General features: G+C 39.1%; 4 protein-coding genes across 12 annotated transcripts; 1 reads left to right on the top strand and 3 right to left on the bottom strand.

Moving 5' to 3' along the window:
- Positions 1-18,804: 18,804 nt before the first annotated feature.
- ATP6AP1 (ATPase H+ transporting accessory protein 1) lies at positions 18,805-74,836 on the bottom strand. Its single transcript, XM_054807208.1, has 10 exons — positions 74,577-74,836; positions 67,183-67,309; positions 67,009-67,077; positions 60,267-60,460; positions 59,167-59,210; positions 54,413-54,498; positions 32,664-32,905; positions 32,002-32,055; positions 24,225-24,462; positions 18,805-19,524 (listed from the first exon to the last, which is right to left on the bottom strand). The coding sequence occupies exons 1-10, from the start codon at positions 74,741-74,743 to the stop codon at positions 19,315-19,317; spliced, it is 1,431 nt and encodes a 476-aa protein (XP_054663183.1). The 5' UTR covers positions 74,744-74,836; the 3' UTR covers positions 18,805-19,314.
- A 4,663-nt stretch (positions 74,837-79,499) lies between these two features.
- On the bottom strand, positions 79,500-107,228 carry IQUB (IQ motif and ubiquitin domain containing). 4 transcript variants are annotated; one of them, XM_054804551.1, is made up of 13 exons: positions 107,158-107,228; positions 104,122-104,388; positions 102,389-102,858; positions 101,042-101,203; positions 100,761-100,936; positions 100,370-100,525; positions 98,250-98,460; positions 94,070-94,245; positions 90,032-90,202; positions 88,413-88,589; positions 86,576-86,824; positions 82,522-82,707; positions 79,500-80,320 (listed from the first exon to the last, which is right to left on the bottom strand). In XM_054804551.1, exons 3-13 carry the CDS (start codon positions 102,822-102,824, stop codon positions 80,153-80,155), a joined length of 2,268 nt encoding a protein of 755 aa, XP_054660526.1. In that variant the 5' UTR covers positions 102,825-102,858; positions 104,122-104,388; positions 107,158-107,228; the 3' UTR covers positions 79,500-80,152. The 4 variants fall into 4 exon arrangements, with proteins under 4 accessions (XP_054660526.1, XP_054660534.1, XP_054660544.1 ...); XM_054804559.1 differs by lacking the exon at positions 86,576-86,824; XM_054804569.1 differs by lacking the exons at positions 104,122-104,388; positions 107,158-107,228 and adding an exon at positions 101,300-101,377 and having other exon boundaries at positions 102,389-102,512.
- Positions 106,795-112,525, bottom strand: NDUFA5 (NADH:ubiquinone oxidoreductase subunit A5). The gene is made up of 5 exons (XM_054804590.1): positions 112,425-112,525; positions 111,521-111,565; positions 109,251-109,367; positions 108,459-108,524; positions 106,795-107,888 (listed from the first exon to the last, which is right to left on the bottom strand). Exons 1-5 carry the CDS (start codon positions 112,515-112,517, stop codon positions 107,787-107,789), a joined length of 423 nt encoding a protein of 140 aa, XP_054660565.1. The 5' UTR covers positions 112,518-112,525; the 3' UTR covers positions 106,795-107,786.
- A 2,877-nt stretch (positions 112,526-115,402) lies between these two features.
- ASB15 (ankyrin repeat and SOCS box containing 15) lies at positions 115,403-131,693 on the top strand. Of its 6 annotated transcripts, none has more exons than XM_054840220.1 (11): positions 115,403-115,602; positions 116,643-116,737; positions 121,769-121,897; positions 123,124-123,176; positions 123,275-123,406; positions 123,836-123,994; positions 126,407-126,652; positions 127,292-127,463; positions 127,864-128,434; positions 129,005-129,158; positions 130,655-131,693. In XM_054840220.1, the coding sequence occupies exons 3-11, from the start codon at positions 121,782-121,784 to the stop codon at positions 130,825-130,827; spliced, it is 1,776 nt and encodes a 591-aa protein (XP_054696195.1). In that variant the 5' UTR covers positions 115,403-115,602; positions 116,643-116,737; positions 121,769-121,781; the 3' UTR covers positions 130,828-131,693. The 6 variants fall into 6 exon arrangements, with proteins under 6 accessions (XP_054696195.1, XP_054696205.1, XP_054696186.1 ...); XM_054840211.1 differs by lacking the exon at positions 115,403-115,602 and adding an exon at positions 116,132-116,247; XM_054840230.1 differs by lacking the exon at positions 116,643-116,737.
- Positions 131,694-133,746: the final 2,053 nt, after the last annotated feature.

The raw sequence follows: 133,746 nt of genomic DNA, 5'->3' as shown, positions 1-133,746 counted from the left end.
GGCTTCTTCAACAAGTGATTTCAACAAAATTTAGGAGGTGGAGTTACAGCATGTCAACTATTAACTTTGTGCAGCAGATATGATCCAGGAATGAATGACTGTATGCTCTAGATCTTGCCGTATCACAGTGACGCATGGAAACTTGTTCAGGTAGCCAGGCTACATTTCCAGCAGTAGCTGCCGATACCAGTGCCAGCTGGACAATTTAATTTTGGAAACACCTCATGTCATAGAAAGATTTTTTCTTCCTCTCTTAAATTTCTAACCTGCAAGGTTTGGGGGTTTTTTTTCTTTTAATCTAGTTTCAATCTGATTCAAAACAAAGGTAAGTTTTTATATTAACAGCTCCTGTGAACTGGAGACACCCTGCCTTCACTGGCTCTACTGACCCACTCCAACGAGCTGCTTGCCTGAAGGATCTGCTTAGGTCAGGGAAGTCAAATCACCAGTTCCAGTGGGTGTAAATCAGGAAGTGACACAAAATATATTTTACAGGTCAGAAAACAGAAATGTCTTTTATGACTTACAAATCAACAGTATTTCTTTAGATTTACATGAAAGGCTTCATTAGCCCTATATTTCCAATTCCCAAGAAAATATGAAGGAGAAGGAGGAGATATATACAACTCAAAAATATGTAAAATATGGTAGTCTGGAATTCCTTACTGAAATTAGTTATGGAGAGACGTTAATCACTGTACCTTCTAATCGGGCTTCAGGTCACTACCTTTACTCTTAATCTTTGCAAAGATTAACAATCAGCCAATTTACATACATAGCTCTGTAAAAGATTTACAGATTCGGATTGTAGGAATGAGCTCCAGATATCCCTGCAAGCTTCCTGTCTTTCTGGTTCTTCCAAATTAAATCCTGGATTATGTTCTCTTCCCAGTCTCCCCCTTGTCCCTCAAAAAATAAAAATTCATCCAGCCGTAGTGGAATAATAATTTAAAAAACATACAAACATTTTGTATTTTGTTCTGACTTTTTCAGAACAGAGTCATTTTTGCTAAGACACATCCTGAGTGATTATAACTTTACTCATGAAGAAGGCAGAAGCGAATAGTTCAGGGAAAAAGATTGTATTTTAGTGTGCTGCCAGGTAGCAAGACACAGCAGCTTTGAGCTCTCAAGGGCTGGATTCTTACAAAGCAAACTAAACAGCAGTAGCCGGAATGAACTTCTTGGCCAACTGTTGGATACACTTTAAACAAATTGTCAGCATTTCAATGAAATTAACCTTTTCTTTCCTGTTGTATGACGCAGTAACTTTCATGGAAAAAACCACTCCTAGAATCCTTGGTCAACTTCCCTTATGTTATGAAAAATATTGTTTCCTACCTGGCTCAACAGTTTAAAAAATCACTGTAACACACCTACTTGTTCAATACAAAGAAAATACTTCTTGAAAACAAGAATTACATTCCCAGCTCTGGTACTCAAGGCCAGATTGACGCTGCACCAACTTTCAGGTTCTCTATGTTTAACCCCTTGACAGAGGCAATACACCTCCCTTTTTTCTTCTACTGCTACTTCTTTTTTCTTCTACTTCTACTGTATTGAGATTGGCACAGCCCAATGCTGGCTTGTCCTGCATCTCAGCTTGTCCTACGGGACACCTCCACAGGGCTTGCTGCTTTTCCCTGAGAAGGGGCAACTGCTGGTTAACAGCAACCATTGCCCCCGACAGCCAAATTCCTCCTGCCTGCCCACAGCTGCCAGCGGGGAGCAGAGGTCGACTGCAGCCCCGGTCCAGAGGAAGGACGGTAGCCTGACCTATGGTTTCCGAAACCAGATCTGTCTCTTCCAACTGCTGAGGCTGAGTCAGTTTGCAATAGAGATTTCTGCCATGTGTGTTAACAACATCCCCCAAATGTGCTCCCATTTCATTTAGGATCCTTGTGCTCTAGCTATGTACGGACAATAAGCACTGCTAACCCACCATAGCCAAGTATGTTAAGAGTGGTCATGACAGCTATCCCTTACAAGATATATGTGTTGTGTGTTTATGCAGACACACACCCCTTTCCCTAGGTATTCTGAAAAATGACAATAGGGGGTTAGTGAAGTTTCCGTCAGATTCTGCAAACTCTCTCCTGGCTAATCAAGCAGTCTGCAAATTCCTCTGTCACAAGGTTCAATGCCTCCACATTCCTTTGCGGAGTGTCAGGGTGATCTAACAACAGGAAACCTGCTGCTGCTGGTTGCAGAGCAACCAAGGAGAGAAATTCTCTGTATTATAACAATTTGGTCTTCAGCCAGGCTCAAGTTCGTGTTGTTGGGGCTGGGGAATAGCTGACCAGAGCCAGGTGGTGAGACTGAAAGCTGTTCACAGCTTTGAAGTTTCCTCCCTAGACCACTTCCTCACAGGGCTCCTCAAAGGCAACCAAGTGGCATTAAAGCTTTACAAAAAAAACCCCAAAACCTACAACAAAAAACCCCCCAGAAAACCAAACAAGCTTTATTATAATATAAAGTGAGTCAGCTAACATTTTAAATAGGAAAAAACCCAGCTAGTTGAGACACTAATAAAATTAAATATATAAATAATATTTTTTTATACATAGCTCTCCCTCTCCAACATAGTCCTTTATTGTGGGCTTGCTTTAGCTAGCTTTGTGGCTTCCTTACTGTAGCAAATTCTGCACAGCCTCCCCTGATCAGAAGAGGCTTCCCTCCGGCCCTGCCAGGGGCTGGTCGGCTGCTCCCAGCTCCTCGCAGCGGTTCCCATCTCCAAGCTGTGGGTTCCCAGCTCTGTGCCCTGCTCCCTCACTACCTTTCTCAGTGGTTCTTGAACCTGCCCAGTCCCTCAGCATGCTCGGTCGCTCAGGAGCCATTTCCCCCACCTTGCCTTCTTTCCAGTTGGCTGCAGCTGACCTAGTTTCTATTTAAAGACTCAGCATGAAAACATCCATACCAACAAAACAAATGCCAAATCTGCCTGGCTCAAGACTTCTCAACCGTGTCATCCAACTGGCTTTTTGGTGGCCAACACTCAGGATAAGATTAGTTAGACCCTGGCTGCTCAGCCTTGGAGGCAAAGGGAGCTGTGCTGTCAGCAGCCTCATTAAAAGCCATCAACTCTATTAATATCTTCCTCACCTGTCTTCTCTTTTGACAGGCCATGTAGCAAACCCAGCTCTGGAAGATGCTTGCAGAGAGAGCGGGTGGCATCACCAGGGCTTGTGCCGTCACTGACACATTTTGGGACAAAAGGGCTGATATTTTATTCTGAATTTGAACTGCATCACCAAACTTTGAAAAAGGCAGCTGCAGACCTGCAGAAGAGGTCAGAGGTATTGTGGATCAGACCATTGCGATTAAGGCCCATCCCGTAATTAAAAAAAAAAAAAATTAAATCATGATCAGAGTAGGCTATGCTGCAAAACAACATTCTTAAGTCCATGCCCTCTGTTATCAATACTGTAATCAATGGAACTATAAACATAATAATTAAGAATTAACCTCCTTAATGCAAATTACCATTGACTAATCTCTATAGCTGAAGATATTTGGTTTACAGCTAGTCATCAATGTGTCGCAAACAGGAGCTATGTCAAATTCAGGCAGTGTGGTGAGTTGTAGATGAGTATAACTGAATGCACGCACTGTGTTCTTCTTAGCTGAGTTTCAAAAATCTGTACACAGGATTCCCTAATTTTCTACTAATTAATTTTAACTAATTTTGCATTTATATTATTTTTTGCCAAGGCTGCTCTTTGCAGTGGTTCTCCATTGTTTGCTGTAGCATGATATGACAAACCTTTCTTACAGAAAACTGCAGATCAACAGACTGTCCATACATTGCAGTAAAACCATATTTTATGGAAAGCACATGCTGCATTTGTAACATAAGCATGTGTAAAGTTCAAAGTTACAACACAGCAACATGAACAACTATTTTTAATACTCACACTTTCTCATAAGCTCTGCTATTGTAAAGGTCAGTAGAATTTGAATGGTAGCAATCTTTCAAATCTTTATAATGTAAAACATTTACCACTTAAGGCTAGGTTTGGCAAGATTTTTTGGGGGGCTACACAGTGCACCATTAATACATAACAGGAAAGATGTCTTTGTTAAAACTTTTCAGTAATCTTCACTAATGCATATTTCTGTGTGCCTTATCACACCCCAAAGGAAAGAAAGAAGGAATTTTTTTTTTTTTTTTGGGGGGGGGGAAGTACCTTATGTTTGTTTATATTTCTTTTGCTAAAGATTCTGAATTATTAGTACTTCATTGTTAAAGCTCATACATATATCCAAGGATTTCACAGCCTTTCCTGTCAACAGTGCCTTGTTCACAGTATCTGAAGCAGCTTTTTTCAGAGGAAGAATGAGATTTTCGAGTGTTTTCTTTGATTGCCCCTCCTTTTTTCATCTTACTTTTGGTATATCCTATCATTTCTGTCTCTCTGCTCTGTCTTTCCTTTCTATCTGCTCCTCAGTGGACCTGCTGGCAGGCTGTCCTGCAGAAAAATCATAATTAAAAATGGTTCCTTTCTCTGCTTAACAGGACACAGTCCTCCCAGCTCGATTCATTTCACCACAGCAAGATTTGTGTCACAGTCAGGCAACCAGTACTACTTCAGGAGAAAGAGAGGAGTTTTCAAAACTGGCTTTTCAAAGCACTCTGCTTCACTGACTTGTTGAAAGTCTCCAGGCTTCATAAGAAACCAAACTCTCTAGATCATTTGTCTCTAACCTAGGTATAAAAACATCCTATTAATTTTCATTCATTCCTCACATAATGAAATATAAAAATTAGTATCATGCTCCAGAGGTTCTAATGTTTACCGTGTTTGAAGGATTACTTGCTCAAAGGGTGGTTGAAGAAGAACAGACTTCTGCTGCAGGAAGAGTAAGGGATTAAATGTGTCTCACTTCTTCCACTTGGAACTTTTAAAAATCTTTTGGATAAAGGACTGTTTACAGAGCTTCTCCTCATTTTTTTCAGTTCAGACACAATTAAGAAGTCAGAATGTTTCTCTCCTCCCAGCAAACTGTAAGGAACCAATGTGGGTTAGATGTCCGAGGATCCAACTCTGTTACAGGTACTTACTGAACGTAGGGGTTAAACTATAAGGACAACCACAGTGAGAGAACTGAAGAAATTAAAATGTTCTGAACGTTTGACATTACGAAAATTGTTCCTAACACCAAAACCAATCAGATAGTAGAGCAGATATTCAGCGAAGTTCATGGGAGTGCTAAGTGGAAACAGTAGAAACAATTATGCAAGGTCTGAGGACAGACTAAATGATGATGAGTTACCTTATAAGTGACGATGACACAACGAGCTTTTGCTGTGGCTCAGCATGTGGCTGGATGTAGCAATGGCAAAGCAGAGGCGGTGTCTCCAACACCCTCGAAGTGACAGCAAGGTGCGTGGCTTTGCTGAGTCATGGGCTTCTATAGCAGCATAATTGTTCCCAAAATTTCTGTGAAGTAGTCTACATATTTAACTGAATAAATACCGACTGAGGGTCTAGTTTTCAACACCACTTTGTTTTAAGTCCAAACTCCATGATTTTATGTTGTTAGATTTGTATTGGGTTTGCGTGGCAAGGTTTTGGTAGCAGGGGGGCTACAGGGGTGGCTTCTGTGAGAAGCTGCTAGAAGCTCCCCCTGTGTCTGATAGAGCCAATGCCAGCCGGCTCCAAGACGGACCCGCTGCTGGCCAAGGCCAAGCCAATCAGCGCCTCTGTGATAACATATTTAAGAAGGGGAAAAAAACAGTTAGGGAGAGCTTTTGCAGCCGGAGAGAGGAGTGGGAAGATGTAAGAAACTCTGCAGACACCAAGGTCAGTGCAGAAGGAGGGGCAGGAGGAGCTCCAGGCGCCGGAGCAGAGATCCCCCTGCAGCCCATGGTGAAGACCATGGTGAAGCAGGCTGTCCCCTGCAGCCCATGGAGGAAGGATGAGGGGGTGTAGAGATTCCACCTGCAGCCCGTGGAGGACCCCACGCCGGAGCAGGTGGAGGCACCTGAAGGAGGCTGTGGCCCATGGGGAGCCCACGCTGGAGCAAGCTCCTGGCAGGACCTGTGGATCCGTGGAGAGAGGAGCCCACGCCAGAGCAGGTTTGCTGGCAGGACTTGTGACCCTGCGGGGGACCCATGCTGGAGCAGTTTGCTCCTGAAGGTCTGCACCCCATGGGACAGACCCACGCTGGAGCAGTTTGTGAAGGACTGTAGGCCATGGGAGAGACTCACATTGGAGAAGTTCATGAAGGACTGTCTCCCGTGAGAGGGACTCCATGCTGGAGCAGGGGAACGATGAGAGGAGTCCTCCCCCTGAGGATGAAGAAGCGGCAGAAACACCATGTGATGAACTGACCGTAACCCCCATTCCCCATCCCCCTGTGCCGCTGAGGGGGGCGGAGGTTGAAGCCGGGAGTGAAGTTGAGCCTGGGAAGATGGGAGGGGTGGGGGGAGGTGTTTTAAGATTTGGTTTTATTTCTCATTGCTCTACTCTGTTTTCCTTGGTAATAAAATAGATGAATTTTTTCTCTCAGTTCAGTCTGTTCTGCCCGTGATGATAATTAGTGAGTGATCTCTCCCTGTCCTTATCTCGACCCACAAGCTTTTTGTTGTACTTTTTCTCCCCTGTCTGGTGAAGGAGGGGAGTGACAGAGTGGCTCTGGTGGGCACCTGGCCTCCAGCCAGGGTCAACCCACCACAGCTTATAGCTAAAAAGAGCTAGGCTCCTTAATAGGACTACAACAGTATTGTGGGTTTTCTGCTCTAAAATTGCATTCCTTTTTTGTTCTCAAAATTAACTGTGTTAAGAAAACTGCAGCATGAACTGAAAGCACAGACAACAGGAGAATATGAATTTGGTACTTTAAGTTATCATCTTGATGCAATCATAAGGCAAAATATGATTAAATGATTAAGAGGATAAAATGTCAGTATCTGCCAATGATTTGAATGTCAGGGCACTTGTCCTTTCCAGATGCTTTCTAGGAGCAGCTGGACGCAAACATCCACAAACAAAAGCAGACAATTATAATTTTATGAAGGACTAGCAAGGCTTGCGCTGCTTCTCAAGAGCAGGTTACAAAAGCTGGGGGAGAGAATAACAAAAAAAGCCCAACAAAAAAGCCTTCAACAACCAGGATTTGTTGCTTCCAAGTGCTTTCATATTGCTTCATCTTGAAACACAAACAAGGATGCAACTTGCTACAGATTCTTTTGAATTCTGGGAATCCTTTTTTCCAGCTACTTAATTCTCACCAGCAAAGCAAGCTGGAAAACCTCTTCCCTCCAGAGAAATGTTCAACTTAGATACCACTCCAGAACAAGATATAAGTTATTAAATCCATCGAAGTAACTTAGCTAAATAACTTATGATCAAGGTTTATGTTCTTTTGGGGCTTTTTTTTTTTTTTAATCAGCCTCATCTGTGCACTAAATTATTTATATTACAGTCTGGCCTGCAAAACTCAAACTGAAACTGTGGACACAATGCACTGAGGGTTTAATGTCTAGTTTCCTTCTAACTTGAAAACTTGTCTTTATCTTGAAAAGAATAAAAAAAATCCAAACCTGCAATAAAACAACCAAAATAACATTAAAAGTTTCTTTTCATTTACTTCAGTGAAACAAAGCTTGCTTTACCACTACAATAAGTAAGGGGAAAATTAGAATAGCTGTCAAGAGTCTAAGTACCATTTAATTTAAAATAAAAACTTCTCCTTTTCCAGTTTATTTTAAACTAATGCTGTTTCACTGGCACAAAAGAAATAATGCTTCAGATCTTCTACCTGAAAAAGTGGCTGTTCAGCTATCAAAAGAAGCATAAAATACTGTGCAGTTGCACAGCACCATTTACCTGAGCATCTCATGGAACATCTTGGTGATTCACCATTTTACTGAAGCAGAAATCGAGGCACATGGAGAGGAAGGTCTGAATTTTTGAAAGCAGTCTGTACTCGGGAGTGTTTCCATGATAAGGGGGTTATCTTTCAAGAAAGTTAATTTCCCATCTCTGAAAGTTTAGGTTCAAATGGCATAATGTTTGCTGCATTGGACAACATTTGTTTTATTAACCAGCCTCCCCACTCCAAGACTTCCCGATGTACTCACAAACCTCCTCTTTAAAGAATTCTATTTAGGAGCTTAATATTTTAACATCAAATAAAACTAAGGAAGAAGCATTTCATCTCAAGTGTCTGTTTCATACAGAGTAAATTAGAAAAGCAATATGAAATAGCAGTGCAAAGGGATGAACATCAAACCACACTGACATGTGAACATCTGTCTGTGACACCCACCTCCACACTGGACCAGTACAGATTTCTGTAACGGGAATGAAATCACAGCTTCTTATCATGTGTACCCTACTGTATAAATTGAGGCTGTTCAAGGTAGAGTATAAAATAACATACTTATACAGAGAGCTTTTGAGGAGCAGCAAGTTCCTTTATTTACTCCTAAAGCTGCCTTAGAAAAGGGTTGCAATAGGCTGGTGGGGCAAATACCAGGCTATACAAGGGCTGGGTAGAAGCAAGTGCAGAAGGGTAAGTCATAGAGCTGAAGGGTCTGACTGTCAGCCTTCTCAATTGGTTTGCAGTCACTGAATGAGAGAAAAACTGAAAAATTATTTGGCTAACATGGCTGGCGAGCAGTTCATTCATTTCAGAATCCAAAAGGCACACTGCAATCTGACAGTCCCTATTTTGCCTGATAAAATCCAGCCAAATCTCACGAACTTCTTCTTGTTCTGCTCAGGGCGAAGGCTACGCTGTCAGAGATATGACAGAAATACTGTTCAAGAATAATTGGTTCATCTAAGTGGTACATTTCTAGCAATACACTCAATTAAAGTTTTAAAAGTTCAAGCTTCATTTATGGAGCTACTTAACCAGTTATTTGGATTATAGTTGACACATCTGCTGCCATTTGCATGAAGTTAAAAACAAACCCTGTTTCCTTTGGGGGTGTTTTTGGAGGGGTTTTTTTTGCACATCATATTGCAACAGCAATTTCTGCTTTGTTTACCAGAGATATACAAGAGCAGATTTTGTTAATAAAACAGCATGCATTTGTTTCTACATCAGCACTTCATTTAATAACCCTCCCTTTTCCTGCAGTACATGTAAGCCCGACAATAAGCCCTTTGACACAGGGGCACTGTTGCCCCCTCTGGCACGACCTGCCCGTGCCAGCCAAAGGAAATGGAGCACATGATGTTCATAACACAAGGATGTAACTGGTAAAGTAGTCTCTCCCTCTCCCTGCCTGTGGTAAGGAGATTAAAATCCCAGTGACCAAATCTAATTCAGACTGGGAACATAAGGGGTTTGCCTTTAAACACAGGAGGTTCACAATCCCATCACTCAGCCACGTACATTGCGACCTCTTACTCAGTAGACCATGCAATCAGCTATTCCACATTTCTAAGATCAGGCCAAATCTGAAGCCCACAGAAGAAGATGGAAAAATTCCAATGCCTTTGAACCAGGCCATCGTTTCTAACTGATGCTGCCCCTTAAATACAGTTATCACAGGGCATCTGCTGGGTAGTGTGTATTATAGAATCAGAGAATCCTTTAGGTTCGAAAAAACCTTTTAGATCATCAGGTCCAACTGTTAACCTAGCACTGCCAAGTCCATCGCTAAACCTTGTCCCTAAGTGACATATCTACAGTCTTTTAAATACCTCCAGGGATGGTGACTTAACCAAAAGTCATCATAGCCAAAAGTAATCCTTGGGCAGAGGGGGAGAGGGGCACCACACTGTGCTGGCACATCTCCTGTCATTACGGAAACAAGGGATGCCTGACAGCTGAAAGAAATCAATGCCAATTTGCTCATAACTGCTTGGCAGAACAGCAATTACTTCACTGATTAAATCATGAGTTAACTAGCAAAGGTAAAATTCAAAAGTTAAAGGAAACTTCCTAGTGTTGCTGTGTAAAATTTTCTCTGTTCCGTTTTCAAGCTGTTATGTGATCTGGTGAAGTCCTGCTTTGTTCTCTGAGTCTGTTGCCATGGAAGTGACTGCAATATCACAAGTTAAGCACTATAGCCTCTATTTCCTAAACAAATAAGCATTTTTTCCCCCTCTGCAAGGGACCACAAATGGTACTTTTGCCGCTCTCAGATATGCATAGCACTTGCCAAATGCTTTTAAGCACTGAGCTCAGCTCTAAGCAATTGGGTCACCTAACAGGAAGGACCAGCTAGAAGGTGCTGCCTTGTGGGTGGACAGAAGGAGGATGTTCTGGACTTCACAGTATTTCCCAATCAGATCAGGCCACTCCTCACTTCTGCTGTTTACTAGCAAACAGGCCCATTGAAAACATGAGGAAAAGGGGAAATAGGAGATCTTCAACTCAGGCAAAGCCTAAAGTCAGACGTCCAGCTGGACAGCACAGCCCCACGAACAAAAAGGATGAAACAACAGAAGGCTCAATATTCAGCTGCCAAACCGCTTCTGCCTGTTAGGGAGCAGGATAATACCTAGTTTTTTTGGAGAAGGCGGCTAACATCGCTTGATGTGCTTTTCAGAAACACTCTGCATTCAGGAGAGCACAGATACTGCTGCTATGCCTGCTGCTAGCAAGGACAGAGAGAGAGAGAGGAGGACTCCTTGCTTCCCTGCTCCCTAAAACGCAAGACGACGTGAGACACACCAGCCCACAGTCTGCAAGGGGTAGACCTGAGCGGTGTTTGTTTTCCCAGCCTGATGCGTTCAGAGCAAGCGAACAGAACAGAGCAGCCTCACACTGCAGAGTCTCCCTCGGAGTCTGTTTTCAAAGAACAAATGTAGCGGTGCTCACTTTTTCAGCAGAGGCAGATCCTTTCTCAGAATAAAAGCTTAACTCGGAAAAAAATCTGTTTGCATGTTGTTTTTCACAACATATGCATTGCTACTGAACAAAGTTTATGGTGAGAGAAACATTCCTGACATTTTAAAGCAGTTGCTATGTTTTCCCATTTATTTATTTATGTATTATTCCCCACAGAAAGGAAACTGTGAAGAGAGGAATTTCATCTTCTTCCTTATAGGTTTCTTATTAAAACTTCTGCAGCACTTCACAGATTTATACAGAAGTCCTGTACCCTGTGCAGGTCTTCCAATCTCATTCTAGAGCTGCTGCAAATAAGAAGGGATTTTTTTTTTTTTTTCCATTCCTCCATTTTCTAAATTCTAATTGGAATTTATTGAGATGTGAGCAAGTACAGCTCTTTTCATGAGAAGGAGACTTAAGGTTTGCCTCTTGACTGTTGATCCTTCCAGCCTTTTGGCTAAAATTTTTTTGAGTAGATATAAGTTCTGGGTTGCTTGTGCTTTCGGTGAGCTTACAAAAATTGAACTTTAGAAAAATTAGGCCATGACTCATGATCTCCAGCCCTAACCACCTTGGCTAGGACTGGACAAGCAAAGCAAGGTCAGGTGCAGTCAGTCAGATCAGCAGAGCGGGGGGCTGTTGCTGGGAGCTGCACTGGTGAGTGGCACTGGAGCAGCGGTGTTTCTGAAACGTCCTGGGAGCACCACACTGCAGAGGAGGGACACATAAATCTGTATAATCCTCACATTAACCCTTCAGGTTTGAGGGCAAAATGGCTAATTTTAGTGTCTTGGACAAACTATATGACCTATACAAGCAGTGTCATCTCAGATATAAGCTGTGTTCTTCACTTAATAGGCAATTTCACACCATGCCATAGCACACCAGTAAATAGAGGCTGTGTTCTGTCAAAAAGTTACAGTCTTCCATACACATGAAGCAATTTCCATCAGTACATTTTGATTTGGAGACCCTTTCTGTATCAGAGGCTTGTATTAGTATCCGGTATGAAATGACTGCCACCACAGCACCACCAGTAGAGCAAAGTTACTAAGTTCCTCACCAGAAGTATCTAATAGGTAATTGTTTAACATTGGACTTAGTGTTTAAAGGGAAAAGATCATCCTCCTTCCAAATACACTAAAACAATAATATGTCATGACAATAATGAAATTATTTCACTTAGAACATTAATAACAGACATCATCTCCTCTGTTCAAGTGCCCTTTAGACTTCCTTTCCTACTAAGTGTGCAAAGGGCTGGAGCACCGATTATATTGCAATTGAAGCTCTGTGCTAACACTTTGAGACAGGAGACTCAATATATTACAATATCAGAGGAACACGAGCTATTGTTCTGATCACCATGTAATTTCCAGATACGTGAACAGCTTTCAGAATGAGAGTCCCACTGCATAGCAGCTGAATCCAGCCCTGGATTTGCAGCAGACACATACACTGCTGATTAAACAAGGTGCAGGTTTTACTTAATGAGTAACGTGCAATCTTACTGAATCTTTGAAGTGAAACCTTTGGCTATTCCAGATGAAAACAATGACCCTACCGAAGGAGTCCTTCACCTTTCTGATAAGGTAAGGTGGTAAAAGTACTTAGCTCACGTGTTAACCAAGAGTTTCATAACAAACAGAAGATAGTCATTCATTAGGCAAAACTCTATGTCTTTCTTAATTCCTAGACACCAATTGTATCCAGGAAAGAGTTTCAGATATGACATTTAAGAAAACTGACCGTTAATCTTTAGCTCATTTATCTGTTGCCAGAAGCGTGCTCAGCCCAATGATCTATGACCACTAAACCCATTCTGCCCCCTTGAACTTCAGAGAGCTATAAAAGCAATTATAGCAGAAATGGGTTCAAATTATGTCAGGACATGATCAAACTTTAAATTCCTGATATATCCAATAAATAATTTTTGTGCTATTTAAGGCAAACAAAAACCCCCAAAACACCAACCTCCCCCCCCCCCTAATTTCTCTTCATTTAGGTATCTATTAATCACTATTAGACCACACAAATTGCTAGCAGTAAGCCATTACGGTCTAAATTCTGGCCTCAAAACCAACCAGTACACACACAAAAATATCTGTGAAAATCTAAACAATGAAAACTGATGCAACCACTCCACTCTTGCTGTACAAGTACACACGCATGAAAGCTCTACAAGCAGAACCAGACCATCTATTTTGTAATTGTAATACTAGTTAATTAGAAAAAGATAGATGGAGCCTCAGATTTTTCCATTCAGAATTCAACTGCCTGTTTCAAACGCCCTGGGATCCAGTTCTGTCGCTTCATGCACGTGGTAAGATAAATGCGGTATAGCTGCAGGGTTCCCTCCTCCCACTCCCTTGCAGCTACCTCGGAGCTTCTGGAGGGCAGCCAAAGCGGCGGCTCCTGCCTTAGTTCGCAGAGAGCCCCAAAGAGTGGTTCTGGGAGAGAAAGCTGAAGACTTGGGTGACCTTCCAAGACAGCCCAGCATCACAGAGGTGTGCATACCCTCACCAGCAGTGACAGGGCCCTGTGTTGCCACCCTTGCTTTTCCAGGCAAGGACTCTGGCAACCACTCGGAAGTGCAAGGACTCTCACTGTCTATTGAGGAAAAGAGGATGGTCCGTATTGCCCCTCCTCTTCCACATTTCTTTTTCCTCTTTTTCCTTTAACGAGAAGGGTTGGGACCACTGGGGGCCTGGGACATCCCTGTCAATTGCAGTCTGAAGATACAGAGTGAGAGAAGGTGGCCACAGCTGGATCTTGGTGCTCTCTAGGTATCTTCTGCTGTGGACAGCCTTTAGGGGTGTTTGTAGCAGGATATGAAACAGAGCACTCCTGAGCGTGCCCTCACACAGGTTATTAGCTGAGCTGTGTTCAGGCATGCAGAGACAGAAAACATGCTGCCTAAACTGGAGCCAGTCCTGCCTCTCAGGCTATCAGCAAAGTGGTCTTTGACTCTGACAGGGCACATGGCTGCTTGCATGCTTTGGTTTCCCCTTTTGACAGCTATAATAAAAAACCTTCCCCAATATCACTATAATGTGTTAAGACATCAGTGTTTGCAGCTATCTGCTTTGCTCCTCTGCCAGGATTTTATTACTCAGCAGCAGGAATGACAGACCCAGACGAGAACCTGCATCTCAGCTACTCTAGTGCAAAATCTGATCTATTACATCCTTGGTGGAAAAAGAGAGCACAGCAGTGTGAACTTAATGAACAGCTGAGGCACAGGTATATGTGAATAAAAGGCAGGGTAGAGAGGGACAGTAACATCTCAAATCATGCCAGTATGCTTCAGTGAAAGATATCTGTTAAACAGCTAAATTGATCACTCTACTACCCTTACGTATCTGTATTTATCCAGAATAAATAGGATACACAGAATTATAATTCAAACATTCCGTCAGAAGGTCTTTAACTTATCCACCTTCCAAAAGTATTTTTATGAAAGAATTTCTTGGGTTTGTTTATGTTGCAAAGATTATTTTTGCACAGTTTTCATTAACTAAAGAAAATTGCATATTCATTTTATGTTACTTCTACAGAACTAGTTAAAAGAGTATTAAGACAGACTCAAAATGGGTTTCCCAGTCTTCCACTGGACACCCACATTGCCATTTGGAAAGAAGAAAATGTATGATCATTCAGTAAACTGTCTTCTATTATGGCTATAATGAAAGCTATATAAAACAGTCTAAAACTAAGTGCAACTATAGTAATTCAAGAACATACCAGGTCCGGGGGTTACACAGAAATCCAGCCAATCTGGAGCAGGGAACCCGTGTTCAAACAAGAGGCATATAAAAAGTTGTTGTGAAGATAAGGAAGCCACTTCATTTGTGGGACATCAACAGCAGATGATTTGCTCTTGGGCTCAGTCACTGTCGTAAGTCTCCTTTCCACCCACACAGGTAGGAAGGCTAAGAAAGACACTGTCCCACATTGTGGAAGTGAGAGACTACTTACTCAGGGAACCACCCCTTGGCAAGATCTCATTCCTTTCTTGCTTTTTTTTTTTTCCCCCCTTCACTTCTTCAATAATTTTTAAGCCTTTAGAAATCTGAGTTCTGAAGAAACAGCTCTTTTCTCCTTGATTTTGCATTAAGTTTTGATAGGGAATGGACTAATCTGAGAGCAGAACCTTTATTAGCAAAATGAAGATCAGGTTCCTTTACTAGAAGATATTAGACATCACGAGATTTTTTGGCATTTGAGCAGATTGAAGGCATTATTTTAATTTTTTTTTTTCTCACTAGCCAACCTATTTTAACTGGCAATAAATTAATCTTCCATAAGTCTGTTTTGCCTACAATGGTAAGCAGTGTCCCTGCCTTTATTTTGACCTGAAATCTTCTCTATCTTATTTTCTCCCCATGTCTTGTTAAGGAGAAGAAGGAGGAGGAGCGAGAGAGTGGGTGTCTGGCAGCTGGTTAAGGTCAACCCACCACAGAATGCAACAGAAAAATCCGCCAACAGGAAAAGGAATTCCTGCCCCCCCTTGCATGGGTTTGCTCATCCTCTTGTTCAATGTAAGGATTAGATTATTGCTACGCTTGCCCCCACAATCATCACCACCCGCTGAGGCTTACTGCTATTGTTTTGCCAGCAGTGACCAGTACCCAACATTCAGGCTGCTTCTTGCATCTCTGATTATCTTGAGTTAGCTTCTCATGGTCATTCCTTGTTTTTAGCATCTCTAGTTTCCCCTGCTTGAGCCCAGTTTACACTGAAATAATTACGGAGCCCTCCAATGCCTGGACACTGCCTAATAATTCAGCTGATTTAGATTTGCATATTAATTATTTATGAGTCACCCAGAAAGAAGGGAGGAGCCAATTACTTCATTGAGTCTTCCCTTGACAGATGGAGTGACTTATCTTCCTTTGCTGCCAACATAAAAATACTACTTTTGGACTACTCCTGTTGGAATTTTGTTTCATTACAAGACATTGCTGGGTTTCTACATGATTTGCAAAATAAGTAATTTTACAAGCAGAGAAACCAACAGACCAGGACACAAAGCAAACCTGTATCCTGTCAGGAGGCTCAGATTCTAGCTCCATCTCAGTTCTCCCCTCCAAGAAATAATCATAGCTGAATTTTGTGAAGAAATATCTTAATTTATGTCTTCAGGACTTTTTTGTTTAGGTTTGAGGTTTCTCTGGTTGCAATCTTGATTTTTCACAGTTAAATTGATTTTTTTCAAGTTGTGCCATAGTATTTTGATAGTTTCTGATATTCTTTTCTTGATAGTTTAATTTATTTATATATTTGAAAGAAAAAAAACCCCAACCTTCTACTTTTCTACTTGATGCTCTTTCCCATCATCCCTTCCATATTTATTAAAATTTTTTGTACTTTGTAGAGAAATGAGCTAGCACTCATGGAAATCAGTACTTCTGATAACTTCAGTGATCTCTGGGGGAAGTCCTAAAGGCTCGCACCTTCCAGACAGAGCTCATATTCTGGCTGGAACAGCTCCCCAAGCAGGCATGCTTTAACAGGTACACCTGTGATTAAGCTGAATTGTGAAATCAGAAGTACAAAGAACTGGAAGGCCCTTGACAGATTTCTAACTTTTTTCAGAAAGGTGAACAAACACAGGTAGGTGCAAAATCCTGCTAGAATCTCTTGAGGCCCAGCCCTATTTAAAACGAAGGGAATCCAGCCCTGCCAAAATCAGTGATAACCTGTCTTTGTCCCCAGCCACAGGGCAGCGTGATGTGCAGCTGCAGGGGTTCCAGGTGGCATGGGGACTCCAGCAGCACACATGGTCCCCTGAGGTGGTGTACTGGATGTCCGTGTCCAGGTGTTGGCAGCAGGGGTGGCCTCTGTGAGTGTCTGCCAGCCAGCCAAGGTCAACCCACCACATGTGAACAGAGAGCAGTTGATCCTCTTCTAAGAGGGACTGGCCATTGTCCCCAAAGTCCAGTCCACCTGGTCCCCAGGATAGCTAGGGCTGTAGACAGCTCCTTTCCTTTTCTACTGTCTTTCCCAGCACAGATCTCACAAGGATAACCCTACCACATCAAGGGCTACAACATGTGGCTTGAATTTTCCATCACAGGGATATCCCAACTCGCCATAGAAACAGACTATATGCCCTCACAGGCCCTACTTGCCAAAGCATTCATGATATCACTGTTGTGAGAAAAAGTAGAAAGAAAAAACTTTTCTCCCTAAAAAAGACCTTCCCCTTCACCCTGGAATGTGTGGTGTCAAACACAGCAGACAGTTTGGTCTGGCCCTTTTCAGAGGACTTAAGTTCTACTGAATCAGTGAAAAGCTAATCCAACAAACATTTCTTCCAACATCTCTTCCAATTTGAGCTCTTCTGAAACATGCTTATCTCTTCCCCATGGTACAGCCTATATGAGACTGTTTCCTCTTCCCCTTCTCCAGAGTCCAGCCCAGCCAAGGAAGAGAGGGTACAAGTATCCCCCAGTGGGACACTGTGAGCTCTAGGAGAGTCCACAGGCTCAAGAGGAGGCTAGACAAATCCATGGACTACAGCTATACCCAGAGTTACTAAATACTAAGACACCACTTCTGGCTGAGGAAGTCCCTGAGCTTAAATGGTGGAGAATGGGAGAACATCTGCGGGAAGTACTCTGTGTGCTCACTATACTCATACCACTGCTGGAGATAGGATCCTGAGCTGGGTGGCCTTATAAAGCTCTTATTACATATCATCACTGTTGAACAAAATCTGTTCCAAATTTTTTTTGGAATCTAGATAAAATTAATAAGAAAGCTGTCTTCTAAAAAAAACTAAGTAACTTCTAAAAAAACTAAGTAATAGCCTTCCTCTCTTCTAGCTATCAGTTCATGACTATTATGTCAATTTTCAATTGTCATGTTCAGTAACTTGCTTTGAAAGGAGAATTAATAAAACAAGTCCAGTTGTCTCTCCTAGCAACTAATTTTTGCAAAGAAAATGTGCCTTTCTAACATAGTATTTTTGTGTAGATCAAATGCCAGCATTCTTTGATGTTTTGAAAAACATTTGGGGAAAAATATTACAGCAAAGGAGTCACCTCTGCTAGTTACATGTCAGCTTTCTTTTTGTTTTCCAGGTCAGGATTGAATGATTCAGGAGGAATAGCTTCAGACAGCATTTAATTTACCTCTCTGACTGCATAATAAAAATGTGACATCCAGGAATGATGGGTAGAAACTACTGTTGGTCTAGTTAAATAGTTGATTCTGTCTTTCCTCTCTATCATTGTCCTATGACATGGATCAAGATCAGAAGAGTTAGAATTTTTCCCATGCGACAAATGTAATTTTGTCAAAATGATATCTTTGTGTTCTTTAACTACTAATAGAACATGCACAGTCATAACAAAACATTACAGAAGAAAGAATGAAAATGTTATTTTTACCATTTTTTACCCTTTTTCCATTGCTCTTTTACTATTTCCTAGTTTTTCATAACATTTAGTAAATTACTTCATAATCAGATTGCCCAATAAGATGTAGTGTCTTTATTAATTGCTGAAGAATTCAGCACACATTGAATGTTTTCAGGCTTCTGGAGTCATTGAGATGACCATAAACATGCTCAGACCGAAAGAGTACATTAGCACAGTGCTTCTAATGACTTCATTTTTTTTTCCCCCCTTTTTTGTACAAACTTCATAACTACTCCAAAGATACCTGGAAAAGGAGGGATGCTAAGAAAATTACCTTATCTCTGTTAAGATGCTGTCTGCACTGGCACATTGAATCATACTAGGTTATGAGCTTGAAAAGTTGCATTCATTGCCATGATGCCACAAAGAATTTTGTGATCAGTTTGGACAGGGACCTAGTAACTTGGTAACTCCATCAGCTGTTCACGGCTAAAACAAACGCATAAGTTAGCATTACTCAACATAAATCTCAGAGACATAAGATAACATTAGAGGGAAGCTAAACCTTAATCCACCCATTCTCACTTGTGATACCACATCTGAACAAAGTGATGTATTTTGAAAAAACTTTTCAAGACCATTTAGTTAATGACTTATACTTTATTAGTTCTGTACATTTCTGGATGGTTTTCTCAAGAGAAAAAATGACAAGACACAGTTCAACCTCCTTAAGATGTAGCATCAACATGATGTGTACTAAAGAGCCTTTAGAGAGACCAGTAGTTACAATATATATTTTCCTATCAAATAAGTTATTTATCCTCCCCTTTTATCTCTGTTGTGATATCCTTTCTTTGCCAATAATAGTTAATCTGAAGGCAGTTTGTAAAGGTCTTTCTAATAGCTAGATAGAGTAATAACCTCTACAGCCTCACCTTAGACCTTAACACAGATAGCTGTTAACAAATGAAAGTAATAACAAGTAGAATTATTATTGTTGCCAAGCATAAGGATCCTTTTTATATGTAATTTAATTATCTCTTTCTACCATTATATCTTTTTAGGTTACACATATTATGAAGTAGAAAGGTTATAAAAATCATAAATATCAGACCAGGAAAAGCCATAGCAGCATTAAGTCAATCCATGACTATTCTGTCTGAGGAACTGACAGAGCCGGACCTTTGGGATCATCAAATCTGCTGTTTGTTGTGAGCTGCATGATCATATGGATTCCATAGGCCAGGATCCACAGTAAAACTATAGATGTTACCAACCCCATCCAGATTCCAGGTGTGAAGAAACCTGTACAATCACTTGCGTAGGAAAACTGGTTGTTTTCAATGTTGAAGCCTTGAATCTGAAAATGAAGATAGGTAGAAATAGGAGTGCAATTAAGTGTGGAGCATAGGCCCTACTTTCAGGATATATGTGGTAATTACAAAAACCACACCTGTTAATTACCACTCACACTCTGCCCATTAAAAAAGATGGAGAACGAAATCCTCTGCATAACAATTTTCCAGGTACCCTTTTCACCCAGGAAATTAAAGATGCAAAATTCATTTGTTTGGCAGGAAGTAGGTTTCCCACTTCGGAAATTTATGTTACTCTTAGAAGTGAAGTCACAAAGGGGACGTGTGATCAGTATTGCTCAATGACCACTTAAAACTCAAAACCCTTGAAAGCATAAGAGTTAAGGCCCATCACCAATCATGAGATTTGTTGAAATACCCTGAGATTGCTAGCTAATAACTCTTTGACAAGCAGAACTCCTGAAACCTACTTTAAAATTCATCTAACGAAGATGACCTTTTTGGCTGAGTTTTAGTGAAAGTTCAAGGAGAAAACAGTTGTGAAACCTTTCTTCCCCCTCCTTAGACATCAGATACTCAAAACAGGAGAGAGGGCTTGATTTATTGAGGTGTGGGATCTGTGATGTCTATTAACATATGAAACCCATATAAGCTTTTCCAGCGGTTAGAAAAACCTGTAATATCTCTCCTTTGACTGGATTCTTGAGGTCTGCCACTGACTGAGCTCCTACCAGATTATTTTCCTCAGAAAAATCAACTAATTTGGGGATCTATTCTCTGCCTAGCCACCAATTTTGCAAAAAGTATCAACAAACTGAATGCCTTTGACACCACTATCCTTCTAAAAATCTTGTTAAAACCAGTCAAAGGATTAGAAAACTATGAAGAAAGAGAAGACAATCCCCCCTCTACACACATACACATAATGACATAAGCACTGATTCCTTCAGAAGGAAGGGAATCTAACTGGTGAAAGAAAATTAAGGAAGGAAAGAATTAATCTGATCTGTGTTTTTGAGTCTTTCTTAAATAATTTTATAAAGAAAAATGAAGACTGGGGTTCATGTATTTACAGAGTCTTTGAAATGGGTATGCAAGGAAAGCATCAAACATCATAAATCCACCAGTAAAAAACAAGACTTAAAACTGACTATTTTCTATAAAATATTCTAGAATAAAATAAAAAAGGAATATTTTATTTAAATCACTTCCCTCACCAGGCAATAACCAAGGAAGCAGAAGATCATGGATTTCTACTTTTCTATGTTCCCACTCCATGATTATTCTGTGCTTTATGATAAACTAAATGGAAAACTTTGTGGTAATAAGAGTTTGAACTTCCTAGGAAAGGTGTTGATACAAACATTGAAGAAATTAGTTTGTGGCTTGCATACCATGCTACACTAGTAAGCACTCTTGAGTTCATTCGTGGCTCAGCCACATAAAGTTAATATGTACATAATATATGTGTTAAGACCAATGTCTATACCTTCGAGAACGCTGATTAATAAAACTATTAGGATACGCAGAATGAAGAGTTATTTAGGTACTATGGAGGTTAAGACAATTTTAGCAATTTCAGCTTTTCTGGGCCTCTTTTAGAAGAATCTTTCCAAGTCAGATCATGGCAGCTAAATTGCAAAAACTGCCTGCTTTCACTATAGGCAGTCAGACTTCTGATTAAAGCAGGATTAGTGAAAATAAGCTTACGGGTTGGATAACTGTTTGCACAGTTTTAGAGAACACAGGTGATTACCAAAGCCTTCGCTTGTTAAGCCACTGCTTTGACAACAGATGAGAATGTGAATAGGAGTTATAAAATGTCGTCTGAAAGACTTATTTACAATAAAAACAGAAAGCAGGTGATGATTTATGTCATTTTTGTTGAAAAAAAAGGATTGAAATTTTGGAAAACAATACACTGTTCTTAGCACATTTACAAGAACTCTCTGAAGCACTTAACAGGTATATTTGGTTTAGAAAGGCTTTACCGCTTCTGATTTAGAGCCAGAAATACTGAATTTTATTATGTCAATCCTACTGTGGCTTTTTTGAAGCAGGATTATGCCTATTGAACCTCCGAGGTGAAAGTTTTAATTGTACATTATTAAAATGCTATGTCTACTTTTAGGTGGGAGATGAAGTATATGCAGGGTTCTTTTATTGCTTTTCTGAAGCTTTATAATTTCTGTGGGCGTGTTGGATACCAGGTGGGAGATAAAATTGTGACTCCTAGCAGCATTTCTACATATAGAAAAGTTAAAAATACTTACATGTGATTCTCTAATTTTTATGAATGTAAAAGTCTTTTGGATACAGGCCTGTGTACTGCGGAAGTTTTAATTTTAGTGTTTGGACCAGTGTCATTTGTCTTGGTTATACTAGTCTGCATTTACTGTTAATTTTAAAAATATTTTTGAATGGAGTTTTCTCATCATTTGACCTTTGACAAGCCCTTCAAGTAAAATCTTTTGTTTTCATGGCTAAGTGTAGACTGAACATCTAATTTTTGAACTTAAAAATATTTTAGCCACAAAGAATCCTAATAATCTTGATTTTAAAGTTTTTGGCAGTTTTTTCTTAAGAACAAAGGTGCTTCTAAACCATTATGACACATACTAAAGAAAAGCAGTGTTTTTGGCAGCAGCTTCCTCTAACTTCAGACAATTCTGAGATCCTCAAAAGGATAAAAGGTATCATGGTAGAGCAACCATTCCTATAACAACAACAACAAAACCAACAAAAAACCCCACCAAAACCAGAGCAGTTTTGGTGCTGTGTACAGCTGTGAGAGTAGGGCACACCTAGACAGCATCCCACAGAGGTTCTTTAGGCAGTAGTGACTGAGCTAGCTCCAGAACCAAAGGAAAAGGCTGTATCAGTTCAGCCTTGCCTGGGAACAAGCTATGCGAGGCTTCACTGTGCAGGTGCCGTGTCCATCTAATACAGCGATACTGTTTTCAGGACCCAAGATTGCAAAGTGCAATTGTACCAGCTAGATTGGCATTGGATCCTTGTTTCTGGTTCATTGCATAACGTTGACATGAAAATCATGTTCCTCAGTTTCAGCAACAAGATTTTGTGCTGGCTGCAACCACTGAGCACATCCCATGTGCTTTTTTTCACCATGCAGCAGAGCTTGGGTTTTTCCAAATCTCATTCTAGAACAAAGACTTATATTGAGATCAATCAGATTTCACTACATATCAGTGGAAGATATCTAGAAAGGTATGATCTAGTTCAGACAGAACTTAGAAACGAGCCCAGAATAGTGACTTTCTGTTTTCTCAAACAACAGAAAAGATCAGAATAGGACTTTTCAGGTTTTGTTCCATGTTTAGGACTTGATCACAGAAAAAGGCCTTTCCCAGGAGGAACTGGAAGTTCTGTTGTCTGAGCAGTGGAAGCCCCTGCTGCTCCAAATTGATAAGGAAACCTACTACTTCTACTCTCAATCAAGACCCCAATGAAACGATGCCTACTAAGGATGGAGCAAGGCCTCTCTCTAAGCTCTGAGAAGGCAGCAGTATCAATGTACATAGAAACTCAAGGAAAAGATATGTTGTAAGTGGATGCTTCATATTTTCATAGCCTATGTACTCTCATAGCCTAGTGATGCCAAAGTCTAACTTCAAAGAGTTGACTAGGCAAAGTACAGTTGTGTGGACTCAGGTATTTTCAGGCCTTTCCATAAAAAATACCATCAGGAGGAACTTTCACAGCATTGGTGTGTATTGCTATGTTCCTTCTCAAAAAAATGTGGGACTCGATCCTGAATTTGTGGAAAATAAGTCTCAGCACCAATGCTCTTCCGTTGAGATTTCCACCATTTAAGCATAAATCTCAAATCTGGGCTCAGATTATTGAGATTTGGTTTATTACTGAAATCATTAATACAATTATATCAGCATTTGTACCCAGTTATAATGGGGTTGCCTCATCTATGACAAACAGAGTCCAGTTTGGAATTATTGCTATCATTTCCATGATCGCTCTAATCAAAGAGATCCCTTAGTGCAATATGGTTTTAAGATATAAATGTTGACGTGTTTCTCATAAGTCAAGATCAATGCTCAAAATAATGAAGATGCAGTCCTCTACACCTCACATATGTAGCCTGTACTACTGCACTAAATACACAGAAAATCTATGCCTCATTCAAAAAAACCCAAACAGCTGCTTTCCTTCTGGGCCATGCGGGACCTAGTATTTCTCCGATTGAAGTCCATGGCAAACCTTCCATTAAATCTAATTGCACCCGGCTTTGTTTCTATCTGTAGGAGCACAGACGGTCTATGTCACTGAAAACAGTAACCACACTAAGCTGTACTTTCCTAGGTAAACAAAGTGCAAAGAAATCAAATAAAAACAAAGTAAGCAGCATGAAGCCACCCACCTAAGAGGCCCATGTTTCCAATAGCAGCCCAATTCATTAAACAGGCATGGGGACTTAGTCATTCTTTGCCTGATTAAGCGCATTTGGGTTTATTGGTTTTTCTTTTCCGTGGACAACTTCATAGTTTTTTTGTTTTTCAAAGCTGTGCTTTCATGTTCTTATTGTTCAGCAACTGCCGTCTTTTTTACCCCTTTATTGAATAGCTCACCTAGGGCGAACAGCTTTTCTTTTACATTTTTCCCTCAGGCTGAAATGAAAGTAAGGGCATTATGAATGTGTGTCGTTCAGCACCTACAATAGCAAGTAATAGTTCTTGGAATTATCTCTGAAATGGCAATGTGTACTCACTTGCAACCTGGAAATGAAAACATCCCAGTTTTTTGCCTCATCGTTGGATGGAATCAGCCTTGCAGGATAGAGATTGCTTGTTCCCACCAGCTGACAATGAAATGAATACTCTGCAGGAGCAGAGATGACAGAAACATTAAATTTAGCCAACTTTCCTTCATCTTGTACAATCTCAACCGAATCTAAAGTGGACCAATTTCTAGCCGAGCTTCCATAGAACTTATTGCTCATTAAAAACCTAGAAAGACAAGAGAGGGGGAAAAAAAAGTCAAAATGACGGAAGGAAAAAGTTAATATTCTTATGATAAAGTACCAGTGGCAGATAAAGATTCACTATTGCTAGCTGCAAACGTCACAGTTGGTATCTTAGCTTGGCCTCCCACGTCATTAGGATTGGTCATAAGTGAAGAGACTCTGTGAATATGTTTTTACTACTTCTTAGAGTTTCATCTCACAAGCACAGCTTTCCGTAGCTGTGGCAGGCAAGGAGCAAATACGATTTCATTCTTCAAGGGCCTCTGTCTGTGCAGTATTTCATCAGTTACCAACAGTTTATAATCAGTAGAGCAGAACCTGAGAGACTGTCAGTCAGCCTGCAGTGGCTCTCAGTAAACATTTCTTGGGATTTTTTTAAAATTGCTTTTATGATAGGTATGGGCATGATAACCATTCTGATTTATCATTGCAATTCTTCCTTGGCTCAGATGCCTAAATGGCAATTTCCTTTGCAAATGTCTGAATTTGGTGTAGAAGAGAGAGTTTTTTCTCCCTGGAGGGTGGGGAGGGTCATCAGCCCTATCTTCCCAATTTGTAGTGGGTTAGGTACAAATAAATACTTTCTCATTTTGAAAAGGTCTGTGTATATGCAGTATTGCAGCAGTTTCCAGTAGTTTATAATCTTTATAAATTTATCTACGTTACTACCACTGCAGGCTGAACACCTCCCAAATGTTCTGAAGCAGAAATTGAGAACATGCAGAAGTACACCCTAATTCTTTACAGATCAGGACTATGTCCTAGTCTTTACCACTTTTTACCCAGTTACTTTTAGGTATTCAAGTTATCTCATAAGGAAATGATAAACTTTTCTCCTTATTGTATGTTGCTTAGTACTTTAACCCTACTTGGCCTATGTATGTATTGCTTTATATAGATTGCTGAAGATTTTTTTTGCTTATTGATAACCACAAAGGCTTTAGAAGAGGAATCTTTGTAGCAGTGAGACTTGCTACAAAATGAAATATTCTAATATTTCAATGGGTAACACTGTATGTGGATTTTAAAATTTGGAGTAATACCTATATGCAATTATAATAGGTTTGAAAAAGTAAGCAGTCATTTATAAATGTGGCACAATATAGAATATTTTATGTTCTATAGGTGTTATATGTATATATAGAGAGAATATTCTCTGTTGTAGAATATTGCTTGTTTGTTCAAATTGATTGCTTTCAGTAGCATGTCATCCACACAACATAGAGTCTAAACTCAATGCAAACAACCCTCCTTAGGAGTAACACACAAAAGTTGACAGGGTAGGTTACTACAGTAATTGAGCCTTTTCCTTTTTTTTTTTTTAATAATCTGTGTCTTTTGATTCATGTGACTTCATAACCCTTAAGAGTTTCAAAATGCTCAGAAAGAATCTCAGAACTCAAAGTATCATTCAAATAAGAAAAGGATGTTTTGTTGTATGGCATTCCTTACATTTTGAGCCTAAACAGCTCTTTCCATACAACATTCAGCTGCAAGCATCAGTGAAAAAGAGAAAAACATTTGAATTTAGTCTAGCACACAGTCACAAATATTTATGGAAAATATTATATTGTTATAGTGATAAAGTTACAAAATTAAAACATGTATTAGCCTAGATATTAATTGCTAGAAGAAATGAATCTTTTCCTGATATACAGCACAATCGGAACAGAATTGCCATGGTGTCTCAGTAGCAATGCTATAGCACTAGCTGAAGGCCAGTTATAAGCACAGAGAAGTTTACTTAAATGTTTGTGCCAACCATAGGTGCTGGGTGTGCTCTGTACTTTTGCTGAGAAGATAAGAAAAGTGATAAACAAGGAAATTCTTTGGAGACTTACCATATGAACAAACAAGTTTTATAAGGCTACGTATGTGAGTACAGTCTAAAGTGACCTCCAAGAGAACACTGTCTCTTCACATTGTACCAAAGACCAACATTTTTTGTTACTTACAGATTTATGAGAATTAAGATTGTGGAGCATGGTTAACTTAATAATACAGGCTTTTATCCTTAGCATTTTTCCAAGCAACTGATAGTGAATAACCTCCAACAAGCACACACTTAACTGATACAACTATAATTCATTAATTTACAAAAAAGACATTCAAACAACAAAAATCAATAGTATTACTTCATTGAGTTTAATATTTTCTCAGATAAGTAGATGGCAAATGGAATGAGCATAATATAGCAAATGAATGACAAGGGGAGGGGAGACAAAGATTTTATCTGCAGAACTGAAAGTACCTTGGGTTTATAGGAAATGCTGCGTTCATATTAAGCATTAGAGCAAATACAGGAAGCAAACTTTCACACAGACATTATGTACTTTATGCATTGTGGCACAAACAATTCCTGGTCATAGGCCAGCCTCCCTTTGTGCCACATAACCATAAGAACTATAAATGCTACCGCCTGTTACTGATCATCTCATGTGGTTATTCATTGCAAGGAGAGACTTCTGAAAAGGAAACTAGCTGGAATTACCACTGTTTCAAAGATTCAAAGAGAAACACAACTGTTAGGTAAAAGACTTTAAAATGTGGTTTTTGGGTCAATTCTATTCTGTACACGCTATGAGCAACAACAACAGTAAAGTACTTATCAGTGTAAGTGGGGAAAATACTAATGCTCTGCACTTCCATCCACTTTGACACCTTTTCCCAGAGGAGATGACAAGACAGGTGCTTGAACAGCCGGATGTCATCGGCTCCTGAGAGAGCTGAGATGATGCTTCTCCCAGCAAAAACTACCGCCCACTGCTCCTACCCCTGCTGCAGCAATAGTTCACTTTTCTAAAACTAGCACAACCAGAAACACTCTGCAACCTGTCCCTAACACCTCACCTCTCGGTGGCAAGTGCAGGAGGGTGAATGGGACTGCTGCTCTTGCTAGAGAGAGGGAGATGGCAGCTGCTTGCATTGGATGAAGCTATTGCAGCTGCTGGTAGGAGGTGGGATATGACTAGCTGCTTACCATGAGGTAGTAGGCTAGTGGTGTAAAGGCAGGCTCTGGATCCAGCTCATGCTGCTGAAGTTAGAGCCTCTTTTATTCATGAATAAATTGAGCTATTTGAATGTGGTCCTCTCTGATGTCACTATCTGTCTTCAAGGGATGCTCTCCCACACTTAAGTAAACGGCCTTACAGGATAAAAAATGCAGTCATGGCTTTAAGCTCTGTTCCTTCCCACCTCTTTGCCCTGCTTGTGTCCTGTTTATTGAGGCAGACTGCAATCTTACTGAGGAATCTTGAACAAGAAATGTAATCAAAATGAACCGAACCAGAAGGGGAAAACAGAGGTTGAAATGTATCTCTGTGGGTTTTAGAAGCTCTTGACAATAGATGTGCTGAGGTAAACAAGGTGAATAAAGTGTTCCTGAATCATGAAAAGATCAATGGATTTTTCTGGTTCTGTTAGGTATATCTTATTATTTGCATTATATGCCATACAATATTGTATTATGGTAGCTAAAACAAGCCTAAAATGACACAATCACCTCTTAAATCAAGAGATAATCCAATAGAAAACAGCACAAATAACCAGGTGTGTCTTTAGCAGAAAGTTTTCTTTATAAAGGCTTCTGAGGTGTTGTGGGTTGATGCCAGCCTGCAGCCAAGCACCCATGTAGCTGCTTGCTCACACCCTATCCTCAACAGGTGTATTGGGTTTGCATGGCAAGGTTTTGGTAGTGGGGGGGCTACAGGGGTTGCTTCTGTGAGAAGCTGCTAGAAGCTTCCCCTGTGTCTGATAGAGCCACAGCCAGCCGGCTCCAAGACGGACTCGCCGCTGGCCAAGGCCAAGCCAATCAGCGCCTCTGTGATAGCATATTTAAGAAGGGAAAATAACAGTTAGGGAGAGCTTTTGCAGCCAGAGAGAGGAGTGGGAAGATGTAAGAAACTCTGCAGACACCAAGGTCAGTGCAGATGGAGGGGGAGGAGGTGCTCCAGGCGCCGGAGCAGAGATCCCCCTGCAGCCTGTGGTGAAGACCATGGTGAAGCAGGCTGTCCCCCTGCAGCCCATGGAGGAAGGATGAGGGGGTGTAGAGATTCCACCTGCAGCCCGTGGAGGACCCCACGCCGGAGCAGGTGGAGGCACCTGAAGGAGGCTGTGGCCCTGTGGGAAGCCTACGCTGGAGCAAGCTCCTGGCAGGACCTGTGGATCCGTGGAGAGAGGAGCCCACGCCAGAGCAGGTTTGCTGGCAGGACTTGTGACCCCGTGGGGGACCCATGCTGGAGCAGTCTGCTCCTGAAGGTCTGCACCCCATGGGAGAGACCCATGCTGGAGCAGTTCATGAAGGACTGTAGGCCATGGGAGAGACTCACATTGGAGAAGTTCATGAAGGACTGTCTCCCGTGAGAGGGACTCCATGCTGGAGCAGGGGAACGATGAGAGGAGTCCTCCCCCTGAGGATGAAGAAGCGGCAGAAACAACGTGTGATGAACTGACCGTAACCCCCATTCCCCGTCCCCCTGTGCCGCTGAGGGGGGCAGAGGTTAAAGCCGGGAGTGAAGTTGAGCCCGGGAAGATGGGAGGGGTGGGGGGAGGTGTTTTAAGAGTTGGTTTTATTTCTCATTGCTCTACTCTGTTTTCCTTGGTAATAAATTAGATGAATTCCCTCTCTAAGTTCGGTCTGTTTTGCTCATGATGATAATTGGTGAGTGATCTCTCCCTGTCCTTGTATCGACCCACAAGCTTTTCGTTATAGTTTTTCTCCCCTGTCCAGTGAAGGAGGGGAGTGACAGAGTGGCTCTGGTGACCCCCAGCCAGGGTCAACCCACCACAGTCTTTTTTGGTGCCCAATGTGGGGGCTCAAGGAAATTGAGTTAAGGATAGTAATTGGAAGAGGCAACGGGCAAAACATGGACTGAACATAGGAAGAGACTGAAATAGTGGTGAAGGGACGAGGGGTGGATTCTGTGTGTAAATTGTCCACTCTTGTTTGGTGTTGTGATGATGTTATTTTGATTTTGGTGTGAGGAATTCTTTTTTCTTTTTTGTAGATGTGATTAGTGTTTGTGAAGTTTTTATGTTGAATGTGTTTTTTAATGATAATTCTTAAATATGTGATTCACAGAGGCGAGGGGTGGAATGTGTTGGGTTTGCATGACAAGGTTTTGGTGGCGGGGGGGGGGGGCTACAGGGGTGGCTTCTGCGAGAAGCTTCTGTGGAGCCTGAGTTTCTCATCCCAGCTTCAAGGCCTGTTTATGCATTTCGGTGTTTAGTTATAACGTATTCAAGTAGAAGCACGGGTCAAGAGAAACTTTGAGTATTTTACTACAACAGGCTCAAAGGATGTAAAAAAAAATTCCAGAATAAGAGAGAAAACATGAACCATTCACCTTTTGTACTAATGTTCTCCTTTAATTTACAGTCAGTCTGTCTGCAGAGTTGCTTCGAATTTCTTCTCTTCAGATGCACCTCACATTCATAACCACATTAAAGTTTTCTCCCAATAAATAATTAAAATTATAAGATTTTAACAAACAGATGACTAAACATAAATCTGAATAATCATTAAATCCATATGCGTGCACTAACATCACATTTGATCTTCTTATGCTGCTGCAGCAATCAAAATCTAAGAGAAATGTTTCAACTGCCAAAGCATTTTGTTTCTATAGTAGCATCCTAAGGTTTGCAATTTACTGTTGTATAGTTGAGCAAAACCTACCTTAAAGAAAACAACCCCTCTAAGATCTATCAGTTAACTCTGTAGCTAGTTTTACAGCACAGTGTCATGTTCCATAGGATTTCCAAGTGCTTTAGGATTCATATTATTTTCTTGGAATTGTAATTTTACTAGAAAGCATGGCATTATGCTGAGGATGCTCACATTCAGGACAAATGTAGAAAGCAACAGATTCATTCATACAGAAAGCGATTACAGGACAGCAACTAAGACCTGCAGTAGTATGAGCAAAGACGCAGAATGAGAATCCAGGGCACTGTTTTGGTGGGTCTGTCTGTATGAGAGTGAGACAGGAGCAGTAGACAGAGAAACACCAGGGCAGCACCAGAGAAAGTGATATTTTGTGACTTGGAGTAAAAGACACAACTTAGGCAAAATCTTGGTTTGAGAACAGTATTTTTGGAATAGGATCCAAGGAAAATGTTTCTTAAATTCCCTGTGGTGTTCAGGGAAATGTATTCCCCTGTGATAAATTACAGTACTGAAACCAAGAAACGCTTGACTCCATCACAAAGGACAAGTCTCAAGGATCCTATACACAGCTAACTACAATACTCAAAAAAGTAAAAAAACCTACACTAACAGCAATCTCATCTGTACATTTTGTTCTTTCACAAAGCTCTAGATGCTTGGGGTGGAGGGGAGATGTTAAATAACAAAGCATGTTTGGTTTCTTGCCACCTACCATGGCCTCTGATGATGACTGCAAGTGTCTCTATACACTCCAAACGCAATTCCAAACACATCACTGACTCTCTTCAACACAAGGCCTTCTGGGGGTTCTTTTACCTAAATGTAGAATGTCCTTCTATCTCAGTGTAAATAACCATATTTATTTATTCGTGCTTATCGTCTTTGCGCCATGTGCCTCTTTTACTCTCCTATCAAAATGATTTTCAAGCTCTGATTGTCTCCTACATTATTACTTTAAAGTTCCTCTCTTTGGTTTCCTTGGATTTCAATGTCCTTTATTCAAGATGTCAAAAGCATTTTAGATGGCAAAACTCGTTTGTCCTTCTGCTGTCCAAGCAAACATCCAGTTCATCCTCTGAGATATTCAAATTTAATTCAGTGCAAGTTCCCTGGCCCAAGTCCTTTCTGAATAAATTTAAGCAACTAACTGAGGTACCTGAATGAATACAGCAGGCCACATTATCTTCACCAGAGCTTAAGAAAATAATTTTAACTGCTGTTCCTGCTGCTGAGGAAAGAACTGACATTTGTGGATTAGCAGCTGTATGACAGCCCTCAAACAGCAGCAGATGCTTTTCCCATCCCTAGAATCCACCAGTGAGAGCAACAGCTGCAAGCTCTCCCTTTGACTTTTCATCTCAAGTCTTCCTATTCCCTAACTTTTCTTCCCTCTTCTCATGGTAGGAGAAATGTGGTCTTGTCACCACCCATGGAGCAGAAAAATTACGAGGTCTTGCACCTCTTATTAGCCACAAGCTGGCTCTGACAGAATATGCTGGTAATCCACATTATGACTAAATACAACCCTGGTCATGCAAGCAGACTTCAGTCCCTAGAATTGTTTACAAATCACAGTTAGATTTCCCTGAGACAGGATGGTGGTCTGATCCTATTAGCAAAGCAGGATGTTGCATATACCAGCACCTTACACCACTTTTTCAGAACTTTAGCCGAGCATATTAATATATTCTCTATAAAGACTGTATTATTTTTCTCCTGCATAGTAACTCCTCAGAACAGAAAGCAACTCGTAATTTCAAAACCAGTTTCACTTAACTCCTCTTTTTTTGCTCCTAATTTACAAACAGGCTTTGTACATCACAAATATCTATTTAAGAATAAATCATAAGTTACCTTATCTCTAGGCTGCTGATTCCATTCACTGGCTTTGTGTATTTTAATGACAGTCTAAGAATAAGAAACAGATTTTTAATGTTAGAGTAGTCAGCTTTAATTAGATCATTGTGACATTTCAATCGGAGGGAATATTCTAAATCAATAGGCAATTACAAAAGTCATATAGCAAAGGTTCAGTACACAGAAAAATATGACAAAATATTTCTGGAGGGTCTTTTTTTACCCAAGAGCAGGTGCTTCAAAGTAAAGGACAACAGAGATCATGTTTCATTAATGTACCTCCAGCTGAATTACTACCTAGTAACTGGCAATACTCCCTTTCAAGGGAATTTTACAATGAAATGATGATCTCATTAATGCCAGTGGAGATTTCTGTGACTGTGAGATCCAGCACAGGGAAACCTGTTTGGACCAAATATAAACAAACAAGGAAGTAAGGCATGTAAGAGGAAAAAAATTGTGAAAATAAGAGGCTGCATCCGAACAATTTTTGTGGTTTTGACTCAATCTTTTTCTTCTGAGAACATCCAATTTAGTATTTTTTATTTTGGATGCTTGAGAAGAAGAAAATTAAATTAGTATTAACTAGACATTGCACCGTTTCTGATTAGTTTTCAGAATGATATGTATTATGATAGGAAATTTCTTGTGCTACTCACGTTGTGTTGATGTCTGAGCAGTCAGAGTATGAAAGATCCACATTCTGCCTTACAAATGTTGTATTTGTCAAATCTATAAAAACCGAACTGTTGGCTTTAAGGCTGAAATTACTAGCGTAAAAAAGGATGCATATATTATTTCCAGTGGTCACATTCAGAGGAGGATATGATAAAGTGTCTTCTTCCTCAGTGGCCATTAATTGTCGTCTTAATTTCCCGACTACATCAGTTCTTCGAGAAATCTGGAATAATAGCACATTAACAATTCATCTCCTATGTACGAGATAATAGCAGTTGAACACAGACCTTCACCATTCTGTACCATGAGCATCCATCCTTCTTAAATTCTCAGTCAACCTCAATATTTAATATTGTCTGTCCATTTAATTGGCAGTATGGAGGATAATGAGGTGGTGTTAACCTAGGTTCCCATGGTCAGGTGTCCACAGGTGAAAAGAAACACCACTGATCTTAGGCAAATGCATGTAGAACCATGTTGTCAATGCTGCCTTAAGATAGTACTAATCATTAGTGCTAACAGGTAAAAGAATTTTATTTTTTTTACAAAAGAATACACTGAAATAAATTAACTTTTTTTTCTGCTATAAAATCACAAGAAAACTTCAAATTGCCAGTTCAGTAACCACCCCCCTTCGTAACAACAGTAGTTTTTGCACTCGTCATTTTAACAGGCTTGAAAGCAGGCTACTTACCTACAGCAGTGTTATATTTAGACTCTTCTGATGGCTTCTGGAAAAAGATTTATGCTCATTTGGCTGATGTGGTGAACTCCTACAAGAGACTTCACTGCATATATACATTTGCTTTTAGGAGTTTTCTAGGCATTCCCTTTAATAGATAATGTTTTTTTTACATATATGCCCAGGGCATCCTTGGTACAACAGCCCCATTGATATCAACGGTAAAAGCTAGCTGACCTTATCAGATGATAACTTAATCCTGTTGTTCACTTCTTACTCTTCACTTCTTACTCTGTTCATATCTGGGCTATTCCATCTATTTTTAAGACCCATGTCAGCTTTACAACTTTGTATTCTGTAAGTGGCCTCTGCCCTTGGATAACTTTGGGATACACGAAATGAGAGGCATCACAGGGGTTACCAGAACTATAATTATGTGGAGCTCCTGCCTGGAACCACTTTTAACGAGTTTAAAGACAGGCAAGGACCATTTTCCAGTCTGGAACAGAGGCTATCATATCTCTTTATAACCTGCCTGTGGAGAGGAGCCCCAGAAGATTTTGTCACCTTAACCGCTGCTCTCTAAACACTATGGGCCATCTGTTATTTACAACGCATCTTTGCAGATACCTCATTCTACGAACAAAGCAGAATGGGCTGAGTTAAAAACCTTTGACTAAACACTCAAATGAAGATTGCAATCTTCCTCTCCCATACATGCATACTTTATGAATTTCTTTTTAATTCAGAGTAGTGCCTTTTCAAATACATCAGAACATGCATTATTTTAAATGAATACCATTTTCTTTAAAAGAAGAGTGTAAAACAAAAGAAAATATCCAACTTTTGATATAAAACACTTAATCTTCCCTTAGGCTCTCCTGAAATGTAATCATTTTATTTCAAACTGAGAGGAAGAGCTGAAGTCTAAATTATATCCTGTCTAACAATTGACTTCACTATGTGGGCCCAGCACATCATCTAAAGAGGGCTTTAAAAACCACCTGCTAATAGCTGAAAACAAGGTTACGTTGGAGACTGTGATTGGGCTAACTTGGGGGATTAGGTTTAAGTATCTTAAAATAAAAAGAAAGCTATTAGAATATAATCATGAGACTACAGCTTTATTTCTATTGCTCTGCTGCCAGTACCTTGTCTTGAGGCTCTCGCATAAAGAGTCCCTTTCGTCTCTGAAAAAGCACATGAACTGAAAGAGCATTTGCCTGTAAAGAAGGGAGGTCAGGGACTAAGAAATCCACTAGTTTCCCATCATTAAACTTGTTTTAACAAATTACCCATGCTGAAGAAGGGAGGCAATACAGCTTGCTAAATAGATTTCTAAAAGTGGGATTTGTCTCGGTCATATTTGTGGCTGAATATACAGGCAGTCACGGACTGTGCAGCCCTGCGAGTCCTTACTTGCACAGCCATAGGCAGGCAGGACAACTACACCAAATGGGACCCTCAAAGCATCAGTTCTCTGGAGAAATGGCCCCCAAACCATTACCAGCCTGTATATTCATCCCTTCAGACTGAAGATGCATTTCTATAAGTTACCTGTGGGTGAGGTAATTTAGCACATCTGAAATCAGAAAGCATTACCTCACAGATATTCAAGAAAATTTAGCCTTGGGGCTGGAAGAAGGATCTCTGAAACATCCCAACCTGGGACCCAGTGGAGACCTGAAGACGGCAGTCGGTCCTTCCTGGAGCTGAGCTGCAGTGGGAAGCTGAGCGCTCCCCCAGTACATCCCTGCCTCTCTGCTTCAGGCACGTTTTCTTATTCTTTTGTTGCTGCACAAATATGAGCTTACTGAATTAAAATAATTTTTCCCATGCCATATATTTCATGCTAAACTATAAATGACAAGATACTTCCTTGAGAAATTGATTATATTTACACTGAATTCTTGTAAATCAAATTAGATTATTTGGGAACAGTCCGTAGTGGCAGTGTTGTCAATCATTAAACCATATTTTATTCTGTTGTTTAGTGCCTTCTTCACCTTTACCTAATCTGAACCATGCGATGTGTGAGTCACTGTCTTGTTCCTCTGGATTTATCAATTCCATTTTTGATCTCAGATATGCAGTGAACTATCACAAGACCTGATTAAATAAGACACAGAAAAGAAAGAGTGCAATTTATATTGTCCTAGACAAGAACTGAACACTGTAATTACTAACTGAACCTTCAATAGAAGTAGCCTGGACAAAATTCTTCCCTTTGATCTGTTTTGCAAGCCTCCTAATTCAGAATCATCTCTCTTGGAAAGGAGAAAGACAGCTGATCTGGCAACATTTTGATGCGCCAACATGCTGATCTTTTTTCAAAGCAAACAGACCTTAGATTCAAATTATTCATTTGTTTTGTTGTTGTTGCTGGGTTTTTGTTGGCTGTTCCAAAATAGAATGGCTAGAGACAAGAAAAAAGATTTGGGGCCATTTTATATATTTGAAATTACAAACAAATATAAATTGAATGGTTGCAAACACATACAAGAAAAATACAAAATACTGGGAAAATAAAATTTTCATTGGCTGAAAATATGAATGGTAATGAACCACAGAAGCAGGCTACATTTCACACATTCCAACGTGGGATTTTTGGATATCAGTTCAACAGATGGTTATGCCTTCTTTTTCAGTCTTGTACTACTTGACTTTTTTATTGCTATGTTTAGGTGTGCACATCAATAAGAATAAGAAAACTGTCCTGGTGGTGCTCATTGCTCCTTTTCATTTCTTATGATATGGATCTACGACCACATCCTCTCTGTAGACTTGTTGATCTTACTGTAGCAGCTAGAGGAAGGTCTCTCTGTACTTTCAAGGAGGGAGACAAGGAGGAGAAAGGGTACATTCCCTTTCTCTTTTTAGGTTGGATCTTAGCCTAGTCCCTGCCTCCATACTGGGCTACAGTGCGTTCTCTGTATATACACTACTTAGATGGCAAATGGTAATTTTTCCAGATTTAGTCATAACACGATTAAACCAGTTGTTGGAATCACAAAACTACCTTAAAATCGTACCTTCTAGTAAAATAAAAAAGTGCAATATAATAACCAGATATTTCTTATTAATATTAAACTTCATAAATGCAGAAAAGAGCCTGAAAATATTTAGGGAATTGATGTCCAAGACAAAAGCTCAAAATACACTGTGAAAGGGGAGGTAAAAAAATCCTTTTGGTCACCTATGAATTTGAAGGGCTGAATGATGAGGTAATTACCATCAATAATTCTTTTGACAGGATACCAAGTTGACTGTACACTTACATTTTCTCAATTCACTTTAACAGGGATCTTTACAATCTTTTTTCACAAAATATAATTTAAAAAATGATGCTAGACGGCTGTTGTGTGCTGAGTGCAGGGTTGCTGCTCCCAGCTGAATGGCGAATCACGCTGCTTGCTGGGGTTTGGCTGTGGGACATCAGAAGCCACTCAGCATTCACATCCCAGCCAAATATCAGCACATTTCAAATCCTTTTTCTGAAATTACCATTTCAGTTTCCTTCCCATGCAAACAGGTCAGTTTTCCTCCATGTTTTCTATCTGACGTAGCGTCATGGCCTCACTATGGACAGCATCACCACAACCCCTGCAAATATATCAGTTTTGCTGAAAGATACTGTACCACAAATCTGTGATGCAGGCAATGGCTGTTTGTATCTCACTGCTAAAGGTTAAAAATTTGAAAGGCATTAGAATTTGGTATAACCACAAAGATGTTCTTTGCAGTGTCAAGTTTATAAAATCACATGTATAGCAAACAGAAAGAATATTCTTGATTACACTTATTTCATTCATCTGTCGGTGCAAGACTGTAGCATAACAGTGCTTTGAGCTGTCAAAATCTAGAACATTAAGCAAAGAGTTACCAATTATCTCTATTTTTGAGAGTATTAACTGTTTACATTTTTATGATTTCTAGTGTTTTGTGGATTTTGGATTTTTCTTCCCCTCTAAGCTATCTTAAAATATAATTTCAATTTTGGTCCTAGATTTGGTGAATCTTGCACTTCATATAAACCTCAAGCAGTCTCTCCTGTTTTATTGAGGAGACTGGATTGGTCCTGGATCCATCCTCTGATACACCAGAAGGTTGTGCTGCCATCCAGAGGGACCTCCACAGGCTGAAGAAATGGGCTGACAGGGACCTCATGAAATTCAACAAGGGGAAGTGCAAAGTCCTCTCCTTGGGGAGGAACAACCCCAGGCACCAGTACACACTGGGGGCCAACTGGCTGGAAAGCAGCTTTGCAGAAAAGGACCTGGGGATCCTGGAGGACACAAAATTGAACATGAGCCAGCAATGTGAAAAAGAAAGCTAATGGTATCCTGGGCTGCATTAGATGAAATATTGCCAGCAGGTCAAGCGCGGGTAATCCTTCCCCTCTACTCAGCACTGGTGAGGCCATACCTGGAATGCTCGGTCCAGTGCCGGCCCCCTCAGTACAAGAGAGACATACTGGAGAGAGTCCAACCAAGGGCCACAAGGGTGAGGAAGGGTCTGGAGCATCTCTCCTATATGGAAAGCTTGAGAGAGCTCAGACTGTTTAGCCTGGAGAAGAGAAGGCTCAGGAGGGGATCTCATGAATGTGTATAGTCACCAGAAGGGAGATTGTAAAGAAGATGGAGCCAGGCTCTTTTCAGTGGTGCTCAGTGACAGGGCCAAAGGCACACAGGAGATTCCATCTGAACATTAGGAAACACTTTTTCTACTGTGAGGGTGACCGAGCGCTGGCACAGGTTGCCCACAGAAGTTGTGGAGTCTCCATCCCTGGAGAAGTTCAAAATACAACTGGACATGGTATTGGGCAACTGGCTCTAGGTGGCCCTGCTTGGGCAGGGAGGTTGGAATGGATGACCTCCACAGGTCACTTCCAACCTCAATTATTCTGTGATTCTGTGTGATTCTGTCCCAAATCATCTACAGATCTAGACCTCAGCATGACCTGAGTAGGATGCAGAATGAGGAAGGCTTCTTCATCACAATGGTCAAAGCCTAGATTCCTAGTTTTCAAAAGATATAGAAGCCAAATCTTGTTAGGATGTATTTTCCTGCCTGCTAAGTGACCTACACATATTTTACCTACTACTTTTTCCAAGTCCTACTGTTTGAATTAACTTATCAGTACAAAATGTGAACCATGAGATACTGTCTGTCCATCATGTACAAAGATACGAAATTAGACATAGTACTGAAAAATCACACTGGTTTGGAGCAGCACAAAATTTCAGTAAGTTCAAATTCAAATGCAAGCTTTGATGCAGCTATTACAGTCTGTAAATTGCAAAGAATCTTACCTACCTGCAACTAATTTTGACTTTAATTCTTTATAACTAAAACTGACAGAGACAAAATTTCTGCTCTGCTGAAACTGAACCCAGAAGATGTCTAAACTTTTTCCACCAGAAATGTTTGTAGGGTGACCTAGTTAGAATCAGAATCCCCCAAACATTCCCCATGGAGATGCTTAGCTTATCAGGAATTACCAGAAACTCATTTGAATACACCTTTCTTGTTCATGTACCTATTTCATTAAGGTGGTAGGTTATCACAACTTCAAGGCAGTTTTTCAAATTTGAAATTTCTGTTCCTACTAAATCACCTGAAATTTTATAACTTGCATATGATACAGTAAAACTTACATATCTAAAGACTGCACAAGTCCCAAGTAATTGCACTTGCAGGTGTTATCAGAACCAGAATTCAATATCTGAAATTGTTCTTTCCTTCCACATTAATTCTCTTCAATGCAAACAGCATGAGGTAAAGCTACAATACAGCATTCAAGGGAAACAAAGCAGGTAAAAATGTGTGTTGAGTAGATTCAGGAAAAATTAGAAACCTCATTTAGGAAAATCAATTTTTGTATGTATGTATAAACCCCAGTAAGGTCTTTGATTGTGAGAGCCAAGCCCTTACGTTTTTTGCTCAGACATATTTCCTGTCAACATTAATGAATTTTTTTTCTAAGTAGAAACTTTAAACTGATCACAATCACCTGTCTATGCAGAAAAAGCAAGCAGGTATGTAATGCATTTCTCTTCAGTGAAACACAAAACAGAAAATTTGTTCTAAGTTATAAGAAATGTCCTTTAAAATAAAGACCATCTAATTCAAAATCCATGCATAACTGAACTGTGACAATACTTGGCATAAGTATGGACTTGGATACCTGTATTGCTCACATACGTATGCGCATTCACACATACACATAGAGAAAGAGTAGAGTGGAAATATACTCAGGTGGAGAATTTCTCAGAAATCTCGTTCTTTTCCCTGCTGACTGCATGGATCTACAGGTAGATCCAGATGGAGAACGCAGATCTGAGGACATTTACAGGAGGACCGAGAGAAGGAGCTTATAGTGGTCATACACACACAGAGAGAAATGTTTTCAAAGCAGGATTAAGTTTGCATTGCTGAAACTGGAATGGACTCCTCACCAAAAAAGGAAATTAAACTTCCAGAAAACGGTCTCCTTCTTAACACTATAATTTCTCCTTTTCATTTCCACTTCAGCAGCCGGTAGGGAATCATTAGGCCACTGCTTGCTATCACACTAAAGTGAATTCTATGCTATTTCACACATTCGTAAAGCAACTGTAAGCCTAACCAAGACCTCAGAATAAATGTCAGCAGCATGACATTTTGCCCAGAGGAATCCTTCGCCTCTTTTTCCCTTCTTTATTAATATTCTGATAAAGCAGGGGGAAAAGGATGCACAGAAATGAGGTAAATTATATCAATAGCAATCATTTATTAACAATGATTACCATCATTTTAGTGCCCTGCAGGATATATGACCAAGCTTACTGGCTCACATTATCATCTGATGGCTCCCCTGTCCAGCCATGCATACTTCTACCAGCAAGCCAAATGGCTCGGGGACTGTGACACTCAGCTCCTACCTGATGTTCTGCATCTCCCAGGGTTTTTCACAAAAATGAGGCTGGGACACGAATGTTAAAGTCAAAATTTAAGTCTCACTGTAAGAGATAATGATCTCGCTGTAAAAGATAACGTTGTCTTTTGTAATTGATAGTTGTCTTTTGTAATTGATTGTTGTCTTTTGTAATTGTGGAGAGTATCCAAGTCATGACCAAGCACTTGGAGATCTTCCATTAGAAGGGACAATAAAACTGCAATATTTATTATCCTGCTCAGTTCAGTGGCCTGCGTAAACAAAATCTGCAGTGTCAGCTCGTGTGTTTATGTATGGCTAGAAGTGTTTCTTCACAGGCCTGTCCTTTCGCAGCATTGGGCCATTTAAGACATGTCAATGTGACTACTCTGTGCAACTGAATATGGTGCAGAGACAAGCGAGTTAGCAGGGACCATGCAAGTGATGAAACTCAGAGCAGAGGAGGGTGATAATCATTCTGCTTGGAAGGCTTTAAAATGAGGCAAGGAATTTTTGCATGTATGGGACATACAAGCACATCCATAAATGCCACAGTAGTCCAAATTTTCTGAAGAAAATTATATTTTCTTGCTCCAAGTTTTAATTGATTTTTGTACCAAACTTTTTCAGCTAACTTAAGGAAGAGCAGGAATTGGCCTATAAACGATCTTGATTTTAGAAGTAAAACAGAATATGTATAAGCCGGAGTAGCAGCAGAAGGAGCTGCTACACTTAATTCTCCACCTTAAATTTCACTTAGGACAAGTAACCCAAATACAATTATTCCAATGAAAACAATGTCTTGGTCATCTACCAGTGTTAAAACTCATTTACATTCTTTTAGCTAATCAGATTTTTCATTCTAATACAAAAAAGAGAAAGAAAAAAAATGCATTAAGAGCTTGCAATGTAAAACAGAATTAATCCTGAAAGGAATCTACCAGATGTATCATTCAAGGAGTATTGGCTGATGCCAATCTCCCCAGCTTTAACATTGGATTTTGGGCCCTGTTTCAGGCAATTCTGCCATAAAGATAAAAGGAGCTACAGATTTTACATCATTTTTAGACTGCTCAGGGGAATACCCACTCCAACTGGTTGTTTTCCCCACTTTCTTATGTCCATATGTGGAATTCAAGTTGCCATGGGAGATGCGAAAAAGGATAAGGAGCCTCTGCTGCAACAAGAGGAAACGTATATGCAGTGAGGGTTGGACTGAGGTTAGATACGGGCCTGGTGAGTTACTGAATTGAAAAATGCGTTACAGTGCTGGGAGAGTTGCCAGCACTGTTTGTCCCAGATGTAGGCTAGTCACAGGGAAATTAAAAATCTGAAGACCCATAAAAGTCTCCCTCCCTCCACTTAATATTTTGATCCTTCAGCACTTTGGAGGACTAATTTGCAAAAATGGGGAGTCTGTCTCCTTTTTTTTCCTAACTTGAAGAAAGACGTGTGGACAGGACAATACATGTTACACTTCAAATTTTTATTGATACTTCAAGGAAATTAATTTTTAACTTTAAAAAGTTACACATCATTCCTACAATTCCTCAGGTCTGTCTGTAATAAATTACAGTCTAAATACCAGTATGTTTTTCAGATGGTCAGATTCTCCCTGTAAAAATACTGTGTTCAATGTGAGAATACCACTCTGCGCTTTCGGCATCTCCATCTGTGTGTGACAACTCTTTTGGAGCAAACAGAAAGCCAAAACTTGCACTGCAGAAACTTGTGAGGAGAGTCTGGCTCTGTCTTCCTAGTTTTTCTGAATCAAAAGGCAAAGGCCAACAATTCTAGCAAGCTGGATCTCTTTGACAGGGAAGTTAAAACAAGTGGGTTTTTTCACAGAAAATCAATAAAAAAGTGCTTACCTTCTACTCTGCTTTCTTGCACTCAGTATCCACTTAATTTTTCTGACAATAGTGTATGTAAGCTAGAACGTATATATATAAATGAAACACACATCAGAAAGTCTAGACAAAGCTAATTTTAGAAATAATATCCATGCTTTTTGAAGGAGATTACCATGCTTTCTTTTCTCTGGATAAACCCTCTTTCCTCTTCCAAGTTTCTCTCAAAATTAGATGTATTTCCACCAAAGCCTAGTTAACCCTTCCAGTTCACACATCTCAGCTCATGTCATCATTTTCATAATTTCCTTCATCTCCTACCAGTCTCTAGCCCATCAACTAAAACAAAACGAGACCAAAGCATGCAACCTTTGCCAGCAGTTAGGTGTAACTGCCTACTCTGTGGCTGGTAGTTACTGACCCTTGTCACGATATTTTGGTATTAAACTTTGGAAAACTGAACTTTATAAGGTGAGGTGTTTTAGCAAACAAAGACCAACTTCCTTCCAGCACTCCTGTGGGATTGCTTTAGCAGCTTGATGCCTATTGCTGTTCCTACGTGTGTTGGGTTTGCGTGGCAGGGTTTTGGCAGCAGGGGGGCTACAGGGGTGGCTTCTGTGAGAAGCTGCTAGAAGCTCCCCCTGTGTCTGACAGAGCCAATGCCAGCCGGCTCTAAGACGGGCCCGCCGCTGGCCAAGGCCAAGCCAATCAGCGCCTCTGTGATAACATATTTAAGAAGTAGAAAAACACAGAGAGAGAGAACTTTTGCAGCCGGAGAGAGGAGTGAGAAGATGTAAGAAACTCTGCAGACACCAAGGTCAGTGCAGATGGAGGGGGAGGAGGAGCTCCAGGCGCCGGAGCAGAGATCCCCCTGCAGCCCGTGGTGAAGGCCATGGTGAAGCAGGCTGTCCCCCTGCAGCCCATGGAGGAAGGATGAGGGGGTGTAGCGATTCCACCTGCAGCCCGTGGAGGACCCCACGCCGGAGCAGGTGGAGGCACCTGAAGGAGGCTGTGGCCCGTGGGAAGCCCACGCTGGAGCAAGTTCCTGGCCGGACCGGTGGACCCGTGAAGAGGGGAGCCCACGCCAGGGCAGGTTTGCTGGCAGGACTTGTGACCCCGTGGGGACCCCACGCTGGAGCAGTTTGCTCCTGAAGGTCTGCACCCCGTGAGAGGGACTCCATGCTGGAGCAGGGGAACGATGAGAGGAGTCCTCCCCCTGAGGATGAAGAAGCGGCAGAAACACCGTGAGATGAACTGACCATAACCCCCATTCCCCGTCCCCCTGTGCCGCTGAGGGGGGGAAGGTTGAAGCCGGGAGTGAAGTTGAGCCCGGGAAGATGGGAGGGGTGGGGGGAGGTGTTTTAAGAGTTGATTTTATTTTCTCATTCCTCTACTCTGTTTTGCCTAGTAATAAATTAGATGAATTCCCTCTCTAAGTTTGGTCTGTTTTGCTCGTGACAACAATTAGTGAGTGATCTCTCCCTGTCCTTATCTCGACCTGCAAGCATTTCGTTATGCCTTTTCTCCCCTGTTTAGTGAATGAGGGGAGTGAGAGAGCGGCTCTGGTGGGCACCTGGCCCCAGTCAGGCTCAACCCACCACACTACGCTACAGCCAAGCTTCAATGCCAGGTAATGGCATGTCAGGCCGGGGGTTTGGTTCAACCACAATCAGTTGCTCCTGTGGGCACTTCAGATCCTGAGAAAAACTGTGGAGCAGTAGCAAGGAATATCATTCAGGTCACAGGGAAATCATGCACTGGGGAGGAGGAAGGAGTTTTCAACAGCAAGGAGGCAAAGTGGGATCCAGCACTCACCTTGCAATAGTTCTGCTCACCGTAAGGCAAGAAAGCCTCCTTACTCTGTTGCAGGATTTTGCAAGTGATTTGGCTGAAAGCCCCAGAGGCAGAGATATATAGCTGTTAGAATACTTGGGGTTTAGCTTCATACTGTAGTGCACTAAAATGTAGAATGATAGTTTTTATGATTCATTAAATATCTGTCTGGGAAGTCACTCAATCATTTGGGCTAAAACAGAAATCCCATCACAGAAGAACGGCTGCAATGTTTCAATAAAATTGTAAACATTGAGGTTTTAGTGAAATGAAAAGGACAGAACAAGAACACAATATGCCATGTAATATCAAATTTGATGTCAGGCACCACTTTCTGTATGGCTTTTACAGCAACGCTTCCATTAACAAATTAAATAAGAGGCCTGTGGCATTTTGGCAGGAAAAGGGTGAGTTTATTGCCCTTTTTTTTGTCTACTAGTGACACTAAAGACATATGTCATACAACAACCCACTAACAGAGATTCCCATGCGAGGTTTCCATGAGCTGGTAAGCCTACGTGGATCAGTACAGTGCCATGATACTAGCTTGGATCCCAGAAGAAACAAAGACTTGTCAACCTCATGCTGGTCAAATATGCCTCTTCTCTTCCAGCACCCCCAGCTAACAGTCCCGGGGTCCACTGGCGAGTCCCAGAGCCTTCCCACCGGTGCCTCTGGGCCTGCTGCAGTTTGGCTGGTGCTAACAGAGGTGACTGCACAGGGATCTGACTGTACAGGGCTATTTCCTCAAAAGATATTAGCACCACAAGTTTCTGTAATCAGTGAATTTTCTAATTAGACAGCTGTCTAAAAAGAAAGATATATTAGGTGACTGAAATCCGATTCAATTTAAAGTTGTCAGCTACAAGGGATGGGTTCTCAGAAGGAAATAAGATCTGTATTTCAGTACACAAACACCGCCGTAACAGTCCATCAACATTTTATTAACAGCCTGGCCTAGTTCTTAGCTTTGTCTGTGTTGTGGCTTAACCCCAGCCGGCAACTAAAACTAAGCCCCACACAGCCACTCGCTCACTTGCTTGAAAATTACACAAAAAATTTATCATCCTCTATCATAATTTTAGAGGCATGTATGCCGTATTTATGAGTCTAATGGCTGCATACGCACAATAGCTAAGTATGAATAATGATGGCCCCTCTTTTGTGTTTCTAATGGCAGAAAATCACTAGCTGACGGCTTTGAACAGAGTCTAATATGTCAGGGGATCTCAGGCAGGCTAAGAGTTAGAAAGTAGAGAAAAACGCAACCACTACATGCATAACTATAACAGATCTAGAACTGTGGAACAAAATGTCTTCTTACCACAAAACACTGAATTTCTAAAATCGAAACATTCTGTGGCACTACATGAAGTGAATTAATTCTTTTCTATAGTGAAAAGAAAGATAGAAAATGATATGCCAGTTGGAACTAAAATGAAATTATACAGGTTTCTTCTAACTAGTTTTAACTCTGTTACAGATTGGATGCAGTAGAACTTAGGGGTTTGTTATTCTGCCAGCAGATCACACACACTTCCCAGGACTGAGGATCTGCATTTTAGTGATTCTCATCAAATTTTTATGTCATGTTGTTGTGGTTTGACCCGGCCGGCAGCTAAAACAACTGCACAGCTGTTCACTCATTCCCGCCCCCCCCAGTGGGATGGGGGAGAGAATTGAAAAGGAAAAAGAAAGTAAAACTTGAAGGTTGAGATAAAGACAGTTTAATAGGACAGAAAAGGAACATGATAATAATAATAATAATAATAATAATAATAATAATAATAATAATAATAATAAAACAAAACAAGTGATGAACAGCAGAATTTCTTGCCACCCAAAGCTTATGCTCAGCAATTTCCTGAGCCGAACCGCCTCCTGGCCAACCCCCTAGCTATATACGAGCATGGTGTTATATGGTATGGAATATCCCTTTGGCCAGTTGGGGTCAGCTGTCCCGGCTGTGTCCCTTCCCAGCTTCTTGTGCACCCCCAGCCTCCTTGTTGGCAGGGCAGTGTGAGAAGCTGAAAAGTCCTTGACTGCTTGGCAACAACTAAAATATCAGTGTGTCATCAACATTATTCTCATCCTAAATCCAAAACACAGCACTATACCAGCTGCTAGAAAGAAAATTAAATCTATCCCAGCTGAAACCAGGACACGTGTTGGTAAAGTGTGTCTTTGTTCCTCTAACAGTTATTCCTTTAGCACAGACAACAGAGGCTGCAATAGAAATCAAATTGTGCACGATATAAATGTTTTTGCCAGTGCACAGGACATCCCTGTGGTTGCACCAGCTCGTTCTTTTACCAGCTTTATTCATTTAATTTCCTACAAAGGGAAGGAAGACAAGAAGTACTGTAGGTAGACGTTTAGGACAAGGCTGCTCCGACCACATGCAGGAGCTACCTAGCCACACAGCACCAAGCTCCTGGCTCTTCAGCCCTAGGAACATGTTGGGAGGAGACACATACACTGTGATCCCCTGGGGGGATGGGATCATCTCCTGTTTCTAATCCTTTGCTTCCCCAAAACAGGAATGCATGTCCACCTCTGAAAAAGATCATGCCTGTGGGCTTTGGTGTCTACAGAAGGTGCCGAAGATACAGGTCTCTGTGCTCACCGGTAGAAATGGGTGGGGAAAGGATTCAGTTCCCAGAGGCAACTTAATCCCAAGGATCTTTAGAATCCAACCCGTTTCACTGCACTGAAAGTAGGGAAAACTGCACCAAGCTTGGGGTGCCACCTACCTGACTTCCAGCCAACACAGTCACTTTTTGTTACAGATTTCCTGGTTGCCAGCAGAACAATGATTTATGAGCAGCAGGCATTTTTTTGATGTGGCAATTATTTTCATTTTCAAAACTGGCAATTCTACAACAACCTAATAGGCGAGCATGAGGAGGAAAGTCTGTGAGCTTCCCTTAGTGGAGCTTTGTTTAGTCTGTTGGCTGCCTCTTCTGGCTCATGGCCTTTAGTTAACTAAGTTACACATTACCTTTCACACTCCTGTCCCAGAGAAATGCTATGTCAATATCCCAACCTTCTACTGCCAAGACACAAGACCAGCTAAACTGTGCGAGACCAAAGGTCTACCTAGCTCACTGCCAGCGCTGGTGATAGTAATCGGCAGCTAAAAATAAGAAAAGGGTAAATACAAACAATACTTGTCCCAGGATACCCTCCTTGATTTCTGTAATCTTTGGGCTAGAAACCTTCTGAGCTGAAGGTTGCATTCAAATGAACGTCTGTAATAGGATCTTCCTTCCTGGTTTTCTTTCATTAGCTCACCAAATCACTGAAATATATGTACTTTTGTCACCCAAAAATAGTTTATTTTGTTTCTTTAAAGGAATTTGGTGCTCCTGAATTCCTGCATTATATTCTGTGAGAGGTGATAATTGTGAATAGTGGCCAGAGACTGAGCAATTGTTTCCTGTTTAGCTCGTCCATGTTATTGGTGATTTTATTTATTATTTCCCTCTTGAATTGCCACTTTTCCTAGCTAAAATATTTTAATCTCATTGCTCTACTGTATCCCTTTGGAGATGGGGTGGCCAGAACCACACACGCTATTCCACTGGCAGACTTGCACTCACCAAGGGCTTAGTGAACTAATTGCGGCTTGCTGCTTTGCCCTCTTCCTTTCCCAATGATTGATAACACTCTGCTCACTATTCATCCCACTGCTGACTGCTGGGATGTTCCAAGAGATCTACCCACATTCTCACCGCAATCCCTCTGCTGAGAAATAGCAGCCACTCACCACAGTGTGATGGGCATATTTAAGGTTTTTCCTTATGTGTGTTACTTTCCTTCAAACTGGATTTCATCTGTCATTTTATCACCCAGTGGCGCAGTGCTGTGAGTGGTTTCTCTAACTTGTCAGTGCATCAGCAAACTTTGGCACCTTCGGATTTCAGCCCCCTTTCCGCACTAACAATGATTCTGTTGAACAGCACGGGCATCAACATCAATCCTCACAGAATCTCCCTAGTAATTACTTCCCACTGTAAACATCAATCCTTTATTTTTATCCTTTCTTTCCTACCTTTGTTGTTTTTTTATTTCTGCCTGAAAATAATTTCAATTTTATATATACATACATGTTATATAAATTATAATTGATAAGTTGTACATCCGAAATCATGACAATTGGTAGTTTGGCTGTTTCTTATTTTAATTAAAACTGGGGTGAAAATTGTCTGACCTTGGTGATATGACACTATTTGTTTCATTGATTTATTCTGAAATCTCTTCTACTACCACCTCAGTAACACCAAAAGTTTTCGAGGCTCGATGATTACTCCACCACAGAGATGATCAACACACAGACTCATTTGGCTTTGTGTTGTCACTCATTTTTCTGAGTTCCTCTTTTTTATTAGATCCAATGCTTGCTGAAAGAATACCTGTCTAATGTGTTTTTATTAATAGTTTTAATGTCTTTTGCACATTATTCCTCTGAATTTATTTAAGTCTGGCATATGATTTTGCACTAAAATTGCCAGAATTTATATTCCTTTTAATTTTCTATATGCATACAGGACTCTGCTTTTTGAAGCACGGCTAATAAAGCCACTTTTAACAGCCTCACCTCTTTCACTGTCTTGTTTAATTATGGCACAGTTTGGGATGTTTTCACGTGGGGAGAAGGGCGAGGGGAAAGAAGCAATTTTTCAAAAATACTTTTTGACATGCGGTTTGAGGTTTTAATATGTCCTGTTTAAACAGTTTGTATTCCATCTGCAAACAGTGTCAGTCAACATAATTAGAGGAGCTTACTGGGCAATTCACCAAATCGCAGCTACACGGATCATTTCAATCTTCAGATTAAAGTCATGTCACTCAGATACTATGTTTGGCCTCAGTCTTCAAAGACTCTGTTCCTAGAATAGGACTCTAGAATCCCCAGAATACTTATCTTTGCCTCCTTCAATCCAAACTTCCTTTAAGATAAACTAGCAGTCCTTTACAGATCTACTCTGTCACTCTAATAATTTTTTTACCTTGGCATTTTCCTTCCAGAAAGTTTTTAGCATGCCTACCAACATGCCATATCAATATGCTTGTTTAGTTACACATGCATTTTATTCTATCCTATTTTAGCCTTATACCTTAATTTTATTCTAAATTATTATGTTTATGACCTCTGCCTATCTATGACTGTATTTTAAGAGTATTCATTGCAATTTTTATACATACATTTCACCAATTTCTGGTTTTTTTCCTAAGACAGAATTCATCCTCATCTGTGTCCCTTCTCCACCATTTCTGCCCCACTCCAATTTTCCTGATCCTTAGTTTTAATTGCAAAATAAATACAACTTTCTAATTTGGTGTATATGGAACACTTGTATAGGCTTCATCTATGCCTTAAAAAGCTAGTTAGAAACTGAAAATAAAAAAATTGTTCTGATCAAATAAGAACAATAGTTTACTTCCACGCTGCCCTTCATTTCCCGGTGAAGTCAATAAGCTTGTATATATAAATGTAAATATAAAATGAAAGCTAAAGTTGCAAAAATGTTTAAAGTAAGTGAATCTTAATGCCCTAGTGCAAAGTCTAGGCTTAAAGGTAAAACGCTAGTTTTCAGTTATTTCCCTGAATTCTCCACTAACACATGGAATAAATCATACAGAATCACTAACAAGCATTTCTCACATCCTTAGCATTCAATTTCCAAGCTAATTTGGCTAAATGTTTGTCTGGGTTTTTTTCCTCTAGAGTGACAACTACCTGGTTTGAACCAGCCTTAAGCACTTCTTTTGTAATTATTTAAAAAGGCTGTACCTCTATCAAGTAAAAAAAAAAAAACAAAACCAAAAACCACCAAAAGCCACCAAACAAACCAAACCAAAAAAAAAAACCAAAAAGGAAAAAAAAACAAACCCAAACCTGTTAGCTAGGAAATAATTAAGTGCATATTCTTCATCTACAAGTTAAAGTTTATTTTTTATTATAATGGAATTCTATAAGTAGGGAGAGGAGAGGATGAGGAATTCCTGCGATTTCTTCTTTTAGGGTGGAAGCACTGATGCTTTATTATACTATGCCAAACTATAATTGCTCCTTCAAATATAAAAAAATAATACAAGAGTAAATGAATAAGCCAATTCCTCTATTAAAGGGTGCATGAGGATATTAACCTTACAACCCCAACTCCTGCAAATGGCATTATAAGCTTTTTTCTAAGATTTCGTTCATGGGAAAGCTCCAAGTAAATAATGTTTGAGTATATTAAATTGTTAAAAGCATTCCATTAATCAGAAGCTGTGAAGTCAGTGGGGTGGCTGTTGCAGAGTTTAGTCTCCTCGGAGTGGTGAATTGAATAGTCAACAAAAAAGAGAGGAGCTGGATGTAAGTGGAAGATGCAGCACTGCAAAATGTAATGCATTTTTAAAAATGCATTAGGTAGAAGGCAGAAACAAAGAAAACAAACCCACAAGCACTTGTCAAAGAAGATAAAAACTTTTCACACTATTTTCAGATGGGGCGCACATCAATAGCACCTGAAGATACCCTCAAGAGACACTTTTTAAGGTCAAATGCAACCACTTGTGCTGCAGATGCCCATGTTACTTATGGCTGAATAAAGTTCCTGTAACTCATATTGCCTGGCTCTGAGTGGGATCAAAGGCTCAACACGCTTAAACGTCAACTAAAGCAGACAGACTGTAGAATGAAGCAGTCAAAAGCCCACAGTAGCTGAAGGTCTCTGAAAATATGGTGGCAGTAGAGAAGGTTTAAACAGCAGCTCACAATGCATCTGTAAAAAGTGGAGTCAACAAAATGAGTATCAGCTGGGAAGCAGCCATAACTATCCTTTTGGCAATATGGGGTTCCTCAGCATTCAATCTAATTGGGAAGAGATAACAACAATAAAACTGTCTTACAGATGTTTCAGAAGCGAACTTGTAAAAATGTGACATGGACACCATGAGGATCTGAAGGGTGGGAAACATGATTTGAAGCATATCTCTCTTTCAATCACTGCAGCCTTTTTAACCTCTCCAGTTACAACAGCACAGGTAAAATTATGCATTACAACCAGAAGCCAAAAAAGCTAACTAGCAGCAAGCACAAGTAGAGGGGTGACCTTGATCATAGTCCCCAAGAACACAAAAAAATCATATATTCATGAGAACTCCTGATGCAAGAGTGGAACGAGGACTTCAGAGGGGTTTGGTTCTCCTGAAGAAAAAAATAAGCTATCAAATGAGTTTCAAAGGGAAGAAAGGTCTTGGCAGAAAACTACTTAATTCTTGGGATAAATTTCTGATTTTTAATGGAAAAGAAGATGAGAAATGTTGAGTGAGAGTTCTCTGACTAAATGTATATGTCGAGATCTGACCTAAGCATGAGGACTGCCTTTATGGATGTCAGAGACAAAGGAGATTACAAAAGCTGAGTTTCATGTCATCCTGCAACAGTCCCCTACAAAATAGGTCAGAAGGATCATACCCTAAAAAGTCTTTGATTGTAAAGAGCACGCTGGTTGATGCCTTCAGATGCAGACATTTACACTTCACTTGCCTAGAATTAGGTGATATAAATCACTCAGCATCAGCCCAACTCAGCCAGACCTCAAAGGCAAAGCATTTTAGAACAAGAGTCACAAGACATGGCAGTTCCCTTGTTGGAGGAAGGCAGCTCCTTTATGACATGATGTGATATCCAGAGGAATTATCAACTGGTTAGTAAAACCATTTCATATAGGTCACCAAACATCTTCTGTTTCAGGATCTTTATTCTGTCTTCCAGCTTCAAATGCTGAAACTGGAACAGAACAAGAGCCAGCCTGAATAAATCTCCATCATGCACCGGGGTAACTAACTGATAACTATGATAGCCCAAAGGGATCTGTGGCTGCACTGACTAAACTAAAAAGCTCATTCTCATCAAATCAGGAAACTCAAGTTTTGCATCCTGTCTCATTAATTCACTTTGTAAAGCCAATACCAGTCTGAAATCTTTTCCAATATATGTATTTCTCACGTTTATTTTTCTCTGCTTGAGGCAACGGAAGAATGAGTGAATGTAAAAAGACAATGCTATGAAGCTATTGTCTGCCCAACAGCAAGGAGGGAGAGCTATCAGGAAAGAAGTATCTTATATCCCGAGTTTTTGGGACCTTCATTGCATAAAATTAATTTACCTGATCAGAAGGAGCTGTCCTTTTTTTTTTTTTTAAGTGTTATGCTTAAAGCTCATTTCCTTCATCAATGAGAAAAAAACAACTTAGTTAAGGCAAATCTTTCATACTGAACGATTGCTATCGATTTTCAAATGTACTAAGTAATGTAAACTCTTTTCCCGTACGATCAAAGCCTTTTAGCCTTTTACTTATCATGTATACTGATCTTGGTTATCAATGGGGAGTGACCCTGTAACTTCTAGATCATGGAATAGGGTCTTTATGGCTTATGCAAAGGGAGATAGTCGTTTAGCTTAAGGTTATGAAACAGTTCACGTTTTCCGCAGTTCAAGCACAGCCAAAGATTTGCAATACATACTAAGAAGAGGTTACATGCAAATGTACAGACCAATGAACCCTCAAAGGTACTTTCCATTTTGCCTTTTCTAGCTCAGTACAGAAGCTGATAACCTTGAATGCACTGAAATAACATGAAGTTATTGCAGAGGGAAAATATGCTTCATATGGGTTTATATGGCATTGAATTTACAGAATTAAGAAAAGTTTAAATTGCTTATTTTTCAAAAACGCAGAACATCTTAAAATACATTGGTTTAATTATTTAAAAGTGCTCCAGTTGCTCAAACTAAGTCACTTTAATTTAGAAAGCCTGTTGAAATATGCATAGATTTAAAATTCAACAAACTTTTAAAACTGCTTGAAAAATTCCTTCTCTTGACACCAATTCCTTCATTAATTAAAAATATTTTTCATTCCAATTGTTCTAAATGCAATTTTCAGCTAAGAATGCCCATGTCCCTTTGATTTCAAATAGTAAAGAGCCACAATAATTAAATAATTTTTATTTTCATTTTGGATCTTGGTTAAAAAAAATTACAAAAAAGGGGGATCAAAAGTCCTTTCCTCTCCTTTACCACATAAACATACAGCACAAAGAATATTAATGTGAGCTTGCTTCCTCATGCTGCTTTGTCTTTGTATTCTGTCTGGTCTTCAAAACCCAGTATGTGGAAATTAATTTCACAGGGTGGATTATTGAAGAAAGGTCTTCTTCAGTAGAACTAATCTTTTTCCGAGGGTCTGAAGGGACGAACCCAATGGTCTTGTTGGATAGTCAGAGGTTCAAGATCCTACCTCCCTGCAAAAACCCAGATTATTTCTGATCGAACACAGAACACCTTTGGGGGGCTCAGCCACTTTTGGCTTAAAGAACATTTATGAAGTGCAGTCAAGTTCCCTCTTACTCTTCTTTTGGATAAGCTAAAGGGACTTCACTCCATACCCATTTAAAACAGGTTTTCTAGGTTTTGTTCTTGTCTTAAGAACAGTTGTGAATATTTCATAGTGTTCCCTCCTGAAAACACTCCAGCTTCTCAAGATCCTGTCTGCAGTTCTCACACTAGATCTAGACAATCCTACTACAGGCTTTCCTGTTGCCTAAACCAAGGAAATCATATCTTCTGTATTCTCAAATGGCATTATCTTGAGTTTGAATTAAAGTTCAAATTAAACTAAGAATCACATTAGGAGCTCAGAAGTGTTACCACTGGAACAGATAGACATGTTTCTTTCAAAGCTGCTGATTTTTAGGATATAGCCCATCCATCCCTCATATGCCTCTCTTCTTAGTGGGAACTGTATTCTTTTTTCCTCAAGGCATGACTGTCTTCCATTTAATTGCATTAAAACTAAAATTTGAATATTTCTTGATTACAACCTGTATGCCGTACAAAACAGATAACTCTACATAAATAACTATTCTGCATTGCTGCCTACTGCTAACATAATACAATGTGATCTACAAATGATGTTCTGACTATCAGCAAGGGTGATAACTTTACCTTCCAGTTGTAAATACCAAGTATTGACTAAAAGGAATGAAACCAGGTAATTTAAAAATGGATACATTAGTAGCTTTCAGTTAATTAACAGCATTCAGTCTTTACTGACCAACGACACTAGGAAGCTTGATAAGGTTCCCTGTAGAACTTACTATAAAACCATTAGAGATAAATGGGGAAAAAAATCTGAAATCACAGTCTTTAATAATAATAATAATTTCTAAAGACAACGGCAAATTTATGGTCTCCTAGAACAGTAAAACTTCAATAGTTATGTAATATAGCTATCGTACATGAAAATTCATGCAATCATTTCTGGTCAAAACCTCATATAATAAAGATTGCTTGCTTGTGTAACCTTGAAAATCATCTACAGCATTCCTCTGTAAACATTAAGTTGTTAGATGCCAAAAATCTGACAGTTCTAGGCACTGAAGATTACTCACCCTTGAAGGTCTCACTGCAGTATAAATTACTGAAAAATGAATCCCTCGTTCCTGCAGATCCATGGTCAGTCTTCCAATTATTTTGTCTATAAATAGAAACATGTATAATTTAACAAACTCTTTAAGTTGAGAAAGCCAAAATCCTACAGTAGTTGGAGAAGTAATGAGCTAGATGTCTAAGCTTATTTAATTTATTTAAGCAATTTAGGTGCTCATACCATTTATATGTCAATAGATACAAATGTTCAGTGTCTTGAAAAATACACAATTTCACTGAGACAATACAAAACAAATACGTTACAACAGTTCAAAAAAAGGGGTGATTTTGAAACTCAAAAGTAAATACCATAGAAACTATACCTGAAAGGTTGAACTTTGGGCAATTAAAAGCAAATGCAGAAGAAGTCACTTAAGAGATGAGACCAAGACGTATATACTGTTAGTCAAGTGACAAGCTAATAACTAACTAAATAATCAAATAATAAAGCTTAAGTAGCATTATTCTGTGAATTACAAAGTACACAGAACCAATCACTGAGAAAAAAATACTCAAAACGTAGTGCTTAGTTTGGGGAACGATATGCATAATATTGGCAGCAATATTCCTTTTTGCTTCAGTGGATTTAAAGCCTGATTCTGCACCCTCAACAGGATATGGAAAATTTTGCTGTTGACTACAGTGGAAGCCAAAGGAGAAATATGGTGGAATATTTCTGAAAAAAAGAAGGAAAAGTCAAGGAAGGAAGAGAGAAACTTCTAAAGAGATCCAAAGATGCCTCTACAGAAGATCCTCCTTTAGTTCTGAAACTACAGGCAGTTGTGACAAATACTTACAACTGATAAATGTTTTCAAACCGTACACAGAAATACTAACATCTGCTAATGATAAGGAGCAAAATAGTTGTGAATTAAGAACCATTATTAGCGTTGTTATTAGGACCGATAGAGAAAGAAGCAAGCAGACTCACATTTACCGTTTCAGTTCCTTTCCACTTCTCGTTCATGTACCAGTCTGGTGAATGGCTATTTTATAGCCTGAATATACAGGCTTCTCAGATTTCGAGGTTATACATTACAGAAATTGTATTTCAATTTCATATACTGGGATTGAAGCTTGTATTATTATCCTTTTTAACCTTTTCTATTTACAGTAATTATGGTCTCCTGGCTGAGTAAAATATTTGGCTTTTGTAAAAATGCAAGCATTGTTTTTTCTGCAAGGTTTTAACCAAATTGATTTCCCCTTATCCGTCAAGAATCACAGCTATGTAAATTTTCCTTCTAAAACAACTATTGCTAAAAGGATCTACTATAAGAGATGGAGTTACTCAGAAAAAACAGCTGCTTATACACTAGTACAATTATATTGGGTGTGGAGGTCCAAGGCATTACATATTGTAGATTTTGTATTCTACAACCACAGAGTGCAACTCACTGGAAATTCTCAGCAGCCTCAGCTAAAATTTGCAGAAGAAAAAATAATACATAGAAAAATGCATAGATAGTCTTTGTTTTTTCATTCATTAAAGCAACCAATTGCTATCTGAAATAACATGTTATTTGCGTTTCACTTCAGTAAGGAGCTATGTGTAATGATAGTTACCAGTAACTTCTATAACTCCTGCCGTTGGGAGGATTTTAGAGGCAATTCCTTCATTCAGAGAAGCTGCTGTGAACACCCTTGTGACAACAGAGTTGATATAGATCTTTGTTTGCCTGTGATCAAAACTTTACTTACGAAGTATTTGCAAACTCTCCAAGGAAAAGGGCCCAGATCGTCCACCACATTTTAAAGCACCCAAATTAGATGCCTACATGGGAACATTAGTCATTCCAGGCTCTTACTTTAATGGAAGAGGCATGTCCAGATGTTAATATTGATGTTTGAGTGATTTTAGAGTGGTTCTACTGAAATGTTTTGTGGTTTGGTGGTTTGTTGGTTTTTTGGGTTTTTTTGTTGGGTTTTTTTTTATTTTATTTTAGATAGCATGGATCAAGGAAACACTACGTAGATCTATGAATGTAAAACAGTTTGTCTAGGATAACACCTTCCAATTAGCATAACTGCCTGCATCTATGCCCTGGTGGAAGGACTAAACCTTTTTACCTCATTGAAGACACATCCCTTGAATTTCACCACGGAATGCAGGATTAGTGTTGTTATTAATTTCTAATCTACCTTAATTTCTTTGTGTGCTTTTATACATGGATGGAAGAGATGGAAGAAATGAACTGAGAAGAAATGTTCTGGAAGGAGAAAATTGAAAAGAACAGAGAGAAAGAATAGAAAAGAACATGATGAAAGGGGGAAAAATAGGAGAGAAGAGAAAGAGTGGGAAGAGGAACGCACTGAGAATCAGAGTGGAAGAAGGAATACATGCGATAGCAATTAAAGAGCCTCATCTTATGCAGATGGAGTCACAGGCAGCTTTCCCATTGATTTTGAGCTATGCTGGATCCAGCAGGTAAGACTGACATGACAGAATGCAACCTTCTCCTGAGCAGAGAAATGTTTAGGAAAACTGGCACAAACTGAGTAATAATGTCAAACTCTACCTCATGCAAAAGAAAGAAAGAAGAAATACTGAAATGAAGCATAAAGAAAACAGTAAATCTGAATGCCTTGAAACTTGAGCAGATTTGGATTCTGAATTCCAGTTTGTATTTTCGTAATGAGCCTCATTGAAATAACGTTCTAAACCCCTCTGCTTACTCCAGCTTCTAGATATTTCAGAACAGCACATTTCCCTTGGGCAGAATCTGAGCCCATTTGTTCTGTCTTACAGAGCTTCCTGTCTGCAGTAAGTAAAACAGCAGGAGAAATTTCTCTGACATTTTATTATATCAGATTTTAAAACCCTTTACAGCGGAAAGGAAGGAAGTTGCTGTGACAAACATAAGAAGCTTTGTGAACTTCTGGGCAGCCTACTACAGGTCTGCAGTGTTTTTCTATGGGTTTACTGTTGATACTGCAAAAAAAAATTTGCAAGCAGTATTTATGGGTTAACAATTCTCTTGTCACGTTGTGGGTACGTGACAAATAGTATTTTTTGTTGCTTACCCAGGTAGGATCTAGCAGCAGTCCTTCCATAACAAACACCAATAACTTATGACCTTGCAAGAAGTTCTGACCTTGAAGGGTGTCCTGGCAGCAGTATTTGGCAAATGACTGTGGTTGTGCTGCAGACAGTACCTAGACGTTTAGACCTGTTGGAGCCCAGATTGCATGACTTGGAAGTCTGTGTTGGGGACACTTATCTACTGACTGTATCTATCTCTTCTGACTCTCTCCCATCTGCTGCACAGACCTTCAGTGGGATAATTTTAAGGAACTGTGGCTCAGCAACTTTCATTTGAATTTAAACTTCCTGCTGATGTTATTTCCAGGTTTTATTCAGTAGTGCATTGAGTGGCTGCTTTGGCAAATAAACCAGAAGGTGAGGATTCAGCCCACAGTCCCACTTTTCTAGAGCACAGCTGAGACGCAGAATACGAAGTGCAGATTTTGGCCATACAAAGTGGCGCATCTTCCCTGATCCACACACTTTTCCCCTGACAACAGCTAGGTGACACTAACCAGAAAGTTGCTATAGCCTGCTCCTCTGTCATCCCACAGGTTCCCCGTTAACTTTGCTGTTCCAAACCAAACTGGCCTGACACAGGGTTTGGGAAGCTTGTTCTTGAGTTTGTGCAGCTGATGAAAGAAATGTCCCATAAAGAAAAAGCTAATGTTTAGCCAAGGCCAACATTAAGCCAAGGCTTTTCATATCTAATATGCTCTGGGGACAAGAAAAAAGAACTAAACAACTCTTCTGCAATTCAGAGATGGAAATCCAGCTGCTTATTTGAGTATAAAAACCACATTCACTTTGGAGCACTGCAAAAACAAAGAGAAAAGGACAAAACACTGATTTCAGTACTAAGGCATTTTCCCCTGATTTTCAAGTCTGCTTCTGATTTTACACTCCCAGCTCTGGGCAGAAACAGTCATATGCACTAAGGACATTGTTTAATTATCAGCCAACTACACTACAACTACACTACGCTACACGTCCCTGAAACTGCCACTACATTGATTTGTAGACTTTATAACTCAATCTCTAATTTAGAGTAGTAAGCAAAAGCCCTGCAAAAACCCAGATGTTTCTCAGTGACTCTTTGGTGTACGGCACCTCCTTTTCAGCCAGATGCTAGGCAAGAAAAGTTTTATTATAGTGTTATAGGGAGAGATTCAACTTTAACAAGTAGTCTTTAATAGCTGCAAAACCAATGAAAGACTCTAAAATCAAAGGCTGTGAAGGGCATCAGTATTGTTTTACAAAGATTAGAAAAACATTTCCTATTCATTCAGACAGCCTCTGGTGAGACCAAGACCTTCGAACTGCTGGATGAGCCTGACGCCTCCAGCTGCCGGTGTGCGAGGTGAGATCCAAGGAGGCAGCCCGAGCTGCGCGGAGACGCAGGGTTCGTACTCTGAACTGCGAGCATCTCGGAGCATGAGCAAAGGCCCATGCCTGAAGCAGAGGTGAATTATCATTGCATTTCAGGTCACAGAGTTATATCCATTTCAGTGAATTTTGAATCAGACATTCAGTACTTCAACACTATGACAAGTGCTTATAAGTACTAGATAGGGGAAAAGAAAACGTTCAAATATTACAGCAAAACCCGGGAACTAGAGAATACAATCTGCTCAAATGAAAACACAGACTTAAATGATGAAATGTTACTTATATCTTGGTCATATTGCTTACCATTTTCAGCAATTGCTTCCAGCGTGGAAATCTCATTTAAACCACTACAAAAAGAGTGGGAGAAAAATAATTAAAAATCTTTTCTAGGCAAGAGCAATGTGAACCAGAAATGTACAAAGATACTGACTAGCAAAAGGATTACCGTCCACATCAGTCCCTCCATCATTCTCTCATCTCCTCCTTATGACTCTTTTCTTCTGCAAAGCCATTAATAGTACAAGGACCACATCTTCAGCTGATTCCTCAAACCCATCAAACTTCCTTAGCTGCAGAGAAGCCAGACTACTGACATTATTTTGACGAACCTCTGTGCAGCTGTCTTTTCATTTGGTGTTGGCCCCTTGTCTAACATTTGTACCTGCACTCCTTAAAACGGGTAGTGTGTCGTTTTTTGTGTAGTGACGTGATAGCTGCAATTGCTCTTCCTTAGGACCCATTGATACATGCACCGTGTACCGACATGTACAAATGCCCAACTAACAGGCTAGGAAGAAGAAAAAGCAGGAGAAGCTGAGCAGAAGGACTCAATACACCCATGCCTTATATTTTCTCAATACACATTCATCTGAAGGAACAGTCTCTCTCTACCTCTGTTAGATCAGAGACCTGGAAACATGAAGAATTATAGCCCTCCTCTCCCTTCTAGAGTGATGAAAACCAGTCTCTTTATTCGTATTAACTGCAGGTTTTTCTGTATGTTTATTTGCTTGCTTATTTATCCTGCCAGTTTTTTTGACCCCTGGAATGCCTTCTAGCAATTAATTCTGCAGGTTAATCATGTGTTGCATAAAATAATTCAGCCTTTCTGCTAAAAGTGTGTTGCCATTTAGTTTTATTAGTTGTCCCTTTGTTCTCACATAATGAGGCAGACAAAATAGGAACGCCTGACTGCCTTTCTCAACATATTTCATCTATTACACCTGGTAAGCTCATCAGGGGACTTTATAAAACGCTGAATTCACCCTTGCAAGAAAAATAACTTTGCTAATCCTGTAAGCTTCCATTTTGATTTTTAAATTTCCTGAATACAAGCAACATCTTCAAAAGCTTTAAAAATCGTGCACACACGTGAGTCAGTTTTGTTTGTGACAAGCTCTTACCTGACAAGTGGTTGTAGCTGAACTACCAGTAAATTCGGTTTAGATGTATTCACTTCCAGCTGAGAGTCACCGAGATTAGTTACGTTTGTTAACTTCCAGTCTCTGGACTCCTGAAGAAAGCTCAGAAGATGCCTGGTAGCCTCGCAGTCAACAGCTGGCAAAACTAAAGATGAAGGAGAAGACTGAAGAATTTCCTGTAAGAAATTTATGAACAGTTTATTTACTTGCTTAATAATTAAGCACAAATCATGTTTTTATGTATCCTTAATTTAATATTCAAGGTGAGGAACCGCCATGGTAAACACTATGTAAGTTCTCACCAGCCTGACGCAGCAGGCTGCTCCTTGAAAGGGGCAGCGAAGTGACACTTGCGTTGCTCTTATTCCTGCACCTTCTTGGGGCAAGCTTAAGGCACTCAGTGACATCAGATTCTTACTGTCCTTTCCATACGTGTGGTGGAAGAGGAGAGACAGATGACACGGAAGTTCTCAAGCTGAGAAGGTATTGGAGAGACCGGTTATGAACTGCCAGAAGCAAAGCTCATCAGACGACCATCTACCTAAATGCCCTCAGAGGTGAGAAGGATCAATATGTCAGACACTTCAAGTTCCAGCAGCTCTATTCAGTACAGAGTCACAGTTCGCGTAATAAATACCCTGCCTTTGTGTACATCCTGGTGGTACTGCACACAGTACAGACAAGTGTCTGATTTGTAACTATTAAATAAAGCTACGTGTTTCAGGATCTACAGACCCTCCAGACACACACTAACAAACTTCATGTCATGTACCTTCTGTCTTTCTACTCAAAATGCAAATTATAAAGCTCAGGGTGAACTGGTTCAGATAATCAAGCATCAGGGTATCTATCACTTTATTTATAATTCTCATAGCTGAGTTTCTGCTGAAAATACTTGAGTGAGATGCATTTAAATACATTCTCATTCTATGAATTTGAAACCTGCATAGTGGAAAAACTTCCTTTCCAAAGGTTTTTCTTGATAATGAAAATAACTTGAAATATTCAGGGAAAGAAAATGCAAGATGGAGACTTGAGAATGATCAAAATTAATATACCTCAAATTTAATATGAATATCTGAAGATTTTTTCATTGAGTCCTAGTTTACAACTTGTTAACTTTGCTTTCCCATTTTCTACACTGAAGTCTAGACTGAGTCTGTCACTTGATCCAACATTCAGATATTCAAGTTGTTATAGACTCTCTCTCTCCCCCTCTAACTGATGCAAGTGTTGTAGTGTTGCTAACACTTTTCTCCTCCTACTCTTTTTCCTTTTTGTCTGTTCTCTGACTGCCTACCACTTTTTCTGACCTGCTCTGGTTCTTTCTAATTGCTCACATGTTTTCCTTCCTAGGCAAAGGCTAGTTATTTTCACATTTATATAGATGCTTATAAGCAAGGACTATGCAGTATTGTCTGGTTTGCCAGACTGATAGAAAAATAACTGCAGAAATTAAAATAGAGCAGAAAGCAGTGATCTGGTTCACAGGTCTTTGAGTAGCATTTTTAGCACCGCCTGGAAGGAAAGGATGATACATTTCGTTTTGGTTTGTTTGCATATATGAATTTAGAGCTAAAATTCTGAGCAATAGTCAATTATTTTATTTTCCATATTTTAATCCCTTGCCCCCTAGCAGCAGCCAGAATGACAGCAGCCACTTCTTCCAAGGATATATATTAAGCAGATTACTCATTTATTGTAGAATAGTTATAAAATGCATCATTACTGAGTAATATCTGAATTGTGCCTCTGTTCCTAACCAATCCTGCACTGCCATCTGTCTCAACTTCCAGCCACTGGTATTCAACTGCTTTCCATCTGAAGGGCAGCTGGATATCTACTCATTGGCCTCAGGTAGCCATTCGGATCCCATGCCTCTCGTTTGTCCTTCTTGACATCTGGCCACTGCACGCTTGTCTTTACAATACCCATGTGTTGCTTTACGCGTTTTAGGATTTCAACTACCATGCGTGTTCAAAACATGAGAACTCCAAAAGAGGGTGGAGAATGAAGAGGGCTTCTGAGAAACACTTGATTTTGTATTCTGCTAAAGGACTAAAGAAAGAGGTACAACCACACAGTAGCTAGGAAAGGGAGAGGGAGAGGGAAGAAAACCCTCCGTTGAGCTGTTGGACTGACAGCAGAACTTCCTACATTAAATGCCAGAATCTATAACCTGTCTACAGGCAGCTTACTCTGATTATAAGTACATTTACCTTCTTTAGTGTCCCCTGAAACACCTCTCCTGAGTGAAATATTACAAGAAACTTCACTCTTGGATTACATATATCACTATTCAAGCTTTTTTGCAGGTAGATGTGGAATAACTCTGTCCACATTTCTTGCTATCCTGAAGCCAAGTAGCTGCGCTACTAGGGCTTGGACTTACGTGCCCAGGTCTGGTTTCAGTGTTACGTTAACTGGATTGATATTACACCTAAGCAATTCGAACCTGGAATGGAGTAAATTTAGGTCTATCATTGAAAATCTATTGTTAAAATCTTTGTTAAAGACTCCTGCATCCATCTATAAAAGATCATGTAGGCATACTCGTTGTTCTGAACTAGCTTATGTTTGGGACCAAAGCAGATAGGCAGTCTTATAATAAAAATATTAGTTGGGAAAAAGGCTCCTGCGTTGGCTCTGAAAATATCTGGGAACCTACACCTGAAGTAGACAGGCTCGCTCCTGTAAAAGAGATCTTTTAAATCTTCATCTTTTGCCTGTGAGTATGTAATTTAAAATATTAAAGTATTTATTTTCTACAGCATTGGTCAATGAGTTACCTATAGAAAAGAAAAATCTATTCAAACAAATTTGGAAGCACATCTGTTTCTACACACAGTGAGAACTGCAAAGAAAAATATCCTTGTTGCATTTTAACTTTCCAATTACTATTAATCTTACAGACTCTTACACTGTACCTGTGTTCTCCAAAATGTATGCATAAAGCTATATATTATGATTTTAATGAAAATTTATCTGATGTACTTTAGCTGATAAAATATGTTGCAGCTACAGAAAGTATTGTTGAACAAACCTCCATACCACCGTACTATATGGTGGCAAACATGACATCATTTTTTTTTTTCAAGGGTTACAGACACATTCGAGGAACTCTAGAGAAGCAAACCTGAAGTCCAAGAATTGGAAGAACTATTCCAAAGAATAAAATACAGACTGTAACAGCAAGGAAGGATTATACTGTGAAAAAGCCGACATGGCTTTTGCAAAAAGACGTTGTGCCTCACAATTCTGCTGAAAACCTCTGAAGGAGTCAGTAGGCATGTACACCAGGGAGCTCCAGCTGATACAGTGCACTTGGATCCACAAAAGGCACTTGGCAGAGTCTTGAGGCTGCTTTAGCGTGAGAGGTGCAGTCTTCACGTGGAGGTAAGTAAAGAGGTAGCAAGCAAGGGGTAGAAAAAAATATCTGTTCCTGCAGTAGGCTCTCTTCTGTTCCATGTGTCTGTAAATTATCTGGTAAAAAGGCATAATCATTGCGCTAATGAAATCTGCTGATTACACTGAATTATTCAAGATAGTAAAGGCAAGGGCTGATGAATTGCAGAAGCAACTTCTGGTACAGCCTCTTGGGCAACAAAGTAACTGATGAGATTCAATGTTAATTGATTTTAGCAGGGCACAGAGTGAGAAAAAGACAACAATACTAATTTTATGTACACAATAATAGATAATAGACAATAGCCTCAGAACTGAGTGTTACCCTTTGCTAATGAAACCTTAAGAGGCACAACAGCTCTTTGATAATGTCAGTTCAGTGGCTGGTAGTGATCAGAACTGAAAAATCAAATATTGGTAGTTTTTTGGAAAGGGCTAGAGAACAAAACATCATCATGTCACTAAATAAATCTATGATGAACATATCTTATCATGCAGTTCTGCAAAAAACATATCCAAAAAATAATATAATAAAACTAAAAGAGGTAGAGAGAAAGGGAACAATCAAAACTGGAGTAGGACCTCTGTATCACACGTGACTGAGTAGTACTCCTCAATCTGTGACCACTGAGTGAGGATACGATGGAGACACAGAACCACAAATGGCAATGACTTACAATAATAATTATGCAGCTGCACAGCTGGCTGCTAATTGGAGTGTGTTACCATACACTCACTTCTAAGGAGCTGAGCATTGTTTAGGGAAAGCCAAAGCTAATATTAAAGAAAAATAGTTTGTAAGGTAGGTGACTGCTTGACAAAATGTTCCCCAAAGGCTAGTTTTTGTATTTCATTACTTAATTAAAAAGTTCTTTGAATGTTTAAGATAAATGATCTACCTATAATATTCCTTTTGTATTAACTGGAAATAGAATCCTTTTATTGCATACAAATCCATTGATCCCAGAAGCTCAAAACAGCTGCTAATGTAGCTGAACAGATCTAATATCTGCAAATGTCTCAGTTGTTTACAAGCCTATAACGCTTCTACAAATAACACGTCCTTCTTGTAGTACACATGCTGCTACCTGCACATATACATTCTAAATGAGATCTCCAGTCTAGGTTTGTGAATAAATTTGCATTTCTGAAGTTCAAAAGGAGGGTACTCGAGTGACATGGAACATCTATTTTAGCTTAATGAATCACTTGTATAATATAGAGTGTGAAGGTATAAAAAGTTGCGATTATGCAACATCAAAGATTCTAATTTTCCCAGTGAGAAAATTCAGACCTGACTTTCCCTTTGTCCTGTGTTCTGTGAATATTATGACAGAGTCTTTCATAACATGATTAAGAATGGTTTTATTTCCCAAAGTAGCTCAAGTGGAGTGCAACTGATATGACAGCAACTGAGCAAATTTTTGTAGCCTCTATTATATCCAGGATGGAACTGGATGATTATAAAGATCCTTTCTGGCCCTAAAAGCTACAAGTCTATGCGAAAGATGCTGACAAAATTCTCCATATGGGCACCTAAGTGAAAAAGAAATATTTAATTTATACATCTTATTTTCTTTCACTCAAGTTACAGCACCTCACCCCCACAAAACTACACTAGAAAAGTATTAAGATTGCCAAGTCCAACAGAACAAATCTAGGAAGTGCTGGAGTTAAGGTGAGCAATTTGTCAGAAGAAGCTTTCCAGTTTTGAAGAAGCTGTAATGAGAAAAAGTGTCTCAAGCTCCAAGACAGAAGGGGAACAGAGGCAAGGTCAGAAAGCAAACAAACTGTTACTGATTTTTGTTCAGCTTGTTGAAAACCTGGGTTTAAATCTTAGCTCTGCCAGATACAGACTAAAGATTTACTTAAATGTCATCCTTTGTTTAGCTGAGGACTTCCTCACTAGCCTCGGTAGGTCCCCAATCCACTCGGCATAGCACCCAATTTCTAAACCTGGCAGTCTCTGGACTCATCTCCAGGCTTTGGCTCTAAGCCCTATCTACAGTGCTGTTGGAGTCCTGATTACAGGGCAAAATAATAAAGTTTTAAATACTTTAATATCCCTCCTTTTAGACATCCAGGGACTACTTAAATAAGACCACCACGTCCTCGGGAGCTTGCTTGTGTACATTTCACAGAGCTTCTAAAATCAAACCAGCTTCGCAGTCAGGCAGCAACAAAATTTGCTCCAGACACAGCCTCACATAGATTTTAAACCCGGAGAAGACAAGGCATACCAGAGAAGCACCAGTACATGTGCCTATGGCGCAACCGCTGATCCATACACTACAAATTATTATTACTGCCGTTCCTTCCTCAGAAAATCCAATGTACATACTCTGAATAGCTGTTTTTGTTCCGCCATCAGTGTCGAAATGCTGTTATATGGCAAAGAGATGAAGATCTCCAGTATCAGTGGCACAAGGGAAACGTGAGGTTCTTAGACAGTATAGATGTAGAGACAGGTAGTACGTGAATATTTATGTTTTTAATTACACATACAGCTTGCTGTGTGGTGCTTGGGAACTTGTGCTTCCTCATGAGCTCTGATACCACGTACATTACTAATAGCTCTGTTCATCCTGCTCTGCCTACAAGGATGCCTTTGTGACCTCCACCTGTCAACGCTTCCTTGGTCTAATTACAGTTCGATAAACTGTCGTGTAAGTATAACCAGAGATGCCGCACACAAAATTTGTAAACCTCCTGAGTGAGAAGAGAAGTTGAAGTTGCTGACCGGCTCAGGAGGGCTCCGTCCCAGATTCTGTGCCTGGAACTGATTTCAAATTACTCAAGTAGCGTGGCTCTTTACTCAGGAAGAGTAAAGCAATCCAGTATCTAGTCATATATTAACTACCTTCAAATATGAAACAGTTAACTGCCTGCATGAGATAAGAGAGCTTCAATTTCTATGAAAATAAAATAGATGTTCGGTTCTGAAAATCAGGAATAAATAATTGATTCCTATAACTTTTCTTCCAATGACTTCAAAACAGAATTTTGGGGTGTCAGTCTGGAAGTTTATATTGTTTTTTACAATACAAAATTGCAGCATGTTTAGGAACAATTTTGTCAGTTACAATGAATTCTTGAAACCTGATCATCAGAAGTAAAATAGCTACAAAATACTTCTGCAAACTCAGTTGATTTCCCTTAACCCATCTGCCTAAGCTGAAATAATCTCAATAAACAATTTAAATAGGAAAATTGCTGCAATTCAGTTTAATTTTCCCAGTTATTGTTTGTTTGCATCTCTCTTATGTCTTTTAAAGTTTTAAATACTGCATATAAAGAAATAAAAGAGAGGAATGCTTACCTGAATGTTTTGAAATGGATTCTTCTTACTGTAGGATTCACTGAGGTATGTGAAATCATCTATGCTAAGCTGAAAAGCAAAGAGAGTAGATTGATGAGAAGGAACCACAGCAGCGCATTTAGGCACAGACTTGCACTCGGCATTGGTGAGAGAAAAGGAATTCATGTTACATACCGTATCTTGCAGGAACAAGATGAGGTTTCTGGAATTCTGGGTAAAAACAGGTTGCAAGAGTACAGTCAGCTCCTGTGCGGAGATGACGTGTCCTTCATGCAAAGCGCTGTCTGGATTCCACTGTGATCTACAAAGAAAAATACTTTTTTCTGTAAAACTTGCTGCCAAAGATGACACCTCTTCTTTCTTTAAATATGCAGCAGCAGGTAATGCTATCATCATCTTTGGATTAAAAGATCAGGTTTACAGTTCAGTTTACTTTCATTCTACTCGAGAGGCAAAGGACTTTTACCCATTTATGCCCATATCACATTACCTGTGTTACAGCAGGAATTAAATTGGTCCAATCAAGATAACTCTCTCTACTTTCTTCTCTGTGTACAACAGCACAGCTGCATCTTTCAAAAAATTTGCTACTGAGTGGAACGAAGAAGAATATGTTGAAAACCTTCAGAGAGAATTCCCAAAGGGAATCTCAACTCCCAAAACACTTTCCATTGCTGTCAGGCATCTTGGTGGCCAGAGAGGAGAATTCAGGCTAGACCATAAGTTGTCATAAATCAATATTTTTTCATAAACCTTTTGTTATGTAAAAGTGGATTTTCAGTGTTATTGTAAACAATGTTCTCTCCTAAGGCTTTCATGATGAAGGAACCACTCTGCAGAAGCAGCTCAGAAAAGCCACCTTTCCAGAAGCAGGATCTCTTCTCAACAGAGTGGCTCAAGACACCAAGGAAAGATTACGATTCTTTTGCCAATCTGTCATTACGAGGATTGGACAGAGAAGTAACAACTCATCTATTTAGTTTTACTACTACACAAAACAGTTATGGGCAAAACAAGAGGTGGCATTATTCTTTCAACACCTGATTGGGATTTTAACAGTATGCAACATGGGTCTATAGGGATGAAATTTATTATGAAAATTTTGGTCCTAGGTGTCCTGTCATTCTGTAGAAAACCCACAGCTTGAAGCTAAATCTCCCATCTTCCCCAAACACACACCAGTTGCTAAGGCCTGAGAAATCAGGTATTCCAGACCCTCTAAACAGTTCTAATTACAAAGCACAGAATAGAGAGAATTGCTGTGTGCTCTAGCATCAGCTGTTATATGATTGCAATTTGGTGAAGTTGAGATGCTTATTAAATTTTCTAACCCAAAAGCAATTTGAAAGTGACCCTTGCACAGCAAGCTTTCACGAATGAAAACAATCTTTGCAGTCTCCTAAGACGGAGGCAGAGCAGGGGTAATGAACACATAGGGGGGTTTCAATGTTGTTTCTCAGAAAAGGAAAATCTATACTTCGCTTCAAGACTTCCCAGTAATTCCAAAGAAGAATGCCGAGAGTGAAGCAAAAGTCTCCACCTGCACCCACGGCAGAGATAAAACCAGTGCAGTCCTGCAGTACTGGATACCTGGCTCCCTTCAGAGTCTGGGGTTTGGGAGAGTGTTAGAGCAAACAGTTCGTGTGGAAGACTCTTTCAGGACAACGTGCTGCAAATATTAAAATTAAATTCTAGCAGATCTATCTTCTGTCTGCCACTTTTCAAGCTTTAGAAGTAAACTCTGTTGTGCAGGAAAGATTTTTTTTTCTATTTGGTAGAAATTATCATTTGATATTTTCTTATTTTTGCTCAGCATCTTCACTTCTCTGTTAATTTGTGCTTGGATATCCATATTAATTTATATTTATGAAACCAAACAACTTAGAAATTGTAGCAGATATGTGTCGGCTTTTCAGAAAAGTCAAACTTCACAGTCTCAAATATTTAAATATATTCTTTAAAAATAAGATATTTGAAACCACAAAAACTCTCAAAGATTCTGAATTATTATTCGGAAACTGACTTTCATACTGACTTTATGCATTGTGTGGCCACACCAAAACACTAATGATATCAAAGGAAAATAAAATAGATTAAATTAAAAGAGATGTTAAAAAATGGCTTGTGTGAAAGAAAATGATAGTGAATATCTTGGTATATTTATTTTAAAAGTTAACTAAATAAATCTATTTCATGCCTAAATTAGAAAAAATTGAAGATTTTGAGAGCTTTTTGGACTTACAATTAAGGAGAAAAGGTAACAGAAAGCACACAAAACAAAACTAAGTTATCTGCAGCAGCACAATGGCAAAGGCTTTTGTTGTGACCTCAAAGCCTCAGAAATTTAATTATCCTGTTTCAAAGCATACTTGCTTCTAAGGTATTCCCTGTTCCTTGAAGGAGCTCTTGCTAGATATCTAACCTTGAAAAGCGCATTTTTTGAGACTTTTTAGCTTCCAAGCAGTCTTTAGTAACTCCAGCATCATCGTTAGAAAAATAAATCTACATCACTTAGTTATTAATTCTATTATAATGCAGCATTTGCCTAATACTTATATTCACCATATGATACATAGATTTATTTTCCTTCTTTTGAATAGTTTGCTGAGCACTATGCATGGCAGTAGGCAAGGCTACCCCCTTCATTGAACGGGCTGCTGCTGTCAGCTGGGTGCAACAGTATTCTCACGTGGCTCAGACGGGAAATGTCAGCATGTTTTACCGGCTGGTTTACTGTGAGCTGCAGAGTGAAATGGAGATACGTGGCTGCCGCAGACAGTGCAGCGCGGATAAGCTGAAGGTATGCTCTACTGCATGCAATGAACCCGTCCATCCCTTTGAACTCTTCACCTCAAGCCGGCAGCAAGAGATCAGTAAGGGATGCGGCATAGGATGAAGCAGGCAGTGGGCCAGCACGCGTATTGATTGCTGCTATTGATCGCTCGCACAAAACTTTATGTCCGAAGAAGCACCGTCTTGTGCAGTCATCTGCACGCCAAGCACATCGGACTTGTTGCTTGCTACTTCTCCACCGTAGAACCATCCTGGGGTCCTCAGCCATGACAATGACGAGCATCTCTGCTAATGTATGTGCTTTTCTGCTGGCTAAAAAGGAGGAAACGTAAAACTTAGCTGCGCTCTCTTTCCTCCAGTAGCCCCAAAATGCACTAAAGAAAGAGAAGAAAGAAAGCTTAGCTTTGTATTTTGCTTCTTTCTTGTCCCTAGCTGCTCTGGCACGACAACAAGTTTAAGAATACAGATTTTTCTCTGACCAGTGCTCTTTCTAGGCAGAACTGGGATTTGAACACTTATTTTTGATGGAAGCAAAGATTTCAAGATTTCGTGTATCTGGACCTCCCAGAAGGGCAGACGGTAAGATAACAGGACTTCTGTCACTCTTAACTTGTGAGTTTACATTCTTGCTTTGTAGCTGGCCTCTGAACTCTTTCTTACAAGCTGTTCTTGTCAGCTGTCTCTTTCAGTTACCTCATAAGTAACATATAAAAAATAATATTTTCTCCTGCACAGCAGCAGTAAACAACGTAATAAAAAAAAAAAACTTGGAAATGACCTTCAAATACCACTTTTACATAAAAAGCTCACATGTCACCATTACTAGTAGCAGCAGTAGAATGAAAACTCATGATTATGGGCAACAAATTCAAAAAGCTACTCAAGCATGCTAGCACACCACAGAACTTCAATAAAGTTACAACTAAAATAATTTTTTGTTTCCATTGTATCCTTTTTATGTTCCTCTTTCTTTCAGCAGATTTTTTGGCAAATCTCTTGCTGAAATATGTTAAGAAATACTGCAAATGTACTATTTGGCATTAACGCCTTCTCAGAGTCACTTATGATCTGGATTTACCAGAAAACAATTCATTTCCAATATAAGCACAGCATAAATGAAGGTAGTAATATATTTTCGATTACTAGAGGCATAAATTATTCCTAAAACAAACACATGAGGAGCCATCACAAAAGCTAATTTTGATGAATTTATTTCCTCAGGCTCCCTCTCTAATCTATGGAGGGAAAGAAATTCTTTTGAATATTGGTTCAAAATGGCTAAATCAAGTTTCTTCTGTGAATCATGTACAAGAGGAACCTTTCCATCTCTGCTGCTTTGAAAAGAAACCAGGAGATATTAGTTTAAAGGCTAAATTATGACAAAGGTTAATTTTTCCAGGCCAAAGTTTTTTGGAGAATGTCCACTGATATATTAGTAATAGTTTGTGAAAAGCAGGACACTGTGACCTACTGAGTCATTCCCACTTCATCTTTTTCCTGATTTCAATGGAGAAAAACTGTTGTTTGGTCGAAAATACTTACTTTTCTCAAAGTACAGATCTGCATTTTTCTTTCTAGAGAAAACAAGTATTTGACTTACTGATGTCCCTGTAAGGATTTATATCAGACTTCCTTTATGCTTTGCACACTGCATGTGTTTCTCCATTGCAGGTTTCATCTGTGTCTGACATCTAACATTACCTTTAATAGCATGATTACAGTACAATAATAATGCATAAAAGAGAGACTTTAAAATGTTATATTCTTCTAATATAGCTGTTCTGAGATATGGCTTTACAAACACTGGCTAGTTCTAAAGAAGAGTAAAATGTATTATCCTTCAACTATTCAATATGATATCCTAACAGATAACGTGGAATAGATGGAATAGATGGTGAATCTCAGCTTCTGTTGATCACTGAAGTTTTAAACTGGTGGGACATGGTTCCACAAAGTGAATAGAAATCCATTGATAATTGCTGCATTTCTTTCGTTACCCTTCCTAAAACTCTTAATAGTAGTTTCCAGATTTCATAAAGCTGTAGATCACACGCTGCAAACCTTGCATCACTGCAAAGTACCAAGATGTAAAGCACAGAGTTAAGGGTTAGCAACCAGAAGTTGCTGTTACTGTTACCATTTCTTTATTTTATAAAATAGCATAAATCTTCTTTCTAGTTGCTTCATCTACTTTCATCAGAATTTATTTCTGCCCCACAAGAACTTCACCTTTCACAAATGCAAAGGTCGTGGTAGGAGGAACACTTCTTCCGGAAAATGTTCTGTTCTTGGAAAGATGAAACTGGTTTAATCAGTCCACTATCCTGATTTTCTTGCTCTAGATTTGTATAAACTGGAACAATCTGCAGTAGAGCAAGTTGCTAATTGCATCTTGGTGGAAAGTTTGCTTTTATGACCGCCCAGGATTAACTGATAAGATTTTGCTTTTATTGACAACAGGTGTGGTGTTTATATAAACTAGGAAGTAGGACAAAGGAAGAACTGTTCTTTTCTTAGACTCTTAGGATCACTTTTGTCCTAAGAACAACTCTTTCCAACACTTACTTTGCTTTTAAATACAGAGGTTAGTACTCATATGTGTACCTGTCTCATATAGAGGTGAATCAATTAAGTATTTTGAATATTTAAAAAAGCCTTGATGTAGAGACATCCATGTATTTCTTTCAGGGGAAAAAAATAAGTCAAAAAGTAACTGAATCAAACTTCATCAAAATTTGCAGATTTCTATATGCTGTGGCTCCCCAAGGACCAGAAGTTCAGTTTCTGGAAATGCTTAAGATATGGATAGACATACATCAAAGCTGGTATTAATTACCACTGGGAAAAGAATACAGTGTTCAGAATACGTATGAAAGAAACACAATCAATACCTCCTGCACATCTGTTTTCCATGGTCCTCAACATTACAGCTCAACGTATGAAAAAACAGAAAAGTAACATGCTTGTCTATATGGCACTATACATGGAGAAAGATCTCCTGAAGAACTTAATCTAACTCCTGATGTTCACAAAATTTCTGAATCCTCCTATTGCTGTCTTTAAATTACCACATTAAGAAGCAACAGAAAAAAAGGAAAAAAAAAAAAAGAAGAAAAAAAAAGATTAATAAGATTTAGCTCTCGGATTTAAAATCTTAATAATTTTGCCTAAAGAGAAAAGATTTACACTGGGATAAATGAGAGCAGAATTTAGTCTAATTCTCTTCCTAGTGACAGCTAGATAATTCATAGTGTCTCAAATGTGTTGAAGAGTGGCTCAAAGCCTCATGAAAGGTAGAGTGAATCCAGCGCAACTAGCTGAAAGGATAATTACCTCCCAAGAAGCCATTGGTTTGATTCCTTTCTCACTTTACAGAAGAGTAAATCCCAAGTAACACTCTGAGAATTAACAAAGCAATAAAGATCCAAAACAATCAAATCCCATGAATTCAGACCTGAGAAGAGCTGATGACCAAAGGAGTTCAGAAGCAAAATTTGCCCTGTCCAGGCACACGCAGCTTGGTCATGCCAGCAAAGGGATCCTGTGCACCAAGGATATTCATCGTACAGGAAAGCATTTTATGCTTATGAAGTCACCCAGCTGGTTTATGACAAATTCCAAATACTGTAGGTGTTATAGACTATTTGTATTAGCGCAATGAATAAATACCCAGCTGAGAGCAGGCCTGTTGAACTAGGTATAATACCTGTGTGCTTGTGGAGCGTACGAGATGAACTCTCCACGAGAGGGTTTACAATTTAGATAAACCAGGTTAAGAACGGCGAGGATTTGGGAACTGGGAGGAGAGAGTCAAGTGATTTACACAGGCCAGAGCACACCTTAGGCAAACCTAGAGTACAGCGGATCTGTTGTCACCTTCCCATCCAGAACAGGACTTTGCCTTTAGCCCTTCCAATCAGTCCTGCAACCCCAAAAGCCCTTCAGGATCCTTTTCTTACAAACCTCTGACATCAGCTTACTGTATTTTGGGGCAGTGCTTCCTAGACAAAACCAATGTGTATGCCCTGCAGAGGCAGCCTTGTGAATAAGGAGCACATAGTCCTCTGACAACCTTCTGTATCCAGTATCCCACCTGACGCTACTACTTTGCCCAAGCTGACGTATCTCTGAAAATCCCTAGTAAATATATAAAATCCTTAAAGTCTGCATGAATAAAATTCCTGGTTGGAAAAAAAGAGGTCTATATCTGGCTCTTTCCAGACAGATTCAAAGTCTTATAAGTACATGCAAGACCCTGTATTTCATGTGTCTCTGGATCTGACAAGACTCTGCAGTTGTTTCTAACAACTGATGCCAATACATATAGCAGCGTATTCTATTTTTAAAAACTGCATTAAAAAGAACGTTAAAGTGAAAAATCAGGATTCGGGAGTTAGGAAATTCAAGGATTAAGGTTACCCGCACAGTTTTTGGTTATCTCCTTTTTGTGAGAATGCCTTAGGTGATGCCTTTAAGTCATGACCTCTCAAACAGTAGAGCTCGAAGTTGTCTTAGGGTGAATAGAGCATATCTACTTCAGATTTGAAGAATATGGGTTTTATTTACTTCTTACTGCCCAGCTTAGAACACTAAAATTATAAATAAAAATCAGTAAATTCATCTGCTAGGCTGTTTGATTGCCAAGATGCAAATTTATTTATTGGGTAATTTTACTTCTCAGAGATTATTTACCACAACTGATGATATACAATATTTTCTGCACACACAGACGGAGCAGTAGCACAAGCAGAGATACTCTTGACTAGATTTCTTACCTCTGAGTTGACCAAAGCAGCATCGGTACATGGTCCACTGACAGAGACATTTTGACCAGCACGGCGAGGGTGCACAGCAGCGGGGCTCCAGCAGCGGAGCGGGGCTGCATCATGACTCCAGGCAAGTGCGTACGTAACTGGCCAGCTGCAAAGGAAAGTCTGAGCATATGCACAGCTGCACTTTCTGCTTCAGTTGCAGCTATCTGGATTCAGCCAGGCTGCGGGGTGAGGTTGCTCTCTAATGACAGGGGGAATTTTTCAAAACATAAACTTCCTTAGCTTGAAGTTGGGAGTGATACATGTTCTTTATAACTTACAGTTTTATGATGTAAGCAGCTCGTAAAACTCTCTGCGGTATAAGCATAGACAGATTCCTCTAACGTTCTAGTACAAGGGAGAGTCAGGAAGTCCAAACTCCTGCCCTACTGTTTTCTAACTCCCTGATAACTGCAGGCTGATAACAGACTTGCTCAACTGCAAAATGGAGTTTATAGAAAAGTTTTCTGCACTGCATAAAATGTATTCTGCAGAACTTCTGTCTTCTTCCCCTGCTACATATCATCATGTCCCTCAGCTTAGCTCTTTCACATGTATTGAGAGCTGGTGTCACACATTTGGGTGTTGACAGGTTTGAAATCTGCAGTAAATCTATCCATTGCAGATTCCAGCAAGAAGGAAGAGAGTGAGAAAATCGTACGTTTGGAGTCTATCCACTGAACCATGGAATTGTTCAGCTATCTTTTGCATGGAGCGATGCTGTCCCAAAAATAAAAATTACCAAGAGTCAGGAACAAGTTATAATCACTTCAGAACCTGACATGACTTCAGTATTTCACAAGTCTCATGAAAGATCAAAATAGTCACAGAGAATTTCTTCATGCTGGGAAGCAAATTCCTCCAGCATACTTTTTAGTTGCTGCCAAGCACCGAGCTGTTTCTACACCTTGTGACTACATCAGGCAGCAGCACTCACTCGGCACGTGATCGGCACAGGGCACAGATGCCTCTTCACAATCAGAACAAGATGTTAGAGATAATACACCAAAAAATTTATTAGTTATGTTAAAATAAGTTGTGATAAGGAAAAAATAAGGGACCACAATGAAAATTGTAAGAGAAGATATAAACAGATGTTAGAAGACATGTACTTCTGAATCTGAGCACACGCAGCTTGATTAATGAAATCCATTTGCCTTTACGCACAACATACTGTTACAGTGCTGTTGTCTAAGATAAGGCAATTTGTTCACCACTTCAATCTGAAATCAGATTTCTGAGACAAAAATAATAATTTTGAGGGAAGCAAAAACCAAATCATCTACATGTTTCTCTTCTTCTCCATGGTACCTGTATGTAACACTAATGTTAACCCTTTAATGGCACTTTTCCCTCCTCTCTTCAGAGATATTTTATAAATCCTTCATTTCCTTTTTCACAAGCCGGTGTTTGTTCATCTGTTTAAGGGAGCGTATAGTTAAGACACCAATTCAGAGCACAAAGACAGGGGTAGAACTGGAACACCTTGGAGAGAATTTGGTATGAATTGGAATAATTTGGTCAACACAAGCAAAATACTTCATAATTCTGGAAGTGGCTGACTTTTCCATGGTATCTTCCAGAATGTGAGAGATCTGGTTTCTCACATAACTGACCAGAATAGTCTTGCCCAATTTTTTGTGTATCTTCTGCCCGCAAAGCCAATCAACTGTAACTCTTCCTGTCTCCTTACAATTAACCTTCATGTGAGAAATGAAGACAAATTGAAGGTCAGCGTTATATAAATCAAGAGCGTACAACGTGGTTGCCCACAGGATACTAAAGGAATCACAGAATTTCCAGCAAACCTTTCAGTTTTGCAGAACCTACTAGATTTGCATTGCAGTTGGCAGTCTAGAGAAATAGCCCATTAGTACTTCTACACTTTCCGTTATTCCACTGAGCCCGTGCCTTTGCAGATTGTGACTCCTTCCATACTTTAGCTTGCACAATGCAGAGATCCTTGCTACACGAAACAGAGCAGGAAAGCAGCATATCTTACTGTTCTTCTAACACGGACCAATGAAGAGTAGGTTAAAGCGGGTCTCCCCCATGATATGACCGACACTGCCAGGACTTCCGCATCAGAATAAGCCCTTGACAACCTGATCTGAATATATGGAAATCAAGACCAACAAATACATAGCATTGTACACAGATGCGTTGTAACCTGATAGGTACCTCACCACAAAAGCCAATGATTCATTACTAAATATTTGACAATTCCTTACTTTTTTAATGGGTGACTAGTGCTATTACCACAAAGCGTTTTCATAGGGCTAAAACATTTACACCATTTCAAAAACTCCACTGCTGGCATGTGAAACAACTTCTACCAGTCCACACTCAAAGGCTGACACCCTGGATGATTCCTGGCTTCTTGTCTCTGACACAGTTGACACTTAGATTAATGAAAACGAAAGGGAACTTAATACAAGGGAGATAATTATGTAAGAAAGGTATATTGTCTCTGTTTCTTTCCAGCTGGTCATATCTCAAAAACTGATTATCCCTTGGTTTCAGCTGGATCTTTTGGAGGGCATTTGCACGCGCTAACCAAATCACGCACAAGTGAGATGGAGCACAGCTGGTCATTACACAATCCATATTCTGCCTTATAGAAACAATCTTAAAATTTTTGAAACAAAACCAGATTGTTTTCTCTCAGATTAGCATATTACTTTTAACTGAAAATAAAATTAATTTTCCTTTTTAATATTTCTCCACAAACCACAGTTTGGGAACAACTGAAGTGAAGGAAGCTTTCAAAAAAAGGAATGAGAAGAACCCATTGACTGGGATTTTAATTTGCCTGCCTCAGTAAATTTAGCTCAGAAATGCATCTGCATATATTTGCTCCTTTTTCTTTTTTTTCTTCACTCCTAAAAGTAAAGATTTCTTGCCAAACGATAAGAAAAAAAATAAACCTACTGCAAAGAGAAATTTTTCAAAAAGACTCCTTTCTTTCATTTAATTAAAATGAGATGAGATCGCAGCGGTTCTTTTATCTGTGAGCAGGAACCTAAAACCACTTTTGATTGATGTCTGTCAGTATACACAAAAGCACACACAGTTTATTGTTGCATTTTCCATAGCGTTTTTTCCTTGAAAACCCATAGGTGATCTTGAGTCCAGGCTTAGAACTGCTTGCACTTAAATATTTTTTTGAACCAGACACAAATTCAAAACACTGAAACTCAGACTACTGTGAAATCATTATAAAACTGTAATGATTAAAAAAATGCCCCCATTACCATATATCTCCACTTAAAATTATTCTAGTTATTAAGAGAGGCTATAAGGTTGACATAACTTGTATTTACATTCTACTCCTAGCCATTTGTCTGGATTTATACATAATTTCTTTTACAACTGTATGCAATCACATATCCCACATATTTCCTGTGCTGTCAAAGTTGAAATATGTGACTTATAAAAATAGTAGGGAGAAAAGACCAAGGTGATGGAGGCTTACTTTCTTTTGTTTATGAATCTTTTTTAAGAAAAAAAAAAGAAAAAAAATCCTCTCAACTTCAGAATTCTACATTCCTGATATAAAAAATTTTGAATAAAAAGAAGTGCAAATGCCAGATTTGTGTAGGATGAAGGTAAATTTAGGACTGCAAGTCAGGCTAAAAGGGATGACTGTTGTAACAAGGACAATTTACAGTGCAAGATAAACCAAAAGAGCTATCTATAGACAGGTGACAAAAATAAGTGCCATCCGTTTTGCATGCAAATGGGATTCTTGAGCGATAGGTTTGGGAGCTAACATGGTACTACAGCAGCATATTAAAGAACCTCTTCCTTCAGCTCAGATAATAGGCATATGCAAATTTAGGCTCTTTAAAAAATAAATAATAATTAAAAGAATCCAAGATTTAGATGATTATTTTTTTTAATCTCAGTTACTGTTAGTATCATTTCCTATTGAAAAAGTATTTTCCACATGCCAAATATTGGTCAGAACTACTTTGCTACCCTCACATATTTTATTTATAGTCCTTTTCATCACTTTTAACAATCATTTTACAATTTAAGAAAGGAATTAATGTTTTGTTCATTGGGACATCTCTTTGGGACAAGCAGGTGGAGGGAGCAGTTACTCTGAGTTCTTCCTTTGAGACATAAATAGGGAAACTTACATCCTGGAAAAAGCATGGACTTTGCTCTTGGGAATGGGGAAGTAAAACGTGTGGTGTTCTTTGCCAACTTATCATGTTACCCACTTGTGCATTTGGGAAGAAAGCTGGAACTTTTCCCTCTGGAAACGGATTGCCAATGGTGTTGGAGGTGGGTAGAAGGCAAATTCTGCTTCATGCTTGGAGTCCTGCTCACAAGAGAGTCCTGTGAGGTAAGCTGCAGGGGAACGACTCAAAATTTTCTGCAAAAATCCTTTTATCCCAACCTTACCAGCCATTCCTATCTTAAGTCTCAGATCCTGGAAAGCACATAAATCAACTAGAATGCTCATGTGCTGCAATTCTATAAATAGTTCAGTACTGAACTAAAATCCAGGATCTGAATTTAATGGTAAAATCAATGGAAAGACTCCACTAATGTTAGGATGCACTGGACAGTCAGGTACTGGTTCTACAGTTCATGTTCTATTGATGGAGTCAATCTGGTTTCCAGCTGTTTGCTGCCAAATATATGTTTACTTCTGTTTGTAAATGCTACCGCTTTTTCCTAGACAGTTGTCAGAGCAAAAGGCTTTGTCCTGGGTCATGTCTAGAATAGAGGTTTCAAGTACAACTTTGCAACTTTCTGTAGGACTTCATTGAATCTACATAATATCATATTTTTCTCTGTAACTATAATCAAACATAAACTTATTTAGATATGTTTATGGAGAGAATTGACTTCTACCTTAAATAACACAAGCTCCTCAAAAAATAAACATGTTCCAAACAGTCTGTGTTGTGTATTTCAAATTACAAGTCTGATTTACAACAATTTCAAGATCTTGGATACAATAATTACATGCTGGCAGTTCCACTATGACCATCAAGATGAGCTATAAAAAGTAAAGCTATTCTTTTGCACAAATGTTTGCAAGGCAAAGCAGCTGTACTTGCAAGGGCATATCAATTCTGCTGTTCTGTAGAAATTTAGGTTTTGAGGGGTTTTCTGCCTTATATGCTTAAGATGAGAGAAATAAATTTAATACAGTGTTTATAGTATTATTTTTCTAATTAAAAGGTGACAAAGAATTAGCTAAATTTCCCCAATGGGGATATTACATTACAGACAGAATGTTCCAAGCAACACAGGCATACATAGAAAGACAGTCATTGCTCTAAGAATTTAGTTTACAAAGCTCATCAATAACATTTTACTTTTTAAATAATGAGGTTACAAAACATCAAATGCAGTTATATTGACTAGTCAAGATCAAATTATTTTATCCTCAGAAGTTTATTTTGATCTGTGTAATACAATTAAGGTATTGATGAAAAGTACATTTCTTTAAAATCAAGCAATTGTATTAATCAATAATTCAGTTAACTTCTTTAACTTCAGTTAACTTCGCCCAAGAGTTATGTTTTTGTAGCAGTAGGAATAGACGTAGCTATTAAAAATTCATTTGCATTAGCCTGATTGTCACTCCTATGCAAAAATGATGTCATCGCTGGAATCTGAGCAAAGTAGTTTTTTGCCCGGATATGCTTATTTTTTATTCTGTGAATAAATGCTGCTTTATAAGCCTGAAAGGGAAAAAAAATCCAAATCTCATTAAATACAATTAAAATATCTAACAATCTACATGTTGCTTCATATTTTAGACAGTATAAATAGTGACCCCTTAATAAACTAAGTCAGATAATTTATTCATATATGATACATAATGAAGTATTTTGTAGTTCTATACTGCTACCTTATGGCCCAATAGAGAAAATTACTAATGACTCCTTGTGAAATATTAGTCATCTTTTAAAAACAGAAAATCTTCCAGCATTTTTTTTATCCGTTCAAGATAAAACTTATTTATTTCTTTTCAGGTAAGAACATTTGCACTTATCTTTGAAAATTACAAAAGGCAATGCTTAAGTATCAACATTTGCAAGGTGATGACTATAGGAAAATTCCTTGATAAGAATCAGAGTGATTATTTACACATAATCATGGCAGCAAGCATTTTGCAGCATTTCAGTCAGTCTTTGCATTCTGTGATGACATTTTCCTAAATTTCTAGTGATTAGTAATAGTTAATAGAATGTAAAAAATAACCAGAATATTTGGTTGAAAAAACACTTTGCTATCGCTATAGTCGTCGTTATGAATAATTGCTTTTAAAGAAAGTGCTTGAGAGGCCTTTTTTTGTTTCGGTGAATGAAAAACAGTGATCCAACTTACGGCATTCTAACTTTGCCTCATTTTCCTTATTTCACACTCATTTTGTTTTTGAAACAAAGCATTGGCCATTACCAGTGAAGAAAGGTGACTCCTCACTATGGCTGGTCCACAGCTAAGTGAAAACACCTTAGAATTTCTAGGCAAGCTTGCACACCTTACCTGTTGCTCTTCCGGCCTAACTCCCACCTCCGCTGAAGCTCTGGACCTAATCATGTTAATGGCATCTATTTGACCAAGACATCCTGACTTATGAAGCTAAGTGCGTAATCAGAATCTTTGTCTGCCATAATGACAGTAACATAAATTTATGGATGCAGAGAAGCATTGCTAGATTCAGACTGCCTTGTTGACTGAAAGTGAGACAGAGGTGTCAATAAAGGAATTTCCAGCTTGAAACTGATTTTACCTTTTAAAGTTAATGCTCACATAAACATGTGCCTGTTTGAAGACACAAGTTGAGCGCACACACAAAAAAATATCATGGATGGCAGAATTCCCTTTACCTTTAGAATTCTCTGACTGATATATTTCATCCCCAAAGCAAACCTTTCATTAAGAGAGCAATTAATTTTCTCTGTCAGTTCAGTTATCACATGCTCTCAAGACTCCCCAAAAGAAGGGCAATGCGTCACAGCTGAAGTTGCATTTGTGATGCACACATATTGTGTTAGAAATTAAATTAAGGAAACCCTGAACAAAAGGACACTATACAACAATGACCTCAATCACTACTTACATAAATCAATAACCTAGAGGTGAAAGGCTTAATAATCCATTACTAATTGCAGGACAAACACAGCTCACAGGATTCTCCTGTGCCTTAGAAAGCTAAATACTGTACCATATGATGTCCAGTGGAGTGAGATATTTACCAGATTACCATGTTTAGATATGGAATTTGGGGGGAGTGGTGTAAAAATACACAATTACTTCTTTAAATTCTTAAGTTCTTTTAAGTCAGAACAGCAATTATGTTTTTACTGCTTAATTGCAAACTGTAAGATTACATTGTCAGGGGTACTTAAATGACATCTACATAAAAGTAAATTGAGACAAATTTTATTATGACAAATGGTGAAGTTCTAGAAAAAGAGCCATTCTGTTATTGGATGAGAAATTTATAAGGCCAGAAACTAATGAGGCCAGTGACGTGCAAGAGCACAGGACCACAATCGTCACAGTATTTATGGTCAACCTTTAGCATGTCTTTCATCCAGGCCAGCTCTGGCCTGATCTCAGCTGAGGGAAGAGCATAGGCCCAACACTGTTCTCAGTTGGCAGCATGGATGAGGCCACTTGGCTTCTTCCATTTTGGGAGGGAGAATCAGGGCAAGACAGAGTTCAGGGACATGGATGCGAGTTGTATATGCCAGCTACCCTCTGGACTAGTGCCTGTTTTCTTTAATAGTGCAGATGCAATCATTTAAATGGTCACAATGGGGCAGTTTAAACACAGATGAGTGTAAGAACTAAATTTGGCCAAATATCATTAGTCACATGATTCTATTAAAACATAAGTATTGTAAAAAAAATTAAGCCCATCAAATTTTACCTTCTGAAGGTTACACAGCTTAAGGTGTGCATCTGCCTCATCTTTAGTGAGGAGAATAGTGTTCCACGGAGACCACTCACGCTGCTTATCCCATCTGACCATAACCAAATCGTAGAGGTCGCTGCAGGCACTGAGAGCTGACTGACAGCCCCATATGTTCTCAATCATGTACTGCAGATCTTGGTGCTGAAGTGGAAAACAGGGGTAAGAAGGAAGAAGTATGTTTCATTCAACAACAAAAGTGTTGTAACCATATAAGAATCCAAACAAAGCTTTGAGTAAAAAAATTTTCTATGCATGTGTCATATAATCACTTGGTTAAAGAATGCCTAGACAGACACATCTTCCTTTAGCATGGCGTGGCAATTACTAACTGCATTTTCCTTGTATCATCTCTAAACCAGTACATTCTCCGATTGTCTCTGCCAATGGCAATTCATATCTTCCGTTGACATCCTGGTTGTTTAACTGCTCTTATAAAGCTTCTTAAATCTCACGGGGTTTTTTCTCACGCAGCATGCTTAAGCCTGTTCAGACCTTTTTGGTTAATAACAATAATGTATGAGATGACTTCACCATTTCATTCTTGGATTCAGAATTAACGGTATTACATTACTAAATTACTTAAAGTTTACATATAATCAGAATAATCTGGCCTGGAAAATGCAGGAAATTAGGACAAGAAAAACTCCCACCTATGACAGACCCCGAATCAATGCCTGCTTTGCTTTCTTCCCCTCACTCTGCTGTTGACATATGGAGAATTTATTGTGCTCATGATACTGTTTTGATTTTACCAAATGAGATTGTAAGATCAAGTAGCTATGCTACAATATTAACAAAAAATAATATAAGGTCTGTTTGCAAAGGTTCTCTAGTACAGAAAGGCCTTTAAATGTACTTTTAACCTATGTCTAAGGCTAATTTACATCAATCTTAATTTGTTTATTACTAGCCATCTGAAATCACTATTAAATCTTGATAAAAACAGCCTCTTGAAAGAAAAAAAAAAAAAAGGAAGAAATTGGGATAGCAGTTACCACTTAAGTTTGGAAAGTTTTTCTGTCACCCTCCATTAATTCTTCGCCGTATTAGTCATGGAAAATTATTAGAAGATTTTTATCTACAGGATTCTGTAAACAACAGACTTTTAAATATGTTTTCCTCCAAGCTAGCCATTTGAAGAATATTTATTCCTCTAAAAAGAAATCTTAATTAATTACATAACACTATTTGCATTTTACTTATTAAATTCCTGACAAAGGATGAAGGAAACTGTACCAATACACTGCTTTACTGAAACGCAGCCTCATGTATTCTCATCCATCTTGCTTCCAAAATCCAGGAGCCCATGTAAACCCTTGCCAGGGAAAATGTATGATAAAAGCTGGGCTTAGAACTTCCACTGAATAATAAATCTGTGCCTACTGGTTCCAGGAATATAGGACTGCTCCTACATCTGGTCTTAAATCTGGTCCTACAGGGCCTCCTTTATTAGGTTTCACTAATTGGCTTCTGTTTTCAATAATTCCTCCTTTTCACAAAATTTCAAATAACTTGTCTATCTTCTTAGAAGTCAGAAATTTGCAAGCAGACATATTAGCAACTACTACCAGCTTCTTGCTAAGCTGCACATCTCAAAAGTTACCAGAACTTGCAAAAATCTATACTGAGTTATATAAGCCCACGTAAAACGGATTCATAATTTGACTCTTCCTTTTTCCTGGATTACAATTTTTTTTCTGCTGAAAAATAGGCAAACACTTGTTCTATGTTAAAACTTCTCTGGTTATGGGGAAGAGTTTGAGTTAAGAGACTTCTGTACTTTCTAAAGGTAGGCATGCATTTTGCTGTGAAATTTTACATTTAATTAATTTCAAATGATGCTTTCCTTCTCCCTTCTTCCCCTCCCCCATCTTGTTCTGTGCTCACACAAAACAAAAACGGCCTTCAAGCACTGTTGTCTAGTGGGTTGAGAGCAAGTATCATCGCAGTTCAGCAGCTGAGACTGGGAAACAATGGTAGGCAGCAAACCAGTAAAGGAGTTAAGTGAACTTCACGTGAATACGACATTCCCGTTAGGGTGTTGCTCACCAAGAAAAAAAGTCAAAGCCATAGTACGTACCATTGATTCTAAGGAGCATGGCATAGGTAAGCCCTCTGAAAGAATAACAGGCAGCCTCAGGACTTGACATATTTGCTGAACTAGTTCGTTTTCATACCAAAAAGGTCTTTAGCTGCAGTAAGCAGAATTTAGTGGAATCACCATAACTCTCACCAACTGCTTTTTGCCTTTTAAACCTTAGCAGCACTCATATAGGTGGTCAATCCAAACATAGAATCAGTATACAAGAGATCTGAAGAAAAATCTTTTGTCTGAAGAGAAATCTTTTATCTTCTTTCAAAAGCCTTGTGTCTATCCACAGATAATACAGAGCCAGTAATGGTACCGTACTGGGCAATGAATGAAGCTGTCATTGCTGCTGCAAAAGACTTTTAGTTGTGCCCAAGTAATTTCTAGATGCCTCAGAGTTCTTTTCTGGATATAAGTGGAGTAGGGGACAGACAGCTTTTTGGGAGGGGAAGAAAAAAAAAAGCTCATAAAAAAATAATATTTTAAAGAAATGACAGGGGAAAAACCCCAACAAAATTAGTGATTTAAGATACAAACCTCTGATGTTTATATATTTGCAACTCTAAAGAGAAGAACTTGAAGTTAATTTGGATGAAAATGACGCAGTATCTAGAGATGTTGCAGTGGTAGAACCACAAATGGAACTGCAAGTGAGGGCTTTTGGTGTCAGCAGTTAAGAAGCAGTCATGTTTCAGTGCACCAGTGGCCATCAGCCATCACAAGTGATGTGATGTCAGAGAGGTCCAAAAAATTTTGGAGGATGTTTATATATTAAGATAAACTAAGACACAGACAAAAAACTTTTCAGCTTAAGTGAAAATCAATATGGATGAACAACATCTACAAAATCCAGGTTTTTTGATAATAGTTCTTAACACAGGCCTGATAATTAGAGAATCGCAAGCTTCCTTTTGGCAGCTGTTATGGGCAAAGTGCTAAACCACAGCATGGCTTGTTTTGGTAGCAGTGGGATATTGATGACTGACTTTTGTTTGCTTGGTTGTTGTTTCAGATATACTGAAAATACAGTTCAAAAACTGTTCTATGAATGTTGATGCTGTAGAGATTATTTTATTACTAAATCTCAGAAAGTTCAAATAAATCTCGGCTGTTCAATATTTTCAATAAGTAACACTTGCGATTACCTCAGATTTAAAACTTTCCCAGTGGATATTGGATGTCAAATTCTTTTGTTGACAAAATAAGTAATAACAACTAAAAGACAGAATTTGCTGAAGACAGGGGCAAGAAGTTTTTGAACTGAGTTGTTCCAGTAATGATTATTAAGAAACATTAGCTACTTAGTACTATTGCAGAAGATTACAGATTATTACAGATGATAGTAAAAATTTTAGAAAATCAAAATATTTAGTGAATCCCTCTCCTAATAAATGCAAAACAGTAAAACTTCCAACTATATGGATATTCTACTGACATAGAACAGGAATGTCAAAACCTCAGCATCATTATTTCTTTCCTTCTGAGAACACGAAACAATTTAGTTGTATTAGTAAAACAATCAAAATAACACGGCTCAAAATGTTTTACTAGCATTATGTCTTGAAGGATATTACAGTTGCAAAAACATTATTGTTGTTTTACAGATGATGCCAGTATCTTTAAGCAACAGGATGGCCACAGGAGAACCAGAAGAAGGGTTTGGATCATCTGATTCTTTGACCTGTCAGCTAGACTTCTACCTTCTTTTAATGTACAGCTTGTAACCACTTTTGAAAGTACAGCTATACTTCAAGAGCTTAAGTGCTTCTTCTTTATGGTATGGAACATCCCATATCACAGGAAGAAGTTTTTGTAGCTTTTAGCCTATTTCTCCACCTGTCAAAAAATACACAAAATAAAGGAAAAATTATAGTCAAAGCCTCCTGTTCCCATTAGCAGTAATGCTCTTTCAGACAGTACCTGAATTAAGAAAACAATTTTAGCATCATCCTGATAATCAGCTTCAGACTTTCTGAGATTTTCTAGTATAAGTTTGTACTTCAAAAATGTTTCCCGACGCCGAGCCTCATTATCAAGCTTGCAACACAAGCGACATCTGCCAATGGTGCGGGAATTAGCAGGAACAGGAAATTCAGTAGATGGTAAGTAATTTTCGCAACTATGACAGAAGTTAACATTTTTATAAAGCTTTAAGGGATCTGGTGGAACCTAAAAGATTTAAAAAAAGAAGTTAATTTACCACAAAGTATCTTTGTTTTACTTGTGTGTCACCCTAACTCTATCGGAACACATTTTACATATGCTTATCCAAGTATTCTAATATGTAAAAGCCAGTAATATTTATTTTAAAATCTCCAATAGTTGTGTTTTTTTAATAGAAGACCGAAAGCCATTCTATTTTCTTACTGTATTTGTTAAAATCAGTTATACAAATCAGTCAATTTGTTTTTAAGCTATATGAAGATCCTAGACATTACGCTCCAGTGCTCTTGATGGTGCTTTTATGTATGCAGATTGTCAGCCATTCTGGAAAGATGACAACACAGATAAAAGAGAAACTAATTCTTCTGCATTTGATTTTTCATATAGAATCTGCCCTTTGTGTCAAAGATAAAACCCTGAGATTATGGGCATATTAATAGTTTGTCATAAGAATATAAAATCATCGGAGCCACGTGTCCAAAAACAATATAGGGGAAGATAAACTAAACTTGCTAATAACCTCTTCACCCTCATATTACTTCAAGGGTTCTGGAAAGAATATAGTGGGGTCTGTGCAGAGGGCCCAAGTCTGTAATTGGGTAGTTTGAGTAGTCTGATAATCCAGCTGCCTGTTGTGGTCATCTGCCATCTGAAAGTACCCTGAAGATTTGGTCACTTTGACTGTCTGTTGATGAATTGCCATCTTTTTTATGGTCTACAGAAGGTTACAAGATTCAAATACAAATACAGGTGCAATTCAGCCTTCAACTCAAGGTACAGTTAACCAACAGCTACAGAAGACAAAGATCTCCCATCTCCAGTCTCTGCTATAACATAAACCTGGTGTAAAGTAACTGTTAGTTGGTTCTAAATCCCACTAACATTTACTAACAAATTTTTTATTCCTGAGATACCATCAACCACTGTAAGAGGAATCCTCTTCTGATAGATGCAGAATACATGTTGCTGCTTAAAGCAGCAATATATGATAATGAATCATATTTTTAATTGTAATCTGTAGTCAGAAAAGAAAAACAATCACACAATTTGAGAGGTGTTTACCACTATCTCCATAGCTATATCCACTTCTCATAAAGTAGCAACTGGTTGTAAAACAGAAGTTCTTAACAGCTCTCGCTTAGATGCAAGCTTATTAGACATCACTACGACAATGTCAATGTTCTTCCTTTCTGGACACATGGGATGCTGCCCCTTGTCCAGTGGGAAAAAAAATATAATTGCTCTCTCTATTGGTTCCCCATTTGCTATTATATTTTACTGTTACCATCCCATAAGATCTACCATTTATAATTCTCAGATTTTTTTTATTTCATACATAGAGCTCCTGGGCGCTCTCAGCACTACCAGCCACTTGTCAGGTTCTTATACCCAAGTCTATGCCCCATGCTTCCTATATGATATAAGCTTCTTTGTGTGAAGCCTGTGTACTTGCTACATTTTAATTCTTGAGGAACTCCTCCAGCAATTCTACAGCAAAATGTAAAATAAAAAAGCTTTCATTGTTTTCCATTCCCCTTCTCAACCATCCTTAGATCAACGGCCACTATGTCAGACTGCAAAATAGGAATAATACCTTAAGTATCCTAGCAACTTCAGGGTTAAACTTTGGAGTTTTAATATACTGAAGAAATAATGTACAAATTCTTTTCCTCAGACCTTCTAAGTTGCATTCTTTCACCTCTCTCGACATAAGATCAACTTCCCTGTCAATTAATTCCACTATTTCCCGCGTTAATTTACATTCATGTTCCTGAAAGAAAACACAAAGGAAAACAAACAATAACAAAGCAAACAAACAAAATAATTCTAACACAGATGTGAAAGCAAACTATAGATTCTATGCCAATCATCATTTGTACCTCTGTATGTTCTTGTAAGAGCATGTTCATATAAGAATCCCTTAGTGTCTCAGGAAAAAAACCTCCAAGGAAACTAATGTAAAGAACTAAAAACTGAGAATGCATACAGGTTCTGATTTAAGGGGCCTGTATATATACACCAAAGCTGTGAGGAACTCTAAACCTGGAGGCATTAAAAATGCTAAGCAGAGGCACAGAACACATGCAAAGTTTTCAGTCTCCAAAAGGCCCAAAAAATACATCCCTAAGCTTCCCTTGGCTATGCAATAGGAGATGGAACGTATGTACACAGTAGATGGTTAAAAAAAAAAAAAATCAAATCAAAACAAAAAAACACCACCAAAAAAACCCCCAAACAAAAAACCCACCACATAAAAGGCATGGGGGACTTTATGAGTATGCTTGGAAATTAGCCATTTCAGTAGTTCAAATGCTTAGCAGGAGATTCTCCAGAGACATGAGAGGTGAATGAGTTCAATGTTTTCTCACTTAAAATACAGTGCTTAATTTACAGAAATTCTACAATTTGTTCACTACGGCAATGTTGACTTATATTAAGATGGGCAGGAGTTCCTAAACCTGCAATGCTCCCAATGCTGTATTGGCTTTAGATCAAATTCTGGTACTACCAAAGCAAACAGCGACATGTTTATTTGTTTTAATAAGACCGGGAAGCAGCATTCTATTCTAGTTTGTCAACAGCATCATCCTGAAAGTACCTTGACACTCATATTATTCTTTTTGTACATTAATTAAATTAAAAAAAAAAAAAAAAAAAAAGGAAAGACTCAAAGAAATGCAACCAGCTTCTAACTCCCTGGGAACACAGGCAGCAGCAGTGGGGGTGAGGAGGGAGGGGAAAACAAAACCAAAAAACTCCGTATTTGTCAGCCGTAAAAGTGGTAACCCAAACCAACAGAGAGATAAGGTTCTAGACAGACATTTTGAAGAACTGAGAAAAAAGAATAGTAATAGCCTCTTACATCTCTGCCATGGTTTTCATCGAGCTGTTATAAATATTAAGCTAAACTTTGTACTAAAATGTTATTATGTATTAATATACAAAGAAGTCTAAAAGCATGGGGTTAAGATTCTAACGCAAGCTGAAGAAAAAATGTGCTCATCACAAAGTGAAATATGAATTTAGAGTATATCTGGAATGTAAATTACGCTCTCATGCCAGGTGATACAGTAGGCTTTCTCCTGCTGCCAGCTGATCATCCTGGCACCTGTTTGCCAGAAGAAGTATTGCTGAGTGTCAATGTAATTAAGTGACTGTATCTTTGGGAAGTAACAGCTTCAAGCTAAACATAAATAGAAAAATAAAACATACCTTCACCGTACGTCTGAGTGTTAACAGCACATCTATTCTCTCATCTTTTGGGATGTCATTCATGCTAATGCTTCGGTAGATTTCAAACAGTTCTCTGGCACGAAGTGTGTACTGTGTATCCATTTCAGTGATTTTTCCATCGTACGCTTTCCATCTCTTAGGCTGGGCACACTTCAGAAACAATTTGTATAATTCGGAGCTATTATAATCTGATCACCAGCTGAACAAGGCCATTATGTTACATCAAGTTTCACCAGAGCGAATAGGGACTTACCATTAATGCTCGACTAATACAAAAGGCTAATTCTTATACTGCATTTAGTATTTATACAGTACCTTTTCCACCAAAGCAAGTATCCAATGGCACACTTTGCTTAAAGTTGCAGGTCATGAAAATTTTGACCTACAGTATATTAAAAGTAAATAATAATCTCCTACAGGGATATGCTCTACTTCTTTAAAACAAATCTACTGATGGTAGTGTTAGAATACATTTGCTCTCTATTTCATCTTGCAGTCATAAATCCCTCTAAACTATCAGTAAAAATCAATGGGACTGTTGACTGTGTAAAGATTGCAAATTTAAGGCCTCAGAGTCTACTGCAGTACAAAATATCTCCAGGGAACTGTTCTATTTATGCTAGCTATACAGATGGATAGAAGGCATAGACTTTGTTAAAGCTGACTAAGGCAGAGTACGAGTTTACAGCTTATCGGATACTTCAGCTAGCTTCTTGTTTGCTAACTTAACCACATACCATATGCCTTCTACTTCAATTGTCTCTGCACATCTTTAACTTCCACAGACAGTGAGAAGTTACATGGTGTCAGCTGCACCACTCAGTTTGAAAAGTCCAGCATTCTCCTCTCGGGCTTTTTTTTTTTAGTTTTTTTTTTTGTTGTTGTTGTTGCAAACCAGACTGTTACGTAGGGGGCTAGTTCACTGTGGAGGTCGGTATCTAAATCCAATAGATACTATTCCAAATCTTCTCCCCATCATTACCTAACGCCACTCTCTTTCCTTAATTGGGACAGCTATTTGGAACCTCATTCTGTGTATTAATTACTCTGTTCACTGTATTTGGAACTTGAGTGTTCATAAATACTCGTGAACTACACTGTGCAATCTCAGTGGGAGTTAACTACAGCAACACTCCATGCAGCGTTCACATGCTGAGCAGTTTTCTGGATATGACCCCAGTACTGACATAATCATTACTTTGACCAAATATACAGGCTTGCTATGGTGATAAGTCATAAAAATACCAAGGGTATTAGACAGAACAGATATGACTAGTTATCACCGCAATTAAAATAATGCTTTCCTCACTTTTAAATAAATAAAGTTAGGTTAGCAAACAAAAGACAAAATAATTGAAAAAAGGACTTAACACTGAATAACTGACATTTAATTACATTATCAGTGGGGGTGAAACTCTAATTAAAGGAGGTATTGTTAATCACAGATCACAATTCAGAGCCAAAACTGATTAAGAAATGCAATAGCAAAACCAGACATCAGAAAAAATAAAACTCTTCATTCCTTAGTGAAATATTTTAACTTCAGCAAAACTAGAAAAAGCTATTTTCTCTGTCATAAAAAAGGAGGATTCTACTGTAACTTCATGACTTTGTTATTTGCTTGTTTTTTGATTTTTTTTTTTTTTTTTTTAGAATTTCTGGTACTGTACAAAGATCATGAAACAAAAACCCTCACCAAGTTAGAAGCTATATCATGCTGCACCTCTTCAATGTAATCACTACTGTAATCACTTATAAGATAAAACGGTCATTTGCTTATGCTAGGGAGAGTCAATGGGCAGAGTTTACCCTAGGAAATGGTTTTCAAAACTAGGTTCTGCTGATAAATTTGCACAACCGATATATGAGCAGTCTTGGTATTCCACTCTGCAAATGACACTTAACACAGACCTACTATATTATTATAACATTTAAATTATTCAAAGCAAGATGTGATATCTGTAATTTCTGTAATTTTTCTTACTACCTCATCATAACTGGGTATTAAATAAAATAATTTAAAAAGAAAGAAATTATGCAGCTTTTTACTGAAAAAAAAAAAAAAAAAAAGAGGTCACATCAATATGAAGATTTCCAGTAGTTCAGAAAGAATTACAAGCTCTCTGATTTCAAGTCTATTTTCATATATTCAAGATTGATGCAAGAAAACTAAAACTTCCAGATTTTTTGCCAGCATTTTCTTGCCTTTTAGTCTGCTGGCAGTGCTGCAGAATTCACAATAATCTTGTTATCTATATTACTTCAGAGAGCAAGACTACTGTAACTGCACTCTGCTACTAATGAATAAAAGCAGAAAGAAGCACCTGAGGAGAGAAACACACCACCACAAATACAGAGAGAAAAAGGTAAGAAAAGTAAAAAAAAAAAAAATTAAAAAAATCCATAGGATGGGTGCAGAAATAGCACAAAGCATGAAAGGTATGAACTAAGCAGTAGTTAATAATTACACAAATTCCTTTGAGAAAACATGATTGCTGTATAAAAGCTTAATCAAATACTTCCTCTTCGAAATACAAATGCTGAAGAAGGAAGAGCTCAGCGCAAAAAAGAACCACCTGGAATGCAGCGCGCACACAACCACTAGCAACCACTGTAAAAGCACGCGTGCATGAGGAGGTATATGCTTAAAGTAACAAAGAAGGGAATAGAAGTCTCTTTTGGACAAAACTGTCATTTTTTCTTTTGAGCAGTAAATAGTCAAAATTAAAAAAAGAAAAAAACAATGAAAAACTATTTCTGTTGCAGTATTTGTTTTCACAATTATTTCACATACTATGGAAACAGCCAGAAAATAAACTATTTCTTTGTTTCTGAGGGGATGGATTGCTGCAACATCTACCTAAAAAGGACCTTTTTTTTGTATTTTACATTAAGTTGCCATTAAATCTACTGCTATTCTAAATAATTTTTGTGTATGAATGAATTCTCATCTTAGTTTTATAGATGAAAGCCTGAAGAACACTTGCATTAAATTTCATCCCCAAGATTATACAAGAATAAAATCTCAAGTTAAAGTTCTAATGCAACTGAAACTAGTGAATTAATAACTGAGTTCAATGTGATGTAAGATTCAGTCAAAGCTCTTCTGGGTTTCTATCCTGTACATGAAAACAGAATAAATGATTTCTTTAAAGACAGACATATGGTGACCAGAGGCCTGTGCGCAATGGGGAAATAAATGACAAATCTAGTTCCTGAAGGATAACATTTCTGAGTGAAGAAGGAAAAAAAATTTTAAAAATCAATTAATTAAAAATCAGTTAACCCATTCTGCAGAATTAAAGTTTAACTTTACAAATACTTGCTTAAACATTTGCATTTAAGTTTAAATGCAACAGCAAACGTTTCACTATAGATAGCAATGAACAGAACATACCAGAGGGAAAATCACTTAGTCATTAGATTTGATTAGTGAAACTGAGTATTTTTGAAAGAGAAGCTAATAGGCAGATTTTTAAAGCCTCAAAAACAGATTAAGAAAGGGTATAGTTTCATGCATGAATTCCTATATCACTGTAATGCACACAGTACAAAATACTGTATTTCGTATGCAATATTGTGTTGCTTTATAACCTCAAATTAACCATTCTGAATTGTTAGAATTTGAGTCTTTAAATGAAGGCTGTTAACAGTGCCATCAGAATCACGTTCTTTATGCAGAATAGTTACATAATACAAAATTCATCCACTTGGTGCTATTTTTTTATATTATATACAGACACCTGAGATTTACCATAGACACAGGTAGTTAACAGTTTTAATGATGCACTGTTAGTCCTTCAATCAGTCAGAGCTAAGAAATTCTCAACTTGGAAAAGAAATTTACTGAATTGCATTGAAATCAACAACTAGATAATTTGGATATTTGTAACATTAGCATTCACGCGATTAACTGCTAAAGCTACAGAAGTTACTTTTGGCGGGTAGTTTGCAGATGTCTTTTCTGTTCCTGTACTTCGGTATTCTCTATATTCAGCCCAAAATTACATCACTGACCTTATTCAGAAAGCGCAGTATTGCTTTTTGTTGATTCTCCTCATCTGCATTTAGTTTGTGTCTGCCAATTGAAGCAATCAGCTGTGCCTCTTGTTCCAGAAGTCCACAAAACGCTGCCTTTCTTTCAGCTCCAGTAAGAGTTCCGTTAATGCGTTTGGTCTCCTCCTGCCTCCATACTACAGATATAAATATTTGGGGTATTTTTTACAATATGTTTTCCAGTGACATTGCTACTTTCATATTTAAGAAATAACATAATTAATTTTCAATATTCATTAAAAGCCAGTTTCCATGTTAGGGAATTGATTGTTATGCATATTTTCAATACACACAAAATGGCCCAGAAATAAATGTAAATTATACAGATGTTCTGTGAGAGTATGTGTGTGTACATCAATTCCAAACTGGCAATTCGTACTCCAAACTCAAAAGCGGGTTAGGAGGAAAAGGAGCTTTATGTGAGAAAAAGAATTTAGCTCCTGTGGAAATGTGTGATGAAATGATTTCTTCACGATTTTGCATCTAAAATAACTGAGTCTCAAACAGCTCAAAAAGGTATGAGCAATAGGAACTTTTTAAACAATTGCTCATCTTTTCATCTTTTCACAAGAAAAGATACCATGGAGATCTTCTCAACAGATTAAGGACAGCATCTTACTGTGGCACCACTAGTACTCAGTGCTGAGAATATTACTGCTTCTCCCTGCATAAATGAGTAAAATCTAAAGAAGCTTAAAGTCCTCAAAAACTGAGATAAAACTTGACTGACAGTCACGTTTAGCACTCCAGGTCTCACACTGAATATCTGAGCGGTATCATCTTTTACCATCTAAGGCAGATGGATGCGCATTAATAATTAGACAGTCATTGCTTTTTCCTCTTCTACAACGGAACCCTTCAAGTGGAAAGGGGTGGCATGCGAACCACAAGATACCGATGATGGCAGCACGTGAATCAGCACATGCTGTGTAAGAGCCTGATCTTCTGACCCTAATGGTCAAATCGCCAAATCACAGGAACCTGCTGCACTTATAATTTTAAGTTAGACTACTTAATGACAGATGTATACATATGTGCCTATCACAGTTTATTTTGCAGTACCCCTTTTCCTGACTATAACCGCTGATACACAGACTGTATACCCTTACAGAAATCCGTTAGTAAAATCAAATTGTGTTTACTGAATAGTGTTTTCCTTTGCATACACTGTAACAATTCTTTGCTTCTCTGAAGAGTCTGTTCCAATACCTCTGGAGTTTTGTAGGGAATTTTGTAAGATCCAAAACTTCAACATTCCTGAATAATATCTCAAAGTGGTGTTATTGTTCCAGAACAGTTAGGCAAAAGGAAAAACCCAGTGCAAAAGAAAACAATCCAATATGTGATGCACACTTACTGAAAAAGCCTGTAACATCCTGTATCAGGTAAGATTAGAGGCAGGAGGAGGAGGGAAAGGAGGAAGGTTTATTTTCTGCCTGTGGCTTCCTTATCTACAATACCTTATGTTTTCCATTTGAAAATATTTCAATTCATTTCCTTAAGGCTCTCCAAGCTTTGGTATTAATGACAGCTGTCTGACAAGTTCTGAGTACCCAAAGATACGTTTTTAAATAAAGCCATTTCAGCAAACAAAAGCACTGTATAGAATTAATTTACGCGAAGCTTTGTATGCCTGAAGGGGGCAGCAACTTCAAAGGTAGAGCTAATACAGTAAGCAATTTTGTACTTACAGAAATTAAGCAGCTGTCAGTTATCATCAATACTGACCTCCTGCTTCACCATATATACATGTAACCAAGTTAAAAACATTCCTCTTAGATTATCTGTTCTACAGGCAGAGATGTTACTCCTTACAATTTTTATTCCAGTTAATGTAAAACAAAGTCGTTCGTACTTTTCCAATAAACAATGAATGTCTCTATATGCAGACACACTGAATATATATAGATATGTCTCATTTGCACTACACAGTCAACAGGCAAGTTTTTGTACCAACAGGAACTGCTTGTACTGGCTGACCCTGTAATAGTATCCCCCTGTTGTGATCAGCAGCAATAACCTTCACAGATCTCTGGAGGACAATAGGCTTATTCTATTACTGTCACAATGATTTAGCTTGTGTAGACTGTTGACACTATAAGAATGTAAAAGTAGTTTCAGATGCAGGTAGAAAAAGAAACTTCCTAGAACCACTAAGCTCTATTAAAATAAAGAGCATGACTGCAAGTCTCCACGTAGACAAGCAACTAGTCAACACCAGTAAACAAAAACAAAACAAAAAGATTGATACCAGACCATTATTTTTAACAAAAATGTTAAAAAGACATTTTCAAATACTGGAGTTTGTTCTGTTTCAGTGGCACATGCTTTTTCAGGTTGCCTAGATATTAAATCCTGAACATGCACAGTGGAAAGTTTTATTATTTGTGAATCCAATGACATTAAATTAAGCACAAGACACACTTATATGATCATGTATTAACTCTAAAAATATTGGGAATATCAGCACTCATTCACAACTTTAACTCAGGTTGTTGGGGTTTTTTCTATTGCAAATAAGACTCTTCACATTTAAAAAAAAAAAAGTGGATCATACATTTGATAGCACATTAACTAGGAAGCAGTTTTTTAAAGAAAATATTGCAGGAATTCAGATACTGAATAGTAGTACTTGCCATAAGTGGAAAAGAAAGTACTATGGAGTACTTTGGCTTTTGATTACCTAGTCAGACACACCTTTAGAAGGGCTTGATTCTTGTCAAGTGAAAAGCTAACTATCTATGAAGAAAAAGAGGGGCGGGGGAAACAACCCCTAACAAACCACAAATCTCATGAAGATATCACTTCCGAAATTCTAAAGTTTAAGACTGGTAACAATTTTTACATTTGTCACAAACAGTAATATTTATAAGTTATTTATACATTCAAAGTGATTTGTTCAATGCCACACAAGGTATGACAGTATTAAAAGATTAGCATGTAACTTGGGAATTCCTGAATCATGATCCTAAGCTCTACAAATAACACACGCCACCAAATTTATGCTCAGTTTACCACAGAAGAAATAGCTGAGATGGTTCAAGGTATGTCAGGTGGCTTTGCAATGAAGCTGGTAATCCATTAGGCCAGTTCTACTACAGGGACAATAATATCCAAACTGCCAAAGGGTTATACCATAAGCCAGCACTGTAGCCTGGATAACGTATGAGTTGCTACAAGTCACAATGCAAGCATCTTGCTTAAAAGGAAACATTTTAAAAAGAACTCTTGCAGTTTCATTATATGCTGGTACAATTCCACTGCTTTCTATTGGTTTTCTTTTTCCAAAAGAACACACTTTAGGGTTTTTATTACATTTGCAACATTACTCTCCTGTAATGTTCTATGTTAATTATCTGCAGTATTCAGCTCATTTTTCCAGGAAAGTTTAGAGGTGCTTGCCTGTATTAGACATCATCGACTCCAACAGGAAAAGTCTTTCAGGATGCCCTACAGGACTCCTAACAGATTTTTAAAATTTTGACAACACAGTTTTGTGAAACATGGAATAAATTAGAAAGGAGAAAAAGCATCAGTAGAAGACGACTAGGACAAAAAGAATAACCTCAGTCATATATTGTAAAATTCTGGGCAAAAACTTAATCCATTGTAAAAAATGTTTATATTAAATGATGAATGATGGATCTGAATACTAACTTCTTTATGGCATTATTTGCAGCGTCTTAAATGTAGAGTAAAAAGATTAAAGTAACTGATCCAAAAATGAGTTCCTGTTCCTCTAGCTGACCATAACGTTAGAGATCAATGAAAAAAGTAATAATAAAACTACCTAATAGCACTATTCTACAAGCTGATTACTTCCTGAAAAGGTATACTGGTTTTGGCTGGAATAAAGTTAATTTTCTTTATAGTAGCTTGTATGATCCTATGCTTTGGATGTTGATAACACAGGGATGTTTTAGTTATTGCTGAACAGCGCTTACACAGCATCAAGGCCTTTTTTTCTGCTTCTGGTAATATATGAAAGTCAAAGAATTATTTAAATGAAAGAAATTCATTTTACATACTTTTAAAAAATAATCAAGGAAGTATCTATAGAAACACATCAAAACCATGTTTGTTTTAAACAAATTGCACTATTTTGCTGATATAAGAGTATCACTTTAAGAAAAAAACTTACATTCTAAAGCATGGTACAGTAGCTCAAAGTCTTCTTGTGTTTTAGCATTGAGTCTGCGTTCGTGCTCCCTTCTCAGTCTGTCTTCTTTTTCTTTTTTTCTCCGTAACTCTTCTTGGGCCTCCCATGCCAGCCTTAACCTCTTTTCTTCCCTCAGATTTTGTACTACATTTATAGCAAGCCAACGACGGAAGTATGTCTGTAATACTATTACCTATATGTGATACAATACCAAAGAATTGTGAATTTAAAACAAAACAGCATAATATTTTGTTCTTAACTGCTATTTTTTTCTAGCTACTTAACTATATTTTCTAAGATTGGTGTTGTACTCAAACTAATTCAAATGTTACAAAACCAGTCATGTACCTATTGGTCTAAACACTAGCATGCTTACTCATTTAGGTAACTGCAGGAGTTTAACCAGTGAGTACAGTGGAGAAACTAGATTCAAATAATCAAGTTAAAATATAAGATGCAATTATGAAATTCATTTTTCCTTTTAAAATCTCCCCTTAAAAAACAACTTTTGCCATGCATTGGTTTTAGTCTTTTCAGCTTTGTAGGCAGAGGTCCTCATCTTGCTATCAATTTACACAGTGCCTAGACTGGGAATTTAAGCATGTATTTGCAAAATTTCTTTTGAATTTCTAGATACAAAAAATCAACGCATACACACAAAATTAACTGCATTTTATTTGTAAAAAAATAATGAAAGTGAAGTTACCAATGCTATTATGAAGGAACTTAGAAAAGAAAATTAAAAAATCTGCCTTCCAAAGCTGTGACTATTAAAGACGAGGGCAACGTCCATAGTATGCTAAGGGAGCACAACACACAAGCCTGAGCTTCTGCCAGCAGAGTTAGCACTTGGACCACACACAGTTTAGCTAGGTCAATACCATGACCTAAGAGTCATTGGTCAGCATTGAAGGTTATCAAGCACAAAACCACACTAATACAGTTACACTGTCTCTAGAGATACCTTAACATTTCTCTTGAACATGTCTTCAGCTGGTATTTCAATATGGAACTACACTACACTGTGTGAATCCATCAACTTGAACCAACACCAAGCTAATATCTCTCTACTGTGCATTATAGATTACCTATAGATACATTACAGATGTCAGTAAGTGGCACTAATGATCACAGTAAAACCGTCCCAAGGAAACTGTTACGTATTTGGGTTCCACTCCTACAAGATGCTTATTGCCATCAGCTGATGCTGACCAAATAAGAAGTTCTTACAGAAAACTTCTGGGTAGAAGATTTCAAAGCATCTTGCCAACCATGTCAATACAATTATCCTACTTAGACACTTGGGGAAGCAATTGTTTCTCCATTTAGTTAGATTCAGACTGGTTTTTTTAAGCAATCAAATTAATAACTAGAGCATTTACAAAGCAGTGCCTCGCCGAACACGATGTTGGGTGTACTTAAGTGAGGTGTCACTGAATACGTGGTTTTCAAAAAGCAATCTGGAATGCCTAAATGGCATCCTCTGCACAATGAATATGCAGAATCCGTCATTGGAACCACCTGCATGAAGCAACTCAGCGCGCCAAAAAACCCCACAGACCCATTGCATGTGTTTGAACAGCCAGGTTCTACCTTAATGCCAAGGCAGGTAGCTTGAACACAATCCAAGACAGATTGGTTTGCCAAAGGTTAACAGACCTACCAGGTCTGTTAAACAAACAAAACCCCCAGAAAACACAACACCCAAAAGCTGAATACAGGTCTCCTAAATCTTAACCCAATACTCCATCCATTTGAGGTCATACATCAAGCATGTAGCTTAGGTCCTTCCAAGGAGATCATGAGAATGCCATAGGGATAAGCCTGTTTTAATTCCTAATGTTCTATATGGAAGTTGAACTGTCACTGTAAGATAGAAAACAGTAAACTCAGAATTCTTAATATTTAAGAAATTGCAAGGTCTCAAATGTCACTAAAAACACAAACACACGCTTCCTCCATATCTGAGAGATTACAAGATGTGAAGCAGACATTTTAAAGTTCACTTTAAATTCACTCTTTGAACACTCTGAACAGTCACTGAATATTCAGATAATGTAGTACTTTGCTTTACAGATAGTTTCAAACAGATAAGAACTTACTGCTTCAAGTCTACGTTTATGATATTCTTCCGCTGTGAAATACTTTCCAGGACTTATTAGTTTGTCAGACATGTTTGACACATACAGGCCAATTTTAGTCATCTGTGTTGATGTTGTATTTTTTGTCTGTTGTGGCTTATTTTTTTCAAAAACAGTCTGGGGAAAAAAAAATGCATGTCATTATAACAATTTTTTTTTTCCTCATTACAATAAGTGGCAAAATTAGCTATGTGTAACAAAAATCACAAGATAATGACATTCATCCACCAAATACTTTCAAGTGCACACTTATTTCTGATCTACTTCCTCATTCCTATTGGAAATAATTGTGTCGACATTCTATTCCATTTGACAAAAACAACATTCTAAAAAGACACTACAAAGCCATTACCTGTGTTTCCCTACAAAATAACTGAATTCCTTTGTCAGGTCGTTTTTTGGGTATGGTCTGTGATCCTGCATTATGAAATTCCGCTCCTGTTATCCTGTTCTTAAATCCACCCAGAAATGGTTTATGATAGGAAGGTCTTTCAATTTTTACAACTACATCTTGGAATGAATCAGAATCTGTTAAAATGGAAGTTCCAAGATAGAAATAGTGTTTCTTTTAGTAACAGATTGAGATTACAGCATGATTATATATATTGATACATGCTTAAAAACAGCATTTACCTGTTTGTACTCTGACAGTTATGACATCAGGCATGTGGTAATCCTGTTGAACTGCTTTCCCAGGAGAATGTTCCTGATCAGGACAGAACTTCTCAGACTGGATAGTTTCATCAAATTTAGCCTTAGTCCTCCTAAGAGCTTCATCATCCTCAATCATGCTTCCTAAAAATAAAACCAAAATTAATTCCTGATATGCTTCTCAAAAAACAAAACAAAAACCAAAACCAAACCCCAAATAAAAAAATAAGTCAAGTTTACCCCGAGCTGTCTTTATTGAAACACTGCATCACAGAATTATCACAGATTTTTGAGCTGGAAAGGCAGTCCACTTGAAAGCTGAAACAGTATTATCACACACTTTTTAAGATATCCAATGTAATACTGTCACCACATAAAAAGTCATTCATATTACAATTTTTGAAAAGTTACTGTAAGTAAATGTATTTATTTGCAAATGCATAACTTTGATTTAAAATTACCCATTTATACAGCAAACTTTTATTGAAAAATCTTATGTAAACCTGCTCCAATTAAGACCTGATCTAAGCCGATCAGGTTGGCCCAATCACTGTTACCTTTCACACAATACTTGACATTGTGGTGTTTATTCAAAGAATATGTTCTGAACCAGATCTACTTAACTTGAAGCTCCAGAAATTACTTCTTTTTGATTTAGAGATAAGAGTCTATCTGGCTTTGGTACAGCACCCTAACTAGGATGCGATCGCCAGCTACTCAGACCGAGAGCACCTGAATGCAGCCCAGCCCAGAGGGAGGGAGGCAGCAGCTCCACGCTGCGAGGGGCCGCTCACCACGCTCACTTGTTACCTTCCACTCTGAAGACCTAAGAAAACGGGGCACTGAATTGGGAATGGAAAGGAGCAAGTGCAGGAAATGATGGAGTGTTCCAGGGACTGCAGAAGAAAGGCACGGATAAAGGAAGGGTTGCAGGTAAGTTATAGGAGAGACTAAGAAACGTAAAATAGTAAGGTGATTGCTATGGTCTAAAGTGTTAGTAGCCCATGTGCTCATGTGAATTACACGCTGCTGGTTTTCAAATGCATGTACCGGACACATATACCTCCTCACGCACATTTCTGGAAATGAAGATCATGCCATAAAATGCCATATTAGTCTATAAATTGCTACTGTAACTTGAGATAAAGAATACATCCCTCACCTTTTCAAGCATGTTTTATATGAGAATATAAAAAGTCACTTCAAGACAAAAATCCAGCAAACATGAACAGAATGAGGCTGTGGGGGGTGCAAGAAGCCAAAATCAAGTTTAAGGAAAAAAAAATCTCCTTAAAGCCCTAATGTCCGACATTCTAATAACTTCTTTACCTGTTACTGTCCCACTTGCCGCGTTCTCTGATAGTACTGAGTTTTGACATGTTTGTTCTTTCCTTTCTGAATTTCTTACTTCAGGTAAAGCAGAATAATTCTCATTGGTAACAGGAGATATACTCTCAGATGATCCTCTGAATGGGGCATCTGGCTCAGATACATCTTGCTCATTATTTCTGATCACTTCTCGACTGCCCAGTCCTTCGCTGGGTAATTCCCACTGTGCAGGACTTGACTGCTCCAGAGAAGACGGCCGCCTGCAGCCCTCCTCTGGCTGTACAGTGCCTGTAGCTTCCGAGAGCAGCGGCTTCTCTGCTGGGTCCTCGCTCTTGGCCTCTCCAACTGCTCTTCTCTCCGAGGATGCAGAGGGCTGCTCTGCACCTGACCTTTCTGTTACAACAACTTCAAAGCAACTATCCCATGGGTCTTCCATTTCCTAAAGTATCGGTCACACACTTTTAACCTTCCTGCAAGAATAATCACAGTATCTATTTAAGATTGCATACTAGCACATTTCTCCTACCAAATGGATGGGTGACATAATATTCTGAAAAGCTTTTTCTGTATGTATTCCCAAATAGCCTATTTGGAATAGCACGAGGTTCTTGCTTCCACCAAATGTGATAAACTTAACATCTTCTCACTGGCGTTTAACAAACGCAACACTCCATAGTATTGCCAGCAGGCAGTCAGCATAATTCTTTCTTCTTTATACAGTTATAACAAGAATTTCCAGAGTATTACCCAGAGACAGCACACCTTTAAGGTTTTCCACGCTGCCACCAAAATGACGTGGGCTGGAAGAATCCAAATCCCATCTTCATGAAAAACATAAGCCAAAAACAAAGAGGAAGAAGCTCCCGGTAGGAGCCAGGCAAAGGGGCATTCCCTACCGAGCGCCCGTGCCGGTGCGCGGCCACGACCCGACAGCCGCCCTTGGCCCGGGGCGCACGGGGGGCCGGAGGGTTGCGGCCGCCGCTGGGCGCACGGGCGGGCCCGCCCCGCCCCGCCCCGTCCCGTCCCCCACCTGCCCCGCACCCGTTACTTCCCCCACGGCTCCGCAGGGCCTCCCGCCCCGGGCAGCTCTCCGTGGCGGCCGCTCCCCCGCCTCGGCGGCGTGCCGCAGTAGCTATAGCAACCGGGACTGGGCGGTGCCCGGGGCCGCAGGGCGGGGAGGGCCGCGAGCATGCGCACTGGGGGAGGGGTGGCCGGGGCGGCCCGGAGGCGGAGGCGCGGCGCCGGTCCCTCAGAGCCGCCCTGCGCTCATCCCCCGCGCTCCTCTGCACGCCCCGGGGACGAGAAAGAACAGAAAAAAAAAAGGGGGGGGGAGGGGGGGAAGGACAGGAAGCGGTGAGACAGGGCGGAGTCTGGGAGGCCTCCCTGGCTCCGTTTTACCCCACCGCCGTTAACGGAAGCATCGCAGCACCTGCAGCACCTTGGGCTTGCTGCTGCCTGGCCCGGCCTCCGTGAGGCTGGTAACAATGGTCCGGACAAGTGCCTTGTCCTGTACTGTCATCCGCGGCAGGGCGAGGGTCAACTCCTACCAGCTTACAATGACATTAATGTAAGAAAACACCATTTTCCCTTTCAGTTTATATTGTAGATAGTAGCAGAAATTGTGCTAATACCCAAACCAGTCTCCTGGATTTAATGAAAAGCTGGTGTGTTTGGATGTTGATAACCCTCGCTGTAAAGACCATCATCACTTCCAGCTGCGCGTCAGCACTGACCTGTGTGATGTGCTCAGCCCAACAGTGGCTTTCTCCCCTGGAAGCGCTGCGGTTCTGGTGTCAGGACCGAGGCTGCAGAGTGGAAATTAAGACACTGATACCAGAATTAAAACCATATGAAACTGAATTTCCTGGTGTCTGATGTGTGATTTCTGAGACAGCTCTTGCAAGTGTTTCAGCGTGCTACAGGAAAACAGACTACGCTCACTCCACACAACCATTTTAGAGGTGAAATATACAGTTCTGCATCACAACTCTGGAAGAATCCTGAAAAAAAAATTGTATTTCAGCAGGCATTGAAATTATGCCCATATTCAATAACAGTATGCCATGATAAATGCTGCCACATTCCACAGGCATTGTTTAGCGTTTGAATGTGGACCTGCCTGCCATCAAAAGGACAGAAACTGCCCATTACCACTGGTAATGCTCTTTTTTCTAAAACCTGGATTGACCATGAACTACAGGTAGAATAGGACCTGCAGTAACTCCATAGATATTATGTCAGTTTGTGTCACTTTGTCATTATGATATTGCCAACTTGATTAAACATTCAAACTCACTTTTGTTTTGTAAGATGATTTTTCCATTTTTTCCCCTGAAATAGCACATATGCTGTAAATAAAAAAGCAGCTTTCACTCATCTCCCTTTGAACACAATCAGAAATTATGCCAAAGATGAAAATGGTGTCCTGTGCAGAACACAGCCACTCAAAATAGGTTACGCAGCGCAGAGAGCATTTCAGGAACAAAACCCTCAGTACTGCTGCTACACTGCAATCCCAAAGTTGTTTTTCTGGTTTAACAGGCTCTGTCTCTATTAGGTCCCATCCTTAAATATATGGTGATTTTCACTTGCATAACGACTGCAATCAGACGATCTCAAAAGTGGTTTAAAGATCTAAAGTTTGTTAATTCTAAGGCTTGCAGTGATTTACCTTACCATATTACAGCAGATAATGATAAAATCTTTTGCATCATCATGTAGTTCCAACAGTTAATGGAGAAAAATCAAGCGAACATCATCACAGTCAGTCTCCAAATTATGCCTTGATAGCATATTCATCTTAAAATAAATTATTTGCAACATAGTACTCCTAATATAGGCTCTTGCCTGTAAAATATGTGTGTACTGTTTTGTTGCTACAGTGTGGCTTTAAATGTCAGATATATAGTTACAGAGTTAATAGCAAGGTAAAAATTACCGTTTCTCTTCTTGGCAAAGATGTACTTTTGAATTAGCCAGGAACAAGGATCATATGAACTAAAGGCATACACAGTTACATCTCAAAACTGTAATCCTTTTTCTTTCCTCCCTTTGTTCTCAATACCTGCTATTTAAAGTTGATGCTACAACATAATACTAATTAATTTAGTAATCTTATGTAGCATAGATTCATTTATGCTAAGATAATGAAACAAAATTTAACCAATGATAAAATAATGAAAATAAATCATAACACATTTGATAAAAAGCACAGAAAGCTGAAAAATTCTTACTAATGATTCCTAGAGTTAGCTGGCTTCAGTAGAACCTTTTAAAGACTCAAGTTAATTGATTCCTCAATTAAAGCATTTGTAAAGACTACTCCAGTGTTTTGGATAGAAAGATTTAGAAAATGATCCTATTTTGACTCACGTGAAAGAAATGCTTTAGACCAGAAAAATCACTGAGAATATAAATTAGGAAATATAGCTCTAAAAATAAATCCCCTCAAGGTAGTAAACAACTTGTATTAGGGTCTGTACCGAGACATATCTGTGCATTTGTGAAAGGGAGAAGACATGAGGATGCTTTTGATCAGTGAAACTCAGTTCTAAAAGACAAGATATCAAATTTCAGCAGCAACGGGCCAAGAAAAACAGACTCTCCCGCAACACAACTCATGAGCTTATGGGAGAGTTATTGTACGTCACATGACAAATACGGCTTTAGAAGGGGAGAAAATAACTGAGCAAAAAGAGAGTTCAACTGATGTCTCAGTTATGAAAGAGTAGAAACAATTCCAATAGTTGTCACCACATTCTGGCAACTTTCCCCCCTCCCCTCAAGTATTACATGCCAATATCATTCGTACTAGACTTCAAGGGGGTTTGTTTATTTTTTATTTTGCCTCCTCTCACATCAGCTCAATGCTTACATCTTCATTTCTCATCTGACATCATTCACCCTCATTCAAGTTTGTAATCCTTTAATATCTCTCAGGTGAAAATTGTGTTTGTTAACTTTAGCCAAGTCCTCTTCTGGAATGCCATCTAGTGGTTTTATCTCAGAAGAGATCAGCTTCTACCTTTTTCAAGACTGAAAAAGCCTTCAAAATCAACCAATGCAGGAAAATATTTTCCACTTTTTCAATATCTAAAAATTTCTGCAATTATAGTAATAATAGTTGAAAAAACCAATGCTAAAGAATGCACTGAAAATAGTTGGTAGAGTCAATGCCCACAGTATACTTACTGGTTTTCTACTGTCCTACTCTCCCAATAGCTTAATTGTATGAAATATTACATAAAGATGTAATTAATCATTAATAATAATGATATCACAAGTAAACTTATAGGCCTAATGACTACGAAAAAACCAGCTATAACAAAGTATGTTATAGAATGTAATGTAGTGCAGTGGCATTACCATAAACATCTAAGAAACTGAAGACTTTTGTCACACAGCTATATTCTTATCTTTCGACTTGCAAGAACTTTATTAATGGTACTGAAAAAAATATGAGTAAAGGCAAACTTGCACAGTATCCTTAGATCTAGTTTGGATATTTTAATTGGGGCTTATAGCTTAAATCTGTAAACAAAATTTTTCAGAAGAGGCAGACACTGTTTCCATTTAAATGTTTGAAAGAACTTAGCCAGATGCGTCAAGAAAGATACACTATGTTTTTCATATTACCAAGTAATATTCAAGGTCTGAATCATTAACAGACAAATAAATCTATGAAGTATACATTTTTATAAACAAAGCCTTTGTAAGACCCCAATACTAAAGTCTGTGCCACTTGTGTTATGCTAAGTACGGTAACCTACCTGCTAACCAAGAAACCTGCTGTCACCTTAAGGGGTGGTTGTCCTTCTCCCCCTCACCCCTCCAATCTTGGGTCTTCCCAGCCCTTCCCCCGAGTCAGAATTAGTGTTCATGTGGCAGCCAAGTCAGACAGTTCAAGACAGTGATTCAACTGAAATCTAAAAAACTGTTACTTTTGGTAAGCATAGCTTTCATTGCATCAGACCCCTGATCTCAGTATCTGCATGGTTATAAGGACCCTGGCAGCAGCTGGCAAAAATACACAAGGTGGGAGTGAAGGGCGGGATCATACTTTGCTACAACTCTGATTTTGATTTCAAATGGCCTGCAACATAAAATATAACATAAATTAAAAAAATAACTCAGAATGAGGCATAAATACCCTGTTAATAATAAATTCCAAAAGGAAATAAACCAAAGGTTGTATGTACAACAGCTGAAAGGAATTTTCTTAAAACTATTTTTGCAAGAAATTGGAAGCGGTCTTTAGATTGCTAAATGTAAGTGGACATTAGGACAAAACATGTTTTTATGAAGTTATTATCTTTAATTTAAAGACAACTGTCAGTAACAATAGATTAATAATTAACTTTTTTTTTTTGATTTTCAAGAGGTTACACCATTTTGAAAATTAGACTGGCCATCTCCACTGGTCAGAAGGAGGTTCTTCAATTAGAGGCTCCCATGGTTTCCACTGTAGCATTTTTCTTGCCAGGGAAAGCTCATTTTCAGCCTGTTAATAAACACCATGCACAAATTCAGAAATTCTATACAATTGCCAAAGTATTAAATTACATCTATTTCAGTTCATTATCTCAGTGATGTCACCACCTACCACGGCTAGGGACTATCACAAATTTAATTTATAAATATCAAAAGGAACTGTGTGTTTGGGGGGGGTTTGGTACTTGTTTTTAAAAAACATACTGAATCACCTCCAAATAGCCAAACAGACAGTCTGTTCATCCAGTCATTCCCAATGACAACTACATGGTATTTTCCAGTCTATTTGGATTAGCCCCCAATATTATTAAATCACCTTCTGCCCTTTCCACTGATTTAGACTCTATAAGAAACAATGTAGGTATACATATAAACATAATAAACACATGTTAACTGTGTTAGGTTTTAGCATGGTCATCCCAATCACTTCATTTTCAGATTTTTTTTTTACTGTTTGTTTGGTTTTTTGCAGCAAAGGAAGAAATGGAAAACTGCCAATTTTCTGAACAGAAGCTCAGCCAAAGGAACACTGAAAACCACTGCTCCCTTTTGTACCCAACCTTAAATTTCCCTGCTTTACCTGTACAATGACTTCTTCTATGTGACCGCTATTCAGTTTGTCCTGTAGTTTTTGCACATCAGTCTCCTGTGTATTCAAACACATAGAAATCAATGTTTAGTTTTACTGAGAAGTAGAAAGCCCAGATAAAGCATAAAACCAATAATTTAACCAGATCACACTCTAGTCTTCCTCAAAACTACCAGCAAATTAGCTGGTTTCTGTTATTTTACATTACCAAAGAAATCTCATACACTTTTCTTATTGGAAAACAAACATCAAACTCTCAATGATAAATACAAAACCCGAGTACTATTTAATGACATCCAAAGAAGCATTAGCAGCTAAGGGCTTTAGTATGTATCTTGAAAGAAAATCTTAGCTTTTTATAAAATCATATGCAACCTTCCAATTATCACCTTAAATAAACTATGCGATACTGGTATTGTGTAACGTACCAAAAAAGTGTTTTAAAATGTCGAAGGCAAGGATTGTGCGATATACTACATTGGTAAGATCACATGCATTTTTTGTGCAAGTGTGTGAAAACTACCACTGTTCTACAAATCTTCGAAAAAACATTTTCTTGTAATTTTCACAAAAACCATTGGTAAGAAATTAACAATTCTTTTTAATATAAAATCAAAATATTCCAGTCAATAACAAAAATAAACCTCAAGACTTCAATTACTGCTGAATTGATACCTGAAAGCTACATATAATCCTGAAAAACAGCCAGTCATTTTGAAAATCATTCTTCTCATCCTAAAAATCTTTTCATGTGTAACATTTACGAAACAGCACTGTACTCACCGTTTGCACCAAATTAAACCGCTGATTTACAATCTGCTCAGTGTATTTCCTATATGCTGCATCTTTGGGAATGTTTTGCAGGACACCAAGGATTTTTGTGTACAGTATTCGCAAGCGCTGAAGTGACCACAAGACATGGTTAGAATACACAACTAGAATTATTTCACTTCTTGTCCTACTTAACCTACTAGCTAACTATCTATACATAAAATATAGAGGGTTATGGTATTCAATCCAGAAATGTGGGATTAACAAAATAACTCAGTCTGAACCACAGAACTCTGTCTTGGGTTAGACTGGGATTTATCAGGACTGGGACCTTACCAGTGTCAGATTCCTCAAAGAGAAAAAAAAAAAGAAGAAAAGAAAGAAAAAAAAAGAAAAAAGAAAGCTGCAATCTGAAGTACATTTGATGTAAAATGGAAAAAATAAAACCTGTGTTTCTAATACTGACCATACTTTGAAGAAATGAGGCACATTCATGTCTAAACTATCAGTTTCTGAAAAATTACATGGAAAGATATAAAGAAGCACATAAGCTATGAAAGCATAACTAGATTAATTTTTCTGGTGCTTCTCCTCATGCTAGCACAAAGTTCTGAGTGACAGGCAGATTAAAATTAAACTAAAACCTGAACATTTTTATTGCTGGATTTAAGTGCAGTGATAAAGGACATGCTGCGGTGAAGAAATTGCAGCTTTTGGGCCTTATGTTGGCTGGGTAACTGTATCTAACTGAAGAGGAATGGATGTCCTATAGGAATGTCGTGGTTTAACCCGGCTGGCAGCTGAAACAACCACACGGCTGTTTGCTCACTCCTCCCTGCCCCAGTGGAACAGGGGAGAGAATTGAAAAGAAAAAGGTAAAGCTCGTGAATTCAGATAAAGACAGTTTAATAGGACAGAAAAGGAAGATTAACTACAATAATAATATACAGAACAAGTGATGCACAGCACAATTGCTCACCACCTGGAGCTAACGCTCAGCTAGTTCCTGAGCCACACCCCCTCCTGGCTAACTCCCCCAGTTATGTACAGAGCATGACATCATATGGTATGGAATATCCCTTTGGCCAGTTTGGGTCAGCTGTCCTGGCTGTGTCCCCTCCCAGCTTTTTGTGCATCCCCCACCTTCTCGTTGGCAGGGCAGTATGAGAAGCTGAAAAATCCTTGACTACCTGGCAGCAACTAAAATATCAGTGTGTCATCAACATTATTCTCATCCTGAATCCAAAACACAGCACTATACCAGCTGCTAGGAAGAAAACTAACTCTATCCCTGCTGAAACCAGGACAAGGAACAATAAGAAATGGAAGCAGAAGACTGTAGTCAGAAATACAAAGAAGAAAAAAAAAAAGGCAACAAAAAGGGGACTGGCACAGAATCTATACTTCAGCTAAAACATTGTTGATTTCTTCACTCCTGGCTTTAAGTCACTGAAAAAGACCAAAATTTAAGTTCACCCAGAAGGTGTCTGACAAGGCTGTAAACTGAGCTAGAATCATTTCTACAGAACAATAATGATTTTTCCAATGGTTCTTTTTGACACTATTCCTAGCTTTCAGTGGCAAGAGCGTTTTTTAAATAGAATCATTGCATGGTGGGAAATTTCAAAGCATGGAGAAATCAAAGAATTACTGAAGTCCTTTCAAAGCTCATGCTTCCTGAATAAGCAAGCAAGATGTGGCAAACACAATTTCATTACTGAGCCTGAGGAGGTAAAAAGTACCCAACTGCTACAAGAACCACTGAAGTATTCCAATCTCAACAGCACTTGCCATCACAGGGCCTTGATGTGGCTTTGCACCACATGGTTGGCCTGTATCATGTACAACTAGCCTATCCCCTTAATATAGGTATAAGTTATTTCAGTACTTGTTGGAAACACAACATAGCAAGGCAGCAAAAATCTGTATATTTGTGAAGTAAAAATTACACTTATGAAGAACTGAATTTAAAAAGGTCTTTGCTTTTGCACTGGAGATGAGAGACAGAAATCAAAAACTGGTTCATAAAAGTACTTACACAAACAAGGGTCTTGAAATCAGCACATGCAACAAAAAGTACATGTGCAAAATAACTCCTAATGATACAAATTAAACCTTTAAGAATTAATTTTCTTCCTTAATCACTTTGGAACAGTCTTACACTTTCATTAAGTTGGCACCGCTTTAAGGTACATACTGTACCTACATATGCAAATACGCAACAAAAAGCTTTTATCTCATCGACAATTTCTATTAAATACAGAACAAGACATGTGACATACCTCATGAGGGTTTTCAGCTACAGCCAATCCTACAAGCCCAGTGGTCTGCACAGAGAGCATAAACATAGTTAATGTACCTAAGCATCTATTCTTGTGCTATCTGATTATTTTGTTTTAGCTCAAGATACACCTGACAGGGACCATTATAGAATCATAGAATGGTTTGGGTTGGAAGGGACCTCAAAGATCATCTAGTTCTAACCCCCCTGCTGTGGGCAGGGACACCCTCCACTAGACCAGGTTGCCCAAAGCCCCATCCAGCCTGGCCTTGAACACTTCCAGGGATGGGGCATCCACCTCTCTGGGCAACCTGTTCCAGTGCCTCACCACTCTCACGGTAAAGAGTTTCTTCCTAACATCGAATCTAAATCTACCCTCCTTCAGCTTAAGGCCATTACCCCTTGTCCTGTCACTACTTGCCCTTGTGTCCTTGCCATCATTCTGTGACATGAGCCTCAGCCTCCCACCACACACGTTTGTCACCACCAGTTTGCAGTGTTTTGACCAGAGCACAGGAAGGGGAAGGAGAGCGCCAAGAGAGGGAGCAGCTCATATTACAAGGCAGGTGTTGGAAAGCATTCCTGGTGGGGTGAACTACGACTTACCCGCCTCCTTCCTCCCCACACGACGAGCCCGCCCCCTCCTCTAACGCTCGCTGCTGCCCCGCGAGCACCTGGCGCTGGGCCCGCTGTCCCCCGTGGGCCGGGGAGAGAAACCGGGCCCTACGCTCCCCTCAGCCCATTCCTCGTAGTGCGCCCATTCTCTCTCCCCCCTCGCCGCTCCGGCACCCCCTACCCTCTCCCTAGAAACCCGCCAGAGCAGAGCATGGCGGGGAGGTAAACCCCCTCATGCAGGACGAGGACGCGGCAAGCCGACCGCCTCAAGGACCTCCGCAGCGCCTCACCTTCCTCAGCGCCCCCGCCATGGCTGCGCTGCGCGCAAGGCCCCGCCCCCAAGCCGCAGCGGGCACTGCCGGCCACGGGGTGGCGGGGCGCATGCGCGCAGCTGGGCGCCTGCAGCCGCCGGTTAGAGGACATGGCAAAGGACGCCGGGCTGCGCATGCGCGGCAGCCGCATCGGCTCCCGAACCCGGCGGGCGGACAACGAAGCAAGTCGGATGTCAACAAAGGCGCGTGCGCCAAGCCATGTGGTACCACCTCGCGCATGCGTCGTCTGAGGACGGTGGGACGGTGCGCGTGCGCCGTCAGAGGGCGGTGGGGTGGGGCGCGTGCGCATTGCTACGGAGGGGAGTGGCGCGGCTGAGCTCTCTGGGCCCAGGCCGGGCCCCGGGCTGCGCTCGCTGCTGCTTCGTGCTCAGCGCGGAACCCGGCCCGGCCCGGCCCGGCGGGGCCCCCCCTGTGAAGAAAGCCTCTTGTCTGTGTGCTGTGGTGGCAGGTGGCTAGGTGCGGAGCCGCCCGTGTGGCGGCGGGCTACCCAACCTTGGTGGGGGGGTGACCTGGCCTCGCCCGGGCGGTTTGTCCCTGCGTGGGGAGAGGCTGCTAGGACTGCTCGGAGATCCCTGGCCCTGAAACCACCATGCGCCGGCCCATCCGCAGTGTTTATTCAGGAGCGGTGTCCGGCCTGCAGGCAGCCCAAATTTTGAAGCCCAGTCCTTTTAGATGGGCTGGGTGTGCTATAGTTCATGCTTTGCTGCACTTACAGAGATTTTAATATCCCCTTTTAAATATAGCCATATTTTCTATTAGTGAAGTTGTCTACCCGAAATTGCTACTGACAGCCTGTGATCAATTTGCAGAACTTGGCAGTTTCTAAATGAGGAATGTTTATTTAAAATGCATCATGCAGAAGTCATAGGTGCTGTGTGCTGCATTTAGATTCCTCGGCATGTCTCCGGTAAAGATGCAATACGTGTTTGGTTGGTGTGTCCTATATATCTGGTGGCAGTACTTCAGCTGATTTTTGCCAAGTGATAGCTAGCCAACTGCCAGTAGTGAGTTCTCAGAACTATTACAGGTTCATAGTTTTTGATTTATTTTCCAAAATATTTTGCAGAATATAAGCTTAGTCCAAGCTTCAGAGTTGATTTCAGAGCTCCTTTTCATGATTCAAACAACTGTGTCAAGCTGTAAAAGTATGCCAGAAGTATGTTTGGCAGCTGCTGAGAGCAGTTTTGTGTGATGTGTATTTGGAAATAAAGCTGTTTATGACCGCTCAAGCTGAGATTTTGGTGTAGTAGATTGATTTGAATACGTGTCGGTTTCTATCATTCTTTCATTAAACACGTGTTTAGTGTTTGCAGAAGTTTCTAGTACATGAATTCTAGTTTTCTGCAACATATATGTAAAAAATAAATACCTTCTGATTGATAACTGATGCAGTATGTAACTAAACATTTTTATGCCTGGGAATAGGGTCTAATTTAGAAATAATGCAGAAGCATGTAAACAATTAGAATACTATATATTTTTAGCAAAATTATTAAAAAGTTGTATGTGCATGTATTTATCAGTCAAGTCTTCCTGAGGTTGGTAATTTTCTACCTCAGAGAACAGTCACAAATATTCTGGAATTTGTTTAATAAGCAGAAGCATGCGCATATCATGAATTCTAGCTGTGAAATTGGTTTGACCAAGAAATTGTGTTAAAAGTAGCTAATTAACTGCAGAATCAAAAATAAGGATCACTGTAGCAGAATATGGCAAATAGCTAAGTTCTGAGTTAATGTGATCAGTTAATAAAGCAAAAAAAGCTGTAAAATACTGATGGAAAACTGAAAACCTAATTAAGGAACTTGAGATACAATAGGAGAAAAAAACAATAAAAAGTTTAAATTATTGGTGGAGATAAACGTGATGTTCATTTGAAGATCCATTTGTCTTTCTATTAAGTCTTTATGGCCTAGCTGCTAATTTAAAAATTGAGTTTTGCATAGTAAGATTTGATAATAATTGTGTTGTAACTTTATATAATCTTTATTCTGAACAAATTTTTCTTTATAATTCCTTTGGCCTGCTCTTGAGCTCCTGTTTTCCATAACTGGTGAACAAACCCAACAAACCGAGTTTCAGAATACTGCAGAGTTCTCCCTGAAAGCCAGTCTTTCAATAAGACACACACTACTGCCATTCCGTAGGTAAAGCAAAGTGATTAATACAGTTTATATCAGAATTCAGGGTTTGTGCTTCTCCACTTCCGAGTGTTCTTTGAGATTGCATCAGAGAGACCTGGGATTTCTTTCCAAGGCATTGAGAATCTCTCTTTCCTATCGAAATAACATTCTTTAAAAATTTCTGCCTTTTTTAGTGGGTCATCCCTGCATTTTTCCCTTCTCTGTGGTGGTCCAACCAGACGATCTATCTCCTGATTACACTAACTGACCACAGCACAAAATGTTCTGTGCCTGGTGATCTTTAGCCAAATGAGCTCAGTTAGCATCATTCAAACAGTAGTTCTAACCATCTGTTTAGACAACCCAAGCATGTAGGTGTCCTTGCCACATCAAAAATAGTAAGCCATGTTGATGAGGCTGTTCGTGACATCAATCCAGAAGTGATGCAGTAGGAAGTTCCCCAAATTGCCAATCTCTGTTTCTTTTCATAATTTATTTTGAAGTATAACAGTTCCAAGATCTAAGAAACAATATCAGAGTACATTCAATAATTACCTGGTTTTGCAAACAAACCAAAAAAACCTACCCCAAAACCACCCACAAAGCTTTTCACAGTTTATTATCTGTTTAATACTGGGGACTCTGTTAGGACTATTATCCTGTGTGCTCTTACACAGTGCATAGGCACCCTAAGAAGGCCTTGCTGTAGCTGTGACTTCTCTTCCCTTTTTTGTCTCACCAATGAATTTATCTCACTGTGAAGTCTTGCAAATTGCCATATGATTTGGTATCTGGACAAGAGTCTTATTTATTCTGGCATTACATGCATGGAACATAATTGACTGATGGATTTATGCCTAGTAACTATGTAAGAGCAGAATCAGACACTGTTTACATAGCAATGCAAAATATTATTAAAAATAGCTGAAAAGCAAAACAATGCTGTGCTTTTAATGTGGCTATGTACTAGTTCTGAGTGTCCCGGTTATGTAAAGGAAATCAAGGAACTCAAGGTAAGCAATTAAAATATTTATGTTCTTTATATATATTATAAATACATATTTTAGATTTTTTTTTATTATATAAGAATATATTTCTGTTCTTATCATCTCTTAGCCAACAGTAGAGCAGAGTCTCAGCACTGTTTCTATCTGCTTCTGTTGTACTGGATTTTTTGGAGGCTCGCCACGCTTACTTAGGTCACACTGGGAAAAGAAGTTGCAATGAACATTATTTATCATGATTAAATGGTTTTCTTGGTCCTGTGACCAAAGATGAGATGCATGTAGCGCCTTAGTTAAGCTTACAGTTTTATGGTTCTATAAATGCAAATGAATCATGGGGCACAGAAGAGTTCACAGTGTACAATTTCATCAGAACAATTAAAGATAAGTTGGAAGTTTGTTTCAGTTTGTTCCTGATTGTCTGTTCATTTTGATAAAGATAGTAACTAATTGGTTAAAACCAAAACAAGACAGAGATATTGCATCAGTGACGTGTGTATCCAGCTTCTTCCTCATCCCATGCCTGTGATTTAACTTGCAGGGTACTGTTATTCTTGATGTTACTCTTGGGTTATTCTGCTTTTGCATCACTGCTGTCTGTAGTGCCGTGCCTCCTGCTTCTTTGTCCAATTTCAAGTTATTAAATCTAGTCATGTAAGTACTATAACTGGCTGTCATTGGATCTATAAAGCTTTGCATCATATCAGCCTCAGAGAGAGAGATTAATGTTTGGTGATGTAATATGGCAGGATCTACAACTAGTTAAAGGCTAAACCTTCTCAGATTTGTTTTAATATATGTAAATATGTTACCAGATTTTTTTAACGTAGCCCTTGAGATTAAGTTGGCAAGTAATTTATTTTCTTAATGAGAGTTGTTGAACCAATGAGGACACAGACAATCTTATTACACTGTCCAGACCTCGTGTTACATTTGACGAGATTTTAGAGAAGTCATGTGTAATACTTTCCTGTGGGTCGAGTCTGCTTATGTTACAGTTGTACAAGGTCAGACCTTAATTTATCTAGCAACTGCATATTTAATTTTAGAAGTATCACAGGACAGACCAGCTTGCAGGGCACCATTCCTGGCTGTTCAAAATGCAGGCCCCAGAGTAACAGTGGCAAGATAATGGGTTGAAAAGGTGAGAATACATGGTACAGTCACTATTAATTATTTTACTACTATGAATAACCTCTTTGCATGCCTAAGGTGAGAATATATGGTATGCTCGCTATTAATTATTTTATTGCTATGAATAGCCTCTTTGCATGCCTAAGGGCTTTCTATTTATAGAGAGCAAAGCTAGGATTGTCTAGTTTATTTTAAGGATAAGAAATTAGAATAACATTAACACTCACATAACTTTATACCTAAGTGTTTAAAAGTGATGAATGCTTGATACACTTCTTTCCAAGGATGATTAGAAGGTAGTTCAGATTTTTTCAATTAAAACCCAGTAATTTAATTTAAGAGAGCAAAACTTGTTTCTTTTTTAAGGAAAACAACAAGAAGCAATATCTAGTTTTTCAGGCATAAATGGAAAAAATATCAGAAAAATGTCAGATTACTCAAAATGTTGTTTAGGGAAAATATTCTTGGTAATACAAAAAGTAAAACTTGTTTAGAGTAAGCATATGCAATTGTTTCTAGTGACCTATTGCCTGGGTATGGTAACTGCGGAATTCCATAGGTGAACGGAAGAAGATTTTGCAGCCAAAATTTTTAGCCTTTCCATTGCCACATCAGATAACGTAGCAGGGATGTCTGTGCTGCTGCTCAGTGTACCAGCCATGCTGTTATATTGCACTGTGATCCTAGCGGAACATCCACGCTTCAGTCAGACCTTGTCGCCTCAGCACGGTGTATTACCAGCAGTGATATAGCAAATCAGGCTCTCGAAGCACGTATAGACCCCTGGCAACGTGTCCAGCACTTGTGCTGTGATGGGCTGTTTGCTTTATACTTACTCTACCATGTCACAGTCACTTGCTACCTTACTAACTTTCTCATTTTATAACAGATCATTCATTTTTGTGGGATAAGATAATTTGAAAACAGTACAGACCACAATTCTGAAAGACTGAGACCTTTCTGGTTAAGTCTGTGTTCAAGCAGAGCTTTATGTTGCCTGCAGCATAATCAGTGTGGGGAATACAGCAAAGCAGGAGACAGCTGACCAAATGGGTATGGAAGTTATATGACCGGAGGACAGAAAACAAGTTCCTATGATGACTTGTACACTTGTTTCTTCCTCTAATCTTTTGGAGACAAAGGCAATACATTTTTCTGAAAATAAAGGATTTTCATATTAAATGACTACCCTGCGAGATGCTCTGTGCTCTTAACTCTTCCTGGAATCAGTGACGTTGGAGGGTACTGATCACCTCACAGAATTAAACCATATGTGAACATCATCATAAAGGTACTGTAATATACCAAACCAGCCTTCTTTCAGAGAGTTTGCAATGTGACGGTCTAATCTAAGGCCTATATAAGTCTTTTGGAGTCTTTTTGGTTCAGCCTCTAGGATAAGTATAATATGATGGGGTGTAATATAATAATTTGCAGTCTTAATTCTTCTAAGGACAGCAACTTCAGTTGCTTGCAGGGCATGAAGGTCCATCCATGCAGATCTGTTAGGGTGATGATGATTCAGAAAAAAGGTGCTTCAAAAACTTCAGCAATGGTGTGAAGTCTCCAAATGGGCAGTTTTCGAAACATAAGGAAAGGTGGGAAGAAAGGGAGAGTAGCTTTGTTTGACTTTAAGCTGCTGTGAGGGACACGAGATTATGAATGTTATGCATTTTTCCATAATTATCATATGTAAATGAACTGTTTAGTCTTATTAGGAGCACCTCCCATCTGCCAGTGACGTGTTAATTTATTCTAAGATGTACTTTCCTTTTAGCTGATGCCAGGAACAGATTGTAGATGTTTTTATTGAGATACACTTCTAAAACTGCTAGTCTAAGAGAGGTTTTATCTCTGCTAAGAGATTTGTCAGGCTTCAGAACAGTGTGTATTGCGGGTTAAGTGAAGGAAGCTTTAAGGTGCCATCAAAATTAGAAAAGTGTGTATGAAAATGGAAAGATAAATGCACCTTGACTTAGAATTCCTCTGCCTGTCAACCAGGTGCCAAGAAGAGATGAGGAAGAGAAGCTCAGTTTCATGGCCTTATTGCTGATGAGGAAAATTTTACATTTTGATTAATAAGAAACTTGTGGCAGCATTTAGGAAAAAATATGGTCAGCTGCTTTGTTTTGTTTAGTTTTTTGAAGTTCCTGTGGTTTGTATTACACCTTGGAAATTTGATGTGGGATACTTTCTGCATAAAGCAAACTATATTTAAAAAAACCACACTTTTTTGTTTTTTTCTGCAACAAACTTGATAGGCTTTCATGAGCTTGTTTTGATCATACAAGTTTCAGAACATCATTACCACTGGTTTTTAGAATTACAGAGAAGTTCATATTGTCCATCCTGTCCACCAGGATGTCAGTCAGTCAACATCCTTGGTCATTTCAGAAATACTTTGTTGCATGAGAAGTTCTACCTAAACTACAGTAAGCCAAAACATAACTTCCAGAACTTGTGAGAACTTCATATGATGTGCAGCAGATTTGACATTAGGTAGTATCTGAAAGATTTTAATGCGCGCGTCTGCACTGTGCTGACCAGTTCATCAGTTTGGCTTGTGTGTGAAATCTGATTTTGGACTGTTACGCTGAAGCCTTGATTAGAGACACAAAAGGAAGGAACAGAGAACCCTTGAGAAAAGCAGTCTGTTATGAATAGCGTAAAGGTCAATTCTTCTAAGCCAAAAAAGAAAATGTGTCCATGAGATTTGGGATTTTTTTAATTATTTGTGGAAGGTTTTTTTCAGTCAGAGGGGGCAGTCAAGACCAAAGTTGTATATTTTTTTCTTCAAAGAAAATGGGACTGAAAGTAGGGATTTTTTCCACTTTCCTTCAGATTGTCCATCCTTGCAGATAAAAACCTGGGCCATGGTTTCAGTACATGTTGAAAGAGGTGGGAATCTGAATCCAAGAGACCGTTAGCTTCTGAGTCAATCTGACTCTAAACCTTTATTAATTTAATTTTGTTTTGGAAGCTTTATCATAATATACTAAGTAGTAAAGTATTTGTGGATGGGATTATAATATTGGCTATGGTACTTTGATTGACTTGTTATTTACTGCAACAATGCAGAAATCAGTCTAAAAAGAAATCTGGTTAGCAGTTTCCTTTGCAGATCATTTTCAGAAAATGGCCTCCAGATAATTTCTACAATGTTCCTTCTCTATTTGCAAAATAACTAGGACAGCCCACAATGGTTGTTCTGTGAGAAACATCCAACAGATGCTTGGTATAATTATTTAATGTTTGTGCAACGCTTTGACAATGACAGGTGTTCTATGTGGTAAATACAGTAAATTAGTGCATAAACTGTGGGAACGGCAATTTTATTGTTTAAAAAAATAATTCAACACCTGGTGTCCACAGTCTGATTAAAGGCCAAACATGTTAGGCTACTAAGATTGAATTAAACACAGTAATTCTAGCAAAATGCAAAGCTCACCTGTAAAAAGTTAGGCAGGTACAGTTATGTATATATTAACTTTTTATTCCTTATGTGACTTTTATGATAGATAAATGCCACATTACACACTTCAAGAACCTGCAGGAAGATGGTGTAAAAAGCAACATTCCTGACCTTCCAATTATAGTTATAACTTACTAGCAAAGCATTTGGTTGATGTGATATCACCAGCAAAAAGCATAGTGAACATAAGCCACAGTTAAAGTTGGTGATATGAGCAGACGCAATTTAAGTTGGTGACTATAGTTAAAAGGTTTGACATACTCCGCTACTGATCCCCTGAGCCTTCCAACTACTCTCACACCTTGAAAACAGTAACTGGCACAGCCGGACCATCACCTGGGCTTGTGTACCGAGCTCCTGTGAATGTCCATTAAACTTCATGACTGCAGAAGTAGCACAGAGTCAAAGTCTTTAGTCTGCTTTGATAGACCATGCCTTGGCAGTGTAAAAGTAAAGCAAGATTTGCAAGTGTTTGGGTTTTGGGTTTTGTGGGTATTTTGTTGTTCTGTTTGTTTGTTTTTTAAATATATTAATGATGACTAAAAGTGATACTTAATGACACAGGACCATTGTAATGTTTTGTTGTACAACCACCTGTCTGTGAAGTCCAAAATCTTATACATTATTATATGAACATAAAACAGGTTTTGCACTTGGTATCGTCTCTCTCAAATCCCTCATTTATCCCACCCATCCATGCTGAGTTCAGTTCCAGGAGACGAGAGATGAATACAGGTTACAGCTGAAAACTTCTCTAGTAAAGATTTTTTTTAATTCCGAACTGAATGACATGTCACTACCTAAACTGTAGTGACATGCTGTGGTGTTTCCCACGCTGAAATCCTGTGTCCAAATGGCACTAGTTGGATCCATCCCATATCTGTTCCCAGGGCCAACTGGGTGAAGGAAGGGGGGGACAAATGTTCTTTCCCCATGCAAAAGAGTCAAGTTAGTTCATAGCTTCTCTGAAATAATTTGATGTTTGTTTAAATCCTGAATAAGTATGATGTGTGATCACCCTTAGAACTGGTCGTGTTTCATTCTGAACTGCAAACCCTGTCTGTAAATAATTCTGAAACAATTTGGTTTTCTTTTTTGTGTCTATAATTTTAAATGTATATGTGTTTACTTTCATGAATTCCTTGTGAATGCCTGTGTTTGATTAGGAATCATTCATAAGGCGGTAACTTCGCTTACTGTTCATTATTTGTGCTTGCATGGAAATCATATATTCACTGACTTGATAACCACAGCTTTCTAAAGAGGAAAAGTCTTTTTTTATGGTTCACAAATTGTCCAGTATTTGTCTGTAGATGACAAATGTAGTGTGTGAACAATAAAAAGAACTTTTCCTAAACAGCATGTCTAGTACTAAATGTTTCCAAGGTTGTTTTCTGTGACCATTTTCAAACAGGAATTTTATCATTTTTAAATAGGAATGATCTCACCAAAACATTATTAAAAGAAATTGATGGAAACACCTGATTTTATTATTAAAAACACCTTAAGCAGAATATGATCCTTCGCAGTATATTTTTGTGTGTATTTCAAAATAGCTCATCATTATAGCTCACCACAAAAAATGATGGATGAAGGAGAAGATTTGGTTGAAGATCTGCTCACTGAGTATGCCATACAGCTTAGCATTCAAGAATCAAATGGGGCCAAACCACCAGTGTCTTCCAGCTATAATGACAGGTACCGACAATTCAATATGTTAGAGATTACGCCATATTTTAACAGTGTTTTGGGACATTGATTGTTAGTGCTTTATATCATGCTTAAAACAGGTCTTAGTTTGGCTAATTCACCTCTTCCTCAGTGAAGCACTGCCTGAAGCAATGATTGAAAGAGTAAACAAAATAGAAACGTTGATTTTGTTTTTCTCAAGCATTTCTAAAACCTCAAACTTTAAAGGCAATAAATTTGGATTTCTTAGTAATCTGTCCGCTCTGTAACTGTAACAGTGTCCCAGTCTCTCCCTGTGCATTCAGATGTACAAGAAAAATCCAAACCAGAACAAGAGAAAGCCCACAGGAGTGCTCCAGCAAGGGTTCATGCATGACGTTAATGTTAAGAGTGGTTCCTGTGATTAGGAAATGTAGGGCTCAGCTGGGCTACGTGGGGTGATGACTGCTTAGGGAGATGAGATTCATTTGGCTAAACTAATACTTCCCTTAGCTTTTCAGGCCATTTACCTTCTTATGAAAAGTGTATGTCTGAAACAAAGCTAAACTTTGTCTTAACAGAAGTTATTCAGCAATAATCCCATAGGTTTGGGTCCTCATGGGGCTCCTGTTGTAGGACTGGAATCTCCCTTTTCACTGAAGGCTCTAGCAGAGCCACTGGGTACTCTTGTTATTTGGCTGGTTTTGTTTTGTTTTAATTAAATCTGATGTATTTTTTAATACGCTTTTATCGCCAAAATATCTCTAGGAACTAGCAGGCACCAGCATTTAACTTCCATCTCATGGAGGTTTAAATGATATTGTCAAAAACATTACAACTCTTTTTCAGGGTAAATGGTACCATTGATATCATCAAACTCCCCTTCATTAGTGAATATTGACATTTTGACGCCATCACATTCTCATTCACTGTCTGAGGTTTCTGAATCTGAAGGGCTCATTTCTGTAGTGTGGGACAAATACAGCTTTTTAGTCCACATCAGAATCCTTTACTAAGTTAGGAGATTTATCAGGTCAGCCTGCAGCAGAAATTGCACCTAATATGAGAACTTTGGATACTCTGAAGGTCCACGGTACAGGTGTTAACTTAGGAGGTCACAAGGCTCATCAAGATTGTAGTTGATGGATTCAAAGGACATTTGGCTCAGATGAGAAGCTAATAGAAAATATTGAATAAATAATATAATACATCTACTTTTTGTTTGTATTTACCATTTTCTGCTCTTTTTTGGATAGTTTTGTACCACCTAGTGAGGAAAATAGGAAAATTGTAACATCCATAAAGCAAGGTAAAGACCCTAAAATAAAATAGCCCCTTTGCAAAATTTGGCTTCCCTTATATTATTTTTTCAACTGCACCTCATTTATCTGTTGGATTTTTTTTAAGGTGAAGTATTTGGGCTCCAAGAACTTGTGAAACAGAAATATGCTTTGGATGAAGCTGATGAAAGGGGATGGTTTCCACTGCATGAGGCTGCAGCTCAGCCAATTCAGCAAATACTTGAAATCATTTTAGATGGTGAGTAAGGTACAAATATCCTACAACATAAGGGGAGCAGCAAAGAAACATAGAATAATAAACAGCCATCCACAAGAACAGGCTAGACCTGTTTACTGAAAAAAAGTATGATCAAATCCTCCATGGAGTACCTTGCTTATGTTGTATTAGGCAAATATTCAGGCAAATTTTCTTTTTGGGAAAATTGCATTAATTTACACCCACAAAGAACTTGGGACCATTTTTAACATTTTGTTCAGAAATCCGCAGGCAGAGCAAAAATTACTGTTCAGTATTCAGTGTGCTTTACAGTACTAGTTAGGTTAAGTTAAACATAATTACAAGTATTTTCATAAAGACTTAGCATTTAAGGATTTCTGGTGTATGTGTATGTGTTAACAGCCTTGTGTTTTAATTTCGTTTTATCTTTTCTTACTTCCTTACCTCTAGCATCTTATAAAGCAATGTGGGAATACAAAACATGCGATGGAGAAACACCATTAACTTTGGCAGCAAAAGCTGGCTTTGTGGAAAATGTACGAACGTTACTGGAAAAGGGTGTTTGGCCCAATACCATGAATGACAAAGGAGAAACTCCACTCCTTATTGGTAATTGCCTCCTCTCCGTGTGTTTAAGCAAAGTGAATGGCAGCGCTTCCCCTTTGCTAAGTACTCACCCCAGTACTCCTGTTGGCTTGTGCCGTTTAGATGCTGGTCATCTTTTAATAGAATTATAGAATCATAGAATGGTTTGGGTTGGAAGGGACCTCAAAGACCATCTAGTTCCAACCCCCCTGCTGCGGGCAGGGACACCCTCCACTAGACCAGGTTGCCCAAAGCCCCATCCAACTTGGTCTTAAACACTTCCAGGGATGGTGCATCCACAGCCTCTCTGGGCAACCTGTTCCAGTGCCTCGCCACCCTCACAGTAAAGAGTTTGTTTCTAACATCTCATCTAAATCGACCCTCCTTCAGCTTAAACCCATTACCCCTTGTCCTATCGCTACATGCCCTTGTAAACAGTCCCTCTCCAGCTTTCCTGTAGGCCACTTCAGGTACTGGAAGGCTGCTGTAAGGTCTCCCTGGAGCCTTCTCTTCTCCAGGCTGAACAAGCCTAACTCTCTCGGTCTGTCCTCATTAGGAGAGGTGCTCCAGCCCTTTAGATGAAACTAAATGCCCATCACTTGGTGAAATGTACCCAATGTTCAGTTCACCACTCATTATGCTTTAGGTGATTGCTGAGCTGCTCCTAAAAAAAATGGGACCTATTTTTTTGTTCAAGGTACCTTCTTGGTACCTTGTGGTGGGTTGACCCTGGCTGGAGGCCAGGTGCCCACCAGAGCCGCTCTGTCACTCCCCTCCTTTACTAGACAGGGGAGAAAAAGTATAATGAAAAGCTTGTGGGTTGAGATAAGGACAGGGAGAGATCATTCACTAATTATCATCACGGGCAGAACAGACTGAACTTAGAAAGAAATTTCATCTAATTTATTACCAAGCAAAACATAGTAGAGGAATGAGAAATAAAATCAAATCTTAAAACACCTCCCCCCACCCCTCCCATCTTCCCGGGCTCGACTTCACTCCCGGCTTCAACCTCCGCCCCCCTCAGCGGCACAGGGGGACGGGGAATGGGGGTTACGGTCAGTTCATCACATGGTGTTTCTGCCGCTTCTTCATCCTCAGGGGGAGGACTCCTCTCATCCTTCTCCTGCTCCAGCATGGAGTCCCTCTCGCGGGAGACAGTCCTTCATGAACTGCTCCAGCGTGGGTCTGTCCCATGGGGTGCAGACCTTCAGGAGCAAACTGCTCCAGCATGGGTCCCCCACGGGGTCACAAGTCCTGCCAGCAAACCTGCTCTGGCGTGAGCTCCTCTCTCCACGGATCCACAGGTCCGGCCAGGAACTTGCTCCAGCGTGGGCTTCCCACGGGCCACAGCCTCCTTCAGGTGCCTCCACCTGCTCCGGCGTGGGGTCCTCCACGGGCTGCAGGTGGAATCTCTACACCCCCTCATCCTTCCTCCATGGGCTGCAGGGGGACAGCCTGCTTCACCATGGTCTTCACCACAGGCTGCAGGGGGATCTCTGCTCCAGCGCCTGGAGCACCTCCTGCCCCTCCATCTGCACTGACCTTGGTGTCTGCAGAGTTTCTTACATCTTCCCACTCCTCTCTCTGGCTGCAAAAGCTCTCTCTAACTGTTTTTCCCCTTCTTAAATATGTTATCACAGAGGCACTGATTGGCTTGGCCTTGGCCAGCGGCGGGCCTGTCTTGGAGCCGGCTGGCATTGGCTCTGTCAGACACAGGGGAAGCTTCTAGCAGCTTCTCACAGAAGCCACCCCTATAGCCCCCCCGCTACCAAAACCTTGCCATGCAAACCCAACACATGCCTTCAGGTTCTGTAAGACCTTTAGCAACCTGGTCCTATTTAACCATCTTAAGGTAGAAGTGTGGTACAAGAATAAGCTGTTGTTTTAACTTGAATGTACCTTTTCTGGAGGTCTAGAGGTTTCTGGGGATTTTTAGTTTTATCAGATGATTTCTTCAGGAGTAGGCAGGCATCTTCAATTTCAGAATCTCCCATCTCATTTCCTTCCCCTCTTGCACTGAAAATAAACTTCAACTCCATTTCTAATACCTCACTTTAAAGAAAGATGATTCCTTTGGAAGATTTTATGCTATTGGTAGACTTAAATGAGCTTTACTATACATGAGTAATTTACCTATATCACCTGCTTCTGCTTTCTCAGAATCGAAGCGGTGCTGCTTTTGCCCTCCATGCTCCAAACTGACATATTTTCCAGCTTGTGTTGGTTTACCTTGATTTCCCGACCAGCTGACATTACCATTTATTTACCAGTAAATCGGATTCCCAGATTTCTATGTCTGGACATTTTTTTAATTTCCTTATATCAATATACAAGGGAAAGCTTTTCTAAACTTCTTAGATGTCTTTAACTTTCAAGACAACATATCTGGAATTGTAATTGTATTGTTTTCTTCCTTTTTTAAATATCTTCAAGCTATAAGACAGGGCTCTTTTGAAATGGCATCCATTCTGATTAAACACAACTGTAGTATCCACCAGCCGTGCATAAAACATTGGTCAGCAATGCATGAAGCTGCAAAACAGGGACACAAAGACATAGTTGCTCTTCTTCTGAAGAATGGTGGAAATGTGAACCTTAAGGATGGATATGGAGTAACACCATTAGGTGTTGCTGCTGAATATGGTCACTGTGAGGTGCTGGAGCATCTTATTCATAAAGGTATGTAGTCAGGTAAAAGGGAAATACTCTGCACGGGCATACGTCTTGTCTGGTTGCTGAGGTGTTTTAGGGTGATCAGGGAAAAGGAAAGAAAGAGTAGTGATGAATGAAAAGATTTGGTTTCCTGGAAGGAAGGAAGCATATATGAGTGTTCCTGCTAGACTGGAGTGATGCTTACACATTTCTGTCACGCATGTGAGAGGACTGGCAGAGTTGATACCAATCTGTTTCAATCAAGGAAGGACTTACTGCTATACATGCTCTTCTTGCCCTTCTTTATCTCTCTTTACTACTCTTCCCCTCCTTCCCCTCCCTCCCCTCACTTCCCTCCCTCGTACAGAATGATATTGGTATTAATTAATGAAATGAAGTATTTTTTAAATATGCCAAAATTTTGAAAATCCTCTTATAACACTTACGGTCAAAGCAGACCTCACTCAGGTGAGCATTTCAACTTGTATCTGTACAACTTCTGGTTTGCCTTTGAGTTTTAAATTTGCCACAAGAAATATTTCTTGGTTTAGTAAAGTTTTAACTTAAATACATCTGAAAATTAAGAGGAAAGTACTCTGGGCTTGTTTTTATGATGATCTGCAAATCACTTTGGATATAATTATAGATTCTGTATTCTCCTTCAAGGTGGAGATGTCCAGGCCTTAGCAGACGATGGTGCATCGATACTGTTTGAAGCAGCCGGAGGAGGTAATCCAGACTGCATAGCCCTTCTTTTGGAGTATGGAGGAAGTGGTAACGTGCCTAATAAGGCAGGACTGCTTCCCATACACAAAGCGGCTTATGAGGGGCATTACCTGTGAGTATGAGCTTGGACTTTGTATTTTCTTTAACATACGGTGTGGCACAAGGTCACATTGAAGATGACTGTGCTAAACTTGCAAATGTATAGATCATTTGCAAATGTATAGATCATTTATATTTCAGAAGTGCCTGTGTTATGTTAGTTTGAATTAACTTTTAAGTGTTTTTTAGCATAAACAAAGCAAAATGCAAAACTTACTCCTTAGAACTAAGTGAAAACCACAGAAACAATTTAAAACACAAGCTCCTATTTGACAGTGCTCAAAACCGGTGTTTCTGTGTTTGGATCTTCTTGTGTAAAGTGTTTAGCTGGTAGTTTAGCGTATAGCTGGATGAGGGTCATTTTCTTCATGCATGGAAGCAATGCCTAACTAGTTTTATTCACTGTTTTTTAGGGCCCTGAAGTATCTCATTCCGGTCACATCCCAAACTGCGATCCAAAAAAGTGGGCTAAGCCCTGTTCACTCAGCAGCAGATGGCCAGAACTCGCAGTGTCTAGAGCTCCTTATTGAAAATGGTTTTGATGTCAATACTCTCTTGGCTGAACACATTTCAGATAGTTATGATGATGAAAGGAAAACCGCACTTTATTTTGCTGTTTCGAACAATGACATTCTTTGCACTGAAATATTGCTCAAAGCAGGGGCAAACCCAAACAAGGATCCTTTAAACTGTCTTCTTGTGGCAGTGAGAGCTGGCAACCATGAAATTGTAAGGCTGCTCCTATCTTATGGAGCAAACGTCAATTGCTACTTTATGCTGGTTAATGATACTCATTTCCCCAGCGCCATTCAGTACGCTTTGAATGATGAGGTGATGCTGAGGCTGTTGCTCAATCACGGATATAATGTGGAGATGTGTTTTGACTGTATGCATCAAGATATCTTTGGAAATTCTTTTGTGTGGTCAACTTCAGAGGAAGAGATTCTCCCCGGGTGGACTTCTTCTGTAATAAAGGATAATCCAGTAAATACATACCTTCCTTCCTTCTCCTCACTTTGCTCTTTTCGTTAGCCAGCTTTAAACATTCCAGTTTACTGTGCAGAATTAAGATTAACGTGCTGGCAAAATCCTTTTTTGAAACACCGTAAAAATAAACCAGCCATTTTTCATTTTCTACTCTGAGATAGAGAAAATTATGTACATAGAGTGGTTTTAGATTGGGGTTCATGTAGAGAATTAGGAAGGAAGTTTTAAGAAATCATGAGGCAGGATTCTGGAATTTCTGTTTCTGTCCTAACCAACAGAGTAGATGTGTTTCCAAAGAGATATCACTGTTGAACAAAACAGTACTGCAAATTGTAGCAGGGTTATAATAATTATTGGCCTTCAGGACTCTCCAGACAAATTAAGGGGTTACAAAGGTTAAGCGTGGAAGAAAATGGCTTTAAAGTAACCTACCTAAGCATCAATTTATGACTGTTAAAGGTCATTGCTAATACTTTGTTTATATTGTGTAATTGCTTTAAAATGTGTTATTTTGGCATTCCTCTGGACAGATTTTGAAATTATGACTTGATGTGTTCTCCCTTTCAGTTCTGTGACTTTATTGCTGTTCCTTGGTTGAAACATTTAGCAGGAAAAGTGGTTCGTGTTTTTATAGATTACATGGATTATGTTCCTCTATGCACAAAAATTAAGTTTGTTTTAGAAACACAGAAAGAATGGACAGAGATACGTCAGATATTGGGTAAATATCTAACTTCCAGTTAATGATGCTATGATTTCTTATAGGAGACTTTAATTGCTTATGTCACATCACATTCATCCAAAGTGTTTTAGCAGTCCAAATGTGTACTGGCTAAGAACCAGGTTGTGCTTGTCATCCAGTCCTCAGATTGAGGCAGATCTCTGCCTATTGTCACTGGTCATAAATTAGTTAATCGGACTGGAATATGGCAAACGTGCAGCTGGTGAGAATTAATCTCATAAGGAATGTCACTGTTGTGTGGGAAGCCCTTTTAGTTAAGCAAGACCACTGAGATACTTCTCAAACTCCTTATTAACTCAAGTGACACTAGTCATTACACAGCTATGGGGCACAACTTTTTTACTGAGGAATATTGCTCACACTTCCAGCCCTCTTTTTACTGCCTTGATCTCTGAAGTCTATTAATCATTCAAGGATTATTGTAAGAGCATATTTTAGATTCCATTGTGTTCAAGGTGGTAGGTGGTGACAACGAGTGTACCATCACAATCTGTGTGCCATCATTTCCTAACTCTGATTTATATTACACATATGTAGAGTTGCAATTACTAGTACTGTAATTGAATAATATTTCATATGTATGCTTTACTTTTTAAGTTCTACACATTAGGCTGGACCTTCTACCATTGGTGGCATGAGCAATAGGTTTCACCTACTTTAACTTAAAAAAATCCATTGGGGAATGTATTAAATGTTCTCTTTGTATGAATTAATTGTATTTGACTTTTTATTTTTTAATTTTAAATAGAATTTGATTTAACATCAGCTGTTAAAAACCAAAATGTTTAGGTTTAAAACTGGTACCCTGTATTTAATTTTCCTTTAGTATTTTACACTGGAATGTAGAGGAAATCCTTTTTGTTAGTGTCACAGGAACATTCAAATAATTTGGTAGTCTTAACTACTGATATTTCAAGTATGTTGAAAGTTTTTGTTATCTTCAGGAAGGCTAAATTAAACTGAGCTCTTTGAGTGATGTAAATTCTGATAAGAGGTGTTTGTTTAGAAGACTCAGCAGACTCAAGCATAATAAGGTCTGGTCCTGGTGCCTTATTGATACAGCAGAAACAGATGGTGCCACGGCTCACCTCAACATGCAGTTTTTAAAAGGTGCAGGTAGGGAAAGGACAGATCATTCATTGGTTACCATTGATTATGCTAAATAAAGTCCTGGTTTAGGTGTTCAGATGGGTGCTTTGGAGACAGAGTACAGTGTGCATATTTCCAAAAGTGAGACAATTATGTTAGGCAGATATCTAGAAGAAGTAGTTTGATTAATATCAGCATTGTGTATCACCACCATTCTGAAATAGAAAGAATGGCATTTTATTCACAAGTGGCAAAATAATAATGCCCCAAGGTAATAGATTTTGATACTAATTTTATTAAAGCATGTTTTGGGATTGTGAACTGGCTTACAATCATTGTGAATGGCATTGATTTTTCCACCCTTTTTCTCTCACTATTATTTTTAGATAATCCTCGCCCATTGAAACATCTGTGTCGTCTGAAAATACGTAAACTCTTGGGATTAAGGAGACTCCAGAAACTGTCATCCATGAAGAAGTTTCCACTTCCACCAGTTCTCAAGAACTATATCCTATATAAAGAATATGATCTATATGGAAAAGGGATACATTTAGAATAGTTTTTTTAAATGACTGCATACAGTCTGTAATTTGACACATTTCTCTACTATTTTTACTAGCTAAAGAGCTTCTTGGTGTTTTATATTCATTCACAACATTCTGATATTTGTTGTTAATAATTCTTTTATGGGAACAAATTTTTCTTCAGAACTAGTACATTAAAGCTAATGTTTTAACACAACATTGTACTATCCAAATATAGGCTAAAATCAGAATAATGACACTATAATAATTATGTAGAACGGTACGCTCTAAATGGGAATTCAGATGCATAAAGGATAAAAGAAGAATTGTCCTGATGGACTTCCCAATGAAGATGATAATTACTATTGCTGCTCTGTTTGTGGCATTAGTTTATCTGTGAAAGAAAATCTCTAATTTAGCTTGGCAAAGAAAATTAAACCACTAAATGAATGTCATTGTCATGTAATTGGCCTGAAATTTAGCACATTTTGTACTTTGAAGATCACAGTCCTATTATAAAATTCTCCAAACACTTCCAAGATTCTTTTTAGCTATTTTTGCAAAGTGTTTCCTCCCAAGTATGACTGTGGTGCATGACAGTACTGCATGTTCTAATGTTTGGCAAAGGGACTTTGAGTAGGCTCTTTTAAAGAAAGAATAGTTTTTGATGGACAAACCAACCCAGGAAATTAGCAGCACATCCCCTTAGTTGAGAAATGTTGCGATGTCATAATTTTAAGTATGGTTCCTACAGAGATTTGACAGATCACTTCTCAGTCAGACTAAACATACTTAGTCATGCTGTGATGCCCTTGGCAGTATACTTCTGCATATGTCTACAGGAAAACACACCTGATAAAATGTTCTTTAAATTACTCTGAATTACTCTATTAAAAGTGGATTGCGCTTACTCCCTTTACTGTTCTACTATCCCTTCCATCTTGGGGGAAAAAAGACAAAAAAGGGTCCAAAGCCTCCAAATTCAGAAAAGATTTCAGTTGGTGGATGTCAGGATTACATAGTGCATAGTCATAGTGTGGTGAAGCATGTAATTTAAGAGATGCGCCAGTTATTGCACACAGACACACAGACACACCAAAGCATCCTTCTGCCCTGCTCCCTACGCTTCTTATTTGTTGTGTGTCGTTGTCATATATAACTTATTAACACCTCAGTCAGAGATGTAAATTCCACTTCCAAAGGCAGCTATTTCAGTCATAGAATTATAGAATCATGGAACGGTTTGGGTTGGAAGGGACCTCAAAGATCACCTAGTTCCAACCCCCCTGCCATGGGCAGGGACACCCTCCACTAGACCACGTTGCCCAAAGACTCATCCAGCCTGGCCTTGAACACTATCAGGGATGGGGCTGCCACAACTTCTCTGGGCAACCTGTTCCAGTGCCTCACCACTCTAACAGTAAAGAATTTCTTCCTAACATCTAATCTAAATCGTCCCAGCTTAAACCCATTACCCCTTGTCCTATCACTCCATGCCCTCGTAAACAGTCCCTCTCCATCTTTCCTGTAGGCCCCTTTAGCTACTGGAAGGCTGCTGTAAGGTCTCCCTGGAGCCTTCTCTTCTCCAGGCTGAACAAGCCTAACTCTCTCAGCCTGTCCTCATAGGAGAGGTGCTCCAGCCCTCCAATCAGCTTCGTGGCCCTCCTCTGGACTCGCTCCAACAGCTCCATGTCTCTCCTGTACTGGGGCCCCCAGAGCTGGATGCAGTACTCCAGGTGGGGTCTCACAAGAGTGGAGTAGAGGGGCAGAATCACCTCCCTTGACATGCTGGCCATGCTGTTTTTGATGCAGCCCAGGATACGGTTGGCTTTCTGGGCTGCAAGTGTGTATTGCCAGCTCACGTTGAGATTTTCATCAATCAATACTCCCAAGTCCTTTGTGGGTCTGTCCTTCCTCACAACAGATTTACAGGAGCAAAGAGAAGGAGTGACAGTTGCTGATCTGGGACATGTAGAGGGTTGGACAGAAGGCTTAATTGTTGCTTCTGCTCTCACTAGGGCTACGATTCATCTGGGTTTCCAAAAGCTGTCCTCCATTTGCTTGCCAGAAGTCTTTACCAGGATGAAAAAGAATTTGGCAATTTGTGCAAAATTTCTAGGTATCTGGTGTCTGCACCAGCACCCTGACAGGAGGATGCCCTGGATGACTGATGACTCCAGATATTGCCTGAGTGCAGAGTCCCCAGTACACCCAACACAGCTGTCTACAGTCAAGGCTCCACTGACCAAAACATCCTGGACCTACCAGGATAAATGCATGTATGCTGCATAACCTATAAACTGGTATTCCTACGTGAGAATTCCTAAACAGAAATACAGGCTTAATAATAATAAGTCTTAAATAGTGGCAATTTTAATGAATACAGTGACCACAACACAAGAATCTGGGTAGCCACATATCTGATACAGTATACTGCAACCAGCAAAGGAAACATGATCAAATAGGGCTTTAGACAGGAGATTTTAAACCCTTTCTGTGGCTAGAGCCAAATTCCATTAGTAATTTTAGTTCATGGGCCAAGGTTTATATTTAGGACTTTATACACGCCTCAGGGAATAGTTACATTGCCTGTGGCATCAAAGCATTCAGCTCTAGGACGGAGTATTGCCCCAAGTGTTTAAAGTACCATGGACTAGTCCTTAAAATATCATTAGATAAGCTGAAAAGACATGATACTATTGTGTTTATCTTTTAAACAATATCTCTGGGCCCTTTTTGTAGTTTGGTAGCCTGTTATAGAAAGTGGCCTAATCCTGTTTTAAAGCTTTTCTGTCCTTCAACATTGGAGATGTTTGTTTATTGAAGACTTTTGTCTCCCCTGGTTGCTAAAGGAAGTACAACATTCTGAGAAAGCATCTTTAATGCTTTTGAGTCATCTTTGAACTGAATGTAGATGGAAGGGGCAAGACTTTATTTTAAATGGAATATAAGGC

The sequence above is a fragment of the Grus americana genome, chromosome 1 (genome assembly GCF_028858705.1).
Source record: "Grus americana isolate bGruAme1 chromosome 1, bGruAme1.mat, whole genome shotgun sequence".
NCBI lineage: Eukaryota > Metazoa > Chordata > Aves > Gruiformes > Gruidae > Grus > Grus americana.
Note: the sequence above shows the minus strand (reverse complement) of the source record. Positions and strands in the feature narration are given on the sequence as shown.

Excerpts from the sequence above, each read along its gene's own strand:
- ATP6AP1 (XM_054807208.1), bottom strand. The coding sequence starts at position 74,743 with ATGCTCAGACTTTCCTTTGCAGCTGGCCAGTTACGTACGCACTTGCCT. Across the intron at positions 67,078-67,182 it reads TCTTGTTCCTGCAAGATACG|CTTAGCATAGATGATTTCAC; the intron begins GTATGTAACATG and ends TTTGCTTTTCAG. Across the intron at positions 24,463-32,001 it reads ATCAGCAGCCTAGAGATAAG|GTTTTTAATGAGCAATAAGT; the intron begins GTAACTTATGAT and ends TTGTCTTTCTAG.
- IQUB (XM_054804551.1), bottom strand. The coding sequence starts at position 102,824 with ATGGAAGACCCATGGGATAGTTGCTTTGAAGTTGTTGTAACAGAAAGG. Across the intron at positions 100,526-100,760 it reads TATTTTGTAGGGAAACACAG|ACTGTTTTTGAAAAAAATAA; the intron begins GTAATGGCTTTG and ends TTTTTTCCCCAG. Across the intron at positions 88,590-90,031 it reads CACTCAGACGTACGGTGAAG|GAACATGAATGTAAATTAAC; the intron begins GTATGTTTTATT and ends GTTTTCTTTCAG.
- NDUFA5 (XM_054804590.1), bottom strand. The coding sequence starts at position 112,517 with ATGCGCCCCGCCACCCCGTGGCCGGCAGTGCCCGCTGCGGCTTGGGGG. Across the intron at positions 111,566-112,424 it reads TGGCGGGGGCGCTGAGGAAG|ACCACTGGGCTTGTAGGATT; the intron begins GTGAGGCGCTGC and ends CTCTCTGTGCAG. Across the intron at positions 109,368-111,520 it reads TAGCTGAAAACCCTCATGAG|CGCTTGCGAATACTGTACAC; the intron begins GTATGTCACATG and ends TGGTCACTTCAG.
- ASB15 (XM_054840230.1), top strand. The coding sequence starts at position 121,782 with ATGATGGATGAAGGAGAAGATTTGGTTGAAGATCTGCTCACTGAGTAT. Across the intron at positions 126,653-127,291 it reads GGAGCATCTTATTCATAAAG|GTGGAGATGTCCAGGCCTTA; the intron begins GTATGTAGTCAG and ends TTCTCCTTCAAG. Across the intron at positions 127,464-127,863 it reads GCTTATGAGGGGCATTACCT|GGCCCTGAAGTATCTCATTC; the intron begins GTGAGTATGAGC and ends ACTGTTTTTTAG.